The sequence below is a fragment of the Sinohyriopsis cumingii genome, chromosome 7, assembly GCF_028554795.1.
Source record: "Sinohyriopsis cumingii isolate HCF-2022 chromosome 7, ASM2855479v2, whole genome shotgun sequence".
NCBI lineage: Eukaryota > Metazoa > Mollusca > Bivalvia > Unionida > Unionidae > Sinohyriopsis > Sinohyriopsis cumingii.
Genome location: NC_142967.1, coordinates 125,462,031 through 125,606,209, shown reverse-complemented (window position 1 = coordinate 125,606,209; position 144,179 = coordinate 125,462,031). Strand labels below are relative to the sequence as shown.

The 144,179-nt window shown below is 36.3% G+C and overlaps 1 protein-coding gene across 1 annotated transcript; it reads left to right on the top strand.

The window, feature by feature from the left end:
* The first annotated feature begins 46,070 nt into the window (after nucleotides 1-46,070).
* On the top strand, nucleotides 46,071-119,942 carry LOC149796075 (roundabout homolog 1-like). Its single transcript, XM_089966203.1, has 11 exons — nucleotides 46,071-46,116; nucleotides 46,788-47,078; nucleotides 51,640-51,930; nucleotides 54,848-55,159; nucleotides 56,969-57,259; nucleotides 58,097-58,351; nucleotides 76,788-77,078; nucleotides 77,616-77,747; nucleotides 90,598-90,628; nucleotides 119,105-119,217; nucleotides 119,902-119,942. The coding sequence occupies exons 1-11, from the start codon at nucleotides 46,071-46,073 to the stop codon at nucleotides 119,940-119,942; spliced, it is 2,094 nt and encodes a 697-aa protein (XP_089822329.1).
* The last annotated feature ends 24,237 nt before the right edge of the window (nucleotides 119,943-144,179 follow it).

The window sequence follows — 144,179 nt, the reverse complement described above, 5'->3', positions numbered from 1 at the left end:
TGAGGCTATAAAAACATAATGGGATTTTCCAAAGGAATAACCCACAAGTTGTAGTATAAATAGATAGTGGGATTTCATAGGAATTTTAGCTGATTATAGCTATAAATAGATACATGGGTGTTTATCCACGATCGTCACACAAGTTGATATTGTAGGTAGTTACTAATTTTATCCATTTTAGTCTAAACCATTGTAACTTAATTTTCGGGGATATGTTTATTTTCCTTTAAATTCTGGGACATTTTCGTCATTTTAACGTTACTTTTAGTCACATCCATTTTGTCGTTGAACATTTCCTTGATTATAGCTATTTATAGCATCATTACAAATATGCAAATTTTTGAACACCCCAGCAAGATTTCAGGTCTTGGTAATGCTTTATATATAAATCTCACGCTTGTACTAGTGTATGTATGTCTCTGTCTCTGTTGTGTTTGACCCTCTACCATCATTGTCCCTAGACAGTCCCACCATGTTCAATTCCCCTTGACGCTATACAGACTCACCATGTTCAATTTCCATATGTTAAATTCCCTTGAGGCTATATCCCCCAGGGGTTTCCGTAATGCTAAATTTCCATTGTTCGAATGCCTTTGTCCCTAGAATGTCCCTAGATGGATATTTCCTTTCTCCAATGTTAAATTCCATTGTCGCTAATCTTACCCAGGGTTTTTTGCCCATGTTAAATTTCCATTGTGGCTAATCTTACCCAGGGTGGTTAATGTTAAATTTCCATTGTCGCTAATCTTACCCGGGGGGGGGGGTCTGTAATGCTAATTACCATTGTCGCTAATCTCACCCCTTTCACTACTCGCGAGCCACTGAACCAGCGCGGTTGCTAGCCTTACAGAAATAAATTAAACTAATTAGTCTGTTGATTTTTATTTGACTGAAAGACTATGGTGACCTATAAGAATGTGAGACACTTGTAATATTTAGTTATAATACTCTTGTGTATGAGAACGGCCATAACACACTTGTAATGTTTAGTTATTATACTCTTGTGTATGACAACGGCCATACCACACTAGTAATGTTTAGGTATCATACTCTTGTGTATGAGAACGGACATAACACACTTTTAATGTTTAGTTATTATACTCTCGTGTACGAGAACGGCCATAACACACTTGTAATATTTAGTTATTATACACTTTTGTACGAAACAGCCATAACACACTTATAGTGTTTATTTATTATGCTCTGGTATACGAGAACGGCCATAACACACTTGCAATGTTTAGTTATTATACTTTGTGTACGAGAACGGCCATAACACACTTATAATGTTAGTTGTTATGCTCTTGTGCATGACAACGGCCATAACACATTTGTAATATTTAGTTATTATACACTTGTGTACAAGAACGGCCAGAACACACTTATAATGTTTAGTTATTATACTCTCGTGTACTAGAACGGCCATAACACACTTGTAATGTTTAGTTATTATACTTTGTATACGACAACGGCCATAACACATTTGTAATGTTTAGTTATTATACTTTGTGTACGAGAACGGCCATAACACACTTATAATGTTTAGTTGTTACACTCTTGTGTACGAGAACGGCCATAACACACTTGTAATGTTTAGTTATTATAATATCGGGTACGAGAAGGGCCATAACACAATTGTAATGTTTAGTTATTATATTTTGTGTACGACATCGGCCATAACACACTTGTCATATTTAGTCATTATACTCTTGTATACGAGAACGGCCATTGCACACTTGTGATGTTTAGTTAATTAGTGGCATACTGTGTACGATTGCTAGGCATGTCGAGAACACGTCTAAATTTTACGTTAGCTTTACCTTCCACCACGAAGTTGAGCTGACACATTGAGCACCAAATAATTTGAAATATTCTTTCACCCAAAAATAAAAGGGCAGAAACATATATTCTGCAAAATGCTACGGTTTTAAGAAAGCTGATAGAAATATTGCATTGCTTTATTTTCAAAGCGGCAATCAGGTTATTAAGATATAAATTGTATTTGCTTACAAGTTTGGATGGGTGCTGAAAGCTAAATGTGTAAGCCAAAATAAAATGAAAGAGAATGAAACTGTTGATTTCAAACATAAAAAATACCACATCCTGTATGGCGTAAGAAAGGAAAAGGATTCCATCCAATGATCGAGTGTTACGTATATTTGAATTAATTTATATTTGATTTAATTTGTCTTTGATTTGATTTTATTGTTTGTGGGGTTTGGAATCTTTTTTATTTTCCTTACATGTCAATGGAATGTAATTTTGTTTACAAAAAATTTGATATTTTCCAGAAAATTCAGTTTGACTTAAATCTTTTCATAAATACCTAATAATAGAAACATTTGTTTCTATTTTAGACTTAGTTCATGGCCTTGATTGAGGGTGAAGTAAATAACTTTTTCTCGGAATAAAATGAAAGTTTCTTATCAAGGACATACAGGGGCTACGTGATTTTTATATGTAAACATGTTCACGTGATCCTCTATTTCTCAATTAGGCATTTCCAAAATTGCGAAATACTTAGTATTAATAGTGATGTTTAGAGAGAGAGAGAGAGAGAGAGAGAGAGAGAGAGAGAGAGAGAGAGAGAGAGAGAGATCAAAGAGTTTTTTGGGCTTTTAAACACTTGAAGTCAAGTTGTTTTCTTCTGTTGTGACTAGTTTTGAGTTTTGAGTTTTTGAGTTATATGTTAATTTTTCTTCAGATTATTTGGACTCTAAAAGATTAATTCGATTTCCAAAACCGGAATATCAATTATTATGTTTCTACAAGGAACTGTAGACTTGTAGACTTCAACACAGTACAGGTTACACCATACGTGATCACCTTCCATCTTGGATTCTTCGTGGGGACTCGAACTTGAAATCATTAGAACATTTTATTACTAGGGCTTCTAAAACATTATTCGTGGATTATTCTTGGATTATTTTTGGATTTGATTCTTAAAACCGCAAGTTCATATTCTTTCATTTTTACAGTAATTTTTCAAGGAAATAAATTATTATATTTTTAAAAGCTTGTTGTTTTCACTCTTTCTAGTGTTACTGTTTATTCGAGCCTAAACACGTAACACAGGACGATATAATACCAATATGATGAAAGCGGGTAGCATGAGGAAGGAATAAATTATGTATTTAATGTGGTCAAATATATAACTTGCATTCAGCTAAATTAACAGAGCATCTTGAAGGTTTCGCAGTCTTTACAAGGTCAATCCGCAAAGACCTTTGTTCTTTTCTCCCCCCATGTCAGTGTTAAAACTTGAAAAGCTAGCATGTGTGACTCATTGAGATTTGACCAGGGCATTGAAACGCTGTCCTGCGAGAGTAAACATTTGAGCTACCAACTATAACCGCTTGATAGCAACCCATGTGAAATTATCATTTTCACAGGGAAATTGAGATACACCGTAGTTCAGAGATTCTAAGCTATCTAAATCTGACGAAAGAAATGGTTATCTTTGACAATTTAGGAACAGCTGCTTACGACTGGACAGAGCAAACTAAGGCGTACACTTTGAAAGTAATGTGAATTTAAAGGGACGACCTTGGCCGAAATTCTTTAGTCCAAAAATGCTGAGAGAGGAGTAGAGTGACCTCGAGGAATCATAAAAAGAAATGTGATTTCCTCGTTAAACAGGAAAGGGTGACCAGGTGGCTGTCTTGTAAGAAAAGACAGGGTTTAGTGCTAGGACGCACAATTTCTGAAAGAAAACAGCATTATGGTACGCAATTTTAATTTTCCACGTAATTTTCTATTTTTGATTGTTTTTTATGCAAATGTGTTTAATATGACTAGGATCCATATTATGTATCGTTTATTCAATTTCATGGAAATATGTTGATGCTATAGTTATGCAATTTATCTCTTTAATTGTACTGCTATTTGTTCATTGATAGTATTAACGAATGCATGCTATCCAAGTTTTCATATGTGCTGGATTTCATAGGGTTATATGAAATAATTTTCTTTGTCTGTTAGGACGATATTGATTATCGTGAGCTAACGATAATCGCATATTTATATCTGATTTTGTAAAGTTTAAATAATATTGTAAGTTAGGGGTTGCTGTGAGTTAGAATGTTGTGAATTTTATGCAATAGTAATCGAGCATGTGGTAGCGTAGGTAAAGAGATACGGTAACGTTAGATATACCGCTTACGTGTTAATTATGGCCTGTCGCTGTGAAGCGAGGGTGATGTGCCATCGGATTAGTTCAGAATTTATGCAGTGTGCATAGCTAGTATGCTTCTGAGTAACGTAAATGAGGGAATTTATGGACGTGTACAAAGTGGTACATATAGAGATTTATGGGTAGTTTTGTCCTTTAAGGAACAGCTTTCTGGGGAAAATGGGACAGTCCGAAGACGGAAGTCCAGAAAAGGAGTGACGAGTTCAGAAAAAAGGACTAGGAAGTCCAGGAAGGGACGAAGCGTAGAGAATAGGAAGGCTCGAGGAAATATGAAGACGTGGATACATGGTCCAAGAAGAAATGTGATTTAATAAGTTGTGAACATTGCGCTCTTTTCACCAAACGTTATTATGATGAAATAAATCCAAATTAGACACTGCTACTAAGTTCTGTTGACATAAATTTGATTGAATTGGAGTTACTGCTATTAATTTTATTGATTCAATTTTGTTATTTTTCTTGTCTGAGAGGGCTCATATTGCATCATTTCTTTCCAATAGTATTGCTCAGTTATCTGTTGAAATTCTATCTTTCCACTCATACCGGGCTATGATATCGAGGGACGTCATCCTCTAGATAATGCCAGCCAAATCCAATTAGCCACCCCTCTTGCTAAGAGGGCGACGCTACATTAACATTTTCTTTGATGGTCATGTCATACAATTCGAAAAACCTGGAGTTTTTGCCTCCCTATTATAACTGTGTTGTTGCCATTTATTGTTCTGCATCTAAGAGTATCATGTTTTAGTAATGATGCTGAGTTTAGCTTAACACGTAACATTTAACAAAACGCCCTTTGGTGTGTGACTAATCCAATGTGAAGGTCGAGGGGACATTTTCTCTTTATCAGTCTTTAACAGTTGAAACTACAATAACACTTATGGAGATACTGTTATGATACTCATCACTTGGCAATTAATAGAGCAATATAAATCCCTGCACTGATTTATTCTAGTAATCATACTCGCTTCGTTTGAATCAATTTCATTTTTTATTTTATCAATTATATTTCCCAACGTAACACTCATCATTCTTATTTCAGAATTCAGTTTCTGTTTGATTTGATTGATTATATTCTGTATATTATTATTAGTGTTAACTTGTCAATGGTACCACTTATCGTGAGTGTCTTGTAGTTTATTTGTAGTTTATTTAGGTGTTTAGCTCATTTTCCAATGCCCCTGTGTTGGAGTTTATTTCAGAATTACCTGTTGTAACGGTGTCACTTATCGCGAGGGTATTTTTAGGTCTAACTACAGGCTCCTTGTCCAATATAAACATCTGTCCCAAATCAATTAAATCTTTCCTCATCCTCTGCATTAATGTATATATTTCACGAATACTATCATGCGCTACTCCAATGGATCTGGCCATTTCTTCAATATATGCTTCTCTATCCATTTCAACTGATGTAACATTAGAGTGCAATTTTAAGTTAGAATTAAGTTACTTTCGTTAGTTTAATCGGGCTTTCTAACCTTTCAGATCATATCACTCTTTTACTGTCACTACTCGAACGCATTGATATTTGCTTTGCTTTTGTTGCTAGGGCGAGTAAATCGTGTCAAAAGTATTTCTGATCCTTTAATCTCTTGATCATATTTCAAACATTTTTTGTCACTCTGTTCTCTCCGTAAATGTTTCTCTGAGACTGTAAATGGTGCAGGTTTTACAGGGATGTTTTTATTATTTCCATATAACATTAAAACTTCTGTTGTACTGTTTTCCTCGGCTGATAGGTAGCAAATATCGCTTAACGCTCTTTCCCTTACCGACTCGGGGACTTTTACATATCTAACATCTGTTTGAATAAGTCTTTAACTTTTAAAATCTTTTCTGTTCTCGACAGCCAGGGTTTGAACACCTGAGCAGATTACCTATCAAACATCTGTTTGAATAAGTCTTTAGTTTCTAAAATCTTTTCCTCTTCTCAAAAACCAGGTTTTGAACACCTGAGCCTTTTAATGAAGCTGTTCAAATACATGTACGAACTGAGACTTTCATATTTGCCATTAATGATTTCAAGCATTGCATGCAAATTTGGGGCCCCGAGTGGCCGAATGGTCTAAAGCGCTCTTCGTTACGGATCACTGCCATCTCACCTCTGTCTGCCAATGTGGGCATGTGAGAAAGCTTGCCAGTAGCTTCTCGTGGGTCGGTGGTTCTTTCCGGGGTTTTCCGGGTTCTTCCTCCACCATTAATACTGGCCGCCATGTATAGCCTATCGTGCTGAAAAATGGCGTTAAACCCCACAACAACAACAACAACAAAGCATGCAAATTTGATTCTTTTCTTAAGTTGTTTTTTCTTTTCTCATACATTTTGAAGTGTTGTTCGATATTTTGGACCAGATCGTTTTTCATTTTCCTTAACTTCTCTTTTACGTTTTACGCTTGTTTCATTTTTCTCATAAACTATATATTGTATATCAAGTTCGTCAAGTAAAAGTCGGTTGCCTATTATGACGCTTGTTGTGGAGTGGCTTAATGGAACTGGAATGATCCGCTTTACAACTTCTTCATTGTATGTTGTTGATGCTGAATCAAATGAAAACCTCTATTTCCTTAAAGGTTTCCTTGAAAGCATGCTGTATGCAATCGTCAGGACACAGGTTAATATTGCATGGCAAATTGTATTGTGTCATGCTAAACTGGTTTATATTTATCCATCATGATTTGGTACTCACTTCTACGATCATAAAAATTTCAAGAATGGAAATGTTTCAATCTTGAGAAACACTGCGTAATGTCAGCGAGTGCAAACATGTTAAATAGTGGTATGCAAAATGCAATAAAGTGTAAACGTCTGGGCTCATTAAACAACGGTTACGTTATTAACGAGATTTTGGATAGTGTTGTTTAATTAATTTTCCTTGGAAATTTAATTTCACAGTAAATGGTAGTTTTGTAATGGCACAAGCGAATCAACAACAAACCATTTAGAGCAGACTCTGTATAGCTATCATGCTCTCATTGATTTCAGTCAATGTGATTAAATGTTATCAGACTAGCACGCATAGCATATAGAGGCAAGCCTAATTTTAAAAACAAACACAAATCCGGTGAAGTAATTAATCCTCTTGGATGTCATGTTGTTACATTTAGTTCGTTTTGCAAAATATTCAAGTCGACAATAATCAGGAACTTGTTGAGCATTGATGTCATAGAAAAAACTGTATTATATGAAAATGGCCTCAATATGATGAAAGCACTAGGATAGCGAAATAGTTCCCACGTTTTTCCGACTCTTTTCTCATTCATGTGTTCAAAATAGTTTTCAGTCAAACCTGTACAGGATATTTTTAAGCGCCCCATTCGAAATAGAAATGTTATATATAGTTTTACCTTTTAACAATCTCAAGAAAAATCTCAAAGATTTTCCCTATCTATGACCTATCCACTTCTCAGAATTTTATAATAAAATTAAAAACACGCGCACGAAGATAGTGATGCTGTAGATATCCAAGAAACAGATGTTTATAATACTGACAGTTTAGTACAGCTGTATGATCTAATTGGTTATTACACTGGTTTTACTTAGTGACTCAAACTATCTATTTTTATACAAACATCTTTTACCATCAGACAAACCACAGAAGTGCCTGCTAACATTGAGAGGCTACTAAAACTTTGAGTTATATGTTTAATAGTGCGCGGAAGCGGACCAGGCATTGAACAACGCATTTACAAATCAGAAGTAAAGGAAACTAGTTGGGCATATAAATATTGTTGAAGTTGTAAGATTAAATATATCAAACTTGATGTTGAATTGAGTGAGCAAGAATAGTAACCCAAACATAAAGGAAGTCTCTTTTAATATCTGCAAAATGTTGAAATATAAAAATCCCTGTTAGCTGGACATTTTTATTAAATATATTGGAAATATTGTTTAAAAGCCTTTTGTATAATTGCATTAGGCGATAGGCTAAATACAGCTATGTCAAGGACAGCGTTTAAAAATAGCATCTTTAGGCACATAAATAGCAAGAACAATATACACAATTACACTGAAAATATCAGTTGTGGTAAAATGTTTTATTTCCGACAGCAACACTTCAACTCTTTTCTTTGCCCTACAAACTCCTCATTTTCCCTCCAACTTCTCTTTAAGCCCTCCTGAAACATAGCTTAATATGATTAGAAAGGCTTGATCAAATTAGATAATTATCCTTTTGTACTGCCAGTACAAACATTATCAGCTTTGTTTAATTGTAGTGTGATAAGCTAATTGAAGAGTGGTGGTCAAATTGCTTCATTACTTGCTGAGTACATTTATTGCTTATTTTGGCATTAATGTGCATTTACTCGCATTTGAAGTCAAATATGTAAATAAACAACATAGCCAGAAGATTTCATGAATTGGTACCGTACCAAATCCAACAACCACGACAATCAAAGCAACTAGAAGAATTAAAGGTTCGTATCCATAGTATGTATGACAGACACGAGTATCTAAATAAATGATTGCACATTCACCGACATTAAATACGTACTTCCTCCTAATATTAATTTTGATAATGTAGATACCACGGTTTATATTCTTATGTCAACGTTCATTTTGTTCTTCAAATAAGTAATAGAAAATACTGAGACTCAGAAAACTCAAATTTTCAACAAATAGTTTATTTCTCTGGAATACAAAGTACAAAATGTAAAAAGAACCTACGTTATTGCGAATTAAATCCCGAATAATCCATAAATTACTGACATAAGTCCTAATGATTAAAGTTATGAACAAACTTTAATGGTAATCCAAATTAAATCTAACGCTGAAATTGTTCATATATCTATGGTGGCCAGTGTAGTGGTGATTTGCTAACGGTCTTTTGTTGGATCACAATAATACAATCCAAGAATATATCCTTATTTGGAATTTCACCACAAATCTCTATTTCCAAGAATGTTATTTTAATGAGCAATTTGTATTTCCAGTCAATAAATAATTTAAAGAAATAAATTTCAGCACAAATGAATTACTGGACACAACAACATTACAACTGATTCTGCCACGATCTCATGGCAAAAATAATAAATTTCTAAAGAAACAAAAATTATTCTACTTGACCTCAGGTCACATTTAACATTTCTAAAAATATATATTACCTAATGGAAAATTTATTTAGAGAAGGTACTAAATGTTTACTAGATAATATAATTATACTAATGACCATGTTAACACAATATCCTTTATTCAGACAAAGATAATAATGCTAATAGCTAACCCATAACTATTTTCTATGTATTAGTTACAGCATTTACAAAAACAATCAATAATTCTGGTCAAGTAGTAAATGAAATTGATTTTGGACAAATTCATTTCCAACATACAATGTTACATTACCAATAGCATATCATAAAATTAAAGAAATATTTAAATAAATCTAACCAACAATGAAAATTAAAGATACATAACACGTAATGTGAACAAAAGTCTTTTCTGAAACATTATAAAACTCACCCAAACCCCAAAACTCAGGAAGACAGTGGCAAATCTTAATTTATTTATTTTTTGTATCTAAATTTTAGACACATTTTGATTCGATCCAAACGTGGCAACATCTATAAATTGTCTCCTAATGCAAGTATTATTGCTTTAGTATAAAACTACAACAACGTTATTGCCCATAATAAGGACGCCTAAAAAAATAAACGCTTTCATTGTTATACAAGACGCTCAAAGGTTTAATAACTAAAATTTTGCTGGGATGGTGGAAGCTTTATTTCAATGATCCTTGATGCAACGAATGGCTGTGTCCCAAGAACCTCCTCGGAAGGCATTCAATTACGAAACAGATGTAAATATAGTTGTCCTTTTACATGTAGATCCAGACGCGTTTACTTTATAAGATACTTGTGAAATCCTTAATCAGCTTTGAGACGAAAAGTCATGACAAACTTCTTAATAATCTTCTCAAAAATAAACTTTTTTGAAAACTGCTAAATAATTGTATTTTGATAATTGTTCAAGAAAATTAAAATAAAAGTACGAGTTGAAAAGTTATCTAATGCATTTAAACGGGTAAATATTTATGAATGTAGATGCTCGCTGTTATGATTTGTCTTTTATCATCAATATACAGAAGTAGTTGTATAGTAATACAATGAATGACAATGTATCATGTATTTAAACAGTGCTTCCATTTGTCGTCTGACCTATATATATCCTAGCAATCTACAAAAGCTGTTAGATATAGCATACGACTACAGTAACAAGTGGCGATTCGAGCTTAGTGTCACAAAGTCATACATTTTCATTTTCGGTCCCCAATACAAGAATTATATCAATATGAAATGGTATCTTGGACCGTCATGTTTGCCGGTTACTGATTCGGCAACACACCTGGGTCACCGGATTAACTCAAAGCTGACGTCACATGACGCAATACTCGATGCATGCAAGAAAGGAAAAAATCTTTTCATGGTCTGTTTGGTATTGGCATTAAACCGAATGGTTTAAATCCTTTGGTTGCTGCAAATGTAATTAAAAAGGTAATTTTCCCTTCAATGTTTTATGGAAGTGAATTATGGTGTAACATTTCAAAAAGTGACCTCGCTTTATTGGATAAAATTCTGAGGTATTTTGCCAAACATTTACAAGGTTTTCCAATACATACAAGATCAGACATTGCCCTGGATTTGCTAAGATGGACATCAGCGCAGTCCGAAATTGATAGAAAAAAATTGATCTTTTTATACAGATTGTGTTTGATGCCTAACAATGTACATACTAAACGTGTGTTTAACGTTGCGTTATTTCACTTTATTTTGAGCGGATGCATGTCAGGCTACGGGTTAATTTCAAATTTATATTATATCTCAAAGAAGTTTGACTTGCTCGGGTATCTAATTGATTATTTGCATCATTCTGAAATTCCAGATAAACGTAATTGGAAAGAAATTGTAAGGTCAAAAATTGTTGGTCTTGAAAATAGCCTCTGGAAAGTTCGTATGTCTAATCAAGAAGATTTTGATAGATTCTCTTCGATACACGAATACTTACGACTTGCCTCAGTGTGGCAGTCGGCTAAAACCAGACAACACACTAAGGTATTTACATATGTAGCTAAACTATGGGCTGCTGTTCCTCAAACACAGCTTGATATGTGTATTAGATGTGGGAATGTTTATACAGATTTGATACTTCATTGTTGTGTTAGTTGTCTTTATATGTCGAATTTTAGAAACTCTTTCTGGGATTTCCTTACTGATAAATTTACACTTAGCCTGCACATTACGTTATTTAATGCAGAAGATGAGCTCCTACTACAATATCTTTTAGGTAAAAGGTTACCATCAAACTCCAAGCTATTCGTCCTGTATGCAGCATACTTTGTCATGCAGTGTGCAGCTATCTTCTGCAAATAAGGCACTGAAACTTGCAACTTATACAGTTGACGAACACTTTGTTGAACGATATAGTGTAAGAATTTGTATTCCATAATATAATAAAAAATGTTTTAAAATATAATACTTATTTATTAATTGTATTCAGATGATTTATTCTTATATCATGTAATCTTCCATGGAAGGAAATAAAGATGATGATGAAAGATGATGATGATAACAAAAACCAGGAAATTTAGGTGAGTATCATTTCAATTATTAACTAGAGGAAATTGCTGCATCACTCTGATCATACAGTACAATAAGGAAGTTAATTTTTATGTTTTATACATCCCTTCTCATTTGAAGGGCTGGGGACGAAACCTGTCAAAGAAATCACTCTTTAGTATAACATACGGTAGGAACAATGTCCCCAGTGGAACTTTCATGTGGGAATTAGAGTAAAATCAAATTCGTCTTTGCAGCACAAGAAAACATGTTTGTCATGTTGAAACACCGGACAACGTAGAAGAGTAGGGAGAAAATGTAAGTATTATATTAAAATTTTAATCTATTGAAGTAATTTGGAACTCTCGCTACAGAGAAGAATAATAATCAAGACTTTTGGCAATATCGTCATTCTGAACCACTGAAAATTAGCGAAGTTTTTCTCTTGTAAATAATTTTATATTTAAAAAAACTTTGTATTTACAAAAAGATAAAGACAATGCATCATGTACATTACTGATAAATAAAATAATTTACTTGAACTAGATTATAATTTAATAATTAACACAAATACTCTTTTTTTATTTCTTTGAATAACAAATTGGTTTTTGAAAGTTTATATCAAAACATTTTTAAAGAATTATTGAGAACACGAAGCAGTGTATTAAAAAGCACTGAATTAAACATGGGTACATACATGATGAAAATATGTACTCAATTGCCCCACTGTAATCATTTTATAACTTTAAAACAAATGATGTTTTTGGTTTAGTTATTTACACGTGGATTCTTCCATCTTGAAATGTTTGTCCATTATCTTTTGGTTATTTATGTAGAAAGAGAAACAGAAAGTAGACAATTGAAGTATGTATCGTTTTCTCTGTCGTCTCCAAAGCATTGGATCATGATGTTTCTACTACAAGCTGCAGAACTGTCCATATGTTGTTGGATGTAGTCATATACATTTATTATAGTCCTACAAACACGAAGGAAACAACACATGCTACGAAATGTAATTGCCTTTACAATCCGTTTTGTTCCCACTATAAACAATGATATGGACTAGATTATAGATCTATCTAAGCATATGGAACGATGCATTGGAAAACAGAACCAATAGCCGAGAAGAAGAATATTTTTTTCCTAGATTATGGAATGGAAGCACCTATACCAAACTGAAATCAAATATATCCGACTTAACACCGCAATAGATATGGTTTTCCCAGCAGCGGGCATTTTGGCAAGCATCTTTAATTTATGTCATAGACTCCAAAACCAACTCAGCTGCGACATTGGTTCTTTAAGCATGCAAACTAATAAGGAAATGGATTCAATTACAATTAAAGTTCCTAAAGTGAGGACAAGATGAAATAATGTTCTGACAAAGTCAAAGAATATAAACATCCTTAAATGACAGTTTATTACAGTCTTGTGATGTGTTTAACACGATACATTTATTTAAACTGTTGCGATTATGTGGTGATAAACGAAATAACAAAAAAAAAGAAAAACCAACAAGTTAAGTCAAAATTCAACAAAACATTTATTTCTCTATAATGCAAAATGATAGGGAAATTGGCGATTTAATCTAAAATGTCAATGAACAGTTTGTAATTCCAATGAATATTTTTCACATAAATATTTTCTCTCAAATTTTATCTGAACAGAACTAAAAATGATTCCCCCACAGACTGATATTAAGATAAGAATAAATAATTTTGTTGATCACAAACCTTATAAAAAGCTAAGAGACAACAAAATAACCAGGCTATGTCTCATTTTCCAATCAAACTAGTAAACAAGTTATCTTTCTAGAACCTTCCAAAGCCAAAATTACATGTTAAAATGTTCACAGATATTATCTGAAGGTTTAGTCTTCAATCATGGAAAAAAAGTTGCTATGGAATGTTGTTTACAAAATGACACTTATGATCAACAATCATGGCCAAAAGTTAAACATCCAAAATGGATATACATACCACTATGTGCAAGCTGCAAGGAACCCAGGACCCATCTTTGCTACACTAAGTACTTTAGCACTTATGTAATAAATTGGAAACTATAGACCTCCACAATATTGTTACAAATCGCTTTAACAGATATGAAAAGACTTAACATACAGCTCACAATGACCATGCGGTTTATCCATACATTCAGGGACTTAACCATAGAACATATTTTTGAAAACTATTGACTTCCGCAACTTGCAACTAAAGATGTTCTTACTGTCATTGCGTCAGAGGAGTCAATAATCTACCTGAAAGGTTCATATTTCGCTGTGTTTAATAGAACGGTGAAGGAGTTTAATTATCGGTTTTATAAATTTAAACAGTCGAATATTCGGCCGATTTCCTTTAAATATTAATTGACATTTTATCTCTTTTTCAGATAATAATGTTTGATATATCAATCGTCCTTCAGTGGCTTACTACTTTGCTACTTGTAGCTGGCCGAGCTATATCAGGTATGAAAACATAAAGTTCGCGAAATCAAACATTAAGAACAAAACTCAGCAATCATATGGATGAACTCAAATATACCAGTTTGTTCTAAAAGCTGCAAAGAAATCTTTTTTATGGTTTTCGATACAAATGTTTAATGTAGGCTAACATGACTTTAAAAGTAAAAGAAAATACAAAAGAAAAAAAAGAAAAAAAACACAATCAAAATAGATGAAAACCACATACATATACTCTCTGAAACATCAAACTGATTCGTAATGCGATTTAACTGAATTGACCATAAACAGGAAAAAAAAAAGAAGAAAAAAAACACGACAGAATATATTTAAATAAAATAACATTTTTTAATAACAGTTGATTTTTTATATAAAATAGATCGAATTCGCTGTTGTAAAGTAACGTTTACCACGGAGGACTACATTACACAATATGTTCTTTGTCACATCACTTTTATCGTGTTAATTGTGTCCTTAGTGTCATTCGGAATTTCTCAAAAGTTTTAGCGTTGACCGAAATGCACCTCATATTCTAATGTACGGATATGCGAACATTTCATAGACCTACTGTACGTTCAAACCTTCTACTATTGTTATTTCTCCTCAAATATTCAGCAACGAACCCTAATTATGATACTCAACAGAGCATGGTATAAGTATGTAAAATCTTCACAACATAGCATTATGAAAATTTAATGCCTGCGATGATGTGAATAAAGTTTCACCTAAACGGAAGCTTCGTTAGACAGCCAAACAATGTCCACTTCGTGACATAACGTTTTAAATGAAATGCTGACTTCTCCGCCTCATATAAAACCTAAAGTGGTTCCATAGATATTCGTTAGGTTGCGTTCTTCTGAAGCAATGTCAGCATCAAAGAGAACCAAAATGGACAAATGCAGGAAGGCATGGGGTTCATACATCATTAGTCAAATTGAACCACAAAAATAAATATAATATTCTCTTCTTGTGTTGAAATAAATTAGATCGATGATTAACCGGTGACTGATATTTGCGAAATTAGGGAAACTTGTTTAATAATGAGACTTTAGTGATTCTGACTCATTGTGCGAGATTGCAGTACCAAACACAAATTCATGAGCGAAGATATGTACATATTTTTGCTGGAATAGGATGGACGCGGTGAGTCCGGGGTCTGGCATACATATCTTGACAAATGTGGCTTCAATCATTGTCCCAATCGACTGTAGCTGCTGCAGGGGCGGAGGCAGCTTCAATAGCCTCATCATCCCGAGCTTCAGTTTACGGGACCCTGAAGACTCTATCCTTTACAACCCTTCGTCCTGCTTGCGGATGCAACTGCCGTGGTCTACTTATTTGTGGGGGACGTTGCTATCTGTCCAACATCTCCTCCCAGTTTTCCATATGTGGTATCACAGCTCTTGGTAGTGACTGTGGCAGTGGTTGTAGCTGACGTGGTTGCAGTGATGATGGTATTGCCTGTGGTGTCCTTGCCTCAGGCTTGACATCATCACACACACGCCTTAGCATGAGGCGAGGCACGATTCATTCTTCCTTTTCTTCTCCTCCTCTTCCTTTTCAAGTCTTGTTTCCTCCTTATTGCCTCCAAGGCCAGCTCATTCAGGAGCCTCTTTTCATACTCCAGGTGCATTTGGAGTTCCAACACATTTCGCAATTCTGCTCATCTTGTTGGATTTTGATCAGTGAACGATGGATAGCCAGACTACCGACCGCTTCGCTTTATATTTGAAGGAAAACATTGCTGACACCAAAACTTACAATATCAATATCATTACCAAAAAACATGAAACCTGCTGACCTAAAAGAAACACTCACACACCTTTTTATTTACAAACACTAACTACAAACACAAAGACAAACGCACTTACCTTTATGACAAGCTAGGGAAACGAAGTGCTTATAGACACACTTCTATTTTTAAACTACCGACAAACATTTTGGCAATTGAATTAGTATCTCATTTCTAGAGTATTGGGGTAGCCCTGAAAAGAGCTGTTTTGTGGACGGGGATTATGGCAATCTTTTATCGTCTAACATTGCGTACCCGTCTGGCGGCAGGCTTTCCCACAGGGTAGGATTGCTTCTTCGGAAAGAGGAGAACTCTTTTGTGTCCACACGGCAGTCTATAAAACCTATGTCTGGTTTCTGCAGTTGTTGCTGCTGCTACTGCTCTCTCTGCTTCTGAAGTCTGTACTTCTCCATCCATTCTTCTTGCTCCTTCTTGGTTTCATCTCTAACACATCTTCTATCAGGTCTTCGACCATTTTCATTATCCTGACATTATCTTATCTCTTCAGACTTTTGGTATCATTCTTTGCCTTAAATGATGTCAATTCAGATAGGCTTCGTTCAGTTTAGCTAAAGTAGAAAGCATCTTCATGGGTTGACGAGTCAACAATGGATGGCCAGACTGGAGACTGACACATTTTATATTGCTCAAGCGCGGACGCGATAGAAAACATCCCTACGGTTTAGTGGGTCGTAACACTATGATAGTTGATTTCATGGTGAGAGATATAGAGTAAGCAAAGAGCATGTACAGTCACAAATTTGTTCTGAAAACAAACGACATACATATTTTGTTTCAGAACACAATATTTTTTTATTCAAGAAACAATTAACTAACCCTGAAACATTTTCTTCCTCAAACAAACAAACTATTTTTGACAAGGTTGACAACGTTGTGAAATTACGTTAGTCTTCCACGAAGGAAAGTCATTAGGCCTTTGATGTACACTACGTTTCTTAGCTAAAGACAAGAGATATCCATAATGGTCACAAAACCATCGATCTACTCTGTTATCGTTTATAGAAGAGTTACGATCAAAATAAGTCACTAAATGTTCTAAGGAATATCCAAGACTGCTTTGAGAAAGAAAATTCACTCAATATTGTCCTTCACACCGTGGAATCTGTGCCGTGTAATATCGCATTATTAAATCGTGTCGTCTGCTGATTTCTTTTCCTAAAGTAGATGATGTCGTCTTCCAAAAGCGGCAATCAATATAAATCAAAATACTCTACACACCCATAGTGTCGAAAGTAGACGGCTACCCACTGAGTTCCTGGGATATGACAATCGTCCACGTTGATGACATAAGCTAGATAATCTTGAGGCAGCTCATCTTTAGCACACACGACAGGATTCCAAGGATCAGTGTACGAACTGTTGTTCAAAAGGTAATAAAGTTCGCAGGTACCCATTTTTTTTCTGGTTTCACAGGTAAGTCATCAATTCAATCGTGACTTTTTGCCTGAAAACTTCTGATAAGTAACCGTTTCTTCGCCTCACCCCTGCACTCTGAGCCAAGACAGCTTCGATGTGATGGATCTCTACATTAATCAATGGAGGAAAGGAATGATCACGCAAGTCTTTATACCACTGATGCATCACTGCTTCTTCCGAGATGAGATGCCAAGCGTCCTCCAAATACTCGTCCAATGTTTCTTCTTGACTCATCATGAGACATTTATCATGTTGAATTCGACTGGCATGATCGTACTGATATCCATACCAATCTTTCTTGATCAAATCGGTTCTTTTTCTGCCAGATGTTTGGCGAAACGGTAGATGTTATTCTTGTTTTGGCCATCTGGACCTCATCCCTGTCTATGTCTCCCACAGCTCATTTGTCTTCAACGACTTCCACGATATCCCCCATTCCATTTCCAAAGATTCTTCACCTGTTACGTATATTTGATTTAATTTATATTTGATTTAAATTGTGTTTGATTTGATTTGATTGTTTCTGGAATCTTTTTTATTTTCTTTACATGTCAATGTAATTTATTTTTGTTTACTAGGAATTTGATATTTTCCAGAAAATTCAGTTTGAGCTGAGCTTTTCCGTAGATACTTAATAATAGAAACACATGTTTCTATTTTTTACTTAGTTCCTGTCCTTGACTGAGGGTCAAGTAAACTTTTTTCGGAATAAAATGATTGGTTCTTATCAAAGACATACAGGAGCTATGTGACCTTTACTTGTAAACATGATCACGTGATCCTCTATTTCGCAATTAGGCATTTCCAAAATTGCGAAATACTTAGTATTAATAGTGATGTTGCGAGAGAGAGAGAGAGAGAGAGAGAGAGAGAGAGAGAGAGAGAGAGAGAGAGAAAGAGAGTTCTTTGGGCTTTTAAACACTTGAAGTCAAGTTGTGTTTTCTTCTGTTGTGACTAGTTTTGAGTTTTGAGTTTTTATGTTAAATGTTAATTTTTCTTCAGATTATTTGGACTCTAAAAGATTAATTCGATTTCCAAAAACGAAAGATTAATTACTGTGTTTCTACAAGGAAATGTAGACTTGTAGACTTCAACACAGTAAAGGTTACACCATACGTGATCACCTTCCATCTTGGATTTTTCGTCGGGACTCGAACTTGAAATCATTAGAACATTTTATTATTAGGACTTCTAAATCATTATTCGTGGATTATTCTTGGATTATTTTTGGATTTGATTTTCAAAACAGTAAGTTCTTATTCTTTCATTTTTACAGTAATTTTGCAGGGAAATAAATTATTATATTTTTAAAAGTTTGTTGTTTTCACTCTTTTTTGTGTTACTGTTTATTCGATGTGATGTGATGTGATTTTGATTTTTAACGTAGCTTTAACAATTTTTCAGTCATATCGCTACGATGTCTGCAATGTGGCAGTTTATAGTCATGTCTAGCACTGGGGCATTATGCCGCAGACATGTAACATGATGTCCCACCCAGTCACATTATACTGACACCAGGCCGAACAGTCCTAACACTAACCTCTTAATGTTGAACGCCAAGCGAGGCAGCTGTTAGTACGATTTTTTAAGTCTCTGGTATGACTCGGGCGGGAATCGAACCCACGAACTCCCGCATCCGAGGCGGACGCTCTAACCACTAGGCCACCGGAGCGGTACTGTTTATTCGAGCCTAAACACGTAACATAAGTCGATATAATACCAATAATATGAAAGCGGGTAGTATGAGGAAGGAATAAATTCTGTATTTAATGTAGTCAAATATATAACTTGCATTCAGCTAAATTAACAGAGCATCTTGAAGGTCTCGCACTCTTCCTCTATTTCGCAATTAGACATTTCCAAAATTGCGAAATACTTAGTATTGTTGTTGTTGTTGTTGTTGTGGGGTTTAACGCCATTTTTCAGCACGATAGGCTATACATGGCGGCCAGTATTAATGGTGGAGGAAGAACCCGGAAAACCCTGGAAAGAACCACCGACCCACGAGAAGCTACTGACAAGCTTTCTCACATACCCACATTGGCTGAATCTTAGACTCGAACCGCCGCAGACAGAGGTGAGATGGCAGTGATCCGTAACGAAGAGCGCTTTAGACCACTCGGCCACTCGGGGCCCCAAATACTTAGTATTAATAGTGATGTTTAGAAAGATAGATCTGGAAGACAAGGGCATTTAAACACTTGATGTGAATTTGTTTTCTTTTCTTGTGACCCGTATTGAAGATATTGAGTTATATTTTAATTTTTCTTCAGATTATTTGGAGTCTAAAAGATTAATTCGTTTCTCTGGAAATCTTATTGTATTCATATAGAATTCTTGAACAAGGACATTTCTTGAAAATTTTATTTAGATTTAGAAGACCAGAGGATTAATTATTGTGTTTCTACAAGGAAATAAAGAGTTCAAAACAGTACAAACTACAGCGTACGTCATCGTCTTCCATCTTGAAACTCGAACTTGGAATTATTAGAACATTTTAATATTAGGATTTCAAAAAATTTATTCCTGCATTACTCTTGGATTACTTTTGGATTTGATTCTGGAAACCGTAAGTTCTCATATCATTTCATTTTTACAGTATTTTTCCAGGGAAATAAATTATTTGTTCTATTTTTCAAAGCTTGTTGTTTTCATTCTTTCTTGTGTTACTGTTTATTCGAACCTAAACAGGTAACATGAGGCAGCATTCAAAGAGGGATTACAATCTTCCATAGCTTCTAATAGTCTAGAATAACTTCTCTCAACCTGTTGATTTCTATCGTATTTTCAAAATCGGCATACAAGAGGACGGTTACCATCTAGGTCAGAGCTGTAGCAAACTGAAGTTCCATACGAATTTGGCCGGATTTTATAGGGTGGAAATGTCCCTCGTTGCTGGTTTGGTTTGGAGAGAAATCAAAAGCCCACAAAGTGTAGCCTCATGCATTATTGTCGTACGATATGCCGTGACTAGTGTTGGTTCATTACTGACTGGAATCTTTGTACAATAACTTCTCCTCAAAGATAGGTTCGAAGGGTGTGGTCCACAAGGTCTTGCCATCGCAACTGACATTTTGCAATGCTTACACTAAAAAGGATCTTGGACATTTTGTAATGCTTACACTCAAAATGATTTTGATCGTGGGCTCCGTTGAAAGCTGCATTGCTAACGATACCAATGATTAAACGTTTGGGTAACTGTCCTTGGAAATAGTTAAGGTTTTCACTTCCACTCGTCGTATCGGATACTCGGCGGTCATTCTGCTCAAAGTAAGACTGATGACGTCTCCGACATTAGATAACACTTCCACGTAGAGTCTGGCTTCTTCGAGTCTGGATTTTTATTTGGCAGCATCATCATATATCAAATGGAAACCGATACAACTTCGATTCAGTCTCAGTCGGACATTGAATCCGTTCAGCAAATACTTCTCTTGCAACCATATGACCAAATGAAAACGATCCATCAGTTCTAAACTGCTGTTTGCTTGTGTGATTTAGCTTTAAATCTTTAAATCCCACGATGGTGTCATCAAGGATGTGGAGATTGTTCGGTGTGTCAGGTTTCCATACCACGTAGGTATCCAGATGGGCGATCTTGGCTTCTTTTGAGTACGTCAAGAGATTTTCCAGGTACGCTCGGTAAGGGTCAGTATCAATGCTGCCGATGATTAGCTTATTTAAGTACAAATCCACTTTAGTGAAGAAGGAATGCATCAAATTGTTGACAGGGCTACTTTATCGTCGTTCTCTGGATTGCTATCGTCTACCGTTTCGGTCACTCCACTTTCATGTACAAGGAAACTGCTATTCAGATCGATGCAATCTTCGGGCTGTCCTTTGAGGTCAAACTCAATAGAAGCTGAATCGGTCAAAGAAGAGACGGGATGAAATTCTACCCAGTCGGATTGTTGCATCGTCATCACGGTAGGTGGCATGGGAAACAGATCCAGGTCTGACTTGAAACAGGCGCAAGACTCTAGGAGCGTCATTTGTTTTCTTTTTTCTCTCTCTCTCTCTGTTTTTTAATAATCAAAAATGTTTAAGTCTCGGACGGTTCTTCTTTTCTTGGTTTTTCTAGCTTTATGGGTGTGAAGGCGTCTCGAAGGGTGTTTTCGTCGTGTCTTTCTGCCTTATCCTTGCAGTATCGCCAGGGAAGCAGGAATGCCTGACTCGGTAGCATAAAGGGTATGTATAGGAGTTTCTCGTCGGCCCAAAATGTCTTTGCCGGTTTGAAGCAAGACATCTTTTCCTGCTCTCAAGAATGCTTCCTTGGGGTTTTGCTTGTCGATGATGACATTTAGGAGAAATTCTTTGCCTTGCGTCAAAGCGGCATCTTTCAAGGCGTGCAATCCTCGTGTCACCATCGGTTTCAACACGGGGGCCACCGAACGAAACGCCGATTTCAGTATATCTCCTAAACCATGTCGTCGCTATCGAGCAATTCCTCGGTACACATGATACATCACTTACAACTCGTTAGAGAATCGTTTTCGAAAATGAAGTTTCACTGTGACTTCCATTTGGTGAATGAAATATTTTGCCCGATCTTCTTTTATCGCAATGTTCATAGTGTCCAAATACGACTTACTGACGGGTAAATATTGAGGATGTACAAATTCGCGGTGAACGTGGTAAGTGTTGCCACCTTCCTCGTCATCGTTTGTGGCAGAATCCACTTTGAAAGGAATGACACGCAGAAACGGTACGGAGGTGTGTCCCAACACGTTGTACTACACCAAATCGGAGTATATAAAGATCAAATGTAATCCTTGGTTCAGTTCTACCGGGGAACGGAACATTTTTGCAAGATACGAGTTGTTGGTAATGGTTTGTATGGGTCCATCCTTGAGCATCCTCATGTCTCCACACAAAATATCATACAATTCAGGACAAAATGTAATACCTACCACTTTGTCCTCCTGAAATTTCATCAGCTGTTGACGAACTACTTTATGGTACTCATTTCTTTGTCCAAGGCTTTGATAAACAGTACGTTGAACATGGTAGCAATCGTGTTCACCATATGTTGACTGCAACCCATATTTGTTCCATTTAAATTTGTTGGTCAGTGGAAAAGGCTTAGCGGCAGCGGCAGTTACAACAAATGGGTGAATGTTCAAGTAATTTTGCACATATTCTTTTAAATTTCAAATGCGAAAATGTTTTTATTTGGAAAGACATTTAGGACTTGTGAAGAGTGAAGGATTTGCACCAAAACCACTTCCCAATGGGTTTCCTGGTCTAATTGGATGGCCTTAAATAATTTGGCCGTCAAACAGCATAAAGTAATGTTGGGAAACACCTCCATGGAACTGTTACTGGGTAACGTTAAGTAAAATTGGTTGGCGTTATTCATAATACCAGAGTTCTACTGTCCGATGGGTCACTGGAAGTTAGAAGAGTGTCAAAAAGAGGATTGTCGTTGTTTGGGGTGGTGACTGTTGGGAGAGTGACTGATGTTGTTCGCAAGACTCCCGTTGTGAACGTTCGAATATTGTTTCAGGGAAGTCATGGGGAGCAGTTAACCGATGCAACTGCTTATTAAAATTGTCCACAATTGTTTGTCATCTTGTTGCAAACTCAAATTGACAATGGCAGCACCGATGGCACAATACACTACAAAGATATGGCAGAAAAAGACAATTTGCGTTTTAGGCACACATCCTCCACACCACACCCAAAAAGGTTCCTTTTGTAGATCTTGCAGTGAACTGGGTGAATGAGTGGTCACTGCTGTAGTGGTGGTTGAGGCTCTGTCACTTGTTTTTATTGTCGGTGACTTGCGAACCGCGGATCCAAAAGTCAAAACTGGGAGGATATCAGTTCCAATGTAACTTTACTTCTTTGACACGACGTTTTCCCACTTAACGGGTTCTTCGATCGAGAAACCTTTCGATGTCGTACACTTCGTCTTCGTTTTTGGTTACACGTTGAATTTCTTCCAAAGAAAACGTTCTTTTGAAAACTTTCCCGTTCATGTCTTCCAATTTACAGATGGCAGGATGACGGCCACGCACTCGTCCAGTGACACGAACCAATTTGGTGGTCCAGTTGGGTAGGTTACCTTTGTCGATAGTGCGTTTGGTTTTGCCCATACGCACGCAATCTCCTGCTGATAAAACTCCACCTTTCTTGGGGACAGCTACCGTCGTGGACGTACCAAACAGGCATTCTAAGACGGTCATTTCGTTGTCGGGAGTCATTTCTTGGGGAGCACATCCGATGATCCGATGGTAAGATTGGTTGCACGATTGAACCAAATGAGGAACGACGTCGATGTACTTGAGAGTGTGTTGTGCGTAAAATATTTAGACATGCGTTCTTTCAAGGTGCGTCGAAAACGTTCCATGATGCTGGCTATGATTTCGGGATTCTAGGTGGTGAGAAAATGAATGCCACGCTTCTTTATTTCTTTTTGGAGAGCTTGGTTCATAAATTCGGTGCCTTTGTCGGTTTGCCATAGAAGAGGGTGACGACCACTTTATTTCAACACCAGTTTGAGGGCACGCACTAACTCAATGCTCGATTTGGGAGTCAATGACACGACCCAGGCAAATTAGGAAAAGACGTCGATGGCACAAAATAAATATTTGTAGCAACGATTGTAAGAGGCCAAATGAGAGTCATTGGCTAAATCGGCTTGCCACCGTTAATCGATTCCCTCCAATCGGGTGCGACGTCTAGAAAATTTTCGTCGAATGGGTTTGTTTAAGGTGTACGTGGCTTGTTCTTGTAACCATCGTTGCACTACAGGTAAACGTTGACTTTTCAGTCGAGTTTTGGCAGCACGATACAATTTATGAACTCCTCCATATCCCGCCTGATGGTCTGTATCGTAGTAAATGCTGGCTAACACCGTCTCCATTTTTGTTAATAAGTTACCCACTCTTAGCTGGTGCTACTTTGGATGGGGCGAGGGGTGGTTTGGAATCGGCTTTACGTGTCCGATTTGCCATGTGAGTAGAAGTTGAGGATAGTGGTGGTGGTGGTGAGTGCTAATGGGATGGATTTGGTTTTTCTTTCTTTTTTCACTTCTGGTTTCCCTTCTTTCTTTTTGGCTTCTGTTTTCCCTTCTTTACTTTTCCTTCTGGAGAAGGAGGCGTGAACGTCATCTTTTTAGCCCAAGCTTTAAATTCGTCTCGTTGAGGTGTGGGGTAAGGGATCAACAAGGAAGCTTAAATCTTACAGGGATGGGCTCTGCTGACGTCGTTTGAAAGACTTTTCGTGCCTCTTTTTCCTCATGCATCCGTGGGGCTGCATCTGTCTTGGTTGGTGGGGTGGTGGTGATGGTAGTGGGAATAGACTTTTCATCAGGGTCTTAAAATCTTTCAGAGTTGGCTGAGCTGTTTCGTCTAAAGCTTTCTGGTGAAAGAGATGAAGTCTTAGCAAGACTTGACGTACCGTTGCGATTTTTCCGTTTCTGACAGATTCATCAACAATTGTAATTCGTGTTGTAACTGGGACATCTCAGTCAAATGATGATTTGGGGGTAAATATGGGGTCCATTTTTCTTGCCAACGATGAAATTGCATCCATGAGGCACAAAAGTCACTTTTCGTCCTTCCATCAGATTCCAAAGGTAACGTTAGAAACCTCCTTTTATTTTCTGGATCCTACATATTTTTACCTATCCCTTGCGAAGCAGAAGTTCCCACCAGTCTTGTAATTAGTGATCCCAATGTAGCTTTTAGCAAGGGTGCTAACAGGAGGTCCAGAAATCCTCAGTGTTGGACTAACATCTTTTTCTTTTGACGGATGTGTATTTTCTTCTGGACCATTTGGCAAAGAACGTGTCAATGTTTGGCTAAGCATTCTTTCTAATGTGGAGTCATAGGTATCGTGCTTTTTAATACATGCAAATTACATCAACACACGGTATCGATGACGACGTTGGAGGCTGTTTGAATTATTAGTTTTCGCATAGGTGGAAGGGCTTTGGATAGGACGGACAACACGTCCCAACGTTTGGCTAAGCGAGGATGCAGTCCTTTACTTCTTTTTCCTTTAAGGGAATAAGAGGGATGACATATGGGGGTGACATCTTTGTTTCAGAGCACACACAAAAATACACTGACGTAGATGACTTGGCACACGCCCTTTTATCATATTTGTTTGTAGTGTTTTAGGATGAATTGGGCAGGTGTGTAAGCAGTCATTTGTCGTCCTCTTGGACAATATCATTATCGCTATAAAGAGTAAATCCCCCTTTTGGTTGCTCTTCTTTTTCCTGGGACGAGTGTGTCTTTTCTAGGGTGGACATCGATGCCTGGCCAAGCGATATGTTGGATGGCGAGACTATCCTTTTCTTTTTTCTTTTCCATTTCGGACAGGAGAGCGACGACGATGGTGACGGCGTCCACTTGTTTTAGGGGACATCTTCGGGTGTTTAAGAGCATAAAACACTGATACCCATCCTTTGTCATAGGTCTTTTTATACTGGAATGCGTCGCCACTGATGGTATTTACTTCGTATCAACTTAATGACAGGAATCACGAGTCACAGAGGGGTTTGCAAGGGACTAAATCGGGACAAGTCTTTCTTGGACAAATCTAGTAAACTCTGTAACATGCCCGATCTCTCCTGGACTTTGATTTTGGGGGCAGCATCCTTGTGAGCAGATGCCGGAGAAGCTAAAGAGGAGGAGGGTGTCACCGTTGGAGGAGTAGTTCATGGAGACACTGATTTCAATTTGTTTCATCAAACGTGGAAGAACGGGCGTCAAATCGGATTCGGCCATCATCAGTAGCAACGGAGAAGTGGAAGAACCTGAGGCTACAGGAGACGCAGTCATCAACGCTGTTGGTCTTTGCCTGGTGTGGGAAGAAGTTTCTTTATGGGGTCTTTTCTGTGGGCTTTTCTTTTTCATGGGACCTTTTTGGGGGCTTTGATCTGGTCTTCACACCACTGCTCTTTTTCTTTTGGGACCTTTTGGGTTTTTGGGGAATGTCATTTTATCTTGGTGAGGACTTTGGGGACATTGTGATCCAATTTTAAGAGGGAACGAATGATGCCAGTTGCGTCAGGGCTACTTTATTTCTCTCAAAAAAGCGTTTCGTTTCACATCAAATGTGAATGATGCCTTGCAATAATTGACGTGCTGCCACCGTAAACCATCGAAATACTTCTTTGAGACTGGCTTCTAATACACGAGACCGTATTTGTGGATTTTATCGCGATTGATACTGTACAAGGCACGAATCAATTTGACGGGAAGATGAGAGAGAATGGACGCAATGTTGACGATCAATGAGACATACCCAAAATGTCCTAGGTTTTTATTGATATCTTTGTTGTCAGTTCGACAGCGGAGTCGTTTGCAAGACAGGCCATACATCTTGGCACCTGCGATGAAACAGATGTTTACGAAATCGCAAATAATCGGGGTTCGTGGGTTTTAAATCCACGAGTAAATAGGCCTGAGGGGTTTGAGAGGCATCATCCTACGCATGAACCAGCCAAGGTGTAACTAAATGTTTGGCTAAAACTTGCACTTGCGATTTATCTATAGGGCTTTTAAACAAGACCACATATTGATCATTGAGACTGATGGTGCGATTGGCTTTACTTTGTCAAAACAAATTTTGAGTAATGTAAATGACACTAGCAATTCGGTGATGCATTTTGCCCGTAAACAACAGTTTAATTTCTTTTTCGTCTTCTCCTAGCATGTCATCGAAAATGACCAAATGGGTTTGACTGGGGTCAGACACGATCACGTCGTCTTCGTCAGGTATGCCTTCCACAAAAAAGATGTAATCACCTTGACTTTCTTGCAGGAGATTGTACGACGATTGCCACTCATTGTAACACCAAGCTGAGGTGGACGATCGATCAAATGATGTTTATGTTTGGTCAAACGTTTGAAAAATTCGGTATTGCCTTAACCGCTCGGCCCAGCAATTAACATGTTAAAGGGATGGCAAAAATACAAGGCCTCCCAACTGGCACGATCGAAATGTTCGTCGATGACGTTGAAAGTGGAGGAAAAGGGAACAAAGATATCAGAGGTAGCCAGTGTCCCTTTTGACACGAAAACAGACAAGTGTTACATATATTTGATTTAATTTATGCTTGATTTGAGTTGTGTTTAATTTGATCTGATTGTTTGTGGGTTTTCGGAGACTTTATTTTCTTTCCATGTAAATCTAATGTAATATTTTTTACTAGAAATTTAATATTTTCCAGAAAACTCAGTTTGACCTGAGTTTTCCTTGGATACCTAATAATAGAAACACTTGTTTCTATTTTTGACTTAGTTCCTGTCCTTGATTGAGGGTCAAGTAAACAACTTTTTTCTCGGAGTAAAAGTATTGGTTCTTATCAAGGACATACAGGAGCTATGTGACTTTTACATGTAAACATGATCACGTCATCCTCTATTTCGCAATTAGGCATTTGCGAAATTGCGAAATACTTAGTATTAATAGTCATGTTTAGAGAGAGAGAGAGAGAGAGAGAAAGAGAGAGAGGGAGAGAGAGATCTTAGAGTCCGGGCTTTTAACAATTGTTGTCAAGTTGTTTTCTTCTGTTGTGACCAGTATTAAAGTACTGAAGTTTTGAGTTTTGAGTTATATGTTAATTTTTCTTCAGGTTAGATGGACTCTAAAATTCGTTTCTTTGTAAGTATTATTGTATTCATGTAGAACTCATGAACAAGGACTTCTTTTGATAATTTTATTTGGATTTCCAAGACCGGAGCTTTAGTTATTATGTTTCTACAAGGAACTATAGACGTTAACACAGTACAGGCTACAGCATACGTCATCGCCTTCCATCTTGGATTCTTCGTCGTGATTCGAACATGGAATCATTAGAAGATTTCAGTATTAGGACTTCAAAAACTTGTATTTGTGGATTAATCTTATATTATTTTTGGATTTGATTCTGGAAACCGTAAGTTCTCATATTTTTTTTATTTTTACAGTTTTTTTTTCCGGGGAAATAAATTATTTGTTATATTTTTGAAAACTTGTTTTCATTCTTTCTTGAGTTATTGTTTATTCGAGCCTAAATACGTAACACAAGACATGACTTTTTATACAGTTTTTAGTGCACGTTTATTTTTTTAAAATTTTGACACAAAACCACAAATACATGAAAGCCAAATGGCTTAGTACATCATTAAAATAAACATCAAAAAACGATCAAAGTGGAATATAAACAAGTCACTGCACAACATGTTTTGGCAACAAAGGTGTCCTAGGAACAGTGTGTAATGTTCTTAGAGTCTCTACACTGGGTACACTGATACAGTCACACAAGGGTCGTCTCAGAATTGCCTTTAGAGAATGTTAATGTCGATGACGGTCCTGTCCTGAAGGGAGTGGTTTTCCTCGGTGTAGGGTTCTTCTGGCGCTGTGGCTAACACAGGTTTAAAAGTTACCTTTTTCACTGGACATTTTCAGTTCATTTTTTCCTTTGAGTGCGTAAGACAAATCTTGGGCAGGGTAAGCCACTCCTTTGGTCCAAGCATCGAAGCCCAATATTTTCTAGTCATGTACATCTTCCCAGTAAAAGTGTGAGTGACAAACTAAACACACATCTTTGTAAACATCCGGAGTGGCTAAAATTTCACAAAGAAACATTTCTTCAAACAGAGGTAGAAACGTTTGCAGATGAAAGCGCAAGGCTATTAGCAGAACGAGTTTCACGTGCTCATGTAAAGGAAACACCATCATGTTTTTGGTGTTGATTGGTATTGTTCGTAAAGAGTCCACAAGGAATCGGCTGATAAACGAAATCCCAGAAAGGAAGTCACTAAGACACACAACGCACGACGACCCCAATTCAATGGGCACAGTTCTCGTAATAAGAGTTGGTTATCATTCACCATCTAAATAGTGTCATTGATTTCCTCCCACGGATTCTGTTCTATCACCACTGATCAAGGTCGTGGCATGGTATCCAGTTTTAATGTCTCTTTTGTCGGAGGCAACAAGTGTACTTTCTGCACAGATGATTATACACACGTGGCAAATATAAATTGTTTACTCACTAACTTACACATCACACACCGTTCAGAAGTTTCCTCTTGAACTACATTTACATTGTGTAAAAGAGGTTGGTAACCCTTCTTCTTGAATTCGTTGCAGTAAGTCTACCTTGTGGTAAAAATAATCAGTAACAGACCAATCCTTCTCGCCTCCGTCCAGTTGAAATATGTCTGACCACTGGAGCACTTTCATCAGAATCACTCATCTTATAGCATTAAGGAAACCAGTGGTTTAAACATCGGTGAAGTAACGGATGCAATAGTTCTTTGTGTTGAACTTGTATTTTGACCAATTCTCTGTAAATGCGTTCTCGCATCTCCACAGGCAAACTAGGAATGTTTTCTTGTAATGTTTCCATCCAGAAATTACTCAATTCGTCCCACTAAAGGTAGGTAGTCACAGTCCGGAGACCTTCGAGCATGTTCCAGGAAAGCAGAATCTTTCTGCTTCCACTGGTAAAGTGACACACCACAACTGAAGCACTTCAGTTTATCCCTTTCTTCCAAGCAGATAAATCTGGGTCCGGTTAATTCTTCGGGGGTAGGTCCGTCGAGATATTTAGGCCATTTTCCTTTGAAAGTTTGGAATCGACTTTCAGAGTCGCAGAATTCAGACAAACGCACAAGGAAAGAATATTCGTCTTTCACAGCCTCATTTCGATGAGGGTACGTAGAAATCCTCTGGAGTTTCCTCAGAGTTGGATGACATCCGTAGGGTGGTATCCGCATGGTTTCACTTGGAGGATCACATTGACCATGAAAAAAAGTGAAATTATAAGGTGTACGATAACGAGTGACAACGTTTTACATGGTAGTAGTAGTCATAGCAAAGTTTCCATGATGCTTTACTGCATCACGGAGGTCACAACGTAAGGCAACCCTGCAGTCGCTGGGTACAGAATCGTACTCCATTTGAGAATCACCGAACTAGTATGCATGTCCGTTTCGGACATGCTGGATCCATTTGTCTTTCTTGTCGCACGAGTAATATAGCAAGCGTAGGGCTATGACTGAGTATTGACGTTTGAGAAATTTCGTTGTTTGAGGGCTTATGACTGCTAGGGTCTTTTCGGGCATGAATCGTTGGAGCACACTTTGGCACTGGTGAAGGCTTCTTTCAAAGGATCGACCCCTCCGTGATCCATACATAATTCTCGAAATTTTAAACAGCAACGCCGTAAAATGTCCACGTCGGAGCGACAATACTTTAACATTTCTTCGTGAAAGTCGAAGGGGTCCGAGGGTGAGCGTGGTATCAAGCGGAGAAAGCTTCTCGTTGTTCGGTGCGCATGTTGTCAGGGTCGAAGTAGTGAGCCTCAGGCAAATGGGGTAGAACGACATGTTGATTGGTTTCGGTATTGAAAAAGTGCGGTAATAGCCTTTGGACTTTTCTGTCATTCCAAGCGTTTTGGGCATTGGGCTGAAATGCATGGCCAAGTAACTCATCGGATCTTTCAACTGCACTTTTCCTACTTACATGCAGATGATTTTGGCTTCGTTCAAAGATACTTTAGGACATTCGGTACTTTGTTCCGTATAGTATCTGAGAAGAAATTGTCCATCCTATTCCGACAAAGCGTGAGCCATCACCGTGGTATTCCGATGGCAATCCCCGTAACGTTCGATATCATCGTGTTCGGTCCTCGACAGATCTTTGTCATGTCCTACTCTAATCTTGCTGTAGTGAGCACAATGACTAAAGATATGTTCTTGGATGCACTTCTCGCAGGCTTGATGAGCCACGCAGAAATTTGGAATGTGAATGCCGGTTTCTTGCATGCATTCGAAATCGAAAAAGATGAAATTGCCTTTCTTCTTATGGTCATCTTCCTCCTATTGTTTTGGAATTTTATTTTTGAATGAAGCATTCGTTTTCCAACTCCACGATTGGGTGAAAAATATGACATCGTTTCTTTTCTGAATATACGTGAGCCTTGGCATTATTGCTATGCATCACTTGTCCACAAGTAGAACACAGTCTCAGGAGTTCACAATAGCTTTTCAGTAGTGAACCTTGCGTTTTCAGATGTTGTCAATAACAGGTAGGGATGACAAGCGTGCGCTGACAAGCACGGCAATGGACTCGTTCTTGTATTTCGTCAAGACGGTTGAGAGGCCAAATATCCCTCACATTTCGATCCACAATACTTGTGTTGCTCTCGATTGTTATAACCATAGTCACATTACTCGCAATAATAACTGTATCACAGGAATGCCTTGATACTGATAATGATAACGAAGTGTTCATCGTGATGATAAACGTGAATGTATTTTTCGTCTTTGAAATGTTTGCCTCGAAACAACACTTCCTGAGGATGCACTTTAAGGTGCAGCGTGGAGCTAAGACGTCTTGCAATTTTTGCATTTCATAATTGCCACAGGGTTTGTCTTTGGATATCCCGTTTTTACATGACATGGAATGACATGAAGAATATTCCTCATAGTGGTGGATATTAGTTTTCTTGATATAAATATTTGTAGAGATAGTGTTATCAATATTTTTTTTATTACATTTACATCTAAAAGTGAAACATGCGTACTAGATGCATTGTAAGTAAATTTAATTGTCGGGTGAAAATGATTTAGGCGATAAATGAATTTAATTTTTCAGTTCTTCAGTTGAATATCATCCCATGTCATGTAAAAAAAACGGCATACCATATAGCCAGGCCAAAAGATACAGACGCATTATTTTAGGCGATTGTCAATTACACAAAAAAATTCGTTGAATAAATTACATATTTCCAGAATAGAAATTATCCTTCGCATATAATTGATACTGCGCTGAACAAAGCCCGTAATCTTACTTAACATGGCGCTTTAATCACAGCAAAATGTACAATAGATAAAAATGTAATTCCTTTCACAATACAATATAATCCTTCATTACCTAATAGAGGCTTTATAATTAATAAATATTGGAGTCTCCTAAATTTATCAAGTAAAAACCATGCAAAAACACCTTACAAAAATAAAACAATTCTTGCTTATAAAAGACCCAAGAATTTGCAAGATTTTCTAATTAGAAGTAAACAGACAGAAAATAAAAAGACAATTTTCGTCATCTAAATGTAACAAACACCGGTGCTCTCAATGTGCAAACATTAAGAGAAAGAACTTCTTTGAGTAGCACTAATATTAAAGAGGTATTTTCTCTACGTTAAAACACTAACTGCATATCAACTGATGTGATTTATTTGATAACCTGTAAAAAAAATAGCATGCGATATGTTCGACAAACACCTTAACAAGTTTCTAAGAGAATGAATAATCATCGCTTTCAAAAAAAGAAAAAATATAGAGATCCTCAGTTTTCCTCTAATTATTCAACACACTTTAATATCAATGAACACTCTCTACTCGATTTTTCTTTTCTGCCAGTATATATATTATGCACGGTGACATGAATAGACTCATAAAAGAAACTTACTGGATTCATAAGGTAGACACTTTGTATCCTAATGACCTTAATACCAATGCACTATATAAAATTTTCTAATTGTTTTAAAATTGATACATTGTATAGCCTTTATAACAATATAATTTTATGTATGACTGTTTGTCTCTATTTTTTATATATATTTTACTGAAACAATGTATGAAATAACATGAAAAAAACATTTTCCAATGACATTTATATTCTGTAATAATACAGTATAAAAGTGCTACATATTTATGCCATTGAGCATCGAGAGACATGAATATATGCATTAGCGAAAGTGAAATATAATGAATTTTAACAGATATGAAATAATCTATTTGAATAAATAAACCAAATGAACGCAAATAACTAATCTCAGTTTATTTATTACTTTTATCTTTGAACTGAATAAAATATATAAATTTCTGTATGCAAAAAAAATTCAAGAAAAGCTTCTTATAAAGAGTGGCACGGATAATATTTCTGACATAAAAATCAAACCATTATATGTATGTATGTCTGTAAGTATGTATGTATGTATGTATGTATGTATGTGTGTGTGTGTGAGTGTGTGGGGTGTGGGTGTGTGTGGAAGTGTAAGCTTAATGTTATTTGCAACAGGGAAAATGATTACATTAATACTGCCGAGATGATATTAATATATATAACATAATTTTTGTTAAATCATATGTTTCTGCTACGGTTATATGTTATATATTAAAGCTCCATGAATAGATCTTACTCAGGTAAAATCACCGTAAGTCCAGTCATACCCGAAAATAACCAAGAGGTTAGGATAACATGCCATTCTACTGGAATAGCAAGGACCTGGTTTCACAACGCAAGATACATGTCAACTTGCAATGACAATGAATGTGCACCGCCAATGGACTTTAAACGTGGCTATGTATATACTGCAGATGCTAGCAAAACAGAAGTAATCATTTCTTCAGTCAACAGGAAAACAGATGAAGGGATGTGGACATGTTCAGCAGGAGAAAGTTACAACATCACTCTCAGTGTCTATTGTGAGTATATTTATACCTTCTACTAATCCGGAAGAGTCAGCTTGGCCTGATGGTTAACAGAACAAGTGCAGGTTAAGCGTTTTTTATTTCGAATACGGTAGTAATCATCTACAAGAGATCGTAGAAAATACAAATATATACTTAACCACATTATCGACGACAGAAGTTATTTTTGTTTTCATTTGCCAAATCTGTTTTATACTCTCTGTTGGAATAACATTGTTATCTTTAAGTCATGAAAATATTAATATTTCATGCATTGTCGGTGAATCGTTTCTTACACCAAGGAGAATTATTACTCTATAATTTGTTACGTACATCACACAAGAAAAAGTAAGAATTTTTCCATGTAATATAAAAACATATTGCACACTGGTATTGTTTATTCCTCCAACAGATGACACATTTATTAGACTTTGTGATTTCACGGATAGTAGTACACCGTTACATGTAAAATAAGCAAATGCACAGAAAATGCAATATTTACTGAATTGACTAAATTATTAGTTGAACAAATAAAATAAGGTATCATGGCATAAAGACTGCATTTCAGTTACTTTTTTCAATGGAATACATTCCTTAGATATTGGTAACTTGTAAATTAAATGCCATACATGGATATACTTATTTGAAAGAAATAATACTTCTCTTTAAAGATACAATTTGAAATTATATAACTTGTCAGATGGTTGTCTCCTTTGGGAAATACATTAGTTTTGCAAATATCTAAAGTATTATTGAACGCAATATATGAGGAAATATGGAAACAATTTTTTAAATACCAAAGAGATTGATGCACGTTTTTCTTTCGATATATCTCCGCAAAGTATCTTTGCTAAATAAATTAGGAAATGTTTACCAAAAATAAATTATAATAATTTACTATAATGCCTATGTTTTATTTGTTAATGGCTACTGCTTGATAATATTGAGAAAATATACCTGAAGCCATAGAAAATAAAAGAATGTAATGAGTCGAAATACTTATTTGGTTTTGAAACAGTTTCTGGAATTATATTCTTGGAATTGAAAAGGCTCAAAAACAGGCAAGCGAATACACTTCCACAAAGCATTGCTGCTATACAAACGTGCAAGCCGTAATAAAAAAAGATATCAAAGAAAAAAGGAAATAATATTATCTGACCAAACGTATGGATGCTGTACGTTCAACTTCCAAAACCCAAAACAGAACAATTTTGATATAGTTATAAATGTTATGAGTATTGATGTGTTTATTATTATTATTATTATTGTTATTATTAATAATATTATTAGTATTACCATAGCATATCGAGATACAAAATAATCGTCTTAATGTCATAGCATATTTGATATTCTATATTTAACTTTAGTATTTTTACTGTTGACTATAATATAATAGCAAACTGAGACCAGTAGACACACCCTGCACTCTCACGCACACATGTTGAAACAGGATAGAATTTGTTTCCAAATAATATCTTATGACAAATTTCTTCCTTTTAATATGCAATTTTACACGAACGTTGCATTTCATAAACCTGCTTTTTCAGGTACGCATTGATCATTGTTTACGAGAGTGTTTTAGTAGGGGAACTCTAAGCATTGAAAGAGAAACTACATAAAAATCATTGTGTTTAGATGTCGAAACATATGATTTGGTGATGTTGAAAATTGTGTCATAGGTTTCACAAGATGAATCAGTCTACCGGAAAATAAAACAGTATTAAATGTACGGTTATTTTTATGAGAAACGTCTAACTTCTAACTGAAATGAATATTACCCCACCATGTGGGGTTCTCGAGCAAGGCATGTAATGCTATCTACACATATTATTTAACATGCCCTTGGAGTGACTAACACTCGCAAATGTGCTCATCACAACCGGTAGGATTGAAAGAAAACATCAAAGGCAAAATAAATTGAAATAAAAACCCTAATAAATTGAACTACCTTTCATGACCTAGATACGATCATATGATCACCTTATAAAATCCAGTAGTCCCTTTATAAATTCCATACCATCCCTATTCCAACAAAAAGTGTCATCGCTTTACTATTAACATAACCTCTTCAATATTGCTAGAAGAGAGAGAGAGAGAGAGAGAGAGAGAGAGAGAGAGAGCGTATGAATGCATACCCACATACAAAAATCTAATCATTGATGTAAATCATGTATTGTAGCGCAAGTGCGGCGAGTTTTATAATTTGGCGTATTGTAAATTTAAGATTATTACTGTGAATTACTACATATGTTACAAATAATAAGTCTACGAAAACGTTCTCTGTTAAACCAGCCAGATTACAGTTTCTTTCATTTGGAGAGACACATTAGAAAACTTACTGCAAGCTAGTTGTGTTTTTGTATATAACAAATCCAACATGAGCCAAACTTTATTTCTCAAGTTTGTTAAAACATGTTACCATTTTATCAGCATACACTCGCTGCATTTTTCACCCCAATACTATTCGCATGTTCCAGATTTGGTGTTTATTGTGTTCATCGAACCATGAACAAAATTTGCCGTTATTTCACCAGTAGCTATTCAGAGCAGAGGTATATGTTTGCAACATTGTTAAACTAGAATTCTTTGTGCTGAATCTAAGATTTCGGAGACTGTTGCAACAATGTATTCACGCAGAAATTTACTAACATATATTTAGAATACCTTGAAGGTAAGATCTTTCCTTTAAGTTTGCAACATTTCCTGTAGCAGTTTTGGAAACGGCACATCTGATGTCAGTTCATTTTTTATGACACTGGATATAATTTATTTATGCCAAAGCACAGCTAATACAATATATACAGTTAACAAGATCCTACGAAACCATTTGTGAAATCAACTGTGACAGAATTTAAAAAAAGAGCAAATCATCGATAAATTGGATCAAATTAAGCCTTAGAGGCAATATATAATATATATATATATATATATATATATATATATATATATATATATATATATATATATATATATATATATATATTCAGAAATATTTCTCTCCCTAAAAGTACGTTTTAATATATTATACATTGTTTAGAAAATATTAAGGCATAATTTTTGTTTACATTATTTTGCTTTATTCTCATAAATAAGAGTGACAATCAAATTTCAAAACATATCATAAAAGTCTGTTTCTCTTTTTCGTGTTACTGACGGTAGTTTGAATGACTGGTTGTGTTGTTTCTTCTGCCTGTCTTCCTTTAGATTAGTTTACAGAAATTAATTTGTTTGTTTCTTCATTTTCTTCATCATCATGATCTTCTTCTAAAATATCCCCTTTCTATATATAAAAGTCTCTTTCTGCAATAAATTGTGTGGAAATGCAATTAGTAAAATTTCATAATTCCATATGTGAATTTTAGGATTAACATCTTTGGACACGCATGGAGTTGATAGGAATGTAATGTTACACCTTTAGTGAACAAATTTACCATATGTGGGAATGTATGGTGTTTAACACTAATTTAGTAGTATGGGTTTCACATGCGTGGACCTGTAGGAGTTATAACAGGAATTTAGCAAACCCCGTAGTCGGTAAATGAAGTGGACCTGTATGTGGTCTAACGTGAAACTAAAATTACTCAGTAAGATTGACAGGTGTATAATCTAACTGGAAATGTTCTGATAAATATGTCTATTTTTTAAGATGAGTAGATATCTATATGATCAAGTGTAACTATAGTACACCTCCATGATGAAACAAAATGCAAAAAATGTCCATAGGCTTAACATACATATTAACTGACCGTTACCCAGTGATCCACTATTTAGCACCCATTGATGTACTGTCTAACAATCACTGTACTATCAAAACGCCATCTGGGACGACCAGAATCCAGATAATTTATATTCAACACCATTTATATACTATCCAAAACCGAATGACGTACAATCCAACTCCCAAACGATACCATCAACACGCCGCTTGAACCCCCCTCACCCCCCAAAAAACAAAAAAACCCACACCCAGTGATCTACAATCCATTACCACTTTACGATAAATAGCAGGTGTAGTTTAAGCATAACATTTCTTGCAATAGGGCACAAACATATCATCCCCTTTTGAAGCTAAAGTGCTATATTTCTAACGAATAATCAATATGATGCACCAAATGCTTCTTTTGCAAGATTACAATAAAAAGAAACAGAGACCAACGAGCTCCAACAATGACTACGATCATTTCTTGCTGACTATGATGACGTGAATTATAAAGTATATTCAATAAATTACGATTTTGATAAACCATACATGGGTATGTATATCTAATTACATTTTATATATTTTGAGTATTCAAGAGATATTAGTTATTAACCGTGTTTACTTTTCAAAGCAATCCCAAAAGGACTATATATTACTTCGGAAGGAGACGCAGATGTAGATCTTACCCGATCACACTTTACCGTGCAATGTCAAACGGATGGCTGTACATATCCTAAGCCCATCATTAAGTGGTTCTATAAGGTAAATATTGGTGTAAAATAATCTTTTATCTCAACCACTTTGTTATCCATAAACTTATGAATTATGGGAATTAAGTTTTGATTCAAAAGGTTCATTTCTTCACTAAATTAGCATATCTTCCTGTCTCTATTCCTCTCTGAATGAACGCCTTTCTATTTACGTAGATGTTATAGACTAAATATATGCTTATATGTCTTTCAAAATATAATTTTTCTTTAAAATAAAGTAACCATTTAATAAGGTCGTTGATACAAATTTTAAATTGCTACTAATAAGTATGCCTTTCGACACCACCTCAAAAGCAAAGTTATAAATATGGTGGGTTTATAAATGAGTGATAAGGCTAATCTCATGCTCGAAGGAGTAATTTATGCGAGTAATAATATCTTCTGTTGTAACGTGGTTGGTAACTTAACGAGACTTAAACAAGTCCATGCAGCATTTCTTTCATTTACATTAAATACGCTATATGATCCTTATGTTATATAAAGTCCATCTGGAGTTGCATGTGTTGAAATTTCCTTTTCATTTTAGGTAAGTGGAATTTGCCAGAATCTTTATAGGAGGTCAAATGTCCATAACTCTTAGTTAAATCACAACAGTAACTAAATGGTATAACAAACAGGAAACTCAATTTAAACACTTTCACAGTAAAGGCAAAGAAACTCTCCCTCTCCCTCTCTTTTTCATATGCGATTACAACTGAGTAAACTTTTCAGTTCATAACTCAGTACAACACAGTGAAATTGCAAATAATTGTGGCTGTGTGCTTGGCACTTATTGTGAGTGTTTGGCTCTGCACGTGTATTTCATTGTCATATTGAGAGCCTGCAAGACCATCCATAATTCAAGGTCTCAGTTCATTTGCATCTTTGAATGTTTATATGTAAAATTTAGTTCGTACGTAAGTTATTCAGGTCCAATACTCCTAAACGTCAGTTAATACTGTAATATCTCCTTGGGAGAAATTTTTTTTTCTTCTTGTTTTTGCATATGAAATGCACCTGTTTCTCAAATATACGAACTGATTCATCTTTCTTTTCAGACATTTTAAAACTTCTTATCATATAGGTTCCTTACGGTTTCTCTCTCTCTCTCTCTCTCTCTCTCTCTCTCTCTCTCTCTCTCTCTTTCTCAAGGCTTTTCTTTGTTCTTTGTGTGTGAGTGTAAGAATGTTTTCTTACGTTTTTGATGCTGATTGTCAATCTTCTATTCTGTGGTGTTGTCCCATTTTCTCCCGAAAACAAAGTAAACGATCGTGTAAACTGACCTTTCATGCACGCATGCATGTCATTGTTTAACAAGCGCATACTTGTCACGTTTAAAGTAACAAACAATTATAGATATGTTGATTTCTTATAGGTTTCGAATTATCATGATATGCTTTTAGGAATACCTTAAAGGCTTTTTCTTCTGTTTATCAGAGTCTGGTGTAAAAGTTATCAAAGTATTAGTAATCGGAAACATATAAATCATCACCTTTTATTGGGTTTTGTGTAATTTGAAAACTAAAAGCGTATGTTAGTAAAATTGTCTGTTGGTCAGGTCTTTGGCCCAAATAAACGGTTTACTGTTTATTTAATATTGTGTGCTTGCTTTTATTTATTCACTCTTTTTATTTCCCGATGCATCTTCCGAGCCTAATATTTTAGTTTCTTCACAGCACGAACATATATATATTCTTCTCATCAGTTGTGTGGTATGAAAACGCTGCTAGCTTTATTAAAATCTACGAAGACTATTGCTGTACTATGAATTGTCTTTTATGCAAGGGACTACATCGTTACTTTCGTGCAAGTTTGTTTCAGCAAGATAATTGCATAGCTGATGTATATCAATATATCTATCCCAGCCCGCACTAATACCAACCCGAACAAGGATGGACCTGTGATAAAAAAATTGTATGGGTCTCAATATTTATATACGTTTTGTGACAATATTATTCACCTGTAATACGACCAAACGGGATTCTCAGGCTCATCCGGAGAATCAGAAAATCTAATGTATAGCAAAGCAAAGTCGCTGGAGGATGAAACGTAATTAATAATGAAACCTCCGGTTTAAAACTTGCCGACTTATTGCTCTAATAATTTCAGAGGTTAAATCAAAAATTAACTCACCCCACCTGCCGCCATTACAAAAAAGGGAATATTAGAACGATTCAACATTTAGGTTAAAATAACAGATTTTGCTAGTATCCATAATTCTTTCATTACAAAAAGATAGTCTAGTGCCATCCATATAAATGTAGTTACATGCCCTTCAACTCTGATTCAGAGTTAACTCCGATATTTACTACATACAGGTTAATATGACAAATAATTTAACCAGTTGATAATTAAGCCGTCTAAGGACGTCAAGTTTATATATATATATATATATATATATATATATATATATATATATATATATATATATATATATATATATATATATATATATATCTTTTTCCAGGTTCCAACACCATTATCACCGCTTGCATTTTACATAGAGACAGATACACAAAAGAAAGGGACAGATGGAGGCTGCTCTTCCCCGGAAAATGTATACACCAGCAGCTTGCATCTGCCCCGTTATTCCACGTGGCACGATAACAGTGACATGACGGTCACGTTCTCCTGTGGAATAGAAAGTTTCAATAATTCAAGAAATGTTTACTCCCCGGAGACTAAAGGAATACGATTTGCAGGTTAAAATGGATTCATGGAATACTTTGCTCCATTATGTCCTGTCTTTTCCGAATTTTATATCTCTTACCGCATTCCTAAAACTTCAACGTATTCTCTACACTTGTAACTGTCCTGTTACGAGTCAGCTATAGTTGGGCATGCATCTGAATGTTGTTTTCATGCCAATCAAACCTGCCTGTAGCTTTAAGACTAAAAAAATTCTTTCTCCCTTTGCAATTAAGATGAAATAAATTTGTTGAGAAAAAAAGTAATAAATTCTGCTATCATGTTAGGATACATATGGAAACAAAGTACAGCTTTCAGAATCATTGGATAAAACAAATATGTAAATATAATTGCAAAATGTTATAACTCTATGGTATCAAACTATGTAACCGAAAGAAACGAAACCAACAGTTTAGGAGAATTCACCACCAGATAAAATCTATTCTTTAAGTTGCAAAGTGATAATTACGAGGAACTAACAGCATTTTGACAGTAATAAATATCCTATCACAAGTCCAATTGTAGAATAAATTCCAATAGTCCTGAATGTCTTGACGTATGACAATGATATAATCCAGAATGTGTTAGAATGAATTCTCATTAATCCAAAAGCGGTGTTTCAGTCCCACAATATGTCCTAAAACTGTGGCACAAGGATAGCAAAAGTCAACTATACCTAAATTAACTGTCCGATTTTTATAAAGTGAGTCAATCATAGAATTTCCGAATGGTTTCCAAGCGATCTTTCGTTGTTGACTATGACGCCATCAATGTATGCGTCACACATATCTATACCAGATGTTACAATGTTCAATAAATTCTGGAATGTACAAATGCTATAATGGCAAGTGGATGCTGTAATGTTGACGTAGATTATGGCATACCAAACGGATTCACTTTAAGTTGATAAAGTCCATCCGGAGTTGCATGTGCCGAAATTTCCTTTGCCTTTTAGGTAAGCGGAATTTGCCAGAATCTTTTTAAGGGGACAAGCGTGGTGACATATTCTGCATTTGCTAATCTGGTAATGCAGCAATGTTGACTTTTATATAGTCTTTACACACGCGGATTGTATTATATAGTTTAGGCACAATAATATATAACGACCTACAGCTACGTTTAGTTCGTTCTTTGAAATCAGTTTTCATTAAATACTCAACTTCTCTTCGAAATATTGCTGTTTGAGAAGAATCATCCAGTAAGGATTCTGTTTCACAGGTGTAGAACCTACAATCTCACCAGGAAACAAGTATTCATATTACGCCTCTCAGTAGTGTTAATGATGTAATTTAAGTCATTTACATTCTTGTCAATTGTATTAAACACATAAAAAGAGATTCCCCAAGAGGATTTTGAAATATGGGCAAGAGAGCCATGATTCTGTCACCAGGCTGAAAACTCTGTTACACTTTAGTTTGAGTTTTGACTGTAAAGAGTGAAGATTAGTTATTGCATCATCACCAGCATTTGACAGCTTATATTTGAAATGAGAGACACAGTCAAGAGGAATACAAAATATAAACAAATATGTTAAGCAAGGGAATAATTTCCTCATCAGCATCATTGTCAAGAACTCTTTTTGATATGGCTATAGTAACTAAACAAACATCATATTTCTCATGGATTTCATTCTCAATCCAATAAACTTTCTGATCCAAAGAAGATTTGTCAGTTATCTGCAGCTAGGTTGTTGTCTAGCAATAAACGATTACACTCAATGGGTAAAGACATCACTACTCCAGCTTGCATGGGTCAGGAGGCTAAGCCTGATGTCAAAATAGCAAAACGGACAAGAACATTAACAAAGCCGTACGCTACTCCCTGAATATAAACATATTTCATTTGAAGAAAACTTGTAGAAGAAAGGGAATGTACTAAAAGACTTTGAGTAGCTATGTGTCTCTTAATAATATCAAAGGGATAAACATGACAGAATCATCAACAAGTGATAGAAAACATTCCGACTTGAATCGTACATAATTCTCCAAAATTAAACTAAAATAATGATTTGTTAGACGCAACTCATGTATTGCTCTCAATATTTGAACGTGACCTTGACATCTTTGTAATAACGATACGAGTCTATGCTCTTATCATAAGCAACAAAAACAGTGAAAAGCAGCAAGCTTTGTAAAATTCAACAAATAATTTATTTTCCTTATAATAAGAAAGGAACATGTAAACAAGAAGGTACTGTATTGCGAATTATATCACCAAATATTTTTAGAATTACAGACACAAGTCCTAATAACAAAAGTTCTGAATAAACATTAGTAGAAATGCACATTAAATCTAACACTGAGGTTGTTGATGTGCCTATAGCCTTTCGTTGAATCACAGAAATACAATCCAAGAAGATACGCTTATGTGAAATTTCAGTATAAATTGAAGTGTTTTTTTTCCAAGAATGTTATCAGAGCACTTTTGTATTTCCCGAAAACAAATAATTTGAAAAAATTCCAAGTCACCTACTACACACAACGATAACCTAATTATATTCGGATGTTAAAGCACCAATGAATAATTTGTTTTAAAGTAACAAGATTATATTGTCTTCCTCCGGACATCGGCTTACAATTAACATATTTTTAAAAAAATCATTGCCTATCGAAAATAACCTACTGGGAGGATCATAAGGTTTACAAAATAAAATCTTAGTTATAATTAAAAAGTCTGTTTCTAAAATTATAATACATTCCCTGGAATATGTCAGGTACGCAGGGTAAATTGTAGGGGAATTCTAGTAACATAGATCAAGACCCAAATAAACATGTTCACTTCAATTAATAATGATCCTATTATTATACCGATTCAGATTTTTAGCTACTTATTAGTTGTTTGCAGAATCAAAAGGTTAATAATTCCTGTCAAGTAGATAATAAACTTGAGTTTGGCCAAGGATAAGTCCATTGTATAATTTCACATTAAAATAGCAAAAAATGACTTTTTAAAGAAACACTATAAAAACGCATATTAAATATACATAATAATAAGAGCATTTGTAATCGCTCTGTATTTATTATATTCCTTGTTTTGCATTCTGCAATGATTCTCCTTTACATTTTACAATAACTATGATTAGAAGCATATAAGGACTTGTGATCTGACGCAACTGGTGTTTGAGCTCTTAAGTGCCACATTAAAATTTGGAAGCATTCGTCTGTGAATGGAGTGATTGTTTTAACCTACAAAAATCAACAAAACAATTAATGTCTAAGTTACAGACTGAAATGTCAAGAGGAACTTATAAGTATTGTAAATTAAAACGCAAATAATCCTAAATGTCCTATCAAAAGGTGGTGGTCTAGTCCAAAAAATAAGTCTATAAACACTTTGTAATTTCATTGAAACATTTAGTCAAATAATTTTTCTAGTTTTATGTTAACACAACTACAAACTCGGGTAATAGATTCCCAGAGACTGACATGAAACAAGAATGAATGAATTCGTTTACCAAACCTTTATTGATACATTTCTCACTTAAATTCTGAAATTTCCTACCTATGTGTAATTGCTAATTAGAAATTTCCATCAGATTATTCGTTTTCCCAGAATAGTCTGAACTCCTATATCAGCATCTTATTTGCAACTTACAGTCATGGACAAAAGTTAGACATATAAACATATGGTTTGTAAATGACCCTTGTCCTAAAGTACAATCTACAATCATGAACAAAATGTAAGCTCACATTATATATATATATATACATAAAAAAAGAACATTTCCAAAGAGTCAATTTATTCTTAATTATGGTTGCAAATCAAAATAATGGTCCATCTGTTCACTGAAGGACTGTTTTCTGACATAATCAGACCACCATATAGATAGGCTTTTTAAATTGTCAGAAAATTATTGATAAGTAGAAAATGAAACTTTAGATCCAGTTTCAAAAGATGTCTTGATATATTGTGTGTTAAGTTTTTTTAAAACATAACTGTAGATTGTAAGGGTCATTTTTCATACCTAATCTGTGTCTATGGTTTTAGATTATATTTAAAAATCATTATTTTTGTATGTATGCATGCTTACTTGAAGTCTGCTTGAAGACTTTGATCTACCCCCCCCCCCGTGTTCTACCTTACGTTTGCTATGTTCGTTACTCGTATGTTAGTAAAAGACCTGACCTTATGTACAACTTAGAACATTTTGATAATGAACGTTTGACCCTCATCCTGGTCCTCGTTTTGGGTCTTCGGTTTTTGTATAATAGGAGTCTACATTAGAGGTACTCGTTCTATATTTAATCGTCAGTTTTTGTGGAATTGGTTTTAGTTGTGTGCGGTTATAATTTGAGAGGATTTATCTGTGTACATTATTCATTGGAATTACAAGGTACCCTTTGACTTTAGGTGAAGTAATATTACTAACCATGTAGCGCATTTTATGAATCCATATAATTGAATAAAACTAGTCCCGCTCAGTTTCCTACTAAAGTATTAGATGGCTTACGCATATTTTAGAAGAGTGCTTCGAATTTATCGATGACCCTATAGTTTTATCTGCGATAACTATATATCACAGGTATAAGTTTATATAACCATATTCTACAGCTTAGCTGTCTGTGCCACGGACGTAGCATATTGTTTTAGATGTTTTTCTGTCCGAGCTACTTTTTGGATATTTTACATTAAACATTCGCGCATGCATTCAAAATTGTATATCTACTAAACTCAGATGCAGAACGAAGAGAGAGAGAGAGAGAGAGAGAGAGTAGGAAGGATGGAAGGAAGGATGGAAGCAAGGAAGAAAAATGAAATTTATATTTTAAATGATACTAAACTTGTTGGTTGTCCTCTTTCTTGTTGCGTAGCTTAAGCCCCTAGTTCGTAATTCTTTAGCTTTCTCTCACTCTCTCTCTCAACATGGATTGTTGTATGGACTGCAGGGTGTAAATACCAATTAAAAGTTGTTATTGTCATTGTCACGGCATAAATCATATATTTTTTAAGTACACATTAAAAGAGGTATGCATGCACAACTTAAACTTGTTTTAATGGGTTGTTTTGTTTTCTTCAAAGATATATCATTCTCAACCAACTCTGGATTAATATTCAATATTTACTTGTGTTAAAAATGGCATATGGCAATGAACATATGTTTACTAAAACCTTGTCTAAAAGTAAGTGTTCCTAGAGTTGCATGCATGGCAAAGTTTTGAAACAAAATATTAATATCAGATAATATCTTATACATTAATACATTGCGTTATCATCTTTGTGTGAAAAAAGATATAAAAGGTTGAGTGTAACGAAAAACAAAAAGAAACTAAAACGAACTAATCGCAAGTCTCAACAGATGGCCATGATTTGTTAAACTGCACCACTTTTTATTGGCTATGGATAGATTTGACAGTTTTCAGTATTATATGAGTGACAAATATTTTTACCAAATTTCTGCCAACTTCTACGTTTACCCGTTTTTGACACAAAAGTGATGTAAACGATTTATATGTGAAGGTTAAATATTTGCTATCAGTGTATTTCTAAGAGTTTTTATATTGTTTTTAAATCATTTTAAAAAATCAATTTTTGACTGAGTTGATGGATGCTAAAAATATTTCTTATTTATTTATATCTGTTAAACATTTTCACAGATAGATGATTTAATAAGACAATTTTGAGCTGAAAAGGTAATAGAAATATGAGGTATTTCCTCTCTACAGAGGTCTATAAGAGTTTCACGTAATAAATTGTAATATAATGGTCTATTTATGTTTAAATCGCATTCGAAACACATCTGTACATTACGGTAGAAGTGTATTTTAATGATTCATATTCTTTTTTCAATTAGTTGCTGTTTCACATCTTGAATTACAACATGACAGTCAACCTTTGTCGTATTCATTTCCTCTGAATGTTACATGTGCTGAGCAAGTGATATTGACCTGTTTTCCTGGTACTGTGCGACCAGACCCGACCATAGAATGGTATATTGGTACAGAACAGAGGAGCTCAGGGATCAGTCAGACCTTTACTTTCAACCCTGTGGACAAGGATCATGATAAAATGATTTATTGCCGAGCCTTCAGCGTTGATCCAAAACGAGAAGTAGAATCAAAAAGATATAAACTCTACGTTAGAGGTAGTTTCTTATGAAAACATGTATTTTTTATTTTGATGACTGTATTTCCTTGTTTCGGTGGGTTTCACATCTGTCATATATAAAAGTAGAAGAAATAGGACCTCGACGGCAAACTTCCAAAACTTTTTCATAAATTTCTAAAAGTTCATGTTTCATAAATTTCGAAAAGTACAGTTTCTTCGAATAACTTTCATCTGGAACTATCTGGAAGATCAATGATTCATTATATGAAAACGAAAGAGCGGTAAATAAAAAGCACTGTGAATTCTAAAAAAGTTACAGGAAATAATACTTCATAATTCCAATTTTTATAAATGAAACGGGTTCTCTGCAATACGACTGGCTGTAAACTGTCACGTGATATTGATCTGGAATTTTTTACACATCGATACATTCTGGGACTACTTTCGGTTTTTGCACTGTTAGCAATAAAAACAAACATTGCAGACACATCATTGTGAAACGACTGTTTAGTCTTTTAGATTGTTTATTCAGCAAGCAAGTACAAATTATACTCTTTTTATACTTTTTCAAATATTTCTTGATTGAAATGCATCGATTACAATTTGGCATTCGTCTGCTACATAGTCGCGCAAAATGCCGATTACTAGATTGATTTTTTCCCTCACGCAGCACCCCATGACCTCAGTAACCTTAGCCATACACAACAATAAAAATAGCGTGGGAACTGGGCCAGTACATTTCGAGGCTAATGAGGTATATAAACAATAATTTTAGCAATTGTCTGAGGAGGACTTAAAAGCTATCGAAATAAATCAATACCCAGAGGCTACTAAACGAAACACAAAATGGGGCATTGGCGTTTTCAATGGTAAATCTTTTTTAATATATTAAATTTGTTTGCTTTTTTAAAAAGAACGTGTGTGAGTGTTGGTGGTATGGTGAATATTACCACTTACACAAAAATAAAAACAAATATTTGTGACACCATTATTCAAAGACTGAATAAAAATGGTAAAACTGCCATCTCCGCGAATGTGACTTAACGCCATTGATAACTATATATAATAATACATAAAGGTAATTGTTTTGCTCATCTAAATTATTTGGGATGTATAGTCATTAATTCCTTCCAGTACTCCATCACATCACTTAAATATGCAACCAAGCAAAACGTAAGGCCGGTTTTGCGAGCAACTCTACATTTAACAAGTGCACATTTAATTTCACATTATATAAATGAAAAGGTTTTGGTTAAGTATTAATACTGATGAAAAAGATATAAAATTTTATTCCTGTATGGGACATATTCAAATTTTAAAAAAGAATGTACATGTTATTCCTGTATATTATCTTTTGATATGAAAAGAAATATGCTGACACGACGGGAGGCCATTGCTTAAGATGTCAAGTATGAAGTTGACGAATAACTGTGACAGTAGTTATATTTCATTTGAGATTAGATCACTGAACAGGTCTTCACAAGTATTAACGTTGTTGAGAATGATATAAAATGTTACTCCTGTATACAATTTATTTAATTGTTACCTTTATGTTAGTAAGGGATAGCCTCATCTCGTTCATATTTCCATGTTGTTCATTGATAAAATCTATTATGACTTAAGGTTTGATTGGAAACTGAATCTAGCAAACTTGTTCTTTCCCTATCAGCTGTTATTACTTAATTCACACAACAGTCTTTTAAGCAATGTACAATCTGCATATCACCCTTGCCACAGTACTGAAACTACTCTTCTAAAAGTAGTTAATGACATTCTCTCTGCTTTGGATAGAGGAAAGATTACAGTCCTCACCCTCCTTGATTTGTCTGCAGCATTTGACAAAAGACCATGATACATTACTTCACCGTCTCCAGCATGTATTTGGCATTTATGGTAGAACCTTACTGTGGTTCAAGTCCTACTTGGTCAACAGGACACAAATTGTGTATGCAAATGGAATACACTCCAGCCCAGTTGATATATGTTGTGGTGTTCCACAGGGGCCTGTTCTTGGACCTGTTCTCTTCATTCTATACCCTCAGCCGCTCACAAGTGTCATAGATCATCATCCAGTGTCTCACCAATTGTACGCTGATGACACCCAAATATACAAATCTAGCCACCCAACTGAAGCTGATGCTACCATCCAAGGTGTAGAGAGGTGCATTTCTGATGTGAAAAATCATGGATGACATGTTCAAGCTGCAGATGAATGATGATAAAAATGAGGCCATTCTGATTGCAACACAAAGACTTTCTCATTCACATCCTTTACCTCAAACAATAAATATCACCAACACCAACATTATATTCACGCAGTCAGGATGAAACCTAGGTGTTACTCTGGACAGTATTCTCACACTGCATCAACATGTCATGAACATATGCAAGACTGTATATCTTTAGCTGAGACGCATCAGCTCCATTCGCAAATATATTTCAGTTCGTGCCACTAAATCTCTCGTGTGTTCATTGGTACTTTCAAGACTGGACTATTTTAACTCAATTCTGCCTGGTTCATCTCAAAATCTACTCCAAAAACTTCCAAAAATTCAAAACAGAGCTGTTCGGATCATACTTAGAGTACCACGATCAGAGCACCCCTCCCCGCTGCTCTGTACCCTACACTGTTCTCTGTGCTACGTTTTACTGACGGACTCTAGTCCAACATACCTATCCGACGTCACCCATGTGTACACACCAGCAAGATACTTATGTTCCTCTTCTGACAATCGTATACTCATTATTCCCACTATGAAAACAAAGTCATATGGACAGCGTTCTTTTGCATACCAGGGCCCAGCAACGTGGAATGAATTGCCCACTGAACTTAGACACACAGATACAGTGATCACATTCATGAGTGCTCTAAAAGCTCACTTATTTCGACTGCAAGAACAAACTTAAAGACCTAATAATGTTTCCTACCGTAAATATTCTCAAAATCATATTTATATTTTCTAATTTAATGGTGTTTATGTTTATAATCATATCATTATATATGTTTTTTATCTTATAGGTGTTGTCTAATGTTGTAAAGCGCTTAGAAAGCTTCTAAAGATTATGCACTATACAAAGTCCTCATTATTATTATTATTATTATTATTATGTAAGGTCATGGTCATGGTGTTGAAACCATCGGTAGCCATTACCTAATATGCAAAGTATGACGTTTATGAATAAATAAAAATGTGACTGTACGTTTGATTCTGTACAGGTTATATATTATGGGGCGATGTAAAACGGAGAATGAAGGGAAAGTACGCGCTACTTAAATTGGGACGCATTGTTGATGGAATAAATTGATTTGATGAAATAAGGGACAAAATTGGAATTATAAGGATTAAATGATCATACTTAGGTTTATATCAATGTGTAAATTTTACCTAAACACTCATTCAATTAACAACATTAACTTTGTTAGTGATTAGGTAAAATTTACACACCGATAAATACCCAACCATCGTCATTTAATCTTATAGTATATCACCTCCAACACTATCTATCACTTATGTTTCTTAACAGTGCAGAGAAAATAAGCTCCAAAAATGGAATTTAACATAGAAATGAAGATGGAAATAGGTTTCTAGTCGACGTAAAAACTTAGAATTAGATTCTAGAGCCACAATATAAAAATTAGTCTTGTACCTACCCGTTCTAAGGAAAAAGTATTATCATCAGATTCAATATAAACTCTCCTGGTGAGACAGTATTTCAGAAAAGGATATTACGACACAGGTCAAGCGAAGATGCATGTAATGTTGTTTACATCAAAATTATTAATTCATATTTTAATATATGTTTAGTGAAATCAATTTGTTATTTTTTTTCTGTTATTCTTTGAGATGATTTATTTATTTAAATTAATCATTGGAATTAAAAAGTGCTTATCGACTTTTGGACTCAAACATTATTTTGGGATTAGCCGAAGACATTCTGGGTTATATGATTGTGATCCATTAAGAAACTTGTGGACTCGTGATAGAACTTTTAGGACTAATTTGGATTTAATTCGCAATACTGTACGTTACTTTTGAATTTTCACCTCTTATTCTATGGAAATTAATTACTTGTTGAATTTCACCAAATGTGCTTGGTTCATTCTGTTACTTACTTCAGGAGCACAGATACCGCAGTACCAAAGATTTTCACAACAAACTAAGAGTTAAAAATGTGGCCGTCGTTAAACCACTGGTATCTAGGTCACCCATATTCATATTCTGACTTCTGCACACAAAATCAAAATGTGTTACGGACACTGCGCTATAAAGTGACCTTTGGAGGAAGAGTATGTAATACGTTTGAAGGAGATGGTGTAATGACAATTATATTGGCTGTTAATTTTAACACGGACATATTAAATACAAGCGACTCAATGTACATTTAAACTTGTGCATCTGGAAGATACTCGATGGAGCATTAATCTTCCCTATGATTATCAGCAATTTAACTGTACAGTAGATATAACTTAATGGGATAGTTTGTTAACGCGATAATTTTACATTGTGCATCAGGAAATCTAACTCATTGCTTTGCCAAATGCATACCAGAAATAAAGAATGCTTCCGCTGTCAATACGGATTTATCTTTTCTAATAGTCCAGGTAAATGAGATACAACTACAATTCAAAAGTCAGCGAGTGTCAGAACGATCTTCCCTGACCGTCACAGCAGGTGAAATCGTGACATTGACATGTTTTCCTGGAAACAGTAGACCTGACCCTATTATAGAATGGTACATTGCATCACAAATGATGAGTTCTAGCACCAATCAGACCTTTACCTTCACTCCTGCTAAAGAATTCCATGATAAAGTGATCTACTGCCGAGCTTACAACTTTCATCACAGTGTTGCAGTGGAGTCAAGCAAACCAAAACTCTATGTCAGAGGTAAAATTATATTGCAAATGTTTGATGACTATTATTGCAAAATAAGTCAATAGACCCGACTATTAATAAAGTGTTATGTATGCATAATTTGTATTAATCACTTAAACTTTGTTTGCAACTGAAGGTGGATGATTGGCCTATACGAAAATTTCCATATATTTGTCAGGTTTGCAAGCTATACATGAGTTATTCACTGATAATTGAGATCAAGGTCTTGCCTTAGTTATACACATATAATGGTCTGGAAGCGAACTTCATGACTATTTTATTGATTCTTAGCCTTTTATTTAAGGTTATCGTAAACGCATTTATTCATTCCTATTTTATTATCAGTCTGCGCAATCACGTTTAGCTGTACTTAGTTGTACTTTGAAAGGAATCATTTATTTAAATTATTCATTGGAATTACAAACTACTCATTGACCTTTGGGACTACAACATTAATGCTGAATTATTTAGGACTCATTCAAAGACATTCTCAGTTATATGATCGTACATTAAGAATATTGGTGCATCAGAACATTCAAGACTATCGGAATTCAATAGGAATATTCCATTGTTTTGGACTTGTGATACAACATTTAAAACTATTTGGGATTTAATTCACAATACTGTATGTTCCGTTTAATTTTGTTTATTCTGTATTCTAGAAAAACAAATTGTGTGTTGACATTTACAAATCTTGTTGCTTTCGCTTCGTTCTATTTCATAGATTACGAACTTGGAATCATAACAAAAACGTACTTGTGTAGTACTAAGGAATCAGATATTGTATTTCGTTTGGTTGCGAAAAAACACAACTAAGTGTGTTGCTTTGAAAATAATTTAGTAGCTATCAATGGTGTGATTGTTTAATTAATTTAAATTTGTTTATAATGTGTGTTAAAGTCAGAGTCTCTACTCTGGGAAGTAACCGCTCCGGTGGCCGAGTGGTTAGAGCGTCCGCCTCGGAAGCGGGAGGTCGTGGGTTCGATCCCCGGCCGAGTCATACCAGAGACTTAAAAAATGGTACTAACAGCTGCCTCGCTTGGCGCTCAGCATTAACTCAGCATTAAGAGGTTAGTGTTAGGACTGTTCGGCCTGGTGTCAGGATAATGTGACTGGTTGGGACATGATGCTACATGTCAGCGGCATGGTGCCCCAGTGCTAGACATGACTATAAACTGCCACATTGCAGACATCGTAGCGATATGATTGAAAAATTGTTATAGCTACGTTAAAAATAAAAATCACATCACATCACATCACTCTGGGAAGCAAAACGTGTGTTTGAAAGATTATTTACATCAAGAAAGGACAAATTGTAATCACGCGAAAATTGAAAACATGTTATTAGTTAAAATAGGGAATTGTAGTTTCCTCACCTGGTTCAATGAACTTTAATATTAGAGCGAGATAAATTCTAGTGATGACATTTTTTGTTTGTTTGATATATCACTATTTTTAAAAGCTTTGTAAATATATTGTCAAAAATATTTTTGAGAGGGATTGGAATATATTCTACAGAGCTTTTATCGCATTGGAAGTTTTTTTCTAACGTGCTCCACATTATAATGCTTTTAACTATTGTAAATATATTATATTTAACTGGTTCTAAAAGTAGAAGAGCAATGGAAACAATTACCTCGCTCCAGAATATGTGCATTATCTTTGCTATCGAATAACTTCATATTCTTTCATAGCAAAAGACAATTACAACACATTTTACCTCAATTTACTTCCCAAATTGGTATATATTTCATTTCCATTAATATGGTCATGTGATCAAATTATTTCAGACTGGTCAGTTTGAATATGCATCTCATAAAAAGGTCAGTGATCATATTCCAGTGCAACAGTTATAGATAGATAGTATATTTTTCCTTGGGTTTTTGAGCAGAAATAGAGAATTCAAAATAATTATGTACTCAAAAAGTATAACATGGATTATCAATAATATGTGTTACAAATCAATGTTTTGCACTAAGTAACAAAAAAGAGCGAAAACCAATAAGCTTTGTAAAATTCATCAAATAGTTTCTTTCCCTACAATACACCGAGAAAATTTCAAAACGAACATACGGTATTATGAATAAAATCTCAAATATTCCTACGAAATCCAAAAGTAAAGAGTATTCCAAATGAATTACAGAAGTATTCCGAATGAATTCCTATAGTCAAAAGTGCTCATGTAACAGTATTATGTAATAGTTTTGATGTGCTAACTGTCTAGATGTATCATAATTATAAAATCGAAAATGTCTTTGAAAAGTCTCATTAATTCCTTCATAAAAAATTTAGTCCTAAAGTCAAAGAGCACATTGTATTTCCAATAAATAATTTAAATAAATAAATGAAATCTCAGCTGAACACAATTTGATTCCAGTAAGATTGATATTAAAATATGCCATGAAAAATTCTGAAGTTAAGAATATCTAAATAAAAAACTAATTCTCAATATAAAAATGTCCAGGCTGATAGTAATTTTCCCATGCAAGTCAGAAACCGATATTTGGTAATATTTTTTTAGAACAAAAAACTACAAGATGTGGGTAGTCAAGTAGGCCTCGACCCTAAATTCTAACCAAAGTCAATGACGAAAAATCCATATTCACCGTATTCTCGTCGTTATATTGTATTTAATTACTTTCGGTTCGCCGTGAAAGGGTCCTTCTATTATTTACGCAATCTTACGTGTTACATTATGTTCTGTCAGTCAAATCATTTCATTTGAGTAATGGACTAGATACGTCAACTTTATATAACATATAACATCGGTGTAAATAGTTTATGGAATGCTGCCACAATAATGATATGCATTACCAGCAAATATCCATTTACTGGTCTGTGCTAATTCCAGCATAATCTGCATTCTTCTCAACGCGTGTAAATATGCTTGAAGATACATATGCTTAGTATTTTCCTTCTTATATTACAGTCGTTGTGACAACATTATATTTATCGATATCAGCATCTACAGTTGCGTTTTATGAAGGATACTCCCAGAACCTGACTTGTACTAGCAGTCCATCACGACCTATACCTATCATCAGATGGTGGTTGGGTTTTAGTCAGCTGACTGAAAACATTACAATCTCAGACACGACAGATATCCGAGGGCTTCATACACTGACCAGTCAGATCTCCCTAACCCTGATGAGGAATACCAGGAACAATACAATTTACTGTGATGGCTTTATAGACGATCAGCGTGCTGTGTCTTCTACCAGACACACTGTAGAAGTTTGGTGTGAGCTTTTTATTTTTGTAAATAATATATACACATGCAACAAAGATTAGTAGTATATTTATAATATACTTTCGTTATGAGTTTTGTGATATAAGTATCACTGCCAATTATGCAGCTATTTCCTGTTGCCTATATTTTAGAAATTATTTGATTCTTGAATAGATTATATATATATATATATATATATATATATATATATATATATATATATATATATATATATATATATATAACGTCCCTAATTCCAAAGCAAAGGTTTTAAAAGGAGCGAGTAGTATAACATTATCTTTCAATTTACACTACGCTTGTTTAAAACTCAGAAAACTAGACATTCAAGGTAAGATTTTACTTGCAATAAGGAAGCATACTCTACATCATAATATTGTCCTGACGAACGACTCAGAATCTCAATATTTTCGAAAAGAACAATCTTGACGGATGCGATTGATCAACAGTCTTATATCTTGTTCGTTTTACTGATCTTAAATGAGTCGATATTAGGGCTACAGTTTCCAATCTATCTTCAAATCCAACACTATCTAATAATATGACTACTTGCAAACACACGTCTCCTTTTTGCTAAAATGCTTGATATGCCTAACAGAGTTATTAAAGTCTGCATATTAGTTTTTAACAACACAGACAATAACATGCCGTATGTTTAACTAGAAATAGCCAATCGTACTTGACCTTATTTAAATGTAACAAGCGTGTTGTAATTCGCGTGTTTTCCATTATGAAAGGTTTGTCAAAAGTAGACAAGGTAGAAAATCATGTTATTCTCTTGTAGGAGTTGACGCAAATAAAACTAGAGCCAACCCTCTTACCAACGTTAGCTTGTAAAACAATATTGTGTGACCAATATCACTTCGCTGGGTGTCAGGTTTGGTGGAATATGAGAATCAAACATCTAAGAAAGTAAAATTTATTTTAGCACCATTTGACCGAACTTCTTGTAGAGCTTTCCTCATACCACATTTGGTAATGAGTGAATGTTCTATGGAGATAAGGAAAATTTTATCTGAAAGGAAACTTTTATCTGAAACTGGTAAAATAAACATAAATTTATTGGAAAATTAAATAATGACGTTTCGTTTTAAACAGTTAAGGATGAGAAGATTGTGGATGAGTGCACCTCATGTTTTAATAAGTATGCTGTCCTCATATAAAAAATTCCCTAAAAGGAAGGTTCTCTTCAGAAAAATTCTTAGCATGTACACCTAATAGCTTATGCATTGTCCTGTTCGTTTTACCTGTTTGTATCATTTTACTTCCTAGAAGAGGAAATAAAAATGTATCACAGTCCTCAGATACATTTTCTACAGTTCACAGAGCCGTAATAATTCAGCATTTGTCGTTCTGGACCTGCGAATAGTGCCATATCCAGTTCCTAGGCAAGACACTTTAAATTGTTTGTCTTGCCTAGTTATCAACAGTAACTGTTGAAATGCCGTTAAATACGAGACAAAAATAACACTGACTAATCAGTTCATAACCTAAAAAGGAGTTCCTCGATTTGCTACACTGATTCATTACAAAAGTTTGGGTAAATTGCATCACTCATTCTATCGTGATCGTTTCCTAATTTAATTATTATATATTTATAAAACAAGCACAAAACACCAACAATGTACACTTTGCTATGTAATGATATTTTGTTATACGTCTTCACACCTGCTGCGTTCACATAACTGATGTTTCTTTCCAGCTTTCCTTTTAACACTCTTTTGTACCAGCATCAGGTTCATCTTGTCTGCTAAACATACTCCAAGCAATATTTTGATCTGTCATAATTAACATTTTACTTAGACAAACCGAACAAGCCAGATGTCAAAATAGATGAGGGACTTCATGGTGAATTTCCATGGCTTGCGAATACCACAGGGACACTCCAATGTTGCAGCAGTGACTACGGTAATCCATTCTCAGATGTGACGTGGATAAGTGAAAAAGGTGATCGAGACAGATCTGGAAATCTGGTGATTACAGGCCTTGTTCCAGATGACCACATGAATGAGGTTTCATGCAGGCTTGTCAACACATTCACCAACTACACGAAAGAGCAAGCTGTATCAAACCCTCTGATTCTTAATGTTGAATGTACGTATACCGATTTCCTTTCCTCTCTGGACTGGAACATTTGTAACGATTCCTCAAGTTCAATGCATATAAAACACTATTGCACATTAGCGTTTGAGCATATGTATTGGAATATTCCATGTGATATTTCAAAGCGTGCCTTTGAAACTTTGTTACGTACTTGTTTTTAATAATATTGTAAAATATTTTCATTACATGCGACCATTGCTGCTAATTGCAAGATGTAACAACGTTTAGCTTATGCTTTATTTGACGCTGTTTTTGGTATGTTGTGATAATTTACCTTCGCAGAGAAACATATCTGAACAAATAGCTTTAGGTTAGACTGAAGATTACCATATACAATCTACAATATTGCAAACAATTATTTTGAATATCTAATTTCTTGAATATAACTTTAATGGAGACTGTTTCACCTCTTTACTCATTGAATGTGTTCTCGTCAAGTACGCATCAACAAATAATTACATTAAAATGTTTAAGGACATTCTATATTTGTATTGCATGTTGAAACTTTACACTGATTTCACGCGCAGTATAGTTAACTAATAACACAGGTATGTAGACCCTTTCTAACTATGCTGGAAAATTATTCCAAGACCATTCGCTTTCTTCCTCGTATTGTGTGACGAACGACATGTATAACGTAACTATTAAAATGATAAACTGATTAAATGGCCAATTGTGGCTGATGCAAAATCAGAATTTTAGGGACAGTTATAAATCAGACGTTAATGGAAATATATTTAGATTTAATTTCAAGCACATCAAGCTAGTTTGTTAAGATTTAATCACCTGATAAGCGTTTCTGGAGTTTAATAGCATGCTTAATTTCAGATCATCCCATAATCAGGTATAATGCAAGTAGTCCTTTAACTGTAAGTGAGACCCATCCTGTTTATGTGTTGTGCGAAGCTAAAGGAAACCCCATCCCTTACCTCATAAAATGGAAGGATCGGCAAGATGGAAACTTGATGAGATTTGAAAACATCAGTAGACTAGAAACGGGAACCTACACATGTGAGGCCACATCTCTCTCTGCCAAGTATGGTACACTGACAAGTCAGAGGCAACTACACATCATTGTACAATGTGAGTTTGTTTCGCATACCTACGTATTCTCTCTACTTAGACTTAAGTTAAATTGGGCTTATATTGCAAAATAAACTGCTGGGTTACATTATCCTTTACGCATGAGAGTACCAAAACCGGTACAATCAAGCTCAAAATTTCATTTGCCACATACCTTATATTTGTCAAAATATAAGGAAAATTAAATGTATATCTACGTATGTATGCATAACCTGGCCGAACGCAATCATATGGAACATGTAGTTTCCATTCTATGGAACGGTTAAGCAAAATTTAATCAAACTTGACAGAGTTAGGAACTAGTCATTTAAAAGATTTTCTAAGAATAGTGTGGCTTCCTGAACATGAAACTTTCGACTTCCCTAGCTCAGCGGAGTCAGGTTTGGTCAAACTGATAATATTATATCAAATTTCATTCCCTAGGAAAACCTTGTTTCAATCTCTTCTCATAAGCTAATAAGACACGCTATACTAAATATGAATCTATGGTATAGACGAGGTTAAGTTTAATGAAGGTTATACTGAATTCCTGACATGTACCATCAATCCATTACAACCTATACCTACGACCAGACGGTGGCGTGGTACTCAACAACTAAGACTCAATATCATCACCTCATATGCTGCCCATTTCAACTGGCTGTACACAAGCAGCTGAGAGGGCGAACAGACCTCTTTCTGGAAGGGTCCAAATGCCGAAATAACCTTCGTAAAAAACGATTAAATGGCGTAAATAACTTTAAAAATCAAAATATTCTAACCACGCTGAAGCTTCTCTAATTGGGTTAGTTTTTTTTTCTTCTTCTGAAAACTTATCAAAGATAAGCGCAAATATATAACGAAATTAAACCAACTTGAGGTCGCACCCTCTCTTCTGTTATAATTAAAGCATTATCATATCAATAATGCCACCAGCTAAGGAATCTTACACTGCTAGATTAGCTCGAGAACGAATAGAAGCAATAAAGAAATTTCTTCCTGTTCGTGATTCTGTGCGACAAAAACTACAGCAACGTCAAAAAGCTGAAGTTGAATTTTCAGAAGGTACGGAACAAGTGTTTAAGCCTGTTACAAAAGTTACTGAAAAGGTTGTACAAGCTACTGAAGCTGTTCTTCCGACGTTAAAACAAACTGCTGAACAAACTGAAAAGATAGCCAGAAGAACTAAACAAACGAAAAAGATTTTACGAGATCTTCCAGTTGAAATAGCTGCTGCACAACCTCCACCCGTCGGTGAAGAAATACTTGAGGGTATTGGTAAAGTTCGTACTGAAATCACCGACATGAAAAAAGAACTTGCACCTAAACCTTAAACAAGAGTAGAAAATATTGATTGATTAAAAAATTTAAGGAAGGTCTTGTTGAAGATATTAAAAAATACTTAAAGTAAAACTTTACCTGAAAAAAATATTAAAAGGTATATTTAATAAATCTAGTATCTTAAAATCTGGTTATGAAAGCGTAAGTGATGGTAATTTTATTAAATGGATGTTTCGCGTATATAGAAACAAAAAAAAAAACAAAAAAAAAAACAACAAAACAAGCCAGAGATGATGATTTGGAATATAAAAGTCTTGTTATAGACGTACAAAGACTTTATAGAGAGACACTGAAACAGATAGAACAACAACAATCTTTTCCACCGCAATTCCCTCAGCAAGAGCCTACCTATTAACTCCCTCCACCTCTGGAAGTAATATAACAACAACAATCTTATTCACCGCATGAGAGTCAAGAAATTGACTTTATTGCTTGTCCTAACAATATTCTTTCTGACGCAGAAAGACTATAAATCCTCATAAGAGGGAAATGTGCTGGAAATAATTCGCCGGAAATCGTTAATGAAATATCTCATATTTGTCGAAGATTATTTACAGGAAGTATCATGAATATCGATGTTTATCGATCTCTCATTGATGAAATCGTTGATGATTATCACAGTGATTAAATAAATAAATAATAAATAAAATGATCGTACATAATGCTCAACGTAGACCAATCATGGTCAGAGTAATAAATTCGCGATTACCTACTTATAAAGCAACTTACGGAGATTCAATCGGTGATGTTGTTGAGGGTCTATTTGGAAGGATAGCTCCAAAAGCAATAAGAACTGTATATCGACTAGGAATGAAATCGATTGATCTTGTTTGTGAGAGAATTCCTGGCGCAGTTGGTAATGTTGCTAGTAAAGCGTTTTCAGCAATCAAGGACAGACTAGCACGATTAATTCGACGAAAACCACAACCAGTGAAACTGGCCAATACTATAGTTATGCATGCAAATGTCAGTAAGATAATAAATCAAGCTGCAAATCAAAAACTATCAGAGTTGGCTGATGAAGCAGAAAAAAATATAACTTTGAGTCTAATTTCGGGAAGTGGAATTTCCCGAAGTGATCTTCGTGTTAGATGACCATGATTTAGATCATGAAATTATAACAAAATGTTCAAGCGTATCTCCGATCCCGCATTTGACATGGATGCGCCATTTCTTAAGGATGAATCTGTATGCGATTATCAATATTATTCTTATGACGCACGACAACCAAATCAACGTGGACGAGTTGAATTACAAGTACAAGATACAAGCAGATATTTTGTACCCGCTGAAACATTTATTGAAGTAGAAGGTAAAATTATAGAAACAGATGATACTGAATATGCATGTGACGTTAAAATTGGTTTTGTCAACAACGGTATTATGGCATTATTTGACAGGGCTACATATATTTATCGACGGAAGAAATATTGAATCAATTCAGAAGGACGTCGACTTTGCCACGACGATAATATATCTAGCAGGATATTCAGGTGATTATACAAGGCCCGACAATGATGTTTTACAAAGATGATACTGACCACCCTGAACATAGACCGTATATTATAAGATGACCAAGAAACGATACCGACACTGCTGATGCTGCTGTGTGGCCGGTGGTTCATGGAGGTAATCCAGAATACAACTTAGGATTTACGTCACGACGATCAATGTTGAAAGGTGATCGTAGAAGTTTTTCATGCGCAATTCCACTATCTCACATCTTTGGATTTTGTAGAAATGTTAGATAAGTTATCTTTGTGGCTAAACATACAATTGCATTAGTAAGAAAAGCTACTGACGATGATGCAATTTGGCGTCTTGTTGGTGATGCTGCTAAATTAATACTAACAAAACTTTCGTTGTGGATGCCGGTAATGAATCCAACGATCGCCGAAGAACACAAACTACTTTCTGTTATGGATTCTGGTGGTAAATCCTTGTCATCATGGTTAACAGTAACCACATACAGTATTCAAACTTGTGTTAATGGTTTATTTCCATGGCATATAGAATCACAACAGGGTGTTTCTGCACCACGACATATATTTATTGTTTTCAGGATTTTACGCGAATAAATTCGCAAACACTTTTTCATATGATATTTGACAAGCTTAAGAATAAACGGACATCAAGAACCAACTGAGGATATATTATTAAATTTTGATCAAAATCATGTAGCACGTGCATATCATCGATTAATGATATTTAAGGGACGTGATCAAAATATAGATATTGGTTTGCACATATCACAGCTATGTTGCACGACGCTGTATCCGATTTATTTATTTTTCTCTGGAACATCTTGATTTATCTAGACAATCTGTTGTTGATGTTCATTTTCGAGCTCAAGCAACACAACCTCCTGTTGCCGTAGTTGGTCCACCATTTGTTCATGGTGCTTACAGAGCAGTTGCTGTTATATTTAGCGACAAATCAATGTTGCTTGGAGGTGTTGGTGGACTAATGAGAGTTATTGATACCCCAGTTGAAAATATGTAACATCGTTTACAAAATGATTTGTAACATCGTTTTAATGATGTGTGATTAGATCACTCACGATATTTATAATGTCATATCATCATGTTAGTGTCACTCTGACTCCTGATCAGATTAAAGGACTTCAATCAAATTCAGCAAAGAGCTGCGCAATGAAAATATCACTAAAGCGAGATCAAATCACCGATGGTCAAAATAAAGTATAATTATCAGAACGTCAATGAAACATTTCAATAACGCTAAACAATCAAAAACAGGCGTTAAACTTAATCTTATTGCGGGTGCGATTAAAGACTCAATTAAAACAGGCGGTATATTTCCACTTCTTGCGGATGTACCAGCGCTAATAGCCACTGCAGCCCCAGCTGTAGCAAAAGCAGCCGCGATAGGTGCTGTCGGAACTGCTGCTGCAATGGCATTAAAGAAAGCCACAGGAAAAGGATTAAAAAAGAGGGAAAAGTCTAAGATTACCAGGAACCCCTTATCGATACGAAAAAGATCTGAGACTTCCAGGAACACTTCAATGATCTTTCCAATGTCAAATGTTTATTTCCTTGATGCTGCTATAAAAAAATATAAAAAATGTAGAGGTGTTTTTATGCCTGACCAATTACTAAAACAACCAAACAATTTTGAAACAGGTATTATTAATCTTGATGATAATTCAACACCTGGTACTCATTGGGTGGCATACGCAATTGACCCACGTGGAATCGTGTATTTCGATTCGTACGGGCTTCTTCAACGAGTTGAATTTTTAAAATACATAAACACTACAAAAACTCCAGTCTGGTATTCAACATTACCAACCCAAGTACTAACTGATCCACCAATATGTGGTCGTGAAGTAATTAATGTAATTAACGCTATATCAAAGTCTTTCAATGTACCTCATAAAGTCGTGCATGATTACACGAGTAACTGCATCGTTTTTAACTGATCTTTAAAGTATAATGGTTGATATTTCCGGAAGATCTTCTTCTATCAATGGTAAGAAAAAAGGATGACATTGATTTGTCAAATTACGTGACTAAAGATGAATTCGCTGATATTATGAACCTATCTGAAGTTGATAAAGATGAAGTTGTTATTTTTCAGGATAAATATGGGATTTTAAAAACGAGCAACATAAATGGAATGATATAATTCGCAGAGTTCTTGGTGCGGCCACGCATAACATTCCAATATTTACTGATGATGGAAAAATAAGAGATTCAAGTATATCATTCGCAACTATTAGAAATGAAATTACAAGAAGTGATGCTAATCGTTTGCGGAACACTGGTGATACAAAGACAGGAGAACGTAGCATGGACGGAAATAAAATAGTTGTTTTAAGAGATCCAACATCCGATGAAGATGCCGCGAGAAAAAATTATGTAGACACAGTAGATACTAAATTATTAACGCTACGAGCTGAGTATGATATTTACGTGAATATGTTTTTAAATACTCGCATAAATTTTCAAAAACTCAATAAAATCGTAGATGATTTCTTTGGCACTCTGTTTACTGCCGACGTGAAACTCACTTATATCAAAACAGCTATATCAGAAATTGAAACGATTAGAAAAAAACTAGAAGATGTCGTAAGTGGGATTCCTGAGATCGTTAAAAAATTAATTTAATTAAAATCCCCCAAAAACAGATTAACAACACAGTATACACAGTATTATCAGGATTCTCAACATGGTCACATCAAAATAAAACTCTTGTACATAATACAGAAGTTACTGGTGTGTACAGACTGTCTGTGTTCAGCGCTGTAAAATTTGAGATATTTACAAAGTATCCCTGGCGGCATTCAACCGATAAGTTTTCTGGAGTTGTGTCTATTATATTAAACAAAGGAAACGAAGAAATATTTATTGTGGAAGCAGCTGATAAGAAATTAACCGCAACATCTTACTGGTGGTGTCTAGGATTTGTAGCTGAAACACCTCAATTGGTTACGACGTAAAATACAACGATCACATCAATCGACGTTCAAAAATTTAGGTATAATCAAGCACGTGAATGGCAAACAAAATTAAAAGATACCGTCGAACAATAGACAATAAAAATAAAGAAATAGCGCAGACGTGTAGTTATTCTTGATGTAATTGTTTATTCAGTGACTACTGTTGTTGCTGGAACCGGTGTGTTATTATCAACGATAACAATGATGGCGCTAATAGCTGTAACAATCTGTATTTCAGCTACAACAACAATTCCGGTGTTCTCAATATCATTGCAAAAAAGAAAATATGTATTTGCACAAATGCAAAATTGCATGATCATATAATAAAGTTACACACCGCGACAACAGCATACTTCAAATTATGATCAGTTTTATCAAAGAGCCATAATGATGGAATAATTTCTAATTTTGAGTTTTCAGAAATTATTAAAATTTACCATGATGGCGCTGCCATTAAAGGTACAAATGTGTCCAATTTAAACAATAATAATAATGACATCGTCAGGCGAACTTCTTCAGCAAATTGTAACGAACACAGCTTCGTTGAAAACCACGATGATATCAGCAAATTAGACTAATACTGAATTTAATGTTAATTTTCCAACTGCAATTCCAGTAATAGAAATATCTCTTGCACAATTACGAGTATATTACAGCTGGCCAAACTTCAGATCAAAATCATTTGGTGGATTACATGCATATAATCCGCTTGTATTTGCAAATAAAAATAAACCAGATGGAACCCCCGATTGGCAAGTTATCTCTATTCCTACTGGCACTTATCAAATTGAACAAATCAATTATGAATTTCAACGGAGAATCAAATCAATAACTGGAAAAGAATCAAAAATAACTATCACAGTTCACGAACCAACATTATCTGTCACGATGGAAATATATTTGCAAGATTATGCCGCTGATATTTATCAATCGTCGATCAGATCTGAATTTCACCAGAATATCATGGACCACCAGAACCGCGACGAGATGATTTTCCCACTACCGAAACGAAATTTATAACAATTCCTAAATATCGACATTTTTATCCATGGACTGGCACGGATATTTATAGTTTTCGAGATGGAAAAAAGTTCTTATAACACCGTTTACTATCATTGATTATGATAGTAAACCCTCTACTAAAATTGTTTATGAAAGAAATTTCTGATCACTGGCTGATGAAATTAAAACAGAACATATAATTACATTCACGACATTAGTGCAGTTATTTAAAAATTATATCCTGGATTATCCTAATAACGATCTAAAAAAAGAAAATCATTTAAACGACACAACATTAAAATCAAATTGTGTCAGACCTTAAATATGCTAATCAAGTTAATGTTGAGGTAATAAATGCTAGTACTTTTATAGATGTAAGAGTAAAAATAAGCATCAAGCAACTATATCTTGATCATTATAAAATAGCCGAAGCAGATTTATTAAATTTTATATTACCAGGATTTACCACCGACGAACTAATATTATCACTCAATAATATTATTAATGAAAACTATGCTAAAATACTTGAGTCATGGAGAAAAATATACCCACCTCCAGGCATTCTCAAACATGACAATGATCCATACGGAGGAGGGCGCCATATTTCACGAGGAACTGTTAATATAACTTCAATAATCGCATTCAATCTTGTATGTGATGTAATTGATGGCAACTATAAAATAGATATGGAAAAAAAGGCTCAACAAGGAGATATTTTGTTATACCTTTACACCGCAAGTACCTCCAGGGTATTTGATTGTACCAGTATCGATCAACCCTGTTTACCTAAGTGCACATAATAATCTATTATCACGAACCCATTTCAAACTTACTGACCAATCTGGACACGTAATTGATTAAAGTGGAGAATTTCTTAGTATAAATCTGTATTTATTTTTATCTTAAGATTTCTAATCATAGATTTTTATCTTATGATCACAGATCTTCACGTTGTTGATTCATTCATATTCAGCGGAAATAAAATAAAACATACTTCATTTTTTACTGATTCTCGTTCAGATTTCAGATAAATAATACGTTCTTTTTTTTACTGATTCTCGTTCAGATTTCAGATAAATGATAATCAACCTTAAATGCCAGGGCAGTTAGATTTTATAATTTGATGGGGTATATGCCGACAAAATTGTATGTCTATACTGGTAAAATTACATGGTAATTTATTTCAGTTGTGTATTCGCTACTGTGACACATTCAGCACAGGCTGCCTGTAAAGCGGATACACAATTTCAAGTGCGCGTATACTGATAAAAATCGCACAATCCACAGTAATTTTCCATTGAGGTCAATGGAGTACACTGGGGGAAAATTACGCAATGTACATGTGTCAGTAATTTTCCATTTAGGTCAAACTCTAACACTAACCGATGCCAGTAATTTTTCATTGAGGTCAAAATGGAACACTAACCGATGCCAGTAATTTTCCATTGCTCCAAAATGAAGCAGTAACTTCTGCAAGTAATTTTCTATTGCTGTCAGAATGGACAGTAACCAGTGCCACCAGCGTCAGTAATTTTCCGTAGACAGTAAGCTTTTAATCTCACTGAAGGGTTCAAATACAGAAAGAATATCGGCGAAAAAGAACAGCCTCTTGCGGTGCCGAGAAGATTAATAGTACTAAAGTAAAGAAAATCAGTTAGATGTTATAATTCGATGGGGTATAATTATACTAAAATAATGAAAATCCTACTGAAAACAAAAGAAGAAGAAAAAAATTACATAATAATTTTACGCTTGAAAGTCAAGGAACAAATAAATATATTATAACAAAAGGATTTTTTTTAATGATGATTAGTTATATTTTAAAATTTGATGGGTATATTACCAATCTTATTTCAGATTATCAAGTTGATGGGGTATAATAGTACTAAAATCCTGCTGAAAAGCACAAAATAATAATAATCCTTGAAAGTCAAGGATTTAATAAATATAGTATAACAGAATTTATCTTTTTTACTGATTCTCGTCCAGATATTATGTACACGATACTCAACCTTTGACTGACAAGGCAGTCAGATTTTATAATTTGGGGGTACTATGATGCTCGTAATTGTGAAAGACCTACTGAAAAACAGAAAATTACATAATCCCTTGGTAGTCAAGGATAAATGTTATCAGAATAAAAAATAGAAATCTTAATCTTCACTAATTATCGAATTTGTTGGGTAATATATACTAAAATTTGTTGGGTAATATATACTAAAATAATGAAAACCATTATAGAAAAATTACATAATCCTTTGAACCTTCGCAGTCAAAAGGATAAATATCATCCTTGATTAGCAAGGTGAAAAATTATTCACTTTCAAAATCTTCTTCAGAAATGACGTTGTTAATAAAGTCACTAGTAATAGAGTTACTAACGACACTTTCAATTTCATTGTCATTATGGTCATTTGTGACAGAGTTTTCGTTTTCTGACACAATCTTTCTTAATTGTCTTATACGGATGTTAATAGTTTTTTCTTTCGTATTCGTGAGATAATTCTGATCTATTTTTTTCAATCGCGCTTGAGAGAAATACGAATTGTTCCACTTCTGTTTCTTTGACCATAGTCAGCGATTGAAACATAGCTTGCTGGATGAGCTTAATAAACTTGTACTCTGATGGTAGTGTATATCTATCTTCAGATATACGTTCTTATAATGATTGAAAATCAGAAATAATTGTTTCAGGATAAAGTTCATCTGATATTTTTATGCCGACATGTTTTATGCCGTCATGTTTTAATTATTTTTTTTGGCATAAATAATAGCATTAATATTTTCATAGTTCATATATATATATATATATATATATATATATATATATATATATATATATATATATATATATATATATATATATAATAATAATAATAAAAGAATAATTTTACAACACAACCCCCATGTATATACGGGCCTTCTCTACGATTAAACACATGCACATCCTCCCAGGAGAGTGTAAAAGGGCACCCACCACGTGATGAGTGTGGGGAATGGTGTGCTTGTCCGATGAATTTGACTGCCAATGATGTAAGAAGCTCTATGATATATAAGCTAACTAATAGTCAGAAATCCAAATCAAGCTCACACAATGGACAGGGCTTATTTGATATTTGTATTTTCATTTTATATTAATTAATATCGCTGACAAATTCTAGATGAAGCAAGAAACGTGACAGATTCTTAAAAATAAGGATAATGTTTCTTTAAAAACAACTCAAAAGAAACAATTCAAAAAGAAATAACTTATTTAAAATGAAAATAGTGGTAAAATACACATAAGATAATCATTTAATCTTTCTACTAGTCATGACACAGTCAGGAAAGAGTTATTCCCCTTGATAGTCAAGGATCATATTAGTCCAATGACAATGATTTTCTCTGTCTTACAATAGAGTTAAACTCTGAAGTAGGATACCAATATGTTATTTTGTGTTTGTTTCGCTTTGAAATAACGATTTGGTTATATTCAGCAACACGATAAGCAGAAAAGGAACCCCAAAAATAATGTATTAATAAGCGAATAAAATAAAGGGAGATAACTCTAATCGTGTAATGTATCTTCGACAGAGTATCCCTTCAATAATGCTGCAATTTATAAAACTTTGCGTTGCAGAATAAAAACAAAAAATAAATTATAATTAGTAGATATTTTCCTTCAACAATAATAAAAACGTATTTTTTATTTATATTTTCTTGAAAACGCCGATAAGTAATATTATCTGCGACTTGCTGAATGGAACGCTGACAGATATCAAAATATTTTCCAGCTGAATTCATTGATTGAAATGTAATTTCTTCATTAGTTTCTGTATTCAGAGAGTTAACGGGTCTTGCAACGTTTGAATGTTTCTAGTATTTCCGAAAATACTGTTCTGGTTTTGTATAATAGCGCGTAAATTATTTAAATGATTATCAAGTTTCTGTTTATTAATATGATCGATCACAAGACCGTCTTCAAGTATCCCCCGAAAGCATTCATAAACGAACCCGTGACTGAAATAATGTTTATTTCCCTTAGTATTAATCATGAGATAACTAGTATTAGTGACACTACCAACTGCTTTTTTTGGCGATAATTTCTAATTACACCATCACGGGATGCTTCGTAATTCGTTTTGATAGGATGTCTCACAAACTCGTTTTGCTCCATTTTATATAATAATATTATTTGTCTAAATAATAACTTGTCTGAATCATTATTTTAAAATCTAACAAGAAAATCTCTTATATTTCTTATAATTTATCGTCCTTGACGCTGTCAAGGTTGTTCTTTTTGAATCATAACTTCGTTTCAGCTCCGTGTACTTTTACCATCACATTGCACACACAACTGCGTTTCTCTTCTAACCCCAACACCACATCGTAAACACGGTTTTGGTCCTCTCCGTACTCTTTGTAAATGAAGTCGGCAGAATTGATTCACGCAGGCTTTATCACGTGGAAATACATAACCTATCTTTAATCAACTGCATTTATGTTTTATTGGATCAATATATATACAATTATATTTGAATTTTAATATATATTTGTCTTAATTATAATATGGAGGAGTTTCAGAGATTATCTAAAATCGAGCCTTGGGAAAGGAAGTTTCTTAAATCCAGATTCGATCTTGACAGAAGAATCCCGGACTTACCGAGTCGAGCTCTGGTTGATCCGACGAAAACTGATTAAAAGTATTCGTGACGCCAAGAAAGAATTTCGTGACGATGGTGCATCTCATGTGTGGTCTATATTTAAAATTATTAACAACAAAAATATTATCGATGCTCCAATGAACGACAAAAGAGTGGCGACGATTATTGATTATCTCGACAATCAAATATATATTTCCAGAATAAAATTTATTGCAACGGTAGATATCGAACAAGGTGATACATGGATTATCCGTGACAAACTTTACCCTGTCCTTCATAATGAAAAACTTGTTACGTTAAACAAAAATAATCCAAACCAGGAATATTGACTGGTATTGACAAACCGTAATATGAAGAACCTTATCCTGTGACCACGGTTATTTATGTAATATATCCGCTGAATGAAAAACCTAGCGTTAATGATCTCAAACCAATGAAATTTTCGTCATTGTCAAGGCTAAATTGTGTAGCCGAGCGAATTACAGAACACTTCACAAACGCGATACGTGGAAATGAACTAACAGATCTATGACGTGAACAGATAAACAAGTAGGCTGAATCATTCAAGGATGAAGAAGTTACAATAAACGATATTGCTAAGTTAGAAAAAAACACTAAAATTACACAATAAAGTAAAAACAATAATAGGAGAAGTAAAATACGAATCGAAATATAACTCGAAAGGAGTTCCGATAAATAACATTGATCAAAATGCACATGTTTGGACTTCTGCGGGGACAATATTTCCACTATATTGAACCGTTAAGTTCTATTACCGTGATAAGTTTGATTTTGTTAACGAAATAAGTAAGAACGATCCTGTATCAGTATGGTGTTTTCAAAGTTCCGATGGAAACTATGATCATTTTGTACGGCCTAATGGCGTTATTTATCGTACAGAATCTCTACACGAAGAAATGAAATACATTGACAATGTCAGGACTGAACAATTAATGAATAATTGTTTTACAACTCCATCTGTTGCGGCTAATTTTGCTAGAGAGAAAAAATTCGTGGAAACCGACTCGATTTGATCTCCTAGCTGATATAACATCAAGTCGTGTCGAATATGGACACGCCGGATTATGGAATACCAAATACGATTATAAAAATATGATATCACTTGATATGGTTGCATGTTATCCCGGAAGTTTTCTTGAAATGGGAGAATGTTCTGAATATTTTAACAGATTTGGACATCCCACACAAGAGATGACCAGAGGATCGATAAATGGATCATTACCAGATTTTGACTTAACTGGATTTGCTTGTATCGAGTCATTTAAGTTTGCCGGAGATCTCCATGCGATTTGATATATCTGGTTTGGCAAACACTTTTCAGAAAAATGTGGGCATCAACAGAATTATTACGATGTATGCTTGATTCAAAAATAGTATTATCGTTGTTTGTAAGTGAAGCAATTTTATCATATAGTTCGCAGAAACAAGTTTGGATACCACAACAAAAGAAATCTGATGATGAAAATCCCGATAAGAATGATTATGAGAATAAAATCGCAAAAGATCTTGGCAGAAAAATAATAGGTAAATTTACCCAAGGAGAATCATATGATCATAAACAGCATTGCACAAGAATGATTATAGATGATGCTGAACTAGATTTCATAATTGCTGATACAACAAAGAAAAAAACGTTTATTAAGTCGAAGTACTGCTAACTTATCAAACAGAACTAAATTAGGTACAATTGTTAGTTATATTGATAGCGAATCACCGCAGTTTACTCATTTAAGATATTTAATGCTGGCTTATGTTTCGATATATCTATTATCGATGGTGAACATATTTTCTAAGTCCGCAGTTACAGTCGTCACGGAATTATTTTATGTCAGTAAAAACACAAAATTGATAAATATATACAAACATGCATCATGGGGTGAAAAGAGAATAAAAAATAAAAAGATACTCAGTTATTCCGAAACTGCAGATGTTCCGATTAAGGATAGTTATTACAAAAATAATAATATATCAAAATTGTCATCAGCGCCATCTGTGTATGATCCTGTAGTTAGGCATAAAACAGTTTATCTTAATGGACGTGGTAGTTGTGGTAAAACAACACGTGTGATCGAATTATTTCGTCGCCAGAATTCCTTGCATTCTTTTGTCGATATGATTGTCTTAACACCTACACACAGACTCGCCAGAGAAATTATCGAGCGAGGAGTGAGATCATATAATTATCACAATTTCTTTCGATGGAAAGGAGACGTATGGACTCCTGAACGAATTGGTGAAAAATATTTTCCAAGGATTATTATTTGGGATGAAATATGTACAGTGTTATTAGAAACATTAAAAACATTTCTTGATTGGTTATTAACAAATAATACTGCTATAATAATGTGTGGCGATCATGGTCAACCACCGCCTTTTGTTGGACTGTCTCCGCATGAATAGTTAAGGAATTTTGTTGATTATTATGAAGAAATAACTGATGATCATAGAGCACTTGATGCAGAATTAAGAGAGTTTAAGAAATAATCAGACCACAACCGAATAAAATTCAATATGAAATAATGCGTGAAATAATTTTAGAAACTCCTATTAACGATTTTATGCAATGTGGAGACCAGATTATTTGATAGTTGCAAGTAGAAAGATAGTTCGTGATACACTTCAAGAACAATTATTTTTGTTACATAAAGAAAATGTTTCAAATCTACATGTACGATTGTGTTATCGACCAGCAGATTCGCGACGGCAAAATTGTGAAGTTGAATATTAAGGCCCCTTGCCGGACAAGGAAACAAAATCTTGTACTAAATGACATTGTTTTAGTTCCTGTCTGTGTTGTTGAGAGCGCGTTAATGCCTGACCCCGTGAAGGACAAACCTCCATGGACGCTAAGATATGCTATAACAATTCATTCATCACAAGGACTAACTATTGAAGATACTAATATTAGGATTATTGATGACCGTATCGAATGGTCAAATTTAGTTTATCTTGCACTATCTAGAGTTAGGAGAATATCTCAGTTACATAGGGTAATCATAAATTTTACAGAAAATCTCAAAGACAACAATGAAGTTTCCGTTGATAAAATTAGAATAAAATTAGATAATTATAAACAATGTGATAAAAAAATAAACGCTATTTTGATCTCGATGTTCAGTTTATCATGACGCTAAAACAACAACGGAATAATCATTGTGCAAGCTGTAACACGGTAATGCTGTGGAACAATATTCTTAATAATCCAAAACAATTTATCGTAGATAGAATTAATAATAGTCTTGGTCAAACACGCGTAAATGTAAGGCTGACCTGTCTTGAATGTAATCGACGTCGAGGTGATAGTTAAGTGAATGCGGCGTTAATTGTGTATCTTCAGGAATTACTTGTAATTGTTCACGTACAAACCTACGCTGAGGAGCATTTGAATCTAATCTGTATATTGCAGGTCTACCTGTGGATCTTACCACGTTAGAACTTGTATGTAACTTAATACTCCAAATAGGATCAGTCGCTCTTTTTACCACCTTCAAGTTCACCAGGTTCATATAAATATCTTACAGAAAAATTGCCTAATACTGGTTATTTTGAAACTTCATGTCGTTGTATTTGTATATGTTTTTTGTAATTGCATTAATAGGTTTCACGGCAGTCGTTTGAGTAATTTCTTTATTTAACGCAGCTATCACACTTGGTACTCTTGCAATCCATTCGCTGGATCTCTTGTTGCCCTGAGTTATTTCCTTCGCATATTGATATCCAAAATAACCGCTCAGCATGAGTTCGATTAAATAGTTCAATAATTGCCTGATCAAGAAGAATTGCAGAATGTCCTCGTCTGATTTTGACATTATGTTGCTTCATCAACGATGATACTGCACCAATAAATTATTTGCCAGGATCAACCTGTAGTAAATGTGGCCATCGTAAGGGTTCTCGTTGATAAATTCGTTCGAAAGCAGATACAACTTCAGTTGCTATTTTAGTTGATAATGGTTCTGCCTCTTTATATCTACTTGCAACGTCAATGACAGTTAATGCGTATTTGTGCTTTGATTGACAACAACCAGTTTTGATAGTATCGTGTGGTAAAAACAAAATATCTGCTCGATGAACTTCATTAGGAACGCTGACATCGAAATGTGCGTACTGAATTCGTTTCGGCGGTCGTAAATACATTTACCATATTGCATGTCGTGTAGCCACGCTTCGGCGGCAGAACGTGTGACATTTTGCTGCATCAGCGAGATTACTAATAGGTGCTCTACATTTCTAATATCCTCTTGGGTTATAATAAATCGATTCCATTATAATAATTGGTTGATTAATTACCAGCTTCGAATAATACTTTACCTTTCATCGCAGATCTTACCAACCAATTAGATAATGATTCTTTCAAAGATTTATTTTTTGTGGAATTTAATGCATGAATCATCTTCACATCTACAATATGTCGTTGTTCTAAATATTTACTTTTATAAGCTACATCGTGAATATAGCATGCTTTATCAATCGTGTTTATTGGATATTCACCAGGTCTTGGTTGATCTCGCTCGTCAGGTAGGATATCAAGTCGGGTACCAGGACCACAATAATTATATCTAGGAAGATATTCTTCTCCTAGGTATTTAGCCCACGGAGTTCTCGTAATTTTCATAATGAAGTGGCGACATCACAACCAATTTTCCCTGACTTGTCAAGATAAATAAATATATATTTTTTGTACCACATCGCACACATTTACCTGTTAGTGAACGCTTTTTATTTTTTGTTATTATTGTTACTAGCATACTAGTAGGAGATGTGCTCTACGTCGAACACAATATAAATCCATATTATTTATTATATTTGTATAACATGGATGCCATTCATTTCTCAGCGACACGAAAGCAAGAGCCAGTCAAGCATCATCCAGCGCTATCAAATTCTATCAGAATGATAATAATAAGTCCATCTAGAAGTGGTAAGACGCAATTATTACTTAACTGGATAAAGAGATGGCTCAAATGGGATAAGTTGTATTTAGTAGCTCCGTCAGTTGATGATCAGAAATGCTATGAAGTGATTAAAGATTTTAATGAAAATGCAAAATTGTTGGACGAAGATGGCGATGATATTATTAATTTTATAACTGATATTGATGAAACACCATCCGTAGACGACCTTGATGGATTTATTAATAATTTAGTTGTATACGATGATGTGATGTTGGACAAACAATTAAATCCAGCTAGAATATTTTCTCGAGGCAGACACAAAAACACAGATGTAATTTATGTTACTCAGCGATACACACAAATACCAAAAGTGATCAGAGATAACTGTAATATATTAGTTGTTTTTAATGGAGTCGATACTCAAACATTGAGAAATATTCATCCGACTTGGTGTAGCGGTGACATAGATACAATTAAATTTAAAAACCTCTTTTCGCGAATACAGTCAACCCCACACGGATTTATAACAATAAACGTACATGATCCTCGATCACGATATCGTATGTCTTCATAAAATATTTGGTTGAGAGATTGATATGACGATGATTTAAGTATTGCAGCAGAGAGAGAGCGCGACCTCAAGTTGGTTCAATTTCGTAATATATTTGAGCTTATCTTTGATACGTTTTCAGTTCGAGAAAAAAAAACATCAAAATAAAATAAACTAACTCAATTAGAGAAGCGTCAGCTTGGTGAGAATATTTTGATTTTTAAAGTTATTTACGCCATTTAATCTTTTTATTTTATTTTTACGAAGGTTTATTTCGGCATTTGGACCCTTCAAAAAGTGGTCTGTTCGCCCTCTCTGCTGCTACACACTGGCTTGGCAGATCTCACTTTTTAAAATCAAGATCAACCTGGACTAAAACATTTCCTGTGATGGTGCTATTTAATAATCGGAAAGCTGTTTCTTTCAACATGCATATTGCAGACGTTTATAGTTAGTTTAATTATTGTTATGCCAAGCCATTTATATTTAAGTGACTGTAGGACAGGTTAGATTTTCAGTACTTATCATCGAAATTTAGCTGTTTGGCAATATACATTTCACTTCTACTTGATCCTTATTTTGTTGCCCTTCAGGGGCTTTTCAAGGTCTTAAGGGTTTTATTATGAGGTTTAACATGAAGGAGACCAACGTTGATATTATCCAACGAGCTCTTTGGAGTATATGGCCCTGCTTGCCTGATTATTTTATTTCCACTCTATTACTTTTGCAGTCATTTTGGATCCTTACTTTACACTAAATATCATCAGTTTGAAAATGTTTACAACGATAGTAGCAAATTACCGACACTCACATTAAAACCAAATAACGAAACCTTCCATATTCATTTCTACATTGACCTGAACGAAGAGAATGATATTCATTGAAGAATGTGTTCAATGTTCAAACTGTGCAACCTCCTCGTATTAATTTTCAATTTTGGCAAGATACATTATATTTTACGCGCCTTCGATGCATGTTTTATTTGACTAACTGTACTTTCTCTATCACAATATACACTAATGAGAAAATGAATATTTAATTCGCGTTAATTTTTCAATGGTAAATTGAAAATCGCGCTTGCATGACTCGTGGTTTGAATCTTGCACTGGAAAGAAATAGGGTACTTAAATCAAAGGGCAAGTTCCACTAGAGTAATGTCTAATGACGTCTCTGGATTGAGTTCTCATGGCACATAAATTAAATGAGTCAAAGAATATGAAAGATAATATGCTGCATTGCGGAATATTCAGGTCTACTTAATACGATTTCAGTGGTCTAATCCTTTATTAATGATGAACATTTCACTCGGGGTTTGTTCATCTTATTGGAACTCGTTCAAGCGTCAACCGATTAATAGAACTTAAGTTTGTATGCTATTGATATAAGCTCTAATGTCTCTTCTAAATGTCATCCTTTCTCAGTGAAACCGTAGTTGATACCTTTTATTTTTGTCAGAAAATTCTTGATTTTGTTCTATTGAGAAACTGAATACATTAATATCCCAAAGTGAAATAGGTTAGTTTAAAATGTACCCTACATTCCCCAGATGTTCCGGATGCTCCTTCGGATGTCCGAATTACACAAGTAACACAAAACAGCCTGACAGTACAGTGGGTGGCGGGACACAGTGGAGGACCAGACCAGACCTTTCTTGTTGAAGCATCAGCCGGAAACTATACTCGAAGTGTGTATGCAATAAATCCTGGGTATGGAAACGTTGCGACCGCTGTTATAGAAGGTCTAACTCCGAACACAAGATACGACATTATTCTATCGGCGAATAACTCCATATTTACAAGTAATGTGACAAAGACTATCGTTGTCTACACTCGCAATGGTGAGATATATCAAATAATATTTGCATATACATACAGTGGACTAGCTGAACCAGACGCCTAAACAATGATTGTCCAATTATCTCAAAATGCAGCATCTTGGTACACCCTTGCACAACAGATATGTAATCATTATTTTGTGGAACAATTAAGAAGTATGGGACTTCATATTCTACAATTTTCTTCAAGCGATGATACAATTTTTAGAAAACTATTGCTAGTTCAGGAGTTAAATATGAGTTACAGAAATAAATGTTTCACTAATCTCTACATTGCTAATACACGACTTTACACTAACATGTAATAAACTGAAGTTGATATGGATAGTTCATTACATCATAGATTAACTTGTGCTGTTTTGAAGAAACAAAACATACTCATCACTATCATATTCGTATTCATAGTTTTATGACTACTGAGACACAAAAGAGTATCTTTCAAAGTAAAGTATCACCCTTGTTGTATTATGGAGTTCTAGCACATTTATATTTCTTTGCTATATTATTCATAATAAAATTAATTTATTGTTTGATTTTCAGCAGAAACTGTCACAGAGACGAGGATAATGCTTGTGGCAATAGCTACGGTGGCTATGGTGTGCATTGTCATGGTAATAATAGGTTTCCTCATCAAGAGACGGCGGTGCTCTCACTGTACTTGTAGGAAACAAGGTTAGTTCCTTTGTTCATCCCGGTCTTGTCTATTATACATTCTAACATAATTATTGTTAAATCGATCTCATGAAGTACTTGGAAAGTTGTGTCATAATGCGAACGACACGAAAGAGTCTAGGGTCAGAATCTGACATATCGTTTTCTTATTTTCAGTAAGGCAGTCTTTCTTCTGAAATCATACTTTTGATGATGTTGATTGTGGAATCGTATATCAAGCACATTTTTTTTCAGCTTTCATCAGGATAAGGAATAACATTAGAAATATTGTTAAAATCTTTCTGTGTAATTTCATATTGCTTATGATAAAACAAAAAAGAATTTCCATTTCTGACGATGATCTGCTTCGGGCAAATGCTTATCGAAGTAATAAGATAGTTCAATTGTTTATCTCAAAGTCCGAACCCATGATCGAAGAGAAAATAATGGTGTCACTAATTTCTTCTTGGAGAGGATAGTGAGATTACATGGATATGGTTAAACGTCAACTATTAGTAATGGAAAGCATCTCAGTTTTGCATACCAAATACTAAGTCAAGTCAGTGAATTAATATTTCGAAGCATAATCAACACGGTGGTGTAATATGAGCTTTAGAATATGTAATGCAGCACTGGGTATTCTACACAATTTTATATTTCTATGCCTTGTTTACTTTACATTGTCAGATAATACAGCTTGAACTAGTAGATACACGTTTTTAATAACCAATATATTTGCTTATTTTAATTTAAGTAAATATAATACATTATATGTTTTGACTGATACAATTTAGAACTATAACGAACCAAATTGTAAACAGATTAGTACAATCATCAATACGTATGAAGGGACTGAATGAGAATATGACTTTATGTCAAAATAGCATAAGTGTATTGAAAAATAAGAAGAACCGATAAACCTGGAAAGATTACTGAAAGTGCGTCAAATGAAGAAACTTGAGTCATACATTGAAAATTTCAAAGATTGAATAGAAAGGTAATAGAGATACACATGTATTAGCTGGTAATAAATATGTACAACTATCAGTTTGGGTCAATAACAAAAAAGTAACCATTAATACTAAAATCCTAGAGGAGCGAAGCTTTTGTATGCACTAGAGTCAATAGCTAACCAAACAATCAGAAATAAAGATCCGCCAAGTGTACTACATAAGAAACAGTCCGATTTCATTGAGAAACGTCTTGTAAAAGGTCAAAGGTATTTCATTTTTACAAATTGTATTATCAAGTTCTTTAAAAATCTATCAGTTTGTTGAAGCAGCAAGGAGGATATCCCGATATCCCCACGTCGTGATGAACATTTATCCAAGCGAATCACCACCATTTTCTACTATATGAAAGTCGCTAGTTTGGAATTACTAACTTACAGAGGTTACACATACAAATATCCAAAAGTAAGAGATAACTATATTCACCACTATTAGAATAACGTATTTAAAAATCACAGGAGATATTACTATCCAGGCACGGCATTACCGCATTCAGAGGACCATACAGAGTTTATAGACACAAGAAATGTGATAAGCATAACTTTGTTGCATATGGAGACTTTGAATCTACATTTCGTGATTATGAAACAATAATAAACGGAACAAATACTACTTGTGTAAACATTGATTATGGTTATTGTTTATATCAAGTTTCAAAGTATGTTACATTTAAAAAGAACATTGTATTAATAATATTAATATTCCAATTCCCTCGTCACGGCCCATATACTTAAGAATTTCCAATAATGTTTTATAATTTGAAAGGGAACTAGTCTCATTTGAGTATCAAGTCCGTGGTTAAAGAACGATCTAGATATTGAAGTAAGTGCAATATCAGATAATAAAGAAAGGTACAGACCATTCCGCAAGATTTAATTTATACGAATGTGTTAAGGATAAGATATGCAAGTCAGCAAGATTGTTTAATTTCCTTTATTTCACAATCACTAAGTGTACGATTAAATAACTTAGAAGAGGATAATTTGCATCACACGAGTCTTGAGGAAAGATATATATCCATCTATTTAGATGAATTGTTTTGACAGATTTAATAAACACTAAATACCGCCACGAATTGATTCCTTTCTTGGACGAGAATATAACTTATTATAATTTAAGATGTAAGCAACTTTATATTTATAAACGGATATAAACTGAATAAAAACCTAATTGTTTTTTTCTTAAAATAGTGCGATATTCTTCTAAACGCGTAAGTTGTATCATACATTCAGCGAAATGTGATAGAACATAATTAAATCCTAAATCCTAAAGTCTTTCTAAAGTTCGACATATAAGGACAACTAACACAACAATGAGGTATCAAGTCTGTATAAACATTCCCACATCTAATACACATATCAAGCTGTGTTTGTCGAACAGCAGCCCATAGTTTAGCTACATATGTAAATACCTTAGTGTGTTGTCTGGTTTTAGCCGACTGCCACACTGAGGAAGGTCGTAAGTGTTCGTGTATCGAAGAGAATCTATCAAAATCTGCTTGATTAGACATACGAACTCTCCAGAGGCTATTTTCAAGACCAACAATTTTTGACCTTACAATTTCTTTCTAATTATGTTTATCTGGAATTTCAGAATGACGCAAATAATCGGTTAGATACCCAAGCAAGTCAAACTTCTTTGAGGTATAATATAAATTTGAAATTAACCCGTAGCTTGACATACATCGCTCAAAATGAAGTGAAATAACGTAACGTTAAACACACGTTTAGTATGTACATTGTTAGGCATCAAATACAATCTGTGTAAAAACATCAATTTTCTTCTATCAATTTCGGACTGCGCTGATGTCCATCCTAGCATTCCCAGGGCAATGTCTGATCTTGTATGTATTGGAAAACCTTGTAAATGTTTGGCAAAATACATCAGAGTTTTATCCAATAAAGCGAGGTCACTTTTTGAAATGTTACACCATAATTCACTTCCATAAAACATTGAAGGGAAAATTACCTTTATAATTACATTTGCAGCAACCAAAGGATTTAAACCATTCGGTTTAATGCCAATACCAAACAGACCGTGAAAAGATTTTTTCCCTTTCTTGCATGCATCGAGTATTGCGTCATGTGACGTCAGCTTTGAGTTAATCCGGTGACCCAGGTGTGTTGCCGAATCAGTAACCGGCAAACATGACGGGCCAAGATACCATTTCATATTGATATAATTTCTGTATTGGGGACCGAAAATGATAATGTATGACTTTGTGACACTAAGCTAGAATCGCCACTTATTACTGTAGTCGTATGCTATATCTAACAGCTTTTGTAGATTGTTAGGATATATAGCCAAAAGTGAAATATCATCAGTTAGGGTTGGATTTCCCACACCTAATGATCCAATCTTTGCTCCAAATCCACTATTTTCTAACTGTAGCAGCAAGTCATTTATAAATATTGTGTACATCAAGGGTGACAAAACACCCCCTTGTCTCACTCCTTGGCCAATTGAGAACCAATCTGAAAATTGCCCATTTACAAGAACTTTACTCTGTAAATTTGTATACATGTTAAAAAATATCAAAAGGGATTTACCCGTAATTCCCAACGTGAATAATTTAATAAGCAGTCCTTTGTGTCACACGGTATCAAATGCCTTTTTTGTATCAAAAAAAGCAGCAAAATCCCGTGAACCCATGTTTACATTATATTGTACTGATTGCAACAGCACAAAACTTGCTGTTGTGCAGCCTAAACCTTTTTCGTAACCATGTTGTTGTGAACTGGGTATACTAGAATTAGTATCTTTGAGCCAGGTTACCAAACGTTCATGAATAATTTTCTCAAAGGTTTTGTAGATAACAGGCAGTAAAGTAACAGGCCTGTAACTTTCGAGGGAGTTCTTTGATTTTCTGTTACCTTTGTACAGTGGTATTACTAACCCTTTTTTGCAATCTGCAGGTATGTAAGATTGAACAATCATCCGAGTAAATAAAATTGTCATGCACTCGATGAGGTAGTCGCTGCCATAGATCAAATGTTCATTGCAAATTTGATCATGGCCCGATGCTTTTCATTTCTTTAGACTTTTAATGATTTCTTTTACTTCGTTTAAACTGATACTGGTCTGTAAGGCCTCAATATGGCTTACTCCGTCCTGTAGACCCCGATTTAATTCTCTCTCTATAAATTCATAAAAGTTTCCGTCAAAACTATTGTTAAAATTCGGCGTGTGAATGTCCTCATAGTATCTGGCAAAGCCATTTACGATGGAATCATCATCACAGACACAAACTCCATCAGTTGATAGTTCCTGACAAACATTTATATTGTTCCCTCTCTCAACATTGATAATTTTCCAAAAGTGTCTTACATCGCATTCATGTGCTTTTTCAATTTCTTCATACACCTCCCCCATATATTTTTCCACAGCCAGCTTTTGAACGTTTCTAAAGTCTGTCTTCTTATCTTTATATTCTCTGTAAGAATTAAATTGACTGCCCCTCGGTCTTCCCTCATTTATCCAAGTATACATAGCTTGTCTTTGAAGTTTATGTGCTTCTTTGAGTTCATTTGACCAGTATGGTTTGGCATGATAATTAAAATTAAACTTTGGAAGCGCAATGTCGCTTGACTGCTGTATTGCATCAACAATGTGCCGGTAAAAGCTATCAACATTGTCCGAAATAGTATCTATATCTAAAGTTTTCAGGCGAAGGTCGAGCTCAGATTGAACTTTTTCAAGATATCAGCGTTTAATTTATTCCAGGCAATGTTGATTCTCTTCATAGACTGTCTGAAGTCTCTCCCACAGGTCACTGTACGAAGGGAAGTAAGGATAGGGAGGTGGTCAGATATCACGTGCTCTTCGTGATCTGAAACAATGTGCACACTCCGTAATCTACCTATGCATTGATCCAACAGTACAAAATGATCAATCATCGTTCTTGCTGGGGTGAACGTATAACGGGAACCAGTGCATAATATTAAATGTCCAGCACTCACTAGATTATTGTATCGCAAGAACACATGAAATACTCTATCTTTGTAATCTCTGAAAGTGTCTGGTTCAGCTACTGCATTGAAATCACCAGTAAAATACACGTCCCCCAGCTGTGAGTACTGATCATAGCGATTTCGAATCAACTCAATTTGCGCTTTGTATCAATCTATGCCATATAATAGGGTCGGCATATATACACAAAAAATATATACATTTTGCATATCGGGAAATTTAAATTCTATGCCAACAACTCTGTCACTATTAACTTCATCTATATAGTTAGCATATCTCATGAGAGAAGTTTTGCAGAAGATTGCAACTCCTCCTTTACCACATTTCATTAACGTGCTATTAGAGGAAATATCCTCTGCCTTAGCAGTGCATTTATAATCAGAACAAATGGTATCGCAGAATGGAAGTATGTGCTGTAATAGTTTATGTTTAGTTATGCAAGCTACGTCAACATTATATTTATCCAGCATTGCACTAAAGCTAAGAGCAGAGGACATAATTCCTCTAACATTCCAGGTCAGTATATTAAGATTCATATTAACTTGCAATATAGGCATATTAATACTTATGTATTGTAAAAGCAGGACTAAAATGACAAAGATGACAAGACACATTAACTTACGACAGAACATAATGGCAAATTTATGAACAATTGACTGTCACCCTAGTCACGGAATATCGCATCCTGCACCTTCATTTGCCTCCTGATCACGATTGCTAAACCTGTCTTGCCAGGATTGATTCCCATACCACCTTCTTACATAAACACCTTTTGGCCATGTTACATCATTTTCAACAGTGTTCCAGTCTGAATTATATACAGCCAGCTTGGCCGATAGACAATTACGTCTACTGTGGATAAACTTTATGGATAACGGATCTATATCGTATTCTTTCAAGAGTTTACAGAGGTCTTCAGCAGTAGATTTGACGCCAATGCCACCCACATAAAAGCGCCTTGTTCTACGTCTAACTACACCTTCAAATACAACATTCTCATCATTGTCATCAACATCCTCATGTCCAACAATACTTTCTGAGCCGATTTCTAAACCTGATTTACCAAATGATATAGGTCTTTCTACCTGACCCCCAATAACAGTAGGTATCTTGCTAGGAGGGGTTTTCAAGTCAATACCTTTCACATTACTGTTGCTAGCCATCGGATGCCTAACGTGCTCTATCCTGGTCGAAGTCCCCTGTTCAGAAAGCCGTTCGGTGTGGGCTAACAGTTTATTTTGATTCCGAATGGGTGTGCGCACGACATTTGTCACATCAGGATGAACATTGGCTTGATAAATCTGTGGGATATTTCCATCGAAGGGGGCGATATGTCTTATATCGACAGTCTGTGAAATTATATCCGAACTTTTTTAAATCAGCGTTTGCAGAGCACTGACCCACTCTTTTCCAAAGCTGGTTGGGTCGTTACGCCGGTTTGTGACTCCACTGCCATTGTACCTGGGGTAGAGTCGTCAGCCTCAACCGACACGGGAGACAAACAGTTGGACACTGTAGTTCTGTTCTGAGATTCACTTGATAGGCAGCAGTGTGTATCGCAACTAGTTTTGCTAGAGTCAATCAAGACGGGAGATGAACAGTTATACACATAAATCTTGTTCTGAGCAGCAATTGATGGAGAGCGTTGATCACCACATCCATTGGCACTACATGTTAGGTTACTTACAGCTGGACTATGCGTGCGAACGACATCCGCATAAGACATGGGCTTACTCAAAGATTTCATCAGCTTAACTCTAAGTTGCTCGGTGATGGTACGGGGAGTTTCATTTTCTTTCATCAACACGCTTTGAGTAGTTTTCAGTGACTTAATCTCATTACGGAGCAGTTCTATTGTTTGAGATTGTGCCTGTACCTTATTGTTTACATCAGCACGGAAATGCATTAAGGTCATTCATAGCCACCAATGTGATTTGGGTTGCCTTCAGAGATATAATCTCTTCTCTGAGCGAAACAACAGTTCGTTGTAGATGTCCGCAATCACTCTTGATTTCCGCTAGCGAGAGTCTTGCTGAATTAATCACTTGTTCTGATTGCCCTGAGCTATGTTGATCGTCATGTTCACAATGTTCAGCTTGTACATTAGGGTTTGATTTCTTCTTGCTAAAAATAGAATTGATCTCGCAAGGATCCCCTTTTATATATATAGCTAAAGAATAACAATCCCTTGCATATTTTATTAAACTACTTACACCATTTCTGTTCTTTCTAACAACCAAATGTCCAGACGGACAGCCAGGAAAACCTCGTGCTCTACTAAATAAAACTGACATATACCAGGTTACAATATCTTCACTGTCGTGTGCAACCTCTAGCAATTTCTCAATATACATGTCTCTGGGTAGATTATCTAATTCCTGATCAAGTCTTCTAATATAGTCCTGATTGGGAACCTGAGATATGACATCTTGATATGCTGGGCTGTTACAACGGTGACACTAATCTTGGGCATCTCTGTCAAAACATGTATTGTCGACATTCTGTGTATTCGTGTATTGAGGTTGCGAGCACAAATCTGCCTTTTTTGCATTGTCAGGCTCATCACTCACCAAATCTGCATCATAAAAAGTATTTAAACCACAATTCCCATGTACAGTACAATCACCTTCATTTGCTGTTTCCAGTTCAGTATATATCTTCCTGGAGCCGTCTCATAAACAGAATTATCCATGATTTGCACATGAGCACTGCAACGTCCATCTGAACAGTCCGCCATCTTGCCAATTCACACAACTGGAATTTCTTTCTTTTATGATTATTTTTCAACAGTCAAAATTCTTCATATAACTATTAATATGTCCGTTGCAAATGCAAGACTTTATTCACAACAGATAAGCTTAAAACGAATCTTAATGCTGAACAATAAAATACAAATAAACTGATCATGTAAAGTATTACAATTCATTAATTCTGATTCGTTAACTTTTGTAGTACTACATTAATTTAATAGAACTCGTTTGTTTTAGCAAAAATAACGTTTTTTTGGTATAAAGCGAAAATGTAGAAAGGGATATGGTTCCAGGCAGTTCATTATCAAACTTGTCTAAACATGAATCATAATCATTTAAATTTGTATTAATATCATTATTTGCAACAGTCTTCTGTTCAATATCTGTTTATTTTTGTTATTGATATTTATATTTGATTAAATCATTTTCACACTCGTTGTGGTTTTGATGATTATACCATGCATACCATGTTACAGGAGGGCACATTGTAACTAATGTTTAGCAAGGAATACACGTGCAGATAAACAGAAACGAAAACGTAGGTCACAGCAAATTATTTTCTTGCCAATGTATATGTATATATTCAGAAGAATCAGCTCGACTCTGTTCTGTCCCTTAGACATGACAGCTTACTTATGTAACTAAGAAGCCTACCATAAGCCTGGCGTCTTTTAATATCCTGCTTTGACTCATGCCGGCGTGATTCAGCAACCCCTGGCGTTACTGACGCAGCTGCAGTACTACAATTGTAGTTTCCTAATTAAACACTAAATAACTTAACATTACAAATTAATAAATGCATCTAAAAGTATTTCGTAATATGATTATTATATTGCTACAAATTGTGTGTGTGGGAAACGTTTTGATTGATTTTTATGTTGTTGTTGATGTAGGGTTTAACGCCATTTTGCAGCACACGATAGGCTATACATGGCGGCCAGTATTAATGGTGTTGGAAGAACCCGGGAAAACCCCGAAAGAACCACTGACCCACGAGAAGCTACTGGCAAGCTTTCTAACATACTCACATTAGCCGAATCTGAGACTCGAACCCACGCAAGACAGAGGTGAGATGGCAGTGATCCGTAACGGAGAGCTCTTTAGACCACTCGGGGCCCCCCGTTTTGATTGAAACAGCATATATATATATATATATATATATACACTGATATTATTATCACTGTTAGTCCAAGGTTTATTTACAATAAAAAGTACATCAGAAAATGACCCTTTAGAGATGACACTAATTCTATATATTAAGCCCTGGTGATAAATGAAATCGATAGCTAGAATATGTATTAGTCCAAGTCAGGACACACTTTGTTTATCATGGACGATCGTGCGAATCTAAATGATGTAAATAAAACTCAACCACCTTAGCAAAGTAAGTCAACTGTTTTTAACAAGATAACTGGGTGGGATTTTCGGATTCACAAAATAACACCTTTGACGATGATAGAAATACAATGTTTAATAATGGATGACTTGAATGAGCAACTAATTATGAAAATGTGCGTATATATATAATCCAAATATTGGATTTGATTAACTTAAGAACGTACAGACTTAATGATGAAAAATACAAATAAATTAATTTAGCAAATATAAAGACAAGGGTTGAATGGTTCACAGAGATTTGACAATGAAACGATGGATATAGTTTACTCAGGTAGTAAACGATGTAAAACTTTACTCATGTAGGAAAATGCATTCACTCAGGTAGCGAAATTATGTTGATAAAAAAGTGGCACAGATATACAACTTATCTTTACAGTCCCGAAAGATACATTGGGTTTTACAAAGCCCAAAATTAGCCCACGGCTAACAAATTACATGTACGGAGATACACTCCGTCATCAGTACACTGTTTCAGCTCCACGGCTGCTACAATTCAGCTTCACAGCTGCTACAGACTCCGAACACTCGGAACACTTCGAAACACTCAGAACACTATGAACATTAGACCCTCCAGACATTAGACACTCTGGTCACTTCAAACACAGACACTAGACAGAGACACTCTGGTCACTCCAGACACAGACACTCTGGTCACAGACAGAGATTCTCCGGTCACAGACAGCTCTACAGCTGAAGATGTGTAAGTCCTTGAAGCAGACTGTCCGCTGACAAGACTGTTTCGGATTGTAAAGAAATGTACATACGGTGAGGTATTTATACACAGACAGTCTGTGCAATGTAGGCATTCGGTTCGTCCCATAGAGAGCACTTCGCACGTGCGACATGGGATGAATCGAACTCACTACTTCGAAATACGACACAATATACATAAATCACCCTCAGGTATCGTTGTACACAAAAAACGAAACCCGCGTACAAGTATTCAATAAATAAAAGAGTTTAATTCCGTGACACTGTTGTTAATTTGATTTGAACGCCTTTTTCAGCAAATGAAGAATAGGCTTACACATGGAGGCCAGTATATCTGGTCGGTGTAGATACAGGTAACCCCGGAAAAACCAACAACCCAAGGGGAACTACAGGCAACTTTCTCACATACCCTCACTAGCCTGGCTTGAGACTTGAAACCTTGCGGACAAATGTGAAATGTCTGGTGATCTGAAAAGATGAGCCTTAGATCGTCGGGACGACCCAAACAATTTTAGAATTTAGTGGTAGGCATTATGTTATAATCACATGGGTAATAGTTGGAAAGTAAAAGATGTTCGTAACAATGTAAGGTTTTTGGAGTAATCTTACATAGCAGGAAAAAAATATCTAAATTAAAAGACAAAACATTTCAAAGAAAACGATGTGCCGCTATCAAGTATTATTGCTAAAACATTGAAATAAAATAATAGGCACAACCGTTTAATGAGGCCAGAATATCGTTTTGATTAGAGGGTTGAAGAAGGACACTTTCGAAATTTGGTTGGACTCCTATGGCCTTCAATATCCACATGGCAAAGTATTCAAGAGATCTGATGTAAACACATAATTTATGGGACGTAACTCTATACTCTCTTGGAAACAATAATTGAAGAAATTATCACCATTGATGTATTCAAATGTTTTCATCCCACACAACTTACGTTCATAACTTGAACCACGTTCTGAAGGAGACTTAATATGCACCTGTACTGATTATTTCTAAACAGTATCAGTCAATAAATTCAATAATTATGCAGTTTTAGACACAACTCCACTTGTCGCCGTAAGCCACTTATTCAGACGATATTTAATTCAAAGGTAACCAATAACTAATGTTGTAGAGAGAGGGTTTGTCCAGAGATATATACTTTGAAAATTAGTTGTTAATTATCGTAATAGTTATTTCATACCAAATAATCTATTTACCTACTTGAAATATAAACATCTTGTAGAGGAATTAGGTAACTAATGCATAATAGATTTGGCCTGTCTATTATTAACGCATAGTTTAAGAATTTTTAGTCAAAGATAACTAAGTTATACATCATCGTTATGATAGTAGATATGTATATGTCATTGAAATTAAATGTTATTTACCTCAGCTTGGGACTTTCAATATTCATTAGACTAGAAATTATAATATTAGCAATTAACTGAAATGGTTCGATTGGTAATGTGATTTGTAAACCAATTGTTGTTGGGTCAAAACACTCTTTCAGCCTAAAATAGTTAAGCATATAAATGAGTGCCATGTTAGTTCGTGAAGCTTGCTGTAAAAAAAAAGCAGATCAAAATACCTTCCTGGAGATAAAATATTCTGCCATGAAAAATAAAATAATACAAATCTGCAATAGTACTATTTGACGAACGAATTATGATAATTGCGCAGACAAAAATGTGTAATTTTGTTAATGTTTCGAAAATTGATATACTTTCATGGTAATGCAGACAAAATACACTTGCATCTTTTGAACTATCTATCCAACAGGAATCTTTCAAATTCTTTGAAATAAGTACATTCAATACACCACCACTGGTCACGTGGTTGATATAATAATTAGTTGGATGCGACAGAAAATCCTGACTAAAATGTAGTTTATGCCAAATAAAAATGAATGCATTGTGCTGAAATATGACAAATCATGACACATGACCTCGCATGCAAAAAGAAATAATACTAATAATACTGCTATAAAATGATTAAGTATGACATATAATCTCCCTTGTCCAAGAAACATTACATCATGCTAAAGAATTATTAGGCAGGGATATGACCTAATGTATGCAACATATTTAATGCCGAGAATATACAAATGATTTGCAAAGGAAATGTGCTCCTTTCCGTGGGTGGTAAGTAGTTTATTGTATATACAGCGTACACAGCGGATAGGCATAGGTACTAAGTGAGCATTTTGCAAAATAAATGTTATAAGCATGATCCGTCTCATAACATCATAATTATCCATACGTTTCAACCTGCAAATATGTTTTTTAATATTGGTCAGTACATGCATTACTTACATTACACTGTTTTAAGATCACCGCTTCCAAACGGAGATATATTTAATAAAAATATGTGATAGAAACCTAGAAATGGTATGGCGAATCTTTTAATTCTTGGTATTAGTAAAAAATGCTTTGTCACTAAGTGCTAGTACCAACTAGGTCAAGATTATATTCATTTATATTTGAAAATTTAGTGTTTTGTAATCGTTAATTGCTAAATTCATGACATATAGTACTTTCACTTAGTTGAAAAAACATATGGTTTGGTCATTACAGGACATTTATCTACTATACAGATTTTTTTAAATCTAGTAACCACAGCTTCTCGACTGAATTATTTTCTGTGTATCCTCCTTTTGGTGTGCCTATTTCTAATAGTTTATTGGCAGCTACGTTCTTTAAAAGGTTTATGACCATTTTTGATTTCATATTTTTCTTCCTTTTTTACAAGCTTTGCAATGATATATTGAGCTTCACGATACACATGTGTAACCTTGGACTAGTAGATTTCTTCTTGTTCCTGTATTGAAAATTGTTTTTTTTTTTTTATCGATTGCTTACTACGACCGTTTCCTAAGCATTGATATGTGCTACGTTCTTTTTGTAGGCTTTATCTGTGTTTGAAAGTTTGCTTTATTAGAACCCTTAATTGTTTAAGCATTTGCATTATGTTATAACAATAACAGATAAGCTATGAGGTTTAACATCTAAAAACTTCATAATTCAGTTTACGTTCAATCTCTGCAGGCAACCAATCAAGCCAAAGTAACAAGCCTGGGTAAGGTTGACAGATTTACATTTCACTTCCCTTAACCTCTCTCTCTCTCTCTCTCTCTCTCTCTCTACATATATATATATATATATATATATATATATATATATATATATATATATATATATATATATATATATATATATATATATTGTTGCGACTCTATGGTCACAAACTAACATAATACAAGCGAAACCAAAAACAAAAGTTTTGTAAAACTTAATAAACAATTTGATTATCAAACTTATAAATGAAAATGTGAGAGGAACATATAGTATTATGCAATGAATCCATAACTAATCTTTGTAAAGGTCTCTGAATTAATGAAAAGTTCCTTACAAATTTAAAAAAAATTCAATTTATAACAGTTCAAACATAACAGTATAGTCCAAATAATAGCCACTTTATATTTACAATGAACAGTCCAAATATTTTTCTTCTCAAATAATATCGAAGTAAAGCATAAAACACGTATGCAGATTTACAACAGGAGCACAGTAAGTGTGAATGACTCCAAAACTTTAGTTGTAGAAAGAGCTTTCATATGACATCGTTATGTGAATTGTCAAGTGTGTTTCCCATCTTAGTGTTTCCTTCAGATCAAGTCAGTGTCACCTGAGAATTTAACTAAGTCATGTATGTTATTGTTCATGGATGCTCATTCGACTATTAATTGCATCATATATTCTATCCGCGGTTTTTCTTTACTTAAATACATGCAAGACATATTGATTTAATCAATATTATGAGATTGTTGATCGGCTATAATTTCTGCATTGGTTATGTTCCTCTTAATTAACCTCTGCAGGTAGATACGTATAAAACTCTATCCATACCAGTTGTTTAAATAGAATTTAGTTTTTCTTTCACCTGTATGCGTCTAATTGTTTCATATTTAAATGTTGCGGTGATGCCAACTTTTTTTAAGGATTAGGTGGAAAGTGCTTAAATTAACATTTGCACTTCGTCAAGCTCTATGTCTCTTTTCTGTCCAATCTCTGTGTATAGTTTAATTGATAATCTCGTTCTTGGCGTGAAATTCAGTTTGTGCTAGTGGTGAAGTGGAAGGGGGCCATCACCCCATAACAACGTGTCACGGACTTTGTAATTGTCCTTCATCGAGATAACTAATGAGTCCTAGTACTTGGGAAGGTTCTCCACTCCCAAATTCTCTCTGCCTTTCACCCTCTTTCGTGCGAGAATATGTCGCCTCAACAATTTGTAGAGCACAAATAACGGTCCACCTCCTTTGTCGGCCCTCATCTCTCTCAAATATTAAGAACATCGACATTTCCCAAATTTATCTATCCATGCAAGAATTCAAGCAGATGTAGCTGTGGCACATCAACGAAAGAAAAGTTTCTTATCAGCGGTGACATTATTTATCAGCGCAAACGTTTACTGTCAGCAAAGAAATATCCGTTCAGCTCCAGACTTTTCTGCTAGATCGTTCTCCATTAAACGTATTGCTATTTATACATACAATGGGATACATCTGACTCAAAGCAGAGAAATGTATGCAGTTTTCATAAGGTAGAGTAACCAGGATTTTAGCAACATCATATGTAGGCGGTAAACCATTATAGAACTGGAGTTCTGCTGCGACGCTCCATCCCCGTTTGTCTTTTCATGAAAAAAGATCGGGCATCCGAAACAGTACTAGGTTATAGCGTTTCTTGCTTTTAACAGATTCTTAGAGCAGCGTTTGCCTTGCAGGTCCATGCTCAGTTTTAATTGTTGCATCAGATAGGTTTCACATTCATGCAAAAGTAGCTCGAACTCTTTGATGAGATGTTTTAATCTGCGATGCTATTCAGCTTGGCCTCTACCAGCACACAAATAACTTTATGCCCTTTACCGGTTAGTTAGTGGCTCAGAAAATATACAATCCCAGCCAGTCCGCAGTCCACAGGTCGCCTCAAGCCACACTGCACCCAGGGCCGTCGCTACCATATAGGCAAACTAGGCAGCCGCCTAGGGCGCTGATTTCAGGGGGCGCATTTATAAATTTATTTTCTGTTTATAAATTTTGAAATTTATATTTTTTGGGGGGGGGGGCTGGCGCCAGAATCTAACCTTGCCTAGGACGCTAGATAGTCTGCCGGGTCTGGCGCCGGCCCTGACTGCACCATTGATGTCACTGTCATGTCTTTAGTACCTTTATGTAGACAGTAGCCCTAACCTATACCTTTGATTTATTACGTCAGATGATGCTTGAATTATTTTTTTGCTGCAGTCTGTAATTACCATCAACCATTCTGGCATTGGTTAGCTCCGAGTAAATACCCGACTTTGGAGTGTCAGTGGTAGAATCTAAGTGTTTCGCTTTTGAAACCAATCTAGAGGTTCTAAATCTATACTCGGTAAGCATAGTGAGTTTTCTTCTAATGGTGACGTCAGTTCTGAACAGTTGGAGGCGAATATGTTGCAGACTAGCAACTATTAACACAGGTTTTTTTTGCAGCTGCGGTGGTATAAAGTGCTTCTCTTTTACCGCCTCAGCCTCCACCACTTTGACCGGAAATGATAATTGTTCTTTACTTTTGCTGACGAACGTGATGAGTAGTAGATGGGGGCACTTTACCGTCAATGGGAATTAGCATTACAGAGACCCCTGGGTCAGATTAGCGTCAAGGGAAATTAACATGGAGAAAAATCGTGGGACGGTTTAGCGTCAAAGGAATTTAAACAGGGTGGGACTTTATAGCGTCAAGGGAAATTGAACATGGGATTTTTTTTTTTTTAAAATTTTTTTAAAAAAGGGGTAGGCAATGGAAAGGCTATCTCTTTTCGAGAAATATGGCTGGCCCTGAAAAGGGCCTTTGGGTTTATGTTAATATTAATATTAATATTAACATAGATGGCATCTGTCACATCTTCTTCTTCTTCTTCTTAAACTCCTTCTAACTGCCGGTCCATACACAAGTACCCGCTTGAGACATCCTTGTCTTTCCATGTAAACTCTCCTCATCCATTGACTAGTATCTGTCCTATCAACAACAGTCCACTTGGACCTGACATACATGAGCATGTCCGTCCTAAACATCATGGAAGACACAAGGGTGGATGACTCAACTGTGGTCCACATCTTGAAGCGACGAGAATAGGTGAATCAATGCAGTGAACTGCGCTTATTTATAGGTACAGGAAGGATTGAAACAGATTGAATTCATTCACCAATCCGAACACGCGTTACAAAATTCAGTCAGCTCGCATCCAATCCGAAGAGAGCAGTCTGTGACGTCACGTGGTCTATATAGATTCGTTAGCGCTTGTGTGCAGTCAATCTATGCGACAGTGATTCAACATGACGGAAACTCAGAAAACGATCCATTGGGGTGCACCAGCAGGGGAGACTGCCCAAGGGAACGCGGACTTACTTTCAGAAGAGGTACATTGGGATTTTGTGGATTTTCTTACCTCGCAAGAATTTGTTCCGGAACCTTCGTTACCTTCTTCATTACCGCAAGTGGAGAATTTTAGACAGAGACAGAAAGAAGAATTGGAGAAATTTATGCAACGACAAAAGGAAGCGGAACAAGCTTTTCACCTACAGCAACAGCAACAGCAACAAGAAGAGGTAAGAAAAAAACAACAGCAACAACAGCAAGAAGAAGTAGCAGCAAAGAAACAAGAGGGTGAAAATCAAACGGCTACGGTACTGTTGGACATTTTAGCGGAGTTAAGAAGTCTGAAACAAATGTATCAGACTTCTTTATCACGACCGAAGAGAATACGACCTTCCCGAGCTAAACACGCCAACCCTGTGACTAAGCCTGTCCTACCACCCTTAGTGATTTCAACCCAATCATCAGAAGTAGGCCTTGGCCGTGGCAAAGGCTTAAGGCAGTTAAAGTTGATTGGTTAAACTCACTCCTACACCATAAAGAAAAAAGGCCCTTTTCAGGGCCACCCACATTTCTCGAAAAGAAATACAATTTAAAATTTGCCAATAACTCAAAAATAAACCCCACCCATTTTACCCTTATAGTACGTGTCTGTGTATGAGTGCTTGAGTGTAGCTTCTTATTTTAAAATCAAAACTCAAAGACACTTACCTTATATCATTCATGTATTCTTTTATCCATTTTTTACAATCCAATTCACAATTCACCACAGAACACTTTAAAAAGTTCGTACACTTCTTCTTTCTCATTATTTAGTCTCTCTGTTTTTTGAATCTCTTCACCGTTTTTTCCTCATTTTCTTCCCTTCTTCTTTTCTTCTCCTGTTTCTTTGCCTCTTTTAAATAGAATTGTCTTCTTTCTTCCTCTTCTTCCTCTGAAGAATCCCTCTCTTTTTTGGGCAATCTGGAGACCAATGTCCTTTTTCTTTACAATAATAACAGGTATCTTGACTTCTGTCTTTTTTAGCCCCTGTTTTTTTTCTTTTTTGACGGTCTGGACACTCTGAAGACCAATGCCCTTTCTTCTGACAGATATAGCAAGTATCTTGACTTTTATCTCGAAAGGAAGGAGAGTAGTCCGTCGGCTGGTCTGAAGAGAATTTTCTAATGACCCCTCGCAAAGCTCTGACGAAACGTTCCATCTGGTTAGTCTCTTCCATCGTTGTGCTCGGCTTGAGAGTGAAATGAATAGTGAAAGGACAAGACACACACCCTTTTTATATACGCTGGTTTGCCATGACTATAAATTAGTCTATGGTGTTTAAACTTGAGTCATTTGACGTTTTGCACTCAAGATGAAACGATCCTATTCATTCGAGAAGAAAGAAGAAGAAGAAGAAAGTAAGAGGCAGAAACGTGATCTATCGCCTCGTACCAGGGATGAAATCTTGGCACAAATTCATGCCAGTGATTTTGAAGAGGACATGAGTGAACCAGAATCCGAACCCTCTAAACCAAGTTCACCACCCTTAGTCAACCCTGAAAAATACTATTCCATTCGAGAGACGGAAAAGCGCTCCTCTAGAAAATTTAGAACCACGGCTTACACCTACACGGTGAAGTTTAAAGATTTCAAGGCCGACGTACCCTTGGAGAAAGCAGAAGGGTTTATCACCGAGATGTGGGATTCTTTGCTCACCGTACCCAAGCGACAATGTCAAGCCAAAGAAGACGATCGCTTGACACTATCCATAGATCACGACGGTTTGAAATCCCCTGTTTGGATCGAGTTTAGCAGACCCGCAGAACTAACCCCTTCCAAAGTCATGGACAAGATACAACAGGTGCAACAATCTAATGACCAGTTTGACATCACCGATGGTAAAGCCACACTGAAAATGGCCCACGTCTCTCCTCCTCAAGGGACAGGACGCAAAAAGATGTTACTGGTGGACGACCTTCGCAACACCAAAAAGAGTCTCGTCCGAATTAACAACCCTCAAGACCAGATGTGTTTAGCCCGTGCCATCGTGGTGGGACGAACCTATGCCAACAAGAACGACACGGTAGAATGGAAAAGAACCTGGAACACTATTCAACAATCCGACCGAGCCAAACAACGAAATGAAGCAGAACTCCTGTTACAACAAGCCGGACTGTCCAAAGACACACCCTGTGGCATTCCTGAGATGCAAAAATTGCAAGATGCCCTAGCTCCTCGCTACACCTTGAAAGTGCACCCTCAAGAAATGCGTGGAACTCTGTTGTTTCGAGGCCAAGATTTTAAGGACGGAAAATACATTCATGTCTATCATCACGATGACCATTTCGATACCATTACCAGTATCACTGGATTCCTGGGATACAGTTATTATTGTGAGAAATGTGACTATGGTTATAACAATCGAGAGCAACACAAGCATTGTGGAATGAAATGCCCAGGATGTTTGGCCTCTCCACCCTGTCTGAGCGAAGGACCAGTGCCTTGTTCGACTTGTTTGCGCACGTTTGTCAGTCCTACCTGTTACCAACAACATCTGAAGACGCAAGGTTCACAGAAGAAATGTGCTTGTCAACTCTTGAGATTGTGCCCTACGTGTAGACAAGGCATACGTACCAATAGTACCAAGGCACACGTATGTTCAGGAAAAAAAAAATGTCACATTTGTCACCGCATCGTGGACTTGGAACACCAATGCTACGTGCAAAAATACCAACCCCCACTAGAGAAAGAGGACGGTCACAAGAAGAAAGGCAATTTCGTCTTTTTCGATTTCGAATGCATGCAAGAGACCGGCATTCACATTCCTAATTTCTGCGTGGCTCATCGAGCGTGCGAGAAGTGCATTCAAGAACCTATCTTCAGTCATTGCCCTCACTGCAGCAAGATTCCAGGAGGGCGTGAAAAAATCTTTCGGGGACCAAACACGTTAGCCGATTTTGCCCAATGGGTCTTAGACCCCATCGACAAGACGTGGAGCCAAGAGGACATCGAACGTTACGGAGATTGTCATCGTCATGCCACGGTGATGGCTCACAATTTCTCCGGATACGATGGACAGTTTCTTCTCAGATACTATACGGAACAAGGCACCGAACGTCCTAAAGTCACTTTGAACGGAGCCAAAATCATTTTCATGCAAGTGGGACAAGTACAGTTTAAAGATTCGATGAGTTACTTGGCAATACCTTTGAGTCGAATGCCTAAAACGTTTGGAATGACAGAAATGGCTAAAGGGTACTTTCCACACTTTTTCAATACCGAAGCCAATCAACATGCCGTTCTACCCCATTTACCTGAGGCTCACTATTACGACCCCGACAACATGCGTACCGAACAACGAGAAGCTTTCTACGCTTGGTACCAGGCTCATGCCTCTGACCCCTTCGACTTTCAGGAAGAAATGTTAAAGTATTGTCGTTCCGACGTGGACATTTTACGACGTTGCTGTGGAAAATTTCGAGAACTGTTCATGGAACACGGAGGGGTCGATCCTTTGAAAGAAGCTTGCACCATTGCCAAAGCGTGTTCCTTAGTGTACCGCCAACGATTCATGCCTGAAAACACTGTGGCTGTCATCAGTCCTCAAACGACCCACTATGTCAAGCGTCAATACTCGGTCAAAGCCCTACGTTGGTTACATTACTTGTGCGACAAGGAAGACAAATGGATTCAGCATCCCCGCAACGGAGGAGGCGAAAAGACCATCGGAACGTATTCGGTAGATGGGTGGGACTTGGAAAACCCCAAGATCGTGTACGAGTTTAACGGTTGCTTATTTCACGGATGTCCCGTCTGTTACCCTGACCGTGACACTAAAAATCAGTTTTTGCAACGAACCATGGAAGACTTGTACCAGGACACTTGTCAGCGACGCTTGAAGTTAGAACAGCAAGGATACGAAGTGATGGAACTGTGGGAACACGAGTACGATCACCGTTTGAAAACCGATCCCGAGTTTAAACGCCTCGTGGAAAGTTACCAGTTCATGGACCCGCTGAACCCGAGGGATAGTTTGTACGGAGGAAGGACCAATGCCACCTGTTTGCTGTACCAAGCCGACGAAGAGAAAGGAGAAGAAATCAAATACTTGGACGTGTGTTCGCTGTATCCCTACGTGTGCAAATATTGTCGCTTTCCTGTAGGGCACCCGCAATTGTTGACGGAACACATCGACCTGAAAAACATTCGACAATACGAAGGCTTGATCAAGTGTAAAGTTTTGCCTCCCACGAACCTATACCATCCCGTCTTACCTCACCATTGTCAAGGCAAACTGATGTTTCCCTTGTGCCGTACTTGTGCCGAAACGTGCAACCAGGACCAACCTTGCCATCACAGCCAGGAAGAACGTGCCTTGACGGGAACCTGGGTCAGCGTGGAATTGTTCAAAGCTCTGGACATGGGATACCAACTGTTAGAAGTGTACGAAATTTGCCACTTTCCCAAGTCACAACAGTACCACAAGGGTGACCCTACTCAGAAAGGCATTTTCGCCGACTACGTGGATGCCTTTTTGAAACTGAAACAAGAAGTCAGCGGCTATCCTTCCTGGTGTCACACTCCCGAAGACCAAATACAATTCAAAGAGAAATACTATGCACAAGAAGGCATCTCTTTAGACCACATCGAAAAAAACGAAGGCAGGCGATCGTTTGCCAAAGTGATGTTAAATTGCTTGTGGGGTAAAATGGCACAACGACCGTGTTTACCCAAGACGGAATATTTGACAGAACCTTCCCGCTACTTCCAGATGATTCACGACAAAACCAAATACATGAAACACGTGGACGTCGTTCGCGAGGATTTGATCTTGGTCAATTACGAAGAAGATCTGGACTTTGTACAAGACGACCCTTTTGGAAATGTCATCATTGCGGCTTACGTGACAGCTCATGCTCGCTTAAAATTGTACGAAGCTTTAGAACTGTTAGAAGAACGCGTCCTGTACTTTGACACGGACAGTTGCATTTACATCCATCACCCGATTCAACAGCACCCTGACATCGAAGGAGACCGTTTAGGAGCCTGGACAGAAGAGCATCCCGACGACAAGATTCTAAGTTTCGTCAGTGGTGGTCCCAAAAATTACGGCTACGAATACCGGGACAAGCAAGGAGAAGTGCACACGACGTGCAAAGTGAAAGGACTGACTCTGAATCATCGTACCAGTCGAGTGGTCAACTTTGGGGTATTGAAAGAAGCCTTGCAATCGGGAGAGGATGGAAACTTTAAAGTGACCACCTATCAACCGAACAAGATTGTACGTTTACCCACTCACCACATCGTCAGTCGACCCTTGGAAAAAGTCTATCAAATTGTATACCAGAAGCGAGTGCGACTTCCCAATCACATCACCTTACCGTACGGTCACGTCGGTATTGGTCTGTATATAAAAAGGAACCCTAGGCAAGATCGATAGTTCATTGTTCATTGAAGTAACTTACCATGTCGTTGACGAAGAAGAAACCAGATTGGTTAGGAGTCAAATGTTGGACATCACCGAGACCAGGGTTTTGAGGCTTGGACACAAGAGGTGGCCCAGTATGCACGAGAGTTATTCAAGGAAAAAAGTTACTTTTCAACCTGTGTTAGTGACGGTGCCAGAAGAACCCGTCACCCAGGACGGGACTGTCGTGGACAGGCCTGAAAGACCCTTTCGGGAGGACACTTGTGTGACCTTACCCCCTACTATAGAACTGGTTAGAACTTTACCCAAAACATGTTGTAGAGACACTTGTGTTTATTCCACGTTCATGGTTATCATGTGCCTTTTATTCTTGTACTTAAGCCTTTGGCTTTTATGTATTTTTGTCTTTCGTATTCATGTTTGAAACATTCAATAAACGTGTTCTGAAAAAGTATATAAACTCTTGTCTTGTTTGTTTTTCGTGTCACAAGTGACATTTCTCACACCATGGCTACCTCTGCTGTCTCTGCTCCCTCTTCCTCTACTGTCAAAGTCATCGACGAACACTTAGATCGTGCCAGTTGGGAGGCTTTGTATCTTCGCCATCCCTTTAACATGCTCATTGCTGGACCTAGCGGTTCAGGCAAAACCGAATTTGTCAAACGTTTGATCGAACATAAACATCATTTGATCGATCGGCCCCCTCAACGGATCGTGTGGTGTTACAAACAGTGGCAATCGGCGTACAGCCTCTTGCGAGAAAGTCAAGGCGATTCCATCGTGTTTGTGGAAGGCATTCCTAAAGAAGACGATGGCATCGTCTCTGACTCCCGTCTAACCCATTTGGTCATTTTCGACGACATGTTAGGAGAAGACGAAGAAGAAATTAAACTGTGGTTCACGCGCAAAGGGCATCACCGTAATGCCAGTGTCGTTTACATCACCCAAAATTTGTTTCAACAAAGTAAAGCCCATCGCACCATCAGTCTCAATGCGCATTACGTGGTCTTGTTTAAAAGCCCTCGAGATAAATCGCAAGTGCAAGTCTTAGCCAAACAGTTAGGAACACCTTGGCTGACTCAGGCGTACGACGATGCCACTCAAACTCCACACGCCTATTTACTCGTCGATTTGAAACCTACGACCCCCGAGGATTTGCGATTTCGTACCCACTTGTTTCACCACTGGTGCCAAGACGGAGGTCCTGTCCTGTACAAGTCTCCGTCCTCGACTTCATTTCACTCCCCATAAAAAAATCTATAAAAACCTCAGACCCTTTTTCGTCTGTCTCACTCCAGTGCGAACATGACGTCCCTTCAGTCGCATCTTCCCGTCAAATTGATTCGTGCCTTGTATGGCATCAGTCGAGAAAAAAATCCACAAAAACGAGCTCGTGTCTTAGAAGCTAGTCTCAAAGAAGTCTTACGATGGTTCACGGTGACGGCACGTCAATTACTCCAAGGAATCATTCAGATTCCTCATCAAACCAAACGCTTTTTCGATCGAAACAAAGTCGCTTTGGTCCAACTGGCCGATCCCCACATCGACACTCAAACCAAAAAACAAATCATTTTGAAACCTGGAGGGAGCGGTACTCTAGGAGGGGTTATCATTCGCTCACTCTTAAGATGGGATCCTAATGCCCCCAAAGTTATACCCAAGACAAAAGTCCAACGAAGCCCCAAGAAGAAAAAGACCAGGTCCCCAAGGAGAACTTCTCCAGTGGCAGGACCCTCCTCTGACCAGACACCACCACCACCACCCCGGAAAAAGAAAAGAAGCCCCCAGAAAAAGAAAAGTCCACAGAAAACTAATCGCAAGAGAGGCACTTCGGCCAGGACGCAACCTTACACTCGCAAACCACGACCTGCCACGGCGGTGACTGCGTCTCCTGCAGCCTCACGTTTGTCCACTTCTCCGTTAATGACACCCAGAACTGAAGAGTACTTGGAGACGTTGATCACACCAAGAACTTCTCCGTTGATGACCCCCAAAAGAACTTCCCCAGTGGCAGGACCTTCCAATTTAGTGGCAGTGGCTGCTGCTCACAAAGTACCTTCTCCCAAAATCAAAGTTCAAGAAAGATCGGGCATGTTACAAAGTTTGCTGGATTTGTCCAAGCAAGAACTGGCTCGATTTAGTCCGTTACGTACCCCTGCACGACGTGTCATGCCTGTCCTCAAACTAATACGACGTAAAGACAATCAGTGGCGACGCGTTCCAGTATAAAAAAGGCCTGTGACCAAGTCGGGGTATCAGTGAACTTGTAAAAGATGTCACCTCCAAGAAGCCACAAAAGAAAGAGACAAAGGCAGACGCGTCATCCGACAAAGCGCTTAGCCAAGCATCGACGTTACCCTAAGAAAAGACACAGTCGTTCCAAGAAAAAGAGGCGTCAACAAAGGGGAGGATTCCTTGGCGATTTTGGGAAAAACATTGTCACCTTTATGACAAAGCGATAGTCCCAAAAAAGATAAAAGGGTGTGCGTTAAGTCATCGACGTTAGTGTCTGTTCGGTGAATGTCCCGGAACCCACAAGCAAAAATGTCACCCTCCAGAAAACCCCAAGGAAAGAAAAGGAAAGGACTGCCACCACGTTTAGCCAAACATGGGGACCTGTTATCTGTCCTGTCCAAAGCTTCTCCACCCCTACGAAAAAAACTCATTCAAACGGCCTCCAAAGAGGTCATCGATACCGTGTGCGAATGTTGTTTGAACGTTTTGAAAGGCACGATCCCTTTGTCCAAACACCAGAAACAATGCTTAACCAAACATCGTCACGTTCTTCGCCAAATGGTTCGAAAAAAAATTCCCATTCGTCAAAAAAAGAAGATGTTGGTCCAACGTGGAGGCATTTTACCTCTCTTGTTAGGTCCCATACTGAAAGGAGTCTTGGGAACCATGTTGGGAGGACTAGTGGGAGCAAGATAAAAAGGCCCTCGGAAGTGCCAAGATCTCAGAATCGACCCCTGACAACCCCATGGAAGGACGAAAACTAGCTTTAGTGCCTTACAAACGATGGATGGAATACCATCGGTGGCAAGAACAACGCACCCCGCATTTACCTCCCAATCCCAATTTGAGCGAGATGTCCCAGTTACAACACGAATTGCAGTCCTTGATGGATCGCCAAGATTTGTCCGAAACAGAAAAATCGCAAAAGTACGGTCAACTCTTGCAACGACTGCAACTCTTTCACCAGAAAGCTTTAGACGAAACAGCTCTACCCACTCTGAAAGATTTTAAGACCTTGATGAAAAGTCCAGCACCATCACCAGTACCAGTACCAGTACCAGTACCACCAGTACCCGTGACCAAGACAGAAAAAGGAGAAGAAGAGGAAGGGTTTCAAACTCCACCAGAAAAAGTACGCAAGTTAACAACACCACCTACCTCCAGAATTGGATGGATTAAAAAGATGATGGCCACCCCTTCTTCCTCACAAGAGAAAAAGAAAGTGAAGACAGAAGTGAAGACAGAAGTGAAACAAGAACCGATATCCCCCGCTCAGACATCCTTCTCCTCTTCGACACCTATTGCTGGCCGCACACGCAAAGCATTGCAATCCAAGAAAATACCCCAAGAGAAAAAGAGTAGCATCCTCCAAGAGTGGGTGTCTTATTAACACACCAACCAACACAAAAAATGGAAAAAGTCTTAGCCAGCATTTACTACGATCCCTCCCATCCTGCAGGTTACGCAGGAGTTCAAAAATTGTATCGTGCTGCCAAAACGCGACTGAAAAGTCTCCGTTTACCTCAAGTGCAACGATGGTTACAAGAACAAGCTACCTACACTTTACACAAACCCATTCGACGCAAGTTTGCCAGAAGTCGCACCCGAGTGGAAGGCATCGATCATCAATGGCAAGCCGATTTAGCCGATGTCTCTCATTCGGCCAGCTACAATCGTGGCTACAAATATTTGTTTTGTGTCATCGACGTCTTTTCCAAATTTGCCTGGGTCGTGCCCTTGACTTCCAAATCGAGCAGCGAGTTAGTGCGAGCCCTGCAACGGGTGTTGAAACAAAGCGGTCGTCACCCTCTTCGATGGCAAACGGACAAAGGCACCGAATTTCTGAACCAAGCTTTCCAAAAAGAATTAAAGAAACGTGACATTCATTTCTTTACCACCGAGAATCCCGAAACCAAAGCCAGCATCGTGGAACGTTTTCAACGCACTTTGAAAGAACGCATGTGGAAATATTTTACGCATCACCACACTGTGAAGTACATCGACATCTTACCGCACCTGGTGCAAGCGTACAACCAATCTTACCATCGAAGCATCGGACGTGCCCCGCAAGACGTGACTCCCGACAACGAAGTGTTGGTGTTTGAGCGTCTGTTTGGTACGTCCCCGACGAGGGCTGTCCCCGAGAAAAGTGGAATGTTAGCCGTAGGAGATTGGGTGCGCATTGGCAAAACCAAACGCACTTTCGACAAAGGTTACTTACCTAACTGGACGACCGAACTGTTTCGCTTCACTGGACGAGTGCATGGCCGTCATCCTGCCGTCTATAAATTGGAAGACATGAACGGAGAAGTGCTCAAAGGAACGTTTTATTTGCCCGAGTTACAACGTGTCACCAAAAAGAAGACGACGTGTACGACATCGAAAGCATTCTCGAACGCAGAACCCGTAAAGTGGGCAAACGACGTGTCAAAGAAGTCAAAGTACGTTGGAAAGGATATCCTCCCAGTTTTGATTCTTGGATCGACGCTTCGCAAGTCATCGACTATAAAAAGAAGTGACCATCATGCCTTTTCACACAGACGCAGCTACGTCGACCACTCCTCCTTCACCCAGTTCTTCTGTGCAAGATTTACAAAAACAACCCTTGTGGGTGTGGTGTGGAGAACGTGTGCCTAAAACGCAAATCGTCTTTTTCTGCCAAATCTTCGTGGTGTATTGTGTCATCGGGGCAGCCATCGCCAATTTGAGTTGCAACAAGGAGACAAACAATTGTGGACCATTTTATTGAGCAGTTGCATCGGTTACCTGCTTCCTAATCCCTCCCTGAAATTCACCTCGAACGGGAACCACGGGAACCTTGTGTCCAGTGCCAGTGCCAGTCACCACTCCAACCACAACCAGAACCCCATTTTGGGCGGAGACACGCCTCTGACGTCCACTAACCCCTCGGACAGCCACAGAACTCTGGAATTATGAGTCACCAAAACCAGTTTTACTTAACCTTACCCAGTGACAGTTCCATGGAGGTGTTTCCCAAGAACACGTTGTGCTGTTACACGGCCAAATTACCTCAAGCCATCCCCTTAGATCACGAAGCCCATTGGGAAGTGGCTTTAGTAGAAATGATTCACCCGACCCAAGTCCTCAATGTCCTTCCCAATCAAAATTTTTTTGATGTGGAAGTTCATGACGAACAATTGCAACAGTGGATGGATAGCAATGTCAAATATGACAAGAAAACCCGTACACAAAAGTACACCACCTATCACTTGTTCATTTCCCCAGGCTATTATTTTAGTGGTCAACATTTGGTCAGCACCATAGCCTCCAGGTTTAATGCCGTGTTTCTGAAAGCTTTGGAGCATGTTAACAAAAGTGTCACCATGGAGTACCACAAAACAGCTCGTCGCTTCTTGATGAAATTTGAACGGAGTAAAATCCTGTCAATTTTATTTTGTCCTGAATTGTATGACATGTTGGGCGGAGACATGAACCTGAGAATGAGCATGATGAAGAAAAGCGAATTACCCATCGTTTACGACAACGAGTCTTTTAGCAAATTATTTCGTGCCCCGGTAGAACTGAACCAAAGACTGAATTTGATGTTTGTGTACTCCGATGTGGTGGAGGATAACGTGGTGGGACACACCTCCGTACCGTTACTGCGTGTCATTCCTTTCAAAGTGGATTCTGCCACGAACACTGACGAGGAAGGTGGAAACACTTACCACGTCCACCGCGAATTTGTACATCCTCACTATTTGCCTGTCAGTAAGTCGTATTTGGACACGGTCAACATTACTATAAAAGGAGATTTGGGACAAAATATTCCATTCACCAAAGGAAAAGTCACGGTGAAACTCCATTTTCGAAAACGGTTTTCTCACGATTCGTAAGTCATGTATCCAGTGTACCGAGGGGTTGCTCGACAGCGAGGACACGGTTTAGGAGATATGTTAAAATCGGCCTTTCGTTCGGTGGCCCCGGTGTTGAAACCGATGGTGACACGCGGATTGCACGCCTTGAAAGATGCGGCACTGACGCAAGGCAAAGAATTTCTCCAAAATGTCATCATCGACAAACAAAACCCTAAAGAAGCCTTCATGAGGGCAGGCAAAAATGTCTTGCTGCAAACGGGCAAAGACATTTTGGGTCACCGAGAAACACCTATAAATGCCCTGCACGCTACCGAGTCAGGCATTCAGCAAGGACAAGGCAGAAAGAGACGACGAAGAAAACACCCTTTCACCAGACTTCAAGCGAGAAAGGCCAAGAAAAGAAGAACCGTTCGAGACTTAGACGTTTTCGATTATTGAGAAAAGAGACAAAAAAATGATGCACCGAGAATCTTGCGCTTGTTCCAAGACGGAACTGGATCTGTTTGCCATGCCCCCCACGATGATGACGATGCAAGAATCCCAGTGGGTGGAATTTCACCCCGTCTCCTCATTGACCGATTCCGCTCCCATCGAGTTTGAAATCAAAGGACAGCCCGAAGATTACATCGATCTGAATAGCAGTTACTTGTACCTGAAAGTCAAAATTCTAGATAAGACTGGAGGTGCTATAGACGATGAAGCAGTAGCTCCCGTCAACAATTTCATGCATTCCTTGTTCAGTGGAGTGGACTTGTACTTGAATAACAAACTGGTCAGTAGCAGCATGGATACTTACCCTTATCGTGCCTACCTGGAAAATCTCTTGACGTACGGAATAGATGCCAAGAACACTCATCTCAATGCCTGTGTGGTATGGGAAGCTGACGAACCTACCAAGTTTGAAATATTGGAAACTGATGAAAAGAAAGACAACAATGATGGATTTGTAGAACGAAGAAAGAGAATCACGGGAGCCGACATAAGTTTAGAACTGATGGATCGTTTGCATTTGGACATGTGGTTGCAAGAAAAGTATTTGCTGAACGGGGTGGATGTCCGCCTGAGACTGAATCGTAGCAGTGCCGCTTTCCATTTGATGGCTGATAGTGACGGTTACAAAACCAAAATCCTAGAAGCCAGACTCCACGTGCGCCGTGTGGAAGTGTTACCTAAAGTGGGAAACGACATCAGTCAGACGTTGAGCAGAACGACTGCCAAGTATCCCATACGACGCGTGGAAGTGAAAACCTTCACCATTCCCAAGGGACAGCGATCCATGATCGAAGATCATCTGTTCCAAGGACAGTTACCCAAACGTTTGATCGTTGGTATCGTCGAGAATACAGCCTTCAACGGAGCTGCCGAAAAAAATCCTTTCTACTTTCGACACTTTGGCGTGTCCAAAATCGAAGTCAGTCGCGATGGCAAGACCTTGTGTACCCGACCTTTCGAACCTGACTTTACCAAGAAGAATTACTTGAGATCGTACTTGTCCCTGTACGAAGCCACCGGACAGTTAGGAACCAATACCAGTCACGGTATTACGTACGAGGATTATGCAGGAGGCTACGCTTTGTGGGCTTTCGATTTCACTCCAGACCAAGGCAGCGACGAGGGACATTTCCACCCTATAAAATCCGGCCAGATTCGTGTGGAAATTCAGTTTAAAGACCGAGACCCTGATGAAACGGTGAACGTCATCCTGTATGCAGAATTCGATAATACCATAGAAATCAACAGTTTGAGAGAAGTCATCCTAGATTACTAGAAACCATGGAAGACTGTTATCCCTCTTTACCTAGTGGAGAAACTTTTAGTGTTGGATTATTGTTAAAAAATGTTAGAGTTGTTGTTGTTTAGTGTTAAGTGATTTTTGAATAAAAAATGTTGTGTTTTGAAAAAATTGTTTGATGTTATATTGTTGGATTATTGTTAAAAATGTTAGAGTTGTTGTTTAGTGTTAAGTGATTTTTGAATAAAAAATGTTGTGTTTTGAAAAAAATGCCTTTGTGGTTTGTTTAGCTATAAGAATGTTGGATTGATGCTCTTTCATTTCTTACTATCCCTCTCATGACACTCACTAAACGTTGCGACTCAAGAACCATGTGGGGGATGTTTTCCTTTACGTCCGCGCTTTGACTTTAAGAACCGGGGTTGTTTCCAGTCTAACCATCCATTGTCGACTCATCCTCCTACGAAGATGTGCTCCAAACTAGCTAAGCTCAACGAAGCCTACGTGAATTTGCATAGGGTCAGACACAGTCTGATACCGAAGCCAGAAGAAATAGAGAATGTGAGAATGTTAAAAGTCACTGAAGACCTGATAGAAGAGCTCTTCAGAGAAGAAATGAACAGGGAAAAAGAAGAATGGACAGAGAAGTACAGACTTCAGAGACAGCAGCAACAACAACAACAAGAGCAGCAGCAGCAACCTGAAGCTGACAGAGGCTTTGTCGATTGTCGTATCGACACCAAAGAGTTCTTCTTCTCTTTCCGAAGAAGCAGACCTATCGCCAGAAAGTCTATCCTCAGAGGACATCGCATTCTTAGAAACTAAAAAGAATTCCATAGCAAACAAAAAAAACAGCCCTTTTCAGGGCTACCCAATACTCTAGAAAAGAAATAGCAATCGATTCGCCAATGTGTGTAGGTAGAGTAGTGTGAAAATAAACACTAACTCTTTTTTAAAAAAATGTGAGGGTATGTGTTTGTGTGTTTTTGTTTGTAAGTGGTTAAGTAAGTTGGTATGGATAGTAGATTAAAATGATGTCTTTTTTGGTGTTTGAGGTGTTTGTTTGGAGTTAGATTGGATTGCTTTGCGTATGTGGATAGTCTATTGAAGTGATTTATAAAAAATTTTAAAATAGTGATGGGTAGCATAAAAACGTGAGTGAGTGTTTCTTTTAGGTCGGCGCGTTGTTTTATGGTCATGATCTAGGTAAGATCAATTTTATGTTTTTAGGGGATTTTTTTGGTTCACGTCCGCGCTTTCACTATAAATTGAAACTCGTTCGGCAGTCCAGCTACCCTTGTTGATTGATCAACACCAAAAATGAACACGAGACTGGAGAAACTGTTGGAACTTTATGTGCATCTGGAATATGCCAGGCGCATATTAAATGAACTGGCCGCGGAAGCCATTGTGGAGGAGGGAAGGATAAGAGAGGAGGAGGAAAGAAGAAACAAAGAAGAGGAGGAGAGAAGATATAAAGAAGAGGAAAGAAGATACAAAGAGGAGGAGAGAAGATACAAAGAAGAGGAGAGGAGGAAAAGGAGAGAAGAAGAAGAAATTTCAGAATCCCAGAGAGCGAAAATTGGGATTCTGAAGCGACATATCCTGCCTCTGCTCTCTCCCCCCAAAAGGTAAAATGTAATTGGGGGATAAGATGTGTATGCGGCGCCAGGCCTGGAAGGTGCCACCATTAACCAGGTGTCCATGAAGTTCCAAACAAAAAAGCAGCCCTTTTCAGGGCTACCCAATACTCTAGAAAAGAAATAACCATCAATTTGCCAATGTGTAGGTAGAGTAGTGTGAATATAAACACTAACTCTTTTTTAAGATAGTGTGAGGGTATGTGTTTGTGTGTTGGTGCTTGTAAGAGCTAAGGTATGTTTGTGTGAATAGTAGATTATGGGTTTCTTTATTGTTTCTTAGCGTAGGTGAAGAGTATAGTTAGGGTTCTGTAAGCGCTCACGTACGATTGTGTGGATAGTAGATTATGGATTTTGTTTATTGTTTCTTAGCGTATGTGAAGAGTATAGTTAGGGTTCTGTAAGCGCTCACGTACGATTGTGTGGATATTAGATTATGGATTTTGTTTATTGTTTCTTAGCGTATGTGGAGAGTATAGTTAGGGTTTTGTAACCGCTCACGTACGATTGTGTGGATAGTAGATTATGGATTTTGTTAATTGTTTCTTAGCGTATGTGGAGAGTATAGTTTGGGTTTTGTAACCGCTCACGTACGATTGTGTGGATAGTAGATTATGGATTTGTTTATTGTTTCTTAGCGTATGTGTTTGTGTGTTTGTGTTTGTGTGCTTGTGTTTGTACCCGCTCACGTACGATTGTGTGAATAGTAGATTATGGGTTTGTTTATTGTTTCTTAGCGTATGTGGAGAGTATAGTTTGAGTTTTGTAACCGCTCACGTACGATTGTGTGGATAGTAGACTATGGATTTTGTTTATTGTTTCTTAGCGTATGTGTTTGTGTGTTTGTGTTTGTGTGTTTGTGTTTGTACCCGCTCATTGAGTCATCCACCCTTGTGTCTTCCATGATGTTTAGGACGGACATGCTCATGTATGTCAGGTCCAAGTGGACTGTTGTTGATAGGACAGATACTAGTCAATGGATGAGGAGAGTTTACATAGAAAGACAAGGATGTCTCAAGCGGGTACTTGTGTATGGACCGGCAGTTAGAAGGAGTTTAAGAAGAAGAAGAAGATGATGTGACAGATGCCATCTATGTTAATATTAATATTAACATAAACCCAAAGGCCCTTTTCAGGGCCAGCCATATTTCTCGAAAAGAGATAGCCTTTCCATTGCCTACCCCTTTTTTAAAAAAATTTAAAAAAAAAAAAAATCCCATGTTCAATTTCCCTTGACGCTATAAAGTCCCACCCTGTTTAAATTCCTTTGACGCTAAACCGTCCCACGATTTTTCTCCATGTTAATTTCCCTTGACGCTAATCTGACCCACGATTTTTCTCCATGTTAAATTTCCCTTGACGCTAATCTGACCCAGGGGTCTCTGTAATGCTAATTCCCATTGACGGTAAAGTGCCCCCATCTACTACTGTGATGGACAGTCCGTTGTGAATGAGTCTGTGTTGTCTTTCGTTCATTCGGATCTTTAACTTGTTAATCGTTTCACCTGGATTCGGTAAGTATACGATCGTGGCACCGCCAAAGTCAGGACAGGCTGTATTTCACATCCAAAAACGTACCGATGAATACAGATTTACTATCATCTACATTACAAGAGGTAAGTGACCAAATCATCTATATAGCCAAGGATATGACGTCAAAACACATGCAATGGATTACTGTTATATACATTTAATTTATATTGTGTGCCGTGATGTAATATTTTCCCGTGATTAATGGTACAGTAGTTATAGCCTACCAGAGTTTTTTCAAGTTTTAAAATTATAAATAAATTGTTTACTGTTATATTGATTCATTATCTAGCATTATTTACAAACAAGAGTGTTCTGAAAGAGAACTTCTGACCCACATGCGTGTTTTAAATAACATTGTGGTAAAGAAACTTATTTATTCCCGCTTTGTGCTCTTTTTGTGGAATAATTTAATGTTGCATTCAGATATCATTTTCGAGGAATCATTTATTTAAATTATTCATTGGCATTATATGATGTTCATTGTCGTTTTGGACTAAGACATTAGTCTGGCTTTATTATTAGTCGTTCAGGGAGATTATGAATTAACTATCAGGATTAATCTCCTCAAAGCCAACACCAGCGGAAAGGTCTTTGGCATATGTCCATTTTATGTCCATTTATCTGCTAGAATAAGGCATGCTGGGCTTGCTTTAGACAGACCCCGATGTGTACACTGTCGACCAAAGCGAAGGATTCTACGACTGGCTACAGTTTCTCTATTAAACATTTTCCAGTTGAGGGTCCTTAGTTAGTATTGATGTCTGCATGACAATGAAAGCCCTGACAAAGATAAGATATGATGCCACAGCGAGTCGTAACGGAAATCCACGTAGGGCAAACACATTTGTGTGTTCAGAAACAATTTAATTGTCAAGGACCTGCAAACTTGATCTATTCGAAGGCAAGGAACGCGTCGGTTCCGATGACTGTGTGGGTGAAAATGAAGCAACCACGACACTCACGGGGGGTGTGAGAGATTTTTTTTAATACATTTGCTGTCTAAGTAAACCAAACTCCTGCTAAAGATTGGTCACAAACTAGCTATTAGCATGCTTATGCTAAAGAACTGTCAGGCATATTGGAGGAACTAAACAACATCCTACGTATCGCTATCTATAAAGCGACTGATAAAAGCGCCCATGAACAGAAACGAGCACACTATAGCTACAGTAATTAAGCAATACTATGCGCGACAAGTCACCTTCGCTCAGAGTAATGAAATGATCGACAATGAAAGTGAGAAGTACTGCGGTCGATTTGAGGCACAGCTTGAAGCCTTGCTGACCCAGTCCCTGGAAATATGTATACTGCACAAATATTCGTGCGATACCTCATTAGTACTTTCAATCCACCCCCAACCCCCGAAGAACCAGTCCAAAGTCGTAAGTAGTCTAGATGAAGATCCCTTTGCAGAGTACCCGTTCACTATAACCAAATTCGTCATCAGTAATGCCATTTTTGTGATGCTTATTTCCGTTCTAATCATAGATAAATTCTGCCAATTTAGCTATCAATGTCCACGACGCAACTACCAGAACGAAGGAAAAATCGCTAGATACGACGAAAGAAGAATATATGACAACTGTAGTTCCAAGAGTTGAATGTCCTGTGTGTGTTTGTGTGTGTGTGTGTGTGATTTGGAATTTTTTAACGTAGCTTTAACAATTTTTCAGTCATATTGCTACGATATCTGCAGTGTGGCAGTTTATAGTGATGTCTAGCACTGTGGCATCATGCCGCAGACATGTAGCATGATGTCCCACCCAGTCACATTATCCTGACACCAGGCCGACCAGTCCTAACACTAACCTCTTAATGCTGAGCGCCAAGCGAGGCAGCTGTTAGTACCAGTTTTGTAAGTCTTTGGTATGACTCGGCCGGGAATTGAACCCACGACCTACCGCACCCGAGGCAGACGCTCTAACCACTAGGCCACCTGAGCGGTTTGAATGCCCTGTAGTAGAGTATAATCACTGTAGACCCTGCTGTTACCTCGTTAGGGCTCATCAGAGACCGTTGATATTTAGAGGCAGATTGAAGGTGTACAGAGACCCGAAAACAAATTTAGGATGACATTTTTCCACAAAGACACATAAATTAGGAAAATGTTACTTACGAACGAGCTTAGAAAGCGGAGACTGTAGTCATCCGGGCGGTTCTTGCCAGGAAGATGACAAAAACAACCATGCGCGTGAGTGGCAGTAAATGAGGCGCATACGGTTATACAAGGGATAATACAAAAAAAAAAACACAAAAAAAACGGCAACAACAAAAAACATCCAATTCACACCCATCCCCAGTTGACATACTGAAATACGACTACTCTGCCAAAATTGTAAGTGCGACAGTGTTTGCCAGATCGATAGCCACCTCCAGGACAAATTATATTTCTCAACGCTGCAGAACAAAGATATTTAAACGCAATGACAGAACGCCATGTTAAGGCCACATAACAGACTAAGCTACCCAGGCCGAGTGTACCCGTAAAAGATACACCAAGCGCACATTCCAGGTAGTTCATTTTGCTTTATAAAATGGTTATTGGTAAACAAAATACTGGAGCCACTAGAACGCAAACCTGCACTCTATAACGTCCACATTACATGAACTACATTTTCAGAAATTTGTTCTAACTGGTTTGGTATAGGTGCAATATGCTTTCAAGTGGGCAACTGCAACGCGACAAGAGAAAAGTCAGCTCGAACACACAATGGTTGACATAACCCGGAAAAGATCAACTGTTTAGCATGAAGTGACAGCCAATATACCTTATGCGAAGATAACCTTAGAGGTCGTCTATCAAGGTCTTAAAGACCGCTATGCGTCTGACTTATGAGGGATAGGGCAGCTATCCGCTCAAAAACAGCGCACAGGATGAAATTAAATTGGTCAATCCGCACGATGCGTGTGTAATGTTTTGACTTAGTAATATTGTCTGCGCAACGGGCCTTAGTCAGGGACATAAATGGTCGAGTAGAATCCCCATGGTACTGTCGGCCAAAAGTTTTGGTTCAGCAGGTTTGCGTCGTCGTTTTAAGACATCACAGTTATTCGAAGAAGACACTATCGGCCTGGTAGGTGTCAAGAGGGTCGCTACTAGGTGCAAACTCCTTTTATCTAGCGATACAATTTCAGTAAACGTCATCAACGTCTTCAACTTGTCTATCCGCCACTGTTTTGGAAGTTATTGTAATTGTTGAGTGCCGGTATTGTCGACGCTGTGGACGATTTAGACATTGTTCAAGGACTTTAGACTGATGGCACAATTTTTCCACGTGATTACATCTTCTCAGGTATCACGGAGAATGCGAATGAAAATGCTCTTTGCAATGATGTAGTTTTCCTGCGACATTGTTGGCCATTTTTCGGTCCTTAAGCACATCAGCGTTCCGGAACCAGCGCAAGGTGGCTGATGACGTCGGTACTTTCGATCTTCCAACTGATACACCCACAGAATGATAGTACTGATCTTCCTACACGTCAAAGTCTTGCTCTGGTAGCTAGTTTGAACACCTGTCACCGTTGAGAAGAATGATGTGAGCTACCACGTGTTTCTCAATAAATATTTGGACCGACTTGAGCTCATTATATAATTTTAAGGTACCTCAGTTGTAGTGCATCCCATTTTTATGGCGTAAACGTGGTATTTCCATTTGCAGAACATCATGGTGCATATTTGGTCGTAGAGAACCAATTCTTTGCTTTAGGGCCTAGCAGCTGGTTATGCGCGTGGTGACTGCCCTGCGTTAGCAGTAAAGGGTAAGGAGCGGTCTTGATCTCTCTGGTGGAGCTGTATGACACTGGAGTATGTTCACCTCGTCCCAGTAACTAGGTAGTGCAGTTAGAGTTCCCAAAAGGGGTCCTTCCAATGCGCGTACTCATCTTTAATTCGGTGGTTCTGGGCAGCTTCGACGTCAATCTCATTCGCTGGTTATTTTGCAGCAGTTGCAGAACTGAGTGTCGCGAAAGCAAGGCTAGTCTAAGAGAATCCTGGTCCAAAACGTTCTTAGGAGGGGAAGGGGTGAGTGTGGAGGTGGGCAGGCTCAGCGATGGATGCTATTGTATCTGAGACTACAGCCGGCAACGTCCAGGCACTGACCGTCCTCAAAGACCGCTTTGACCCTGTCGGTGCGGACTGCCAGAAAATCTTCAGGTAGGTCATGCCGTACCTGGTCAATGGCACTAAATTCGGGGGACGATTTGGTCCTTAAGCGAACGTCGTTGTAGGGCACTGCTTCCTCCTGTTCCAGAAAAGAGCTTTTCTTAGTCAGACTCGCTGAAACGGCTGCTGGCCAGACCGAAGACCGGATTGGTCGAATATCTATTGTTTTGTTCCGAAATGTTGCTAATCTATGTCTGGGCCAAACCCAGAGCTGTAGGATACTTTCACAAAAGATGGCATATGCAATGCTCTTTTATTTGCTGTTTTGCAAAGTTGCACCCGAGACGATCTTTCGCCGACTTGTAAACAAGATGGGATCGTTTTTCTTTTTTTCGTTTATTTTACATTACCTGATTTCATGTGGTCTGTTTGGAGAGGCTGGAGCTGGCCAACACGGAGGCCTATCGGAAGGCATGGTAGCTGGGACCTAATAGGTATATAGGATCATGCTGAACGGATGGCAATAACCTTAGAGTTATCTGTGATTGGAGGGTGCTGTTTATACTGTTTCAGTAGTAGCTAATTAAGACGATGATATCGGGACTGTAGATGTAGCACTTCATTGTGCATGCATTGCGGACGTCAGGCTGATCACCCACTATATCGACTGATGGACCCGCGCTAAGTTTTATACATCCTGCGTTAGAGAGAAAAAGGCACCCTGCTCAATAGTTTATTGCCGCAGGCCACAAATCAGGTCATCCGGTTCTTCGACAATGATACAAGCAGATTTATTTGACGAATTGCTTTGTTTTACAAGTGAACTTTAACAATATCAGGACCGACTCAATGGATATATCGGTCTCGTCTTTGAAGCTGTGTTGCTTCAGCCTGCATGAACTTTCCTTTGAGTCTTTCAGAGACGGTATTTTGGTCTGAACCGGTAGGGTGGGCACACAGCTGCTCTAAGGATTGAACCTATAAGTTGGCGTTGGTGGTATCTTTATTTTGTGTAATGATATGGTGCTGAAAATCTCTTGCAAAATATATTAGAGTAGCTATCTGCAAAAGTCATCAAGTTTCTTCGTGTGAGGAATATACTGAGATTACAAATATTTAGAATTAAAGAAGGTAATACAATATATGAACCAATTCTTCAAATGGTAAATGACGAAGAAGGTAATAGGTATTGAATTGCAATAATTAAACCCAGTCCTAGCGAAGAGTAGTACTAGAGCGTTACTAGCTCACGTTTTCGTTTTAGTCAACTGGAAACTACATCGTTGGAAACAAACTAATACTACCTTTGGGGCTATAATTAATGACGAAGGTCAAAATGATGAACAGGTAAAACTAATGATAAAGAACATGAGATAAAATATTTTTTGTCTATAGTTGTAGTTGCTGGTTCATTCTAGTTAGTTTTTGCTGCTAAAATCAAATCCTTACGTTTCATTGCAAAGAGCAAACCAGTTAGTGCAAGAATTATCAAAATAGCATTATTAGCTAATAAAGGAAAACCTTGTCTAGTTCATGTAAGGAGACAGCTTTTTATGTTACTAGTGATACACGTCAATGCTGTCGTGCTTGTATATAACTGAGGCAAATCGCTAACAATATTGTTCATACCTTATCTTAACATATCGATGAAGGAATTTGTTGAGCTATCTCTACCTCCACAAGCAGCATTACCACAAATGCTACCACTACATCCCTGAAAATGCCATGAAAAATTTATTTGGCATACTGGAGTTCTCATTGTGGTCTACCAATTCAGGTCCATTTTCATTGGTGTCAGTTTCGAATGTATTGCTTCAACCGAATTTACATATTCTCTTTTATTCATCAGTAATCAGTCTATTAATATTTTCTTCTCTAGCATACGATCTTCATAAATCATTATGCAGATTTTAAATTTATTTAATAAAATCAATATTTTCTGGGTTCCTCTTACGTTTTTATCAGTGTATTTGAACGCTAAAATGCGTTTCCTCTGATAATTAGATTTCATATATCTAAAACAAAAATAATGTTGCTGTGAAATCTGTATGGCTGAAATGTTCGTGACCTGTTCTACAAGATGCCCCGTGAATCTCTATCTGTCTGCCAACCGTATTAATTCTGAAATTATCGCTGAACGAGCATTTCTTTTCACTGTTTGGTATGGTTTTTGCCTCTTCGTTTGGATCATTATTCACAAGCGTCTTAATAAGTAAATGCCTGCCAAAACCAGGCTTGCTCTCAATAAAGAATCTAATGTGTCTGGGGCATATTTCGAATTATTCAAACTCGCATTAAAATTTTCTAATGTTCTATGTTTGTAGCATACATGTATTAACACAATGACTGCATTTAAATTATGTTTTGAAGGTCAATCTACATGATCATTTTGTATGCTTAACAAAGATTCCAGTGCATTACAAAGGCAAGAGTGCTCTGTGTTGATGTTTTTAATCTGTTGAGGCAAATCAATGCAAAAGCTTCCCTTCCTCTGAACTGTTGACACATATGTATATGCTGTGTTAAATACAATGTCTTCACAACACCCACATTCTACTTTTACTTTCTTCCTTTCCAATCACAGTATTTAAAATCTGCAGTATCAATGTTGCCTATGTTGTTTCTTTATGTTTGTTTGTGTGAATGTGGAAACATTTCATGATATATTTAAAGCTTTGAATGTGTTTGTGTTTGGTCTCTGAAATATAGACCATTACCTTTATCGCAATTTTGTTAGCAGTTGACACTGTTGGCAGACTTTGCCTCTGGGACTATATCTGAAGGGAACTATATGCCATATCGATCGGGTAGGTCTTAAGGGTGAGGTGGGTTCAGTTTTACATACATTATGTCTAGAGAACAGTAAATTGCCTTAGGTGTTATTGCGTATGATGGTTTCTACCTCTGTCGCTTTCGTGTCGCGTGGCATAACTCTAAGTACAAGATCAGCTCCGCCCCGAAACCTTTCTAACTTGTTAGGACTGTTTTCTTTGTTCACACTGCAACATTGACTCTCATGCAGTTTTCTTTTTCTTCCTTTTCTTTTTGCCACTATGGCACTCATGTATGTGTTGCCACCAATAAGAGCACTACGGAAGTTAAAATAGCAGATCCTGTACAGAATTTAAGCGATACTAACTTTTTTATAAATGAGAATATACTTTTAAGACTATTTATACTCAAAAGGTAGACAGTTATTATACGGTTGCCGGGGAAAGAACACATACATAATAATTCGTTACTGACTATACCAGAAGTTAACAACCATATGTTCTATACAGTCAGAATATTTGTAAATTATTCACTATCACAACGCCCATCCACGGAATTTGCTGCCTAAAAGATAGAGTCAGACCAGTGAGGCCGAGAATATTTTTTTTTAAAAACGAAACAAAAACACAACAGACAAAATCAGCTACTTATAAACAATATCTCGTCAGTAGTCAAATTAACATATTTTTCGTTAACCAAAATCTATGTACTGTATGTACAGTGCTAGAAGCCCCCGACGCTGTTGCTGCCTGACTGTAAAGATAATTTGTAGTGGTCAAGGGTTAGGTCTGAAACATAGAACTTCTGCTTATGTGCAAAACTGTGCATTATAAATATAAAATGTGCAAATCTTTTCTCAAAGAAGAAACTGGAATTAGACAGTTATCTCATGCTCAGAGAAGCTTATTGGAAAAGTAGATTAAAATGATATTTATCAGGAGTATCCGTATGGAATAAGTAGTAAAGCTCTAAATGATGATTCTCATAAAGATGCACGTTTTTATGCAAGTTTCCTGTTGGTGGTATGTAACTGATTTGAATGTCAGTCATATTAAACATTTGTTATTTCCCACTCGACCCCACTAAAAAAATAGGAAAGAGCTACTTGTATGCATTAATTGTCATTTTAAAGAGAAACACGACAGCTCTGTTAGTCTTTCTGTTCATATATCTTAAAGGAGCATTTATTCCATATAAAAAAGCTTTTCAATTGTTTTTTTTTTTTTTAATCAAAATGTAAGATAGTTTCATAACCCAGTTCAAACATAAGCAATTCCCAAACATCATATTTATGTGCTGGGCCCAAAGGCTAAAATGAATATATCTACATCATATTACTCACACGGAAGGGAATTCACAATAATTGTTCTCACTCGCTTTTATTAAACTCAAGGTGAGGTAATACTTGCAAAGCCAATGTTTGGCATCGGTTTAATAAAATGTAGTGTTCCCTATAAAAGACAACGCTCTATTACCTGCTCAGCTTCGTCATAAGAATGTATCAAATTAAAACACTGATTGTAAGTATATAGAAACAAAGTTAATACAAATTTTATTCAGGCATTAAAATTGTCAGATTGTGTACTTTAGCCTAATATTTATCAAACTTGTGTCAAATCTCAAATATATTATTATGTGAGATAATCTCATCAACAGTTTACAATCACTGGGAACAGCTTAACTTCGTTGCTAAAGCATATGACCATAGTTTTGTCTTTTCAACATTATTATTACGTGATGTACAGCCTCGTATTGTTTGCCTGCACAATCCGTTGTAAAGAGACATCCAGACTGGAATGTAAAACAGCACCGCTGCTACCTCACGTTGAGAATAATGTCTCGGGAGGCTATATTCTATTGTTTTTTTCACAGAATATGCATGAACCCAGTTAACACAATTAGTGTACAGGGCAATGATGTTACTGCTGATCATGGAGATATGAGAGAGAACACCACTAATGATAACCCATACTCAGAAATACATGGTAGGTCAAAGTTTGTAGCCGGCGCTATCAGATCATTTTCTAATCTGTCTGAAGTACTTTTATATACCGAAATTGCCCTTCTCTAGAACAGAAATTAAAAATATGTCTAACATTGTTTAAAGGATTTCAAAGTTGTAATATATGTATCAGGCAGGCGGTCATAATTTATAGGAACATACTATTGCATGAGTAATGTTGCCATTAAATGTACATTTTAACTAATGACTTTTCCTTACTGAAGTTGGTTAGATATTTAAAAGTATTTCACAAAACCTGTCATGAAGTGTTGCAAAGATGTTGAGCAGTGTGAAAATTGAATGTCATTACATAGAAATTATGAATTCATGTCCATAGCAGGAAGATTGAAAACATTCATGGTAAAAAAAAATTAACACCAAGCTATAGTAAAGCCAGGATAAAGGTTTAAATCTGCAAGTAACAAATATCCATTAAATTCTTGAGCAAACATTTAACATTCTTATACAAGATATATATATATATAATTTTGTCTCAGGAATGAAAGTTGTTAAAGCTAAACTGAACATAATGGATTATGAATTAGCAGGGTTTCAGGTTTGATTTAATAAAAAGGGTCTTTCAGCATCAGAAGACTAATTCTGTGTCAATTGGATTTCTGTTAACTGTGGATTTCGTCTTTCATTCTATCTCTCCAATATATTGTAGATATCATGGCAGATTTCAGAACCAGCCAAATTGAGAGGTAATGAAGTAAACAGTAATATAAAATATATTTTGCGTATGTATGTATGTATGTATGAATGTGTGCATGACTGACTAACTGACTGACTGACTAACTGGTTTTATTTCCACTTCAAAAGAGATTACATCAGATTAAACAAATTCAGGATAATACAAGGTCATAAAATAGAACAGAAAAGTGACATAAATACAATAGTAATACTGTGTCAGCTATCGTATTGACAAAACGAAATATCTCAATACCTGCAATTATGCAAATCTGTAATCATTTGGCTAAGCATGGCACTGGTCTTTTAACAATTGCTTGATGATGATAATATTTCGAAAAGTTAATACGTCCATATTGTTATGTGCTAAACATTCACTTTGAAATAGTAACGAAACCTTATAACAGTTTAATTATATATGTAGCTCTTTCTATATGACACGTATTTTTGCATATATATATATATACTTGTTTGCGCGTATGCGTATGTGCATGCATTTATCTATGACTGACTGTCTAAATGTCTTCATTACCTCTTCAACAAAGAGTATGTATGCATGCATGTATGTATGTATGTATGTATGTATGTATGCATGACTGACTGACTGACTGGCTTTATTTCCACTTCAAAAGAGATTACATCAGATTAAACAAATTCAGGATAATACAAGGTCATAAAATAGAACAGAAAAGTGACATAAATACAATAGTAATACTGTGTCAGCTATCGTATTGACAAAACGAAATATCTCAATACCTGCAATTATGCAAATCTGTAATCATTTGGCTAAGCATGGCACTGGTCTTTTAACAATTGCTTGATGATGATAATATTTCGAAAAGTTAATACGTCCATATTGTTATGTGCTAAACATTCACTTTGAAATAGTAACGAAACCTTATAACAGTTTAATTATATATGTAGCTCTTTCTATATGACACGTATTTTTGCATATATATATATATATACTTGTTTGCGCGTATGCGTATGTGCATGCATTTATCTATGACTGACTGTCTAAATGTCTTCATTACCTCTTCAACAAAGAGTATGTATGCATGCATGTATGTATGTATGTATGTATGTATGTATGTATGCATGACTGACTGACTGACTGGCTTTATTTCCACTTCAAAAGAGATTACATCAGATTAAACAAATTCAGGATAATACAAGGTCATAAAATAGAACAGAAAAGTGACATAAATACAATAGTAATACTGTGTCAGCTATCGTATTGACAAAACGAAATATCTCAATACCTGCAATTATGCAAATCTGTAATCATTTGGCTAAGCATGGCACTGGTCTTTTAACAATTGCTTGATGATGATAATATTTCGAAAAGTTAATACGTCCATATTGTTATGTGCTAAACATTCACTTTGAAATAGTAACGAAACCTTATAACAGTTTAATTATATATGTAGCTCTTTCTATATGACACGTATTTTTGCATATATATATATATACTTGTTTGCGCGTATGCGTATGTGCATGCATTTATCTATGACTGACTGTCTAAATGTCTTCATTACCTCTTCAACAAAGAGTATGTATGCATGCATGTATGTATGTATGTATGTATGTATGTATGCATGACTGACTGACTGACTGGCTTTATTTCCACTTCAAAAGAGATTACATCAGATTAAACAAATTCAGGATAATACAAGGTCATAAAATAGAACAGAAAAGTGACATAAATACAATAGTAATACTGTGTCAGCTATCGTATTGACAAAACGAAATATCTCAATACCTGCAATTATGCAAATCTGTAATCATTTGGCTAAGCATGGCACTGGTCTTTTAACAATTGCTTGATGATGATAATATTTCGAAAAGTTAATACGTCCATATTGTTATGTGCTAAACATTCACTTTGAAATAGTAACGAAACCTTATAACAGTTTAATTATATATGTAGCTCTTTCTATATGACACGTATTTTTGCATATATATATATATATACTTGTTTGCGCGTATGCGTATGTGCATGCATTTATCTATGACTGACTGTCTAAATGTCTTCATTACCTCTTCAACAAAGAGTATGTATGCATGCATGTATGTATGTATGTATGTATGTATGTATGTATGCATGACTGACTGACTGACTGGCTTTATTTCCACTTCAAAAGAGATTACATCAGATTAAACAAATTCAGGATAATACAAGGTCATAAAATAGAACAGAAAAGTGACATAAATACAATAGTAATACTGTGTCAGCTATCGTATTGACAAAACGAAATATCTCAATACCTGCAATTATGCAAATCTGTAATCATTTGGCTAAGCATGGCACTGGTCTTTTAACAATTGCTTGATGATGATAATATTTCGAAAAGTTAATACGTCCATATTGTTATGTGCTAAACATTCACTTTGAAATAGTAACGAAACCTTATAACAGTTTAATTATATATGTAGCTCTTTCTATATGACACGTATTTTTGCATATATATATATACTTGTTTGCGCGTATGCGTATGTGCATGCATTTATCTATGACTGACTGTCTAAATGTCTTCATTACCTCTTCAACAAAGAGTATGTATGCATGTATGTATGTATGTATGTATGTATGCATGACTGACTGACTGAGTGGCTTTATTTCCACTTCAAAAGAGATTACATCAGATTAAACAAATTCAGGATAATACAAGGTCATAAAATAGAACAGAAAAGTGACATAAATACAATAGTAATACTGTGTCAGCTATCGTATTGACAAAACGAAATATCTCAATACCTGCAATTATGCAAATCTGTAATCATTTGGCTAAGCATGGCACTGGTCTTTTAACAATTGCTTGATGATGATAATATTTCGAAAAGTTAATACGTCCATATTGTTATGTGCTAAACATTCACTTTGAAATAGTAACGAAACCTTATAACAGTTTAATTATATATGTAGCTCTTTCTATATGACACGTATTTTTGCATATATATATATATATACTTGTTTGCGCGTATGCGTATGTGCATGCATTTATCTATGACTGACTGTCTAAATGTCTTCATTACCTCTTCAACAAAGAGTATGTATGCATGCATGTATGTATGTATGTATGTATGTATGTATGCATGACTGACTGACTGACTGGCTTTATTTCCACTTCAAAAGAGATTACATCAGATTAAACAAATTCAGGATAATACAAGGTCATAAAATAGAACAGAAAAGTGACATAAATACAATAGTAATACTGTGTCAGCTATCGTATTGACAAAACGAAATATCTCAATACCTGCAATTATGCAAATCTGTAATCATTTGGCTAAGCATGGCACTGGTCTTTTAACAATTGCTTGATGATGATAATATTTCGAAAAGTTAATACGTCCATATTGTTATGTGCTAAACATTAACTTTGAAATAGTAACGAAACCTTATAACAGTGTAATTATATATGTAGCTCTTTCTATATGACACGTATTTTTGCATATATATACTTGTTTGCGCGTATACGTATGTGCATGCATTTATCTATGACTGACTGTCTAAATGTCTTCATTACCTCTTCAACAAAGAGTATGTATGTATGTATGTATGTATGTGTGCATGACTGACTGACTGACTGGCTTTATTTCCACTTCAGAAGAGATTACATCAGATTAAACAAATTCAGGATAATACAAGGTCATAAAATAGAACAGAAACGTGACATAAATACAATAGTAATACTGTGTCAGCTACCGTATTGACAAAACGAAATATCTCAATACCTGCAATTATGCAAATCTGTAATCATTTGGCTAAGCATGGCACTGGTCTTTTAACAATTGCTTGATGATAATAATATTCCGAAAAGTTAATACGTCCATATTGTTATGTGCTAAATATTAACTTTGAAATAGTAACGAAACCTTATAAATGTAATTATATATGTAGCTCTTTCTATATGACACGTAATTTTGCATATATATACTTGTTTGCGCGTATGCGTATGTGCATGTATTTATCTATGACTGACTGTCTAAATGTCTTCATTACTTCTTCAACAAAGAGCATGTATATATGTATGTATGTGCGTACGTACGTACGTACGTATGTATGTATGTATGTATGTATGTATGTATGTATGTCTCTGTCTTCTCTCTAACAGGAATAGCATTTAGTTATTTTCCTTTTCCAGGCTTCCGGAAGGTGATGCTTATGAAAACCTACATATATATGCAAACTATGAAGACCAGACTTACAGCGTTCTGAAATCCAGAAAACGGACGAAAGGTGAGCGACGGAATATTTTACCTATTAATAATCATCGCCGTCACTGATATAAAATGTATTGGACATCATGGATTGATTTTTCATTACAGTTTTTGCAGGATGATAGTGATGTAAATTTTAATATTACATATCAATGGAAGCAGATTTTAGCACGTATTTAGGCATCGCTGTGGTGTGCATGAATCAAATTGTTTACAGAACAGTTACTTGCATGGCTAAAGGTTACTTGTTACACGCTGTCTGATGTTATATATATATATATATATATATATATATATATATATATATATATATATATATATATATATATATATATATATATATATATATATTTCTTGTGAAATTTTTTAAAGACATGTCACAATGTTATGGAGGTAATATAAAGCCTTTCGGGGCAATATGGGGCAATATGGGAATTAAACACTCTGAAATAATGTGGAAATTTAATCTTAGAAAGGTAAATATGTTTGTCATTTTGAAACCTATGTGGATCTAACACAATGACAATCCAGCACGAATCATTGATAACCGAGACCCACTATTAGTATATACTCTCTTTTTTTCTCCGTTTACTTTACATTGTCAGAATCGTTCAGTATTCTACGATACTGAACACCTTAATATTACACGTACGTGCACAACACGTGTGAATAAAAATAGTATTGTGTATTAGAAACTACCTTGTAAACCAACCGTGTCCATTCACGCAGTAGACTTAAAGTTTTAGTTTTTTAGATTTGTTTGTGGATGAACTAAAACTGCTTTTTTCGTCTATTTAAAAGTAGAGGTGACAAAGTGAACAATGTCGACGAGTTTCATGAGTAACAAATGAAACTTTCAAACAAGCAAATGAATGAACGTGATATTCGCAATGTCCACAACATACATCAGAAACGCAGTATTGAAAATACCACGTTAATCATTTAAACAGTTATTTAGGAAAAATGTTCGTAACTTTTCGTTATGGCATCGTTCAGACTATGACCAGTGCTCTCTTGGGTATATTAAAATACCATCGAAAATTATATCTAGGGCAAGGGATATCGCATATATATCGGACAGGTACCATTTTATATGTGAAAGTACTAAATTTGTGAAGGGAAAATGTAATGAAGATTTTCCAGCAAAGCAAGGGCCTCAGAGCTAATAAGCAAAGCCGACGAAGAATTTTTATTTCGGCCAGCTGAACGGATTGTCTAACAGCAGCTGATATGGAATTTTATGTGTTAACTTTCTTGATACAATCTTTCAGATTTTGGCTAGACATGCCTGATACAGATCATAACATATGCTTGGGGAGCACGCCAATGACCAGGAATAAACATGAATTCTTTAGCTGGTAATAAAAATGGCAAAAAATATGCTTACATTTTTGCATCTTGAATTTCCTCAAAATGTACTTTCTTAGTTCTGCAAATCAAAATTACATATGTTATGTCATGGTTTCTAAAGCTCGATTAATCATTTCCAAATTGTACTGTAATTTAGACTACGTTCCAGTTTCGTTACGTTGCATTAATATCCTCTTTACTTCACTCAAAATAAAATGAATATTATGTTCCATAGCGTCTTTTTGATAATTACAATTGAAAGAGTTCATATATTTCCAACATTATGATTCCAAACATTCATTGACAGAACAAAAACACACATTGAGATAAGTCAAGACGCTTCCCTCGCTATTCCGTTCAGATGGACTTCATGTACAATTAACACATAAATCCACTCCATTATCGCGAAATTTAGTAGAATCGACAACAATACCAAAGTCTATTCATTCCTGACTTAATGGAAAAGTTGTTGCAATGCGCATTCATTCACAATATGACCCTCAATTTCAATTTTAAGTAGAACGAAACGACAGTTCCTTTCAAAAGTAAGGACGAGCGCCCGACTAAGTTCAAATTTTAGCTGGGTGGAGTTATGTGCGCTTTAATATTGTTGTTGTGTACCAATGAATCTGCTGTTAAGTATTTATTTTGAAATACAGCATAAATTCAATTATTTTGTTCCTTGTAGTGTATTTAATTTGTATAATTAAGCCTTAGGTAGAATAAGAAAATGAGTATATAATAAAAAAGTTATTACATTCATATGTGAAAATATGAACTCGTTTTGTTGGATGGATACTGGTACTCCCAAGGTCGTGCAGTATCTATCCGAAAACATCGCCTTCTATTATGGATTTTCATCGGGATTTGAACTGTGATTAACTTAGGACTTTTCATTGATAGGGCTTGTATTTTAATTGTTGATTACAATATGATTTAATTTGCAATACCGTAAGTTCTTTTTTCTCATTTTTTCGCTTATTATTCTAGGAAAATAAAGTATTTGTTAAATTTTATAAAGCTTGTCGCCTTCACTCTTTTCTGTTACTTTTTTTAAGACGATAGACTCGTAACAGAAAATTGGGGTGTTTGTCCTTAGGATACGAATTTTGCTAAAATGTTTCAGGAAACTTTGCTTTTGAAATTTAATTTCCCCTAGTTTGGAAATTTAAATCCAAGTAATATTTCAAATTTTAGAAATCTATTGTGAAATCAACGTGCTTTTTCACAATATCATCAAAAGTGGAGATCTTTATTTCAAATTCTACCCAAAAGTAGTTAGACTGTTTCAAAAAATAGATGAATTAATTCAGCTTGCCAGAAAATATGATCTTTCTGAGGCGAAAGCTTCTTTAACGAAGTAAGAAATAAAAAATATTTTAGCCCAATATTTGGTGGAAAAGTATGTTTTGGATAAAAGTGCTTTGATTTCGATCAGTGTCTGTATCATACAAGTAAAGGAATTAAAATTAAAATACAAGATGGAATTAGAATTAAGAAATGCTTGAACTCCAGAAAGAGGAAAAACAAATGCAGTTACAGAAGGAAGAAAAACAAATGCTTTTGGAGAAAGAGGAGAGAGAGAGAAACAATACAGTTGCAATTGGAGAAAGAGGAGAGAGGGACAGACAGATGCAAATGCAAAGAGAGAAGGAGGAAACGGAATGTCAGCTTAGAAAGAAATAAAGGGAATATCAGTTTAGATTAAGAGAATCAGAGCTAGCTGACAATTGAAAAGCACATTCTAACTTTACATACAAATTTATGTTTTGATGTTTCTAAGAATATTAGGTTAGTGCCCCATTTTAGAGAAAAAGAAGTAGATAAATATTTTCCTTATTTTTAAAAACTTACTGAAAATTGGAAATGGCAAAGGAAACAATGGACTCAATTATTATAGTGTGCACTTTTTGGCAAAGCCCGAGATATCTATGCGTCCCTGTCAGTACAGCAAAGTACCGACTATGATTTAGTTACGGAATGCATCTTAAAGGGTTATGAGTTGGTCCCTGAGGCATACTGACAAATATTTAGAAACTATAAAAAGAAGCTGCACAAACTCATGTCGAATTTGCAAGAAAAAAGAGCAGTAATTTGATAAGTGGTGCTTAGCCAAGAAAGTTGATCAAGAATATGAAAACCTAAGACAACTCGTATTACTTGAAGAGTTCACAGTGACATTAATACTGATCTGGACAAGCATCAGATCAAAATCTTGGAAAACGCTGCTCGTATTGCTGACGAGCATTCCTTAGCTTGTAAAGTTTCTTTTGCAAGCATGTCTTCCACACAACAGTATTCTGTTAGAAAAAGTATTTCAGCCTAATATAATCCAATCCCTGCTAAATTTTAATCTGGCACAACTTTTAGAAATCATATTACTGATACTAATGATCACAAATCCTTATCTCTTCCTACGTGTACCTATTGCAAGAAGAAAAGACTGATTGCTACAAATTGAAAAATAAGCAATATAATCAATACAGACCTATTCCAAATGCTCTTATTTCAAAGAGGTGGTAAGGGTCACGATCATGTATTGAAAGCAATACATGTGCTGGGTCTAATAAACCCCAGTCTGATTTTATTATATGGAATTATGAATCATGCCGAAGGGTTCTATATCACTTATGGGTGGTTCAGTCAATTCCATCCCTATTAAAATTTTAAGGGACGCTGGAGCTTCTCGGAGTCTTTTATTATCAGGTACTTTGCCTTTTTCTGATAAGTCTTCTTCGAATAAGAGTGTTCAGGTTCAAGGAGTATAGTACGGCTTGTTAATGTTCCTCGCCATTGTGTAAATTTGTAATCAGACTTGGTTTCAGGACTCGTGACAGTCGGAACAGTGTTTGCTTTGCCCGTTGAGAGCATTCACTTATTAATAGGGAATGACCTAGTTGGATATAAGGTTGTGGTTGATCCACTTGTAACTGACAAGCCTTGTTTGGATGAGAAAATCGATCCAATTGAAAAAGAATTCCCCGATTTATACCCAGCTTGTGCAGTTACTAGAGCTCTGGCAAAAAAAGCTCTTGAGAATGATGTAGATCCGGAAAGTATTCCTTTAGCTGACACATGCATTGGTCAGGCGTTTGATGAGGTCACGTTTACTCCTTGTTTGGATCAATCAAAAGGTATTGATGACAGTGATCCTCCTTTAACTACTCATTATTATTATTTTAATCAGGATGACAAACGACAATCACTTGTCATCGAACAGGAAACCATCCTGAGATCTCCTGTTTGTTTCAAAGGACCATTAGTGAAACTATAGCCACATAAGTACTTGTTTGTTATTTCATTAAAATGGCATTCTTATGAGAAAATGGAGACCTGCAGAGGTACCTGCTGGTGACGAGTGGTCAGTGAACTATCAAATTGTAGTTCCAAAATCGTACAGACATGAAATTCTTAGTCTGGCCCATGAAACTCCTTTGGCTGGTCATTTAGGGATTAATAAGATGTATCACAAGATCTTGAATCACTTCTATTGGCCAAAAATTAAATGTAATGTTTGTAAATGCTGCAGATCTTGTCATTCTTGTCAAATGGTAGGAAAACCCAATCAGAATATACCTAAGGCTCATCTACAACCTATTCCTGCATTTGACGAACCCTTTTGCAGAAAAAAGAAGGAATGCAATCGGATTCTACTGATTTTGGAGTAACAAATCTTTGGAATTCAGAAATTGTGAATAATTTGGACCAGAAACTTTACATTTACAACAACAATAAAGGAATAAACTTAAACTGTTATTACTTAAATATGAGCACTTATTTCCAGATGTTCCTACAAGAACAAACATAATTTACCATGTATTTGAAAATTTCACACCTGTGAAACAGCACCCGTACAGGATGAACCTTCTAAAACAGAAATACTTAAAAAAAGAAATTCCGTATTTTCTGGAAAATGACTTCAAAGAGCCGAGTAAAAGTTACAAGAGTTCATCACATATACTTGTTCCGAAACCAGATAATACTTTTCGCATGTGCACTGATTATAGAAAGGTGAACATTGTGACTAAAACCGATTCATTTCCATTACCAAAAACAGATTGTGACTAAAACAAATTCATTTCCATTACCATGAATTGATGACTGCATTGATAAATTGGAAATGTCAAGTATGTCACCAAATTTGACCTTCTGAAGGATTTTGGCCAATTCCACTGACGAAAAAGGCAAAGGAAATTTCGGCATTCGTGACTCCAGATGGAGAATATCAACATAAAGTGATGTCATTTGAGATGAAAGGTTCGCCAAATATTTTTCAACGTTTAATGAACATGATTACCTCTGGTCTAGATAATTGTGATGCTTACATCGATGTCATCATCTGTAACGACATCTGGAAAGAACATTTAGCGACAATACAATTTTTTTTGGGACAGATTCACTGATGCAAGTTTGACAATTAATTTATCCAAAAATGAGTAGTTGCCGTGTTTGTGTAAAATTTCTAGGACATATTGTGGGACATGTACAAGTTAAGCCTATATATGCTAGGTCAAAGCTATCTCAAAATTTCCTTAGCCTATCAGGAGAAAGCAACGGATGCGATTTTTGAGTGTGGCTTGATACTACCAGAATTTTTTTTCCATAATTGTTAATCTCCTGACAAATTTATTTAACTAAGTTTCATTTGTCTGAACAATGTCAGGAGGTTATTGATAAGTTAAAGGCCATACTTACGAATGCACAAGTTCTTACAGCTCCAAATTTCAGCCAATCATTAAAGTTTATGTTAAAATAAGTGATGCTGGAGTTGGAGCAGTATTGATTCAAGAAGATAAAAATGGTGTTGATCATCCAGTGTGCTATTTCTAATAAATTAAATAAACACCAGAACAATTATTCTACAATCGAGAAGGAACGTTTGGCTTTTATATTGGCATTACAACATTTTGAAGTTTAGATTAGTTCAGCTCCATTTCTGATTATTGCGTTTAGTGATCACGACCCCTTACTTGCATCGCCAAGATGAAAAACAAAAATCAGAGATTACTAAGGTCGAGTTTGTTATGGCAGGCATATAATATTGACGTCAGACTCATCAAGAGAAAAGAAGATTGAATAATAATAATAATAATAATAATAATGACTTTGTATAGCGCCTAATCGTTAGAAGCTCTAAGCGCTTTCCAACATCAGACAACACCTATAACATACAATACATGTATAATGTTATGATTACAACTTTAAAAAAACACCATGAAAATAGAAAACATACAAACATGCTGAAAATATTTAAAGTAGGAAACATTAATAGGTCTTTGTGTTTAAGTTCAGTAGGCAATTCATTCCACGTTGCTGGCCCCTGGTATGCAAAAGAACATTGTCCATATGACTTCGTTTTCATAGTGGGAATAATTAGTATACGATTGTTAGAAGAGGAGCGTAAGTTCACTTGGGTGAGGTCGCATATATATATTGGACTAGAGTCCGTCAGTGAAACGTAGCACAGAGAACAAATTTTGTGTTTGATTCTGGATCGAATGGATAGCCAGTATAGGGTAGTGGGCAGCGGGCAGGTGTGCTCTGATCGTGGTACTCTAAGTATGATCCGAGCATCTCTGTTTTGAACGTTTCGAAATTTCTGGAGTAGACATTGAGATGAACCAGACAGAACTGAGTTACAATAGTCCAGTCTTGAAAGTACAAATGAACACACAAGTGTTTTAGTGGCATCAACTGAAAGATATTTGCGAATGGAGCTGATGCATCTCAGCTCAAGATATGCAGCTTTGCATATGTTCTTGACATGTTGGTGCAATGTAAGAGTACTATCCAGAGTAACGCCTAGGTTTCGTACTGAATGTGTGAATTCAATGTTTGTTTTGCTGATATTTATTGTTTGAGGTAACAGATGTGAATGAGAAAGTATTTGTGTTGTGATCAGAATGGCCTTAGTTTTATCATCATTCATCTGCAGCTTGTTACTTGTCATCCATGATTTCACAGCAGAAATATACCTCTCTACACCTTGGATGGTAGCATCAACTTCGGTTAGGTGGCTAGATTTGTATATTTGGGTGTCATCAGCGTACAATTGGTGAGGCACTGAATGATGATCTATGACAATTGAGACCGGCTGAGTTGTTGTTGTTGTTGTTGTTTTAGGGTTTAACGCCATTTTTCAGCACAATATAGGCTACACATGGCGGCCAATATTAATGGTGGAGGAAGAACCCGGAAAAAACCGGAAAGAACCACCGACCCACGAGAAGCTACTGGCAAGCTTTCTCACATAACCACATTAGCCGAATCCGAGACTCGAACCGACGCAGACAGAGGTGAGATGGCAGTGATCCGTAACGGTGAGCGCTTTAGACCAATCGGCCACTCGGGGCCAAGAGACCGGCTGAGTGTATAGAATGAAGAGAACATGTCCAAGAATAAACCCCTGTGGAACACCACAACATAGATTAACTGGGCTGAAGTGAATTCCATTTGCAGACACAATTTGTGTCCTGTTGACCAAGTAGGACTTAAACCACAGTAAGGCTGTACCATGAATGCCAAATACATGTTGGAGACGTTGAAGTAATATAGCATGGTCTATTGTGTCAAATGCTGCAGACAAATCAAGGAGGGTGAGGACTGTAATCTTTCCGTTGTCCAACGCAGAGAGAATGTCATTAACTACTTTTAGAAGAGTAGTTTCATTACTGTGGCAAGGGCGATATGCAGAATGTACATTGCTAACGAGACTGTTTGAATTCAGATGAGATACAAGCTGGGATAGAACAACCTTTTCTAAGATTTTTTAAATGAATGGGAGATTAGAAACTGGGCGGTAGTTCTTTAAATCATTATGGTCTAGTGTTGGTTTCTTCAGCAGAGACTTTACAATGACAGTTGTACTTGATCATAGTACTGTAATGGGCTGATTTGCCTATGGACTATATTTGTGACATTCTTCTTAGCGGCGTCATATTTTTGCTTATGAATAGTGAGTCTGGTGGAAAGCCAAAGCCTCTCAGCTTTACAGCTGTCTCTTTTAGCAGTGCGAAATTGGTCCCTAACACTGCTATACCATGGAGAACACTTCTGAATTGATACTCCGCACTTGTAGCTGGGGCATGTTTGTCGAGCAATGAACGCAGACAGTTATCGAGTTGTTCTGCTGTAGGAGGTAAGCAAGTTGTTAGGTTTACTTGGATGTCGTGCATTAATTTGGTTCTATTTATGATACGGAGGTTTCTTTTAGTAGCAGATAAAGGTGGAGGGTTAGGGACTGATACGTCGAGATGGCATATAATGCAGAGGTGATCTGATGCAAAGTTCGTGGGATACCAGGGAGGACCGTAGAATGTTATCATCAGATTTATGAAGAATCCAGTCTAAAACGTGATCATGTTTATGGGTGGGTTGGTTAACTGACTGTTTGAGGTTGAAAACATTAATGGAATCTCGGAGTTTGAATCTGTTTGGGTTTCCGGGACAGTGAAAGTGAAAGTTAAAATCTCCAAGAATAATCAGGTTGACACCTATCGAATTTCCATACTCCAGGAGATTCGGAAAGTGATCCAAAAAGAGAGTTTAAGTCAGCTTGTTTTTTATTCTACTAGGAGGAGGGCGGTATAGCCAGGAAAAATGGACGACTTTTGCTCCAGTGTGAGTGTGGTTTGGAATAGTTCAAACGATGTGTGGTCGAAATTGAATGTTGTGGTGTGGTTAGGACATTTGATCATGGAGTTCTTTGTGATGACAACAATTCCACCTCCGCGAGAGTAGCGGGGGAACGACTTGATGGAGTAATCAGTGGGTGTTAGATCCGAGCACTTGGGCTCATCGCCTGATGTTTTTAGCCATGTTTCATTCAGGAAAAATACGTCGATATTCTGGTCGTTGATAAAATTTACTATTTCTGTGCGTTTTTCCGGTGGTCCTACTGATTGGTCATTGAATACTGCAATACGCAGAGGTATCTCTTGGACTGTTTATATATAATTTAATTGTTCGTTTGCTAGTTTTAAAGTTTTTTAAAATTCCATTACATGCTATTGGTAATGTAATATTGTTTACTGCATTTGATATTATCCAGAATAGAGTTCAGTTCTGTTTGACCTGACTGATTTTATTTAATTGTTTATTTTCGATGTTAACAACTAAGAATAGAAACATTGTATCTAGTTGCTGACCTTGTTCAAAATCAGTGATAGTTTTAATAAACAATTTTTTTTAAATTTTGTTTTTCTTCTCAGAGTAAGAATCATTAAGCTCAGTCAAGGTTATACCTGGACTGTGCGATAATTATCATGTAAGAATCTTCTTTTTTTGAAGAAGGACGAACTCTTGATCCCCATCCGTTTTTGGTTCCATTTAGTGTTATAATTGATGTTATGATAATAATTATATCAGTTGTGCTTTAACACTTGAGACGTCAAGTTTTTTTTTATGTTGTGTCTAGTTTGTGGCTGTGTTTTTATTTCTTTAAATTATTGAATTTCAAGTGATTATTTTCCCTGGAAATACAAAAGTGCTCTGATAATTCTTGGCCAAGGACATTTACTGAAATTTATACGGAATTTTAAAAAAAAGTTGGAATAATATTTTCTGTGATTCAATAATAGACTATTGACACACCAGTAGAACGCTGATTATTACAAACTTCAACGCCTTCCATTTTGGATTTCAGCGGGATTTGAACTCTGATTCACTTAGGACTTTACATTAGTAGGACTTGTTTTTTAATTCTTGAATTCTAATTTGGATTTAATTCGCAGTACCGTAAGTATGGCATGTGATGCGTGGCTGTCGAAAACCATGTCGGCTTGGAAGTATTCACTGACACTAACGAATATTTGTTTGTGAAAAGTGGAATCCGTGTCGGGATTTCGATGACTAGATAGTGTTACATTCTGTTGATTAATACTATCCATCTATCCTGAAAAGTCATAAAATGTATTTAACTCACTAAGCTGTATAAATAAGTAATGTTAATGCCGATGTCCATAGCTGAGATTCAATCGGTGGGCACGTGGGCGTCCACTAACAAATACGCGAGTATGAGTAAAAGAGCGACTACGAATACATTTTCGAAGTCTTCTTGAAATACCCCAACGAGCATCACCGCGATCACGTTGATTATCCATTGCCAAATATAGCGCTGTCGGTATCCGCGAAAATTTATCCCAGTATAAATGTATCTTAAATGAGAATTAGTGCTTATACGGAGTTATGTTCGCCAAATATACAAAACCGGTTCAGATCCTGTACCAAGACTTCAACTATGCTGTCCATGTAGGAAATGTAGATTCGTATCTGCGCTTGGTATTTCGTGTGGTTAAAGTCTATGTTATGTACATCCAGAAGAACACCGATCTGTTCACAGCCTCAGCAAACAAGTTTAAAAAAGACCTTATTAAACTAATGAGCAATACCGTATGAGGCAAAACAATGGAAAATTTACAAAAATGATCAGAGTTGACCTTGTTGGGGAAAGAGATCAGGGTAAACTTATTCTGCTCATTGCGGACAATATATGTGAGCAGCGCAAAATATTTAATAGTGGCTTCGTTTTGTGGATGGAGTTTTTGCATGCTTGACTTTTGTCAAGTTTTAAGAAATGTTCTAAACTTTGAGTTCAAGGCCTAATCTTGTGTACGGGTTAGTTGAATTGTCTATTAAAGTCCGTAACATTGTATAGTGAAAGTATCTGCTTCACCTTCAGATTGAAATGATTGAAATATAAATTCAGGAAGTGGAATAGGAGCGTCATTCCAAATGCAAAGAGAAAGAAAAAAGAGGAATACAAACGCAGATAGAGGAAAAGGAGATACAAAAGCAAATGTTAGGAGAGAGAAGAGAGATAGAGAAATGAAAATTCAGAGAGAGAAAACAGAGAGGTATAGAGAAAAAGGAACAAGAAAGGGGACTGCAAATGTAGTTGTAGAGAAATAACGAGAAATGCAATGTAGCATTAAAGAATTAGAACTAATATGATTCAGCCCATTTAGACACAAGTTAAGGGTTTTATTTTACTAGAAATATTAAGTTCTTTATCTGACACATTTATTAGTCCGTCTTTTGATGAGGTCACTTTGGATCCTGGTATTGATGAATCAAAATAGTCATCACATTCATCTTCTTTTACTACAATTTTTCTCAGTTCTAATTACGGTGACAAAAGACAATTACTTTTTGTGAACATGGAAACATATCATGTGATCTGTTTGCTTGATATGGCGATTCGCGAACCTGAAAGCACTTTGTGAAAAAGGGGTCCTTATTAGAGAAGAAAGGTCAACAGGGTTACCCTCTGGACAGTGAGCTATCAAATTTCTGTCGAAGGTCATAATGAGAGGAAAGACTTTGTCAAGCCCATGCAAATGCCTTGGTTGATCATTTATAAGTAAATAAGACCAATCAAATGATCTTGAATCATTTGTGTTGGCCCAGATTGTATTGGGCGAAAACTAAAAAGTGATGTTTCGAAATGCTTTGGTTGTCAAACTTGTCAAATGGTAGAAAAACCCAATTAAAAGATACCTTAGGCTCATCTGTAACCTATTCCTGCATTTGACGAACCTGTTAGCAAAATAATGGTAGATTGTGTAGGTCACTTATATAAGACAAAGTCAGGCAACCATAACGTTTGCGTCCACAAGATTTCCAGTGGAAATTCTTTGGAGAAAATAAAATCATAGGAAAGGATTTCGTATAATGTTTTTACATAGTTGGCCTTCCTAAATCTGTCCAATCTGATAAATGTTAACTTTATGTCTGAATTGTTTCCTTCAAGTTTTGTATAAACTATATATCTCACATTAAAAATCTTCATACTGAAAGTTAAAAGGCCTTCGAAAGGTCCTGTCTAACGTTGAAGATTATGATTTGGTCATATTTGCTTTGATAGGGAAATGATGAGGCTGTTTATTTGTTGTTGTTTGCTGTTAGGGCATCATACAAAAATCATTGGGTTTTAGTCTTTTTTTAACTGTGTTTCTACTCTATGGTCTAATCTAAGTAACAGAAAACAGCAAAATTGAACATATTTTGTAAAATCCAACGAACATATTATTTCCCAAGAGTACAAAGAACTTTCAGCATTGTGATTTGATTCCCACACAGTCCTAAAAGTTACATCACAAGTCCAAACGTATAGAGCATTTTGAATGAAATCCATTTGTGTTCCGAGTGAACTCCAATGTTGAAAGTGCTTGTGTATAAACGAAAGTGTTGATGTGCTAACAGTCTCGATATATCATAATGATAAAATCCAAAATGTTCCTAAATGAATTCACACTAATCCCCAAGCAGTGAATTAGTCCAAAAGTAGTAATGAGCACTCTGTAATTACATTGAATAATTAAAAACATCCTCTCAAATTTAGTCTGAACGTACTGAAAGACTTATTCTATCTTGGATATTAAAATAGGAATGAGTAATTATGTTGCTAACTATCTTTAATAAAAACTTAAGACACAATATGATAATCAGGATGAGTGCCAAAAGTTCCCTTCTATAAAACATTCTAAGTTGTGAACAAGATCAGGTCTATTACTTCAATTTTAGTATGCTAACTGACACATATCAGGTAGACGATGTTTCCTGAGGAATGCTAATATCCTCAGCTCAAATCCAACCAGTACATTTGCATACAATAATTAACTATCTTAATATACAGCCTATAGTCAAAGACAAATATTATGTAATGTGTACATTAAAAGAAGACATTACTCAGGTAGGTCCAATCTCTACCCAATACTACCCTCAATTAAGAATTGGTCTGAAAACTTCCCCGTCAACATTCAACACTTTCATGAACATGATAACATCTGGTCTACATAATTGTGACGCTTACATTGATGACACCATCGATTTGATATATTCACAAAAGCTTCGATCGATTCAGTGACGCAAATCTAAGAGTTAATGTAGGTAATAGTGGATTTTGCCCCGACTGTGTCACATTTTGCTGAGATATTGTGAGTGGGAAAAAGGTCAAATTAAATCTATAGAAGTTAAGATGAAGACTATCTCTGAAATTCCTTGTTCCTACTAGTGAAGAGAAACTGATGCGATTTTGGGTGTGCCTAGAAATTTGCTAAAATTGCCCAGCATCAGACAAATTCGCTGACTAAGAATCGAAGTTTAATTGTCTGACAAGAATTACTAATATTTCGACAAATTATAAACCAAATTTAACGATGTTCCAGTACTTTCAGCTTCAAATTTCAGCCCATTATATAAATTGTCTGTTGTGCAATAGGGCCTGATAGAGTATTACTTCAACAAGAGAGAAATGATGTTGAGTCATCCAGTGTGCTATTTTTGCTATAAAAAATTAAATTAGCACCAGAGAAATTATTCCACAATCGAGGAGGAATTTCCTGCTTTGATATTGGTTTTGCAACATTTTGAAATATATCTCAATTCGGCTCCTTCTCGAATTTGTTGTTTAGTCATCACAACCTCCCTTACTGTCATTAATAAATGAAAAACAATAATCAGAGATTGTTGAGATCGCAGGAATACATCACTGACATTCGAGACATTAAATAAAAGGGTAACGTGATTGCAGATGCACTCTCACTTGTACAATATTATCTTGTTTTGTGTTTAGTTTGTGTCATCCATAACACTACTTCCTACGTAATTTTATTTATTATAGTACAACACCTGATACGCAAAAGAAAGCTTTACTGTACAAATCTTTTTCAGTTGAGATGTTATATTTATCTATATTTTATGCATGATTTTAATCCGTGATTGAGGGTTGTGGATGGAATTATACATACATGGTTTTTGTCATGATTATAGGTCTTAACAAGATGTCCTTCACGGACTAATCTTGTTTACCAGTTAGCGGAATGTTCCATCAGTTGTCTATTACTTTCTATTGTGGCTTAGGAAGAGTAATATATATATAAGTTGAGAAACAAAAATAATTTATTCCTGTTTTAAGATCACTCTCTGGAGTCATCCACATTGGTGGTCAGATACAATTTGATAGGAATTACTTATCTGTATTATTAATTAAAATTACAAACTGCTGATTGAAATTTTGCACCAATACATTACTTTGGGAATGCTGTGAACTTGTTCAACGACATTCTGGATTGGATTATTGTGGTTCATCTGGACAGTCAAGACAATTGGAATTCATTCGGAATATCTGTAACAACCCTTCGATGACGGCATGAGTACGTTTGATATAATTTAGGAACTCTGAAGTTGTGTCAACGTTTTCATTTCTAGCGCTGATCATAGACATGTATGAAGGCATTGTTCAACAGTTAATATCCCAAATACCTAGTAGACAAGGTATCATCGCTCCAAGACATTATCTCTGCCTCTGATGGAGGGTGGGCAGCTCTGTAACAGATTGTTCCCGAACGACGTCATCAGCCACCCGATTTGAATCTCAAGATACTTTCACGAAAATTACACACATAAAGTGAATGCAAATCAAGCTTTTTATTAGTATCTATATTTATGATTTATAAGTTGTCTTTGCTTCAGTGTGCCTTGTTAAAAATGGTAAATTTTGATGACTGCATATAGCAGAAACTGCCAGGTCGCCCTTCGTCCAGGTAACATGGACAGAATATCGTCTGCTAGTGACCTTATAGGGTAGCATCTATAAGATAACTGACCCAGCCAGGAGTGTCTAAATTGTATCTGCTGTTAAACGGCCATCAGGGAATCTAGCAAGAAAATATGCGTGACTTCGCAAGCTGTGATCGTTGATTGGTTGAGATAGAAACTTTGACACGGGTATGCAGATTTCCCAGCATGACTGGTCTGGTCGCTTCGGAGATTCACTTGCGTGTACGGTGGGTGTAAAGTTACGGGGAGTAGAATGGATCGAACCATATCGGTAAGAGAAGTCTGAAAAGTCTGTTCTCGTATTACTGGAAATTAAAGTGTAATTTTTGTCAGATTCTCAAGATGCATTGTGTGACTTCTATTGAGAGCCCGATTTGAGTCCGTAGATCATTTCGCCCAGTTGTATAATTTATAGGCTTCCCATTTCATTGCTAAAATACAGTACAACAAATTAAGCAACGGCAGCTCTTTGGAACAGTAGGAAAGTATTCTCCTTCGACGTTGGGCGATTCGTCAGAGATTGGAGCGATGGAACATTGAATAATAATTATTTTTCGTCTTTACTTTGTAACAGCTCTCTGTATCTGTTTCCCAACCAAAATCTGTGCTATTTCACGTTTCTTTAAAACATGCAACTCAACTGTGAAGGCCATATTGTACAATAGTTGGTATAAAACAATCATCCGACACTGGGGATGACTAAACGAACAACGTGTAAAAACACTTGAAATCCTGGTCCTGACTTTTACAACAAAAATTACCCAATTGAATGCTCATGAGATGGACATTTCTGATGGATATTACTTGAATGGTCTATACATGTTCAGCTATGTTCATTATCAGTTGAGCAAGACACTCGAGAAAACCAATATGCATGTGATAATCGTCTAAGATCCACTCTTTCATCATTAAAAATGTTTTTATTCTGACTGCAAAATGTTGTCCATCAAACACGTTTGGTTGTTACTCCGGGCAAAAACTCTACAATGTCACCAAGATAGAAGTACTCTGGACTGCCAGAAGTTGTGTACTAGATCGTTTGCCCAGAAGAATTATTTAAGATCTAACACGAATCTGTTTGATGGTACAGGACAATTGAGTAGCAACAGTAAACAAGCCATTTCGCAATATGACTATGCAGACCAACAGAGTAACGAAGACTATTTCCACTACCAAATATCAGTAACATTCCTTTAGGAACAACGGCTTTGGACTAGTCTTCAAGTATACGGTGAATTTGATCTTGTTTGCAGAATTATAACACTGACCTCAAGTCTCAGAAAAGTGATCCTATGATATTAGTAAGAAAAAAGCCACTAATTAACACGAAGCGATAGAGCTATTATCATGAACATGTACAGTAGTCGCAACAGTCATCACACACAGTAGAGTAGAAGAATAAAAAATGTCAAATAGTATTAGCAAGATTTAGTTAAATGTTTTGCTCGACACTTTGCCAATATAAAAACGCTCACCATATAGCATCATTATCTTTGTTAAGTCAATCATCATAGCCAAGTACAACACGGCACACATTTAATGATGATAAAATAGGAAAATATGGAAGCAACTTTGACTCTTATTCAAGAAAAGAAAATCCTAAACGAATAGTATGAAGACTTGCTTGACCTTTCCATAAACCATGTGTTACACCGAAATCAAATGCATTGAATCTCTATCGCAGCAGCATGCCAATCATAACCGAAGTTCAGCTTACCTGAATGACCTCGGAACTTTAAAAGCAGTGTCTATCATTTTCTTTGAACTCCGTGACTAAAAGAGATGAATACCTGGAAGTTTATTACCGTCTAGTATAATCTGCACACAGCCTACTGGAAACCAGTGGTCTGTGCTTAAGATAAACTTCCTCATGAACATCCTAATGTAATCAGCATTGATGACAGTCTTCAGCAAGGAACCTGCTGTAAAACAATCTACGTTTCTAACTACAATATGGTGGAATATGTTGATTCATATCGATGACCCACTGGAAGACGATATCACAAACTTATGAATATCATTAAATAATATCAGATAACAAGCATCCGAGTCGATGGTATTTGGACAACATCGTGTCATTATCTCCGTCAAAGAAGCCATGGGTTCCATATAGAACATTTACTGAATAGTTTATGGTCATTTTCCTTGCAAATGATGAAAAGATCGATAGGTGGTTTCTTGATTATGGTGGTTTTCTCTATTCTTCCACTCAAAAACGTAGTTTCAATCGGTGACAAGAAAATTAAGATCCTAGATCATTAGAGCACATGCCTACCTTTCTAATGATCTCAATCATAAAATACATTCATGTTTTGAATTGTTTCGTATGTGTTTATACTAATTTTGTATTTAAAGTACTATACGTCAAAAAAAACGAGGAGGCATTGTCATAATCCTCCATTTTCATGCTTTCTTGACGATTGATCATGCCGAGCTTTAACAATGGTGGATTTTGAGCTAGAAAATATTTTATCTGTGGCTCGCCACGTTTATTTGTATTTACTAACCGAACATTACGTGTTTACTCGCTCTGATATTCGTAGTTTTAATAAAGCAAATAGTACAGAAAAAGAAAGAACCAAAACAAAACAAATGACCACAGCCTTGTCCATTTAGAGGGAGTAAAGCTTTATTATACCGAGTGGAGGTGTTGGACCCTCTTCCAGGAGGTATGTGCTTCATTAAAAGCAGTGCATCTAGATGACAAAAGATCTGGTTAAAGAAATCATAGAATCGAAAATAAAAATAAATGCAGGCTCAGGAGGAACAAATGAGACAGCAGCTGAACACCACAAGCAGGAACAAAAGTAACAAGAGCAACCCTAAAAAGAGCAGTAATAGTTATATCATTTATAGCAAAAACAACAGTATCAGCAGCAGCAAATATTGGGAGAGTGACTCAAACCATCCATATTTTAGCCTCTTTGTCTCTGTTAAAACACTAAATGTGGAAACATGTGGAACAACAGATACGGAACACGAGGATCCCTGCTCGGAGGTATGGCTACTAAAGTAAGTGTGGTAACTAAACAAAAACAGCCATTTCTATCAAGTTTCTATAAAATAAATTATACTAATTATTGATGTGTTTGTATTTATAGGCATGTATAAATTTATATATTAAAATTCTGTGCACTCCTCAGAATTTTAATAATACATTTAGTCTCATCTACATTAATAAATATTCAGTCTTATATTGTTTCCACTCAATCCCGTTTCCATTAAGGAAGGTTAGTATTACTTTTAGTCTCCATATAATGGCTGCCATATTACACATATTGATTGATATATATATATATATATATATATATATATATATATATATATATATATATATATATATATATATATATATCACGTATCAGCAAGGTAGATGGTTGGTGGTCACTAGATGTTATTTCTTGTCCATTTTCCCTACCCTTGACATTGCATCCCATCCTTGACACAACCATTGGTGTGAGTGCTGGTCTGTTAGAAGACTGTGTATACTGGTTAGTAACTGGGCCTTGGTAAGTACTACTTATTGCCAAGAATATTGGGTATTGGTCAGTACGGATGAGTGTTGGTTTGTCATGTGTTTCAGATTACTACAGTAACCCAAAATATTAACCTCTCATGGAACCCCATGGTGCCCCACAATATTGAACTTTTAACTCTTTCTGGTACTATAGTGGCCCAAGCTCTATGCTAAATTTACATTGGGCCCCATAGTGGTGCACAACATTAAACCTATGGACAATTTTAACATTAAATTTCCAAAGGGCACTAAATGTGTCCTAAACAGCCCTCTATTATCCCACTATTTTCGTAATCCGTCATATATGCCTATTATATTAATGCAAATGAACTCTTTGTTTACAGGTTCAAATAGGAGGTGCTGGAAGAAAACGGCTAGAAAATGAATGTATGATGTATATTAGGCAGATGGTGTCAAAAACTGCATTTCATTGTGTATATATGGCACAATTACTGAGAAATATATTTATGTATTAACATTTTTAGAACATTTGGTTCTAGATATGAAACTCTTATGAATGTGGGTTTATGTTCATAAATGCCATTTAGCTTATGTTTGGGGATGACACTGAAATGAGAAAGGGAGAGATGTTTGATTGAAGACAGATATAATGCTGAGGAAAAGAGAGCTAAGTGCATTTATCGAGGATACAGAAAGCAGATAAAGACTGGACTAGGCTGGATATAAAATCTGCACACTTGGATACGAAATTCAATGTTCCACCCACTAACAAACAGTCTTGAATAGAATTATTGCCCATTTTTAAGAATGGCAAAAAATTGCTAGAGATGCCAGATCTAGTAGAGTGGAAAACATGTAAAAATACCTTATAAAACAGTTCGTTTTCATGGTCACTTCAGCAATATTTTTCCCCAAGCCCAGGTAGTCAAAACTGTATTTTACTAAATGTGTGCAGTACCAGTGGTACTAGAATGCTTGTAAATGACTTTTTGAAAAGTCTTCTAGTTCTCTAGGATCTACACAACATAAATTTCTTGTAACATGGCACTGGGAACTATTCAGCATATTCTGAGTAATTTGTCCATAGGTGTCTTAATCTTAGAAAATAGGCAGAAGAGGTTGTTATCTAATTTTTGACAGAGTTATGATCCTTGTTGATCTATTAATGATCAATTTAAGATCATCCCATAGCATATAACCAGTGTAGTTCATGACCACTATTCGTGTCCTGATGCAGGTTTTGTATGCTAGTTTGTATATGACTTAGAGATTTCATTTTTCATACTCCATTTTTCAAAGCAATTTGGTCCTTGTTCTATATTGCTCAATATTCTACTAGGCCATTTCCTGTAGCAAAAATCACCTTTATTATATTCAGTGATATAATAATTTCTGCCATATCAAATGTTTTAAATATAGCGATATGACTGAATTCTTTTAAAAGCTAGGTTAAAAATCCAAATCATACACACACACACACACACACAAATTGTAACAAACTGTTACAAGAAGTTTGTTGAACACTATAATGCAAAAAGAGCCAATGGTATGGTTAACAGTGTGTTGGGTTAAGTATAACATCTCTTGTGTAGAGTTCATGCCTTGAGTTACATCAGGTCATGATTTTTGAAGAATAAAAAACA

What these genes read in the sequence shown, in the direction of transcription:
- LOC149796075 (XM_089966203.1), top strand. Translation starts at nt 46,071, where the DNA reads ATGGCATATGGCAATGAACATATGTTTACTAAAACCTTGTCTAAAA. An exon ending in TACTAAAACCTTGTCTAAAA is followed by an intron (nt 46,117 to 46,787) that starts GTAAGTGTTCCT and finishes TTTTTCAATTAG; the next exon opens with TTGCTGTTTCACATCTTGAA. An exon ending in CGTTGTCTACACTCGCAATG is followed by an intron (nt 77,079 to 77,615) that starts GTGAGATATATC and finishes TTTGATTTTCAG; the next exon opens with CAGAAACTGTCACAGAGACG.